Below are 144,179 nucleotides of genomic sequence, written 5' to 3'. Positions count from 1 at the left end.
CCACCTCTCAGATCACTCTGGAAGATCTTGAGAGGCAAGGGGCTCAGGCAAGAGCTTCATCTCACATCCCCAAATAGTTTAGAGCTAAGGAGGTTTCTGCTGAAATCACTGAAATCACTTTAATTTATCAAAGAGTTGTCATTCCCCCCTGGGGGCCGCCCTCACCAACTTTCAGAGGTGGGTGGGCGGTAGTGGACATTCAGGCTCGTTGTTAGGAAGTCATTTGACTGTTAGTCCTTTGAAAATGAAATTTCAGAAAGGGAACTAGGAGCCCCCAATCGCCTCCTGTTGTGTTCCTAATATTTCAATGTAAACAAGCTGCATTAACTACAAATAGAATTTATCTTGCACACTGATGGAATGTGTCCTTTATGCCTTCTCCCCTGTAAGGCCTCATATTCACCACTCAAAATTTATCAGGCTTCCTTTGATAAATTACCCAAAGTAATCCCTGAAACAGCTCTACTGCCTGGGCGATGTGTTTTTAGAAGTCTTCAAACTGTGCCTGTCTATAAAATATTCACTTGTGGAGTGCAAAGAAGGGATCATTTTAAAGAGCAGATTCAGAACTGGAAGAAAAAGGGAAAGATCAACATCCATGAATTCAAATAATTTCATTTCAAATACTGAACTTAAAACATTTTGTCTCACTGGTTTACACAGAAGTGACGATAAAATAGAATCATCTAGTATGTGATGCATGGACAGAGTTGCCAAGCAGAGGAAGAATGTTAGCTTCAACTTTTCAGAAAACTTTTTCTCCTTCAAAACCATTTATGACTCGGAGATGGATGCACATTAAGAAACTTGTAAAATGTACATATAGATAGTAACTTACAAGTCCATAGGGGATTTTTTAAATAGAAGAGACGATGTGCTGCTACATAATTAAAGATATTAATTTCTACCTTTTTTAACACAAATGTTTATTATGTAGCTCACAAGAACTAGCAACATGGAAATGCATTTTCCATGCTCCTTATTAGCATCCCCAAGCCTGCAGTACTTGAAGCCTTAAGGAGGTTTTCATTAAAGCAGCCAGCTGCCTCTTTGTGTGGGTTAGTTGTTTAAAGCTGCAGTTCTCAAGCAGGAGCCTCAGTTTTGACATTCTGTAGGCCCTTAGCAAAGAAGTCCCATTCAAATGTGGGGGAGTTCTCCACCAAATCCAGCAGCTTCTGGGAGCTACCTGGAAAGCAGAAAAGCACAGACAAGGGATGAAGGAGGTGGAACACGGAGGGAGTGGGGGGATGGCAAGAACAGGATCAGAAAGAAGAGAAGGGATTCAAACAATCTTGCTCCAAGGTGCATACATTAAAAGGGAATTAACCTAAGTTTAAACCAGTTAGCACCTTCTTATAAAATTCCCTTTGTTTCCAGATTTCTATTAACATAGGACTACATAAATAAGAAAAAAAGATCTATCAAATGAATACCACCTCACCTCTATTTTAATAACTGTTCTTTCAGATCAGTGTATGAGAATGATCACGGTGGTTTTTCTGTCAAGCGCTGATATAAAGAAATAAATAAATGCAATTTTACGTATGGTGTGAGTGTGTTTACTAGATGAACGAGTTCATAAATTAGAGTTCAAGTTAAAGTACATGGATTGATCCCGTTACTGTTACTCAGATGGAGACCCGGGGGCCTTGGGTCAAGATGTGGGGTGCTCCCAAGATCCAAGCCCATCTCGCTCGTTGAAGGAGCGTGACAATCTGGGGATAAAATGGGTCCTTTCCATTTAGCTCGGACACACCGAGTTGTTTCCTCTCCACGCAGTGCACCCGGGCAGAAGGGAGTCCGCACCACTTCTTCGCACCAGTCCAGGTCGGGGTAGCGACTGAGTAGAGCCCTTTCAGGGACCTAGAGGAAGGGGATGGGCTGGCGCCTTTGCCAGGGTTTCTTCTCAGGGTGCCTCGAGCTTGTTCTCGCGGCAGGAGCCCAGGGGATCCCGCAGTCCGCCCCCGAGGAGGCAGCCAGGCCCGCCCAAACCGCCTGCTCAGCCATTGTCCTAGCGAGTGATCTCGGAGAGCTGGGCTGGAGTAGGGGGAAAAAATCAAGACACCTTGTCAGTTCAAAGCATTTGAAGGTTGTTTGAAATCCTCTCCACGTCACCATAAGCAGACTCTGGATTTGAACAGCTGCTTTGAACAGTGAAAGGGAATGAGCTGAATCAAAATCTGGAGGTGTCTCCCCGAGACACCTTCAACGTGCCTTTCTGTGGTTGGAGAAAGGCAGGCAGACGTGCGGACGCTGCCCTGGCGGGGTCAGCGGCAAAGAAAGGCGCCCGCGACGGTGGGAGGGCGAAAGGGAGGACCGAGAAGCCCCCATCTGGAGCTAAAACCGCCGAGAGCACCGGTTCCCGGAGCCCTAGGGAGCCGCCGCGCCTGGAGGCAGACAGGAAGCGGAGGCTACTCAGGACCCCGCATTCGCGCCAACCGGGCCTCGGGCGACAGGAGGGGAGGCGGGGGTGGCGCAGGGGGAGGTGGTACCAGAGCAGTGAGCGCGCCCAGCCCAGCCCACCCGACGATTGGCCCTGCTCCGGGGTGGGGGTGGGGAGCGGAGGCTGGGGCTGAGGCCCAGGGTAAGGGCATTGCTTTGTGTACTCACAGGGCTTTATCGGGTGCATTAATCTGGTGGAACTACCCGGCTTACCCTGTTGGGCACAGTGCGTCTCCGTGGCCTGCCAGCGAAATGAGGCGGGGGTGGGGGTGGAGTGGAGACCGGGACGTCAACGTGGAATGGATCTCCGAGTAGTAACCGCCAGTGAAGTCCCAACGCAGACAGGAAGTTTTGATGTACATGTGCAGCCCCCCAACACACCTGCGCCCTCTTCCCGGGGTTGTGGGAGGAGGAGCAGGAAGACGGGCAGGACGGGGGCCGTGGGGGTGGGGGGGACTTTCAAACCGACTCCGAACTTGGCTACCTCGGTTTCGTCAGAGATGCATCTGGAACCCTTTTTCTTTCCTCCAGTGCGGTGCCGGTATCACCCCACTGGCTGCAAAGGGCTTTGTCCCTTGAGAAATGTGAAATCAATCCAGAGAGAAGCAGACACCTGCCCCGGAAGGGGGAGGAGGATGAGCTGCTGAGAATCCGGACGCAGCCCTTCCCCGCGGCTGGATTCTTCCATCTGTAGGAGCTCTGAGTTCCCGCTGTGGGGAGGAGGAGACGGAGGGGAGCTGCAGCGGGCCTGGAAGGACGCGGCTGGCAAGCGGCCTGCGCGCTCCCAAAGCCCCAGGAGAGCCACGCGCCCAGCACTGGGGAATCGCGGCCACTGCAGGACGGAGGCGATGCTGCCCGCTGCTCTGCCCCTTGATTCCCAGTGGAAGAGCCGCGGGCTCCAGCCGAGACTCGGACTTTTTCATTTTTTCCTAGCGGGGCAAAGTTACAGGATTCCTAGCAGCCTCCAGGCGCGCGGCCGGAGTGGCTCCGCGCTTGCGCCGGGACCGAGCGCCACACGGTGTGTGTCCTCGTCTCGCCGCGCGGGTGCGCGCGTGGGGGGGGGATACAAGGCTGTCCCGTTGGTGGCCTGTAGACTCGCCCCTCCCCTAACCATTTTTCTATCTCCCACAACACGCTCATAAACACAGGGCACGTGGAAATTCTCAGCCAGAGCGCCTTGCCCAGGCGGGTGCTCATCGTGGTGATTTATAAACAGCTCAGCCACTCCCCAAAGAGCTCTGCTCCTCGTTAGTCATGATGAATTCTCTGGCTTGCTCCACTTTGCTATCTAGATTAAGACGCTCCGGAGCCTCTAAAGTGCTCCCCTTGAGCTTTGATTTGGCTTGCTTCTCACACCCATGACAGCAGGCAGCGTCAGCGCTAGGGCTACCACGGGCGGGGCAAGGGTGAGAGGTGGGAACGCAATTCACGTTCCTTGGTTCTTCTTTTTTTTTTTTTGTCTTCCGGCAGCAACTTTTGATTCGCTTAGCAGTATCCGCGCGCGGTACACCTGGCCCTGCGTAGTGATCCCGCTGCTCCAGCCTGGATCTGAGCCCAAGTCTCTCCAGTCCGGCTCTCAGGCTCGCAAACGCGGCAGGCGCCTGCTCCGGGCAGCTAGGAAACTGGCGGCTTGACCCGCTTGCCCTGGTAGAGCGGCGCCGCCAGTGCACGATCCCGCGCTCTTGCTCTGGAGTTCAAGGCTGAAGGCTAAGCAAGGAGTTTGGCCACAGCGAGCGCATGAGAGCCCAGTTAAACCAATCCCACCCGCTGGAGACCGCGGAAGTAACTGATCATGAAGGTTTGCCAGCATCAGCCCATTTTCCTTCACACATCCTTCTTCCCTTTCGAGGCAGCTAACGGAAAAGTTGCTTCGAAAAGCGCCAGGAGCGCAGAGAAGCCCTCCCGCCGGCCCCTCGGCTTGGCTTCCCCAGAGCGGCCCTTGGGTGCCTCGACCGCACCAGAGGCCAAGTACCTCTTGCCAGCGCCCCCGTAGCTTCGCACCAGGCAAAGGTCTCCTAGTTTTCTAAACCTGAAACTGCGCGCTCCGTAACGTGTGAATCCGATGGAGAGTTTTAGAGTTTTGTTTCCAGTCCAGGCCGCCGAGCTGTCAGAACAGCAACTCCGCGCCCGAACAGCAGTCTTCCCTAGCGGCTGCGCGGGCTCAGCCTCCCTTTGGGGGGTCCTCTCGCCGAGGGACTGGGAAACAATTGGGACCGTAATCTAAAAGAAGGGAAGCCTGTGCTAGCGACGGAGTGGGGGGGAAGAAGAGGACCTTTATTCCGGACAAAAGTGTCCACACACACTGGAGCAAGAAGCACATAGGCACTGAGATTCTAACCGTGGCGGGGAAGACTTCACCCGGGGACAAGTGTGGCTTCTGGTTCTAGGTTTAGGAGACGCTGGTGCGTGTGTGTGTGTCCAGAGGTGATTAAAAATCAGACTCCCCGTGGCTGGGTGCGACTCAGCCATTCTCTTTCTCCCTCCTTCATCCGCCTCCCCCAGCCCTACTGGGAAGAAAGGGTGGACCGACACCCCACCCATCCCCTTCCCGCGACACCGAAGTCTTCCAAGTGGCTGCGGTCGGTGGAGCGCCGTCCCCGCCCCCAACACACACGCCGCCCCGTTCGTCCGCACTAGGGACAGATGGGGGGCGGGCCCATGAGGGGCGGTGGGGGCCGGGCCGATGGGGACGGGAGGTGAGAACTGGGGAGCCTGAATCAGGCGAAGGGGCCGGGGGAGGGCCGAGAGGACTCCGCGCCGGGGGCAGCTCTGCGCCAATCAGCGGCGCCGGCTGGGAGGTTGCTAGCGGTATCCACGTAAATCACAGGGCGCGGAGCCAATGGGAGGGGGCGGAGGGGGCGGGGCCGGGCGCGTGCCGCCGCGAGCCGCGGCTGCCGGGAGAGCGGGAGAGGCTGGAGCGCCGCGCGGGGGGAGCGCGCAGCTAGTCGGAGAGTGAGCGGAGCAGGAAGGAGGCGAGCGGCAGCGAGGGCGGTGGGAGCGGCGGCGGGCGTCGGAGCGGCGTCGGAGCCGCCCGCCGGGGAGAGCGGCGACGGCGAGCGCGCGCGGAGCGGAGCCCGGGCGGAAAAGTGACTGTCCGATGCGCGGCGCCTGCGGCCGGAGCGCCCGGTCCGGCCGCGAGAGTCATGGCGACCGCCGCGTCTAACCACTACAGCCTGCTGCCCGCCGGCGCCCCGCTCGTGCACGCCGAGCCGCCGGGCGGCATGCAGCCGGGCGCGGGCGGCTACCGCGACGCGCAGAGCCTGGTGCCCGGCGACTACGGCGCGCTGCCGAGCAATGGGCACCTCGGCCACGCGCACCAGTGGATCTCCGCGCTGGCCCACGGCGGCGGCGGCGGCGGCGGGGGCGGGGGCGGCGGAGGCGGCGGCGACGGCCCCGCGTGGCCCGCCAGCCCGCTGGGCCAGCCGGACATCAAGCCCGCCGTGGGGGTGCCGCCGGCCGGCCGTGGCGACGAGCTGCACGCGCCCGGCGCCCTGCAGCCGCAGCACCAGCACCCGCCGCAGCAGCAGCACCAGCACCCGCCGCAGCAGCAGCACCAGCACCCGCCGCCGCCGCAGCAGCACCAGCAGCCTCCGCCGCCGCGGCCGCCGCACCTGGTGCACCACGCGGCCAGCCAGCACCCGGCGCCCGGCTGGCGGGGCGCGGCGGCCGCGGCGCACCTCGGGCCCTCCATGGGGGCGGCCAACGGCGGCCTGCTCTACTCGCAGCCTGGCTTCACCGTGAACGGCATGCTGGGCGCCGCGCAGCCGGCCGGGCTGCACCACCACGGCCTGCGGGACGCGCACGACGAGCCGCGCCGCGCCGAGCCGCACGCGCTGCCGCCGCCCGGCCACCCCGCACCGCACGACGCGCACTCGGACGAGGACACGCCGACGTCGGACGACCTGGAGCAGTTCGCCAAGCAGTTCAAGCAGCGGCGCATCAAGCTGGGCTTCACGCAGGCGGACGTGGGGCTGGCGCTCGGCACACTGTACGGGAACGTGTTCTCACAGACCACCATCTGCCGCTTCGAGGCCCTGCAGCTGAGCTTCAAGAACATGTGCAAGCTCAAGCCGCTGCTGAACAAGTGGCTGGAGGAGGCGGACTCGTCCTCTGGCAGCCCCACCAGCATAGACAAGATCGCGGCGCAGGGCCGCAAGCGGAAAAAGCGGACCTCCATCGAGGTGAGCGTCAAGGGCGCCCTGGAGAGCCACTTCCTCAAGTGCCCCAAGCCCTCGGCCCAGGAGATCACCTCCCTGGCGGACAGCCTGCAGCTGGAGAAGGAGGTGGTGCGGGTGTGGTTTTGTAACCGGAGACAGAAGGAGAAAAGGATGACCCCGCCCGGAGGGGCCCTGCCGGGCGCCGAGGACGTGTTCGGGGGCAGCAGGGACACGCCGCCGCACCACGCGGTGCCCACGCCGGTGCCGTGAGCCTGCGGCCCGCCCCGCGCCCCGCCCGCCGTCCTTCCGTTCTTGGCCACCATTCCCGTCCCTTCGGAGGAGAAGGGACGCTAAGGAGAGCGACCGCAGCACTGGACTGTCCTTTGAACGGTAGCAGGTGTCATGATATGTTTCGACCTTTTCGGCTGGTGCCCAGGCAATGGGGTGGAGTGTCTTAGAGAGAGAGAGAGAGAGAGAGAGAGAGAGAGAGAGAGAGAGAGAGAGAGAGAGAGAGAGAGTGAGTGTGTGTGTGTGTGTGTGTGTGTGTGTGTGTGTGTGTGTGTGTGTGTCAGAGAGAAAGAGAGAGGGAGGGAGGGAGGGAGGGAGGCAGGGAGAGAGATGGCAAGCACTGAGTTAAATACCTGGCAAAACTAAATTACCAAAAAGGGGGGAAAATCCATCAAACCGTGATAAACACAAAGCAGCTTCCTGATGCTCGGAGTTGGCACATGCTGCTGTGTTTATTTAATGTGGATCCCCATCAGGAAAGAGGAAAAAACATACACGTTCTTTGGTGTAGGCAAAAAAAAAAAAAAAAAAAAAATGGAACCACATGAATTTGCACTGCAAGAAAATTGAAGTTTACGTGAACAAATTCATGAACGTGTTTTTCTTCCTCCCACCGTTAATTTTGAAATTGCCGGGTTTTGTTTTGTTTCCCTTTATTCAGCGGACAGAGGTGGAGCCAGCTCTTGGCCTCTCTCCATTTCTAAGGTTCCTGTGTTGCTCCTTGTTTTCTTACTGTCTGTGAACTTCGGTGATCTTCACATCCCCTCCACCCCCAACCTTACACTGGTGTGACTTTTATTTGCTCCTTTTACCAAAGCAAAGCGATTGGCTTCATACAAAATAAATAATTCTCTGCTTTCAGGAAATGTGCATGGTCTACCCGCTTTAGCCAAGGCAAGAATCCAGTTTGGAATACAAAACTGAGTCAAGCACTGGTTTACGTTACCAGCCACAAAGTAAACTTCATTTTCAGGCAGTGTTTCTGGGTGGGGTTGTGGAGGGGAGAAAAAGAAAAATCGATAATGAGTGACTGATTGCTTCATTTTATCAGGCGGGCCCATTGTGAACGAGCTCAGACGAAATGTGGAGGTTAAATATATTTCCAGTTGTCCAACAGAAAGTGGCACTTTGAAGAGAACTAGGGAAATATACATCTTCAGACACCCCTATAGTATAGTTCTCTGCCTTCAGTTTTAATAATTTGATTATGAGGAACTATTTGTGCTGACAGCAGCACTTGAACTTTGTTCCTCTCATAGCCTTTTTTAATATAAAGAAAATATTCTGGGACCTTAATGATGTATTCATAGACTGTTGCTTAGCACACAAATACCCACATGCATTCAGAGAATATTTCCTCTTTACACCTTGTCTTCACTAGGTCATTTGTCTATCAAATTATACTTAAGGTCCCACACCCTTGTCTCCTGTAATTTATTAGAGAAAATACCAGTTCGACTTGGACAGTTTTCCAATCCCCTTTCACTAAGGAAACCAAATGAAGTGGGGGGGGGGGATGCTATTTTCAATCTTTCCTTTTCCTCCTTTGTTAATAGTTTTAAGTGCTTTTTTACCTTATCTTGGTGGAAAACAGTTAACTCCCATAACAAAAGACTCTACTGGGAAGTGTAGATGAAAAAACTTGTAACTCTACTGAAATAAATACCATTAAACTGTGATCAGTTAAAAATATTAAAAAAATAATCAGCACAAAAGGGCGCTAAAAGGGAAAACACTTCTTATTAATCTTAAAAGTTTGGGGCTTCTTTCTGGTTCGGGTTAGGAAATTTTTTATTTTAAAAAATTAAATTCTCAATACCATATAATTATGGTCCAGCATCAGATTAGCATTGCACTCTGTAGTTGAGGTTTTAAGAAATATGCTTTATATTGTCTTTTTAAATACCTGTGATTGTTTCATTTTCCATGTTTTTGCAAGATAAGTGATGACTTATAATGGGCATATTTATTTGCCTGTATCTCATTTCCCCCAACGAATGTCATAAGTCACTGGGCATGGAGCTGCTAAGGGGTGCATCACGTTGCTCGTTCCTGAGGTGTGGGGACTGGCCTTGAGTGAAGCAATCCAGAGCAGGAGAAATAGCCAATGGTAAAGGGAGGAAATGAATTTTCAGATTCTTATTACCAAGTGGGTAAGGTCAAAAGCTAGAGTTCAGGGGATGTGTGGATAGCTCCTCTTAACTCTCATAGGTTTACCAAGTTGAAACTTACCACTGAACCTTACCACTATGTATATATGTTTAATATCTGTCTTTTGAAATGCAGAAATAGTTTAAATGTTTCTTTGTCTATTTTTCTTTTTTTTTAATGCTACCCAGGGAAATATTTTCATATCATTTTTAAGTGGCTTGCCTCAATGTATATTTATTTCTTTCAAAGCAAAAAGGTTCTGGAAACTGTTTTTCTGTAGCTTTAAATGAGTAGGTGAGCAAATTCTATATAGGATGTAATTTTTTTGTTCAGTCTCTTTAAAAAAAATTTGTTTTGGTACATTTGGTTGTGCTTTGTGGGGAAAATAAAAACGCAGAGATCCTTATATATTTATGTTAAAGTAATATTTTATTATCTACATAAAACAGAAATGCACAATACCTTCATAGTTTGTTCTAATTATTGAAATATCTTTATTTTATTTTTTAAAATAGTGCCAAGTTTTAAGGGGGAAAAGAAACCCTAGACCTATGCTGACTGAGTTGAGTTGTGTGTGAAACACCTCCCTTCCTTTATACTTCATAAAGTTTTGGAATAAATTTTATGCGTATACTGCCAGGTTTCATGTTTGTAACTTTCAGAGGCTTTTTTTTTTTTTAAGAGACTGCTGTTGTGATTCACTTTTCTTTGCAGAAACTATCAGCCCCAGACCTTTCAGTCAGTCACTACGCCTGTAGGATTAAATTGAAATGGTCATTGGGTTTGAGCTCCAATTTGTTTGCCATTTCATGGTTCAACAAAGAGATGTTTGTCCCTTTAAATATATGCACATATCCCTGTATCTTCTTCCCAGCCTAGCTTTACCATGCTTTTTCAGAAAGCATCGGTGGCACTAGGTGGACTTTAATGTTTATCCACATGCCCTCACATAATTTGGGATCTGTAGAAAAGTGGTTCTTAGGGGACTGTTTTTAATAATTAACAAATACCTTTCAACAAAGGATAAATCTGACGGTATGTAACGTGTGTTTACGAAGTGATTTGAAGTAGGGCCTATATATTATAATCTTCCTGTTAGGTTTACAGAAAAAGATGGAATTTGCAATGAGTTATTCGGTACTGTCTGTATCTCTTCAGGCAAGCAAACAGGCTCTCAAATAAGGAAAGAAAACAAGAAAAGAACGTATGGGAGAGACTCAAGGCCACGATGCTAATAACAGATTGTTTCAAATAGTCTTAGATGGAACATGACACTTGCCAAAATCAGTTTTTAAGTTAGTGGGAAATCCAAGCAGTGTTAGGTTAGTTTACAAGTGTGTTGATATATTTAAAGTCCTCCTTGGAACACTGGTTTAAGTATAAATGTCTATTTTGAAAGGTAGTTTCTGGGCTTATTACACCTGATCATCTTTTCTAACTCCTAGTCAATACTACACAGGTCCCAAACAGATTCAGCCAAATGATCTTATCAATAGTCTGAACTAGAAGTGACAGAAAGAAGAAGTGTTTTGTGACCGCAGACATGCTGATGGGTAAAATGTTTAAGCTGGGTATAGATTTGAGTTCTGGGTCAATATCCTCCTCCACTGTAGGCAGAAAACAAGCAGCATCTGCCCTCTGCAGGGCATTTGAGTGGACCTGGAGAAGGCGGTTTTTGTTCTTAGCCACAGGGGCTGCTGACTGGAAACCATCACGTGTTAAACGGACTCACCATGGTTTTGACCCACGCTTGCCATTCAGATTCTCAAGCTACCCAGGCAGTTTCAGTGCCGGTTTGGGCAATGTATTACATGCAAAGGGGAAAACCCCATTCCTATCAGTGGGAGGAATTTGTGGGGCAGTCATCTCTAAGGTGCTGACTAGTCACAACGACAAGCCCTTTCTTTTCCCTAAAGACAATAATGCAGAATGCGGCCATCCTGAAAGAGCTATGTTTCCTCAGAGTATGTCACTTTTTAAATTTACAGTGTGAGATGGGGAAGCAACGATCATGTGGGAGAGTTATGCGAAGGTCAGACGGAGGGAATGGCTACAAATAATGTTACGCTTGGCACTTCTAAACAGGCTGTGTTCCCATGAAGTTACGCCTTTATATTGCAGATGGAAGCGACAAAACCCTCTTCGCCCTCTCCCGCTCTTCCCCGTGGAAGCCACACACTGGGTGACCAGATTTTCTGGTGAAATGGCTTTAATAAAAGCTCCCATCTTTCTATCTTCTTCTCCAAAAGCAACTAATAAAGAGGGGCACCAGCAACAACGGGGAAAGATGGCATATGAGAGCGCTGATACCTGGGCATGCATGTCTATGTGCTGCCTCCACTGGCCTCCGTTTGCCTTCCTGTGGAAGCAGCCTGGGGAGTGCTGGGCTGCTGGGTGAGAGAAATTATCTTTCTATCACTGGTCTCTGTGATTTGTCTTTGTTGATTTTTCAATCAGTTTTTACAGCTCTGTTCTAGATTCTATTGAATTCTTAGACAAGTCAAAGAATGAGATAAAGAACGGGACTTGTGCAGGAAAAGAAAGGGGTGGGGAAGTGAATGTCACAGGTAATAGTGCTTCTTTGGATCTGCTTGTGCATTTCAGTGAGGAAAAAAGGTTGGTGTTTTACTTGAAATGGGAAAAAAAAGGGAAGCATCTTGAAATATTATGAATAAATCTGGAAGATATAATGGGGTGTACAGCCCAGTTTTATACAAGCATTCTCCCTATTTACGAAAGTTTACTTTTTCAATCATGCATAATCTCCTAATGGGGCAGATGGTGGTAGGAGAGAACACATGGCTTCTAGAAGGTACCTGTTCTCACCACTTAATTCAGGATGAGCAATAATGCAAACGTGGCAGGGTCTTACCCCTCAACTAGCAAATCATGGAATAACCTTGCCCACCTTTGTAGAACTTGGGCCAGAATTGTTTCAATACCCCCTTTTCTAGAGGTGCACTCAAGAGGGCCAGAAAATGGCTTCTTAGTTTTGTTTCGTTTTTTAAGGTTTTGCTTGGTTATGGAGATAAAGATACAATCAGAATATTTTCACATTGTTCTTGGGTTTGGTGGGAAGTTAGGAAATCTGTTTCCTCCCTTTTTTAAAGAAAAAAAAGTTAACTTTATCATGTAGTATACTTTCCCTTTACCTTAGTAACAACTCTGTTGGCATAGCTGTTAGAGGTTTTAGAAACGGTATCATATCCCATCCAAACAACTCTGGCCTCTCTTATTGTTCCTAGAATTCTGGTTGTTGATAACACTAAGATGTATTTCCTTAAAAAAAATATTGTCTGAAATGTTATTTAATGCACCAGTAAAAGTGCATCTATATCTTAAAGCATCTTCCTTCCACGTCTTTCTGAGTTTTTATAGCTCTTTGTCTGGGATTTGAGGGGAAAACTTCCATATGTGGTCCCTTCGTGAAGAGCCGGGCTCTGGAGTAGTGTGTAGTTGGCTGCAAACAGCTCTGCTCTCCGAAAGGGGAGCTGTCATCTAGAGAAGAGAGGGTAATAAATGCCCTACAAAGACTCACTTGTCACTGATTTTAGAAGGACAGGTGAGCATTCGGACCCTACCCGAGAAATATGGAAGGGATTTTGATGGTTGTGAACTGTATACGATGAACGCTCTGTGTGCAGAACGCTGGCAATTAGAAACTTCACTATGGAATGAATTTGGATCTGCGTCCTTTTTGATTTGGGCATATATTTTTCCTCCTCTCAGTATTTCGTCTGGGTTGGTTGTTTAAAAAGAAAAGCCACACACACAATCACACAAAATATGGCCAGAATTTGTCAGGAGAGCAGGGGAAAAAAAAGTTTCTGTTGGGTCTGTAACACAAAGTAACCATTGTAAATCACTGGGCTTGCAGGTTCGGGCAAATCCTTGTGGGAAGTGTTAGGAGTCCTTTTCCCGCCTCCTGTTAAGAAATCTCACTCGGCCGGAGGAATTTTTATGTCCCACGGCACATGATTCTGGAGAGAGTGATCTGACATTAATAACTTTTTGTTTGCTCCCCTAACACAATATTCTTTCAAAGTTGTTGCAGCGCCGGGGCAGGCGAGCGAGCGCGGTGCGGGCCGGCCCCTGCTGGGCGCGAGAACGCGGAGGGGGCGCCGCAGCCTCGCGGGGCGCCCCCTACCTCGGGGCAGGCCGGGCCGGCGAGAGGGAGGCCCAGCCGCCCGCGGGCCGGCGCAGGGAGGACGGGAGAGCAGGGAGGGGAGCCGGGCGCTCCCTGTCCTGCAGCCCCGGCCTCCGCTCCGGGACGCTGAAGAGCCTCAGCGTGGTGCCAGGAGCTGGGCCTCGCTGCAGGCCCCTCGGCGCGGACGCCAGAGGCCTCCCCGGTCGTCGCGGGCCCTGCCGTCCCTCTCCCTCTCCCGGGAGGCCCTGGAGGTGGGAGCGGGGGCGTCGACGATTGGTGGACTCGCCCGCCGGAGGCTGCGGATGGCGGTGGTGATTGGAAGGAGGCAGGCGGACGCCTCGGCTGCGGCCTCCGCCCTTGGGGAAGTTGGCTGTGGTCGCGGCGAGTTGGCTAGGCTTCTCTCGGAGGCGCGGGGCCGGCGCAGAGACGAGGCGGGGCACGGAGGTGACCGGGGCTGAGGGTCCCGGGGCGGGTGAACCTCTCAGCTGTAGGCCTGCCCGGCTTTTCCGCGGGACTCGGCCAAGTTGGGCCCAGGACATTGCTTTCTGCATGAGAGGCAGTCGTGGGAGAAGGTGCCCCAAGGAAAGAGGGTAGCTGCAGGGAAACTGGGAAGGAAAAGGGCATCAGCTGCCTGCGGTACAGAGTAATTGGCCTTTTCCTGTTTGGTTTTGGGGGGAGTCGGGGTGGGGGTTAGGGAGAGCCACGGAAGGGAGCTAGGGAGCCGGGAGCTGGCAAGCCAAGTTCCGATGCGTGTTCCCTTCAGTTCAGACCCATCAAACCTCTGGCACCTCCTGGCCTCAGCTCCCTGCCCTCCAAGCTCTGCAGCAAGCCGGAAAACGAACCTCTACACCCTGAGCACCCACCACTCCCTGCTGGGCACACAGTCTCTTATATCTACATAGGAAGAAAGTCAGCTCCCCAGCGAAGGGAACCTGGGAGCCCCCCTGCGTTCCCCATCATCCCAAGTCAGGGCTGAGGGCAGCAAGCGGAGAGGGGCTGCCCCCCACCACCACCACCAGAGGCCTGGGGTTCTCCTCCGTGGTCTGGGCACTGGCAGCCTGGGCTGAGGCCCCCCCTTAGTCCCTAAGGTCCCAGGGACGAGTCGTCTAGTGTGAGGACGTCACTCAATTCTTAAAACCCTTGCAGACAGCCACTGGGAAGGAGGTGAGGCCCGTCGGAGACGAGAGCTCTTGGGCCTCTGGTGCGTGGCAGGGCCACTGAGGGCGAAGCTTGTTAAGGAGGGGTGGGAAGGCGATCAGGGGCAGAAGCAGGGGCTCTGGAGGGGCGCAGGACTGTGCTGGCGCCCGGCCCAGTCTCCGCCCGGGTCGCCGGGGCCTCCTGCTCTCTCCCGTCGCGCCCGCCGGCGGCCACTCACCGGCCCCGGGGCCGGCCCGGGCGCGGACGCACGCAAACAAGGATGCTTCTATTTACTCGCCTCTGCCTGTGGATTTCCAAGACATTCAGCAGGCACAATCATTAAACTAATTTGTATTTGATTGTTTGGGCGGACGGAGGGTAGTTTTATTGCGCGAAGCATTCAAGCAGGCACGCATCGCTGATTACCAGTATACATTAAATAAAGTTGTTTGTACACATTGTCTTACCACATATAGGCAGAGGCTTATTATTCTAATTACTCTAATTAGTGCATTGAAATGTTTTCTACTTGATTTGAGGAGACAGTGATTAGTTCTATTACTTCTTTTAACTCGTATTTTATGGAAAACTGTTGGTGCATGTTCAAATTACTTTATGTGCCCCTGGAATATAACGCTGACCCAAACGCAGTGAACTGCACGGCCCTTGTGGGGCCCTGACTTTGATGTGGGCCTCAGCTTGGAGGAGGCGCCTGGTATTTATTATTTCCCTCCCACCCGCGAGGCCGCACGTATCCGCGCGGGGCTCGCCGCCCCCGCCCCATCCCGAGCCCCAGATGCGCGCCCCTCACAGGCTGAGTCCCAGGAGACTCGGATTCGACAATCTGCCCCCACGCCGCCTCGCTGGCCTACTGCCCCGCTAGTTCCCTGGGTGCGATTACTTTTAAAAGACGCCCTTAAGCGTATTTTCCGTGAATCTTGTTTCTTGAGCTTTAATGTTACTATTAATTGATAAGATCAGCTCATCAAACATACTATTTCGATAGGGAATTGTAATTAAAACCTTAATCCTGTTTGAGACTTTTTTTCCTTTAAATTCCTTTTTCTTATGGAAGGGGTGCAAAGTTCACTATAAAAAGTATTATAACAGGGAGATTAATTCGTTATCTAAATAACAATCGTTGCTATTGATCCAACGTACTTTCCGCCACCTTTTGTGTCGGTCGGGGAGGCCCTTAAAAGGAGAGTATGACAAAGCAGAAGGTTTGGACGGAGCCCCGCGGACTCCGATCGACTTGGCCGAGCGAGGGGGTCCGCGGCCCTCCGCCCCCCCAACCACAACCCGAGGGAGCTCGCGAGGTGGGTCTCGGCAGGCTGCGGGGGAAGCGCCGCGCCGAAGCCGCAGTCCTGGGAAGCCGAGCCTCCTCGGCGCTCCTCTCCCCGAGCAAAGGGAGATCTGCTCAGTTTCTGGGTAAATATTCCACCGGTTCTGCTTTTACTATTAATATTTAAACTCGGATTATCCCGTCTCTAAATGCGCGTTCCTAACCTTTGCCGGTGGCTGGGATGTAATAAACCCTGGCGGGGCCCGAGGCGTTCGGCCTCGCCTGGCTGCGGCCACCGCCCCCGCCTCCCGCCCCCACCCCGCCCTCCGCCCCTCGCCGCCCTCCGCCCTCCGCCCCCCGCCGCCCGCAGCGAAAGCCGCGCCGGAATGAAATCAGCGCCTCCCGGCAGCTGACGGCTGAGCATCCAGGGCGCTCGCAGGCTGGGGGCGGCCGCCCTTTATCCCGGCTGCGAAGTCCTCGGGGGCTGCAGATGGAGTCGGGCCTCCCCGCGGCGCCCGGGAGGAGAAAGAGCCCGGCTTCCCGGAGGCCTCAGCCCCCACATGGGCCGGGGGGCGGGGTAGCTGGCGTGTTTGTGGGGAGCAGATCTTCTCCAAATCTATCTCCCGTCCTTGCACGCCCCCCTTAAAAGGGGTCGTGGCCCCAGTTTGAGGAAGAGCCGAGGATTTCTGCAGCGCAGAGGAGCATCTATCTGTACTCCTTGGTCAGCTCAGGGGTCTGAGATTTGCTGCTTTTCTCCGAGCTTCCCTCCACTCACACCCTCCTTCTTTCCTTCTAACAAAGTCTTCTTCCTCCACGCACAGACTTGTTATGTAACAAAGTCTCCCAGGCGCGTTTAACTGGAGAATAAAGGACACCCCAGCCCACCCCTCCTTTCCTTCCCCATCCCGCCCCCCTCCCCCCTTTCTTCCCCCGGTGCATCTGTTCCCCAGGACTTCTGTCCTCGCCCAGGAGGCGGCCCCAGGCCTTAGCCGAGTAGAACTTTGGCGCCTCGCAGTGGCCTCGGCTCAGAATTGCTCTTGATTTGACAGCCGCCTAATCCGTTCAAGTGTTTTGTTTCAGATCCAAGTCTCTCCCCCCTTTCCCTCTCCTCCCTCCACGTTCCTTCCCTCATCTCCTCCTAGCCAAATGCTTATAAAAGTGGCTCTATCCGTGTGACTCATGCCAAGGCTTCTAAACCTCCGATTCTAGGTAGTTCCTGAGTAGGGATTTGAGAAGCTTCCTCTGGAAAGACCGTTATGTTTCCCCAGAACAGTTCCCAAAGGTAAGAACGAAGAATTGCTCTCTCAATCCTCTTGTCCGCCCATGTTTGGACTGCGCTAGGCAAGTGTTCAGTCTCAGAGAAGCCCAGCTTTTCAAAGGCTTCAAGATCAGAATACCAGGCTCCAAGCAGTGTTTAATAACAGAAAGCTTCCTCGGGAGAAACGGAGGTGCGTGAATGCCATTTTCACGGAGCCCTGGCCTCACCTTTGACTTCTTCCTATGTAGAAAGCTTATTCCGTTCTAGGATTCAAAAGAGAGTTTCCAGCTGTCACTTGAATAGACAGCTATTCATGGAAGAACTTTCCAGAATAGGGAAAACACTGCCCGACCCCCACCCCAAACACCTACCAAAGGTATCAACTCAGCACGTGGAGCTGAATTTTGCTTTATTCAGAGCCCAGTGATTAAGTCCCTTTCCCTCACTAGGGGCCATTTGCACCATGAATGGTGACTTCTCCTGCTGCTTTTATCGAAAATAACATGCCAAGTGTGAAAGAAGAGGAGCGCAGGGACCACGGGCAGGGGCCGGCGGTAGGAAGGGGCCTAGAAGTGGGCCTGCAGTGGGCACACGTGCGTACGTGTACCAGCTCTGCACTGCCCTGTGAGGGACCTGGGGGCCGTCAGCTGACACCTCCAAACCTCAGTTTCTTCATGGGCAGAATGTGGAGAATGCCACTTCTTTCCAACGGAATTTAAGCAAAGCTCAGGTAAAATAGTGTCCACGAAAGCACATGAAGTGCAGGACCACGAGTAAAGCTCTTGTTGCCAACTCCAGGCAAGGCCTCTGCTCTGACTGTCCAGCAAGTATTTTCAACCTAAAAACAATGACGCAGCCTTATTATGTCTGTGGGTGTGGGGAGGAGAAACGCGGGGATGGCCATCGCAACTGCGTGCTCCGGGAGAGGCACCGCTGATGGATTTCAGCTTCAAATCAAGGCTGCCACTGTTCGGGCTTTTTGGTATTTGAGATGCTCAGCCCTGGCTTGTAGCTGAAACTGTCACTACTCCAGCGCCGCACTCCAATGCTCGCGGCAGCCGGAGCTCGCTGTGCTGGGAAGGCTGGCCCAGGACCCCTGCCAACGGCTACATTTATTATTTGTTTTTAACATCTTACAACCTCTTGACGTTTACGGTGTCCTTCTCTGGGTGTCATTTACAACAGCCTGCATTGGTCAAAAAGGGAGTGCTGGGGTCATGCACCGGAAACCGGTCACACGCACAGGGCAGCGGGTCTGCTCACCAGCCCTCTCCAGTGATCTCTGCAGGCCTGCCCCCTGTGGCCACCCCCGCCGCCCAGCGCCACATCCAGTCACTAGTTTGGAAACACAGCATGGCTCCAACAGGCGCTCCGCGACCCCCCGGAGTTGCCCGGAGGGGCGCTGTGGCGAAAGCTGGTCCCCCACTCCGGGGTACCCTCCGCCACTCGGGGGGCCCCGGCCCACTCAGCAACCCTCCACCACCCTAAGGTTCCTTGCGCCCGCCCAGGGGGTCCCTCCGTCACTTCGGTGGAGCAGTGGCCCGGGCCAGGCCCTCCCATTGCCGGCGCCCAGAGGTCCCCTTGGGGCGCCCAGTGGGGCAGGGATGGTGGAGAGAGTCTCAGGGCGTTTCACCGCACGCGCGGAAGCGGGGGGCGGGGACCCCTGTGCAAGGGGGGCGCGGGCCCCGAAGGCGCGCAGGCCCCGGGCGCCCTCAGCACGGGCGAAGGGCTTGACCCCGGCAGCGGCTGGGCAGCCTGCCCTCTTCTACGGCCGGGGCCCAGTTTGCAGACGCCGTCTCGGAGGCTTTCCCGTGGGGAGGTGAGAGGCTGCCGGGGGCCCGGAGCCGCCGCCCCGAGCGGAGCAGCGGGGCCCCACCGCGCGGCCCCGGCCCGGCCCAACCGCCGGGAGCGGACGGGGCGGCGGCCAGGCTAGGAAGCGACCTGCGGCTCGCGGTTCCCTTGCCGGCGGCCCAGCCGCGCTCCAAAGGCAGCAGCCCAGGTGGTCTCCTTGTGGGCGTCTGCGGCCCCGGGGGCTTCCGCCATCGGGGCCCCCGGGGGTGGCGGAGGGCGAGGGCCGAGGCTGCAGAAGGCCCCCGAGGGCCGAGCGCCTGGCCCGCGGGGAAGGAACGTGGCGCCGCGGCAGGACTCCCCGCGCGCCTCTCGGGCTGCACCCTACGCGCACCTGCACCTGGTTACAGGCAGTCGGGCCGCTAGTCCTGGACGGCAGGACTTCCGCCAAATGCGTGGAGTCCCTGAACCAAGATGTGCGGGCACCGCTCCCCGAAACAAGGCGTGGTAATGCAGGTACATGAACACACACGTCAGGTTCCAAAGGACAGACTTAGGTTCAGTCCACTAGGATTCTTACTTGGAATCATTTAAGTTGGAAGGGAAAGGTAATTTAGCATTTTTTTTTTTTTTGAAAAAGAGAGTACTTTGGCTGATAGAAGAAGGTGGAGTGGGCACTCTAAGGTAGGGGACAGCAGGCACAACGGGGGCCCAGGAAGCGTGGAAAGGCAGAGGGCAGCAGGTTGTTGGGTGGCCCTCTCCAGAACAGGAGGCCTAGGAGGGCTGCTACGGGAGCCCATGGGTGGAGTTAATTAGTAAAGGGTCTTAAGGAAGTTTTAATTCCATTCAAAAGGCAAATTAAGAGCCATTGTAGGGCAGTGATCCGCTGAAAACAATACGTGAAGGACGAGTTGGCTCAAAGCATCGGATAGGTGGTGGAGGACGCAAAGCAGGCAGGTTAGCTAAGAGGCTGCAGGGTATTCCTTCCTCAAAGTGGTCCCAGAAGAGTGAAAAGACAGGCAGGTGGTGGTGCAGTGGCTGTGTGAGCTGAAAAAGGAGAGATCAAGAATGGTGAGGCCAAGACTCCATTCCTGTGGAATCCATTGGACAGGGATAGAAATGAGAGCAAGGAATTGTCGACATTGGGTTCCCTTTCAGTTGTGCTCGTTTAACTAGTTTTCTCTCTCTCTCTGTCACACACACACCATCACGAGCCATCAGGTAGCAGGCGTCCCAGCCACCTTTATCTGTTTGTTGAACCTACCTCGAAGACTGACTCTAGTAAAGTCAACTTAATTTCAGTTCAGAAAATTAGTATTTTCTGATATGCTAGGCCCTTTCCCACCTGGTCTCTCTGTAACTGAGCTGGAGAGAAGAGGAAGGAAGAGAAAATGAACATTAATCGGGAGGCTGCACACCTTTAATACACAGTAGGTGTCGTCCATAGTAGGGAGACACCTCCACAGGAGGACCGGAGCCAGGGGTCTTGTAACTTCCCAGAAGGAGTTTTTTTTCATCTATTTTCTACCACATATTTTCATCCAAATTTGTGTGTCTAAGGGAGTTTAAAAAAGGAGTCTATTTTAAAGAAATCAGGACATATATTAAACTTTCCTTATTTAACATGTTAACTAAAACTGTAAGAGGTTAGATTTGGGGATGATATATTTATTTCTCTTCGATATTGCTTTCCAGTTAAAGTGCAAACCCTCCTCTCTAAGATTTCCTAGCCTTTAAAAAGATAGGAATGGTATACCGGATTGCTTTGAGTTAGGAAGAAAGGAAGGCAATTTGAATAGAGGCCAGAGGAATACAAGAATGTCAGTATTCTCTTGAATATAGTATAAAGTAACTGAGCCTGCGTGGCTGAAAAGACACCATGAACTGACTTCCACATAATTGCTCTTCCTCTTTTGCACGCCACAGATAGACTAATTGGTTCTATTTCCCACATCCTACTTAAAATCAAGCTAACCAGAGGACCTTCGTATGTTTTTCTTGGCCACCCCTCAACCTTTTCACCTAAAAATGTTTGTTAGAAATTATTATTTTGGGGATACGGGGAAACAATGAAAAAGTTTTCTACAATATTTGTCAGAATAAAATTCCCTAAATTAAGGGAATTCAAGTTTTCTGGAGTCCTTTTGCAGGGATTTTTTTTCAGACATGGACATACCGCTCCCAGCCCACCACACCCCCTGCACATTTTACAAGCACACCATGCAAAATAAGCTCTCAGGTGCATCTGAGTGGACTGAAGAGGCTTCTCTGAGTTAGAAGATGTGTGTGTAGAGTGGAGGGGCTGCCAGATGCTACCTGCTTCTCTGCCTGTCATTACCATAATTAATTTGGAAAGAAGAGAACAGGTATTATGACATAGTACTGCATAGGGAATGAATTATCAGAATCATCTGTGTAGAGAGGCAATATTTCGTAAAACAATCAAAAACAATATTACTGAAAGAGTTTTAGGTAGCATAGATTTGAATGGTAACTTAACCAGATAATGAATATAAAGTGTAAACTTCTCTTTATAGTTTTGCAGTATTTCAGATAGAAAGGTCTAAAGAAAATAAAACACATACCTGCCTATCTACTACACTGTTTAAGAAATAAAACTTTGCCAATATGTTATTTGCCCCCCACTTATGGCCTTCTCCTCTCTTCCCACCAGAGGTAACCACCAGCCTGAATTTGGTATTTGCTCTCCATGAATTTCTTTATAATTTATTCATATATTTCTATCCTTCAATTTTTCATGTTTTGTAACTTTATGTACATTATATAAAACTTCTGAATGAACACACCTCAGAGAAAAAATGTTAAATATCTCAAATGCCAAAGACAGGCATCTTGGATACACTGCAACACATTTCACACTTACGTAATGCAGTATATTGGTTCAAAGGCTGTGTGGCTCGTCCAAACCAGCTTTGTTTAAAAAAATCGAAGCTCTACAGAACCAAGTAAAAGGCAGAATCGATCATTACAATATTTATGTTTTGCCTTTTTCAATTAGAGTAAAGCCTATAATTTTACGAATTATCAGCTTAGTTGTATATAAAGCCAGAGCAAATAGACTAGCATATGTGCATACTTCTAAATAACTATGCCCTAATACTTGCCACTTATGAAATATTTACTTCCCAATAAAAAGCATTCTTTTTCACTTTGAGTACTTTTGTAAGTACTTAATGGTTCAGGAAGGATTCTACTGTATGCCTCAAGGAGAATTGGAGATAAAAAGGCATACTAGTTGCTTTCTCTAATTATAAATAAAACAATAGGGAGGCAGATTGTTTCCAAAGATGGTCACAACCATACCCCCATCCTGCACATTTCTGGCAGTGAGATTTTGCCACTCCTCTCACCCAGTGGTAGAGTTACCCGCAGCACCCCACCCCAACACCCCGCCCCACCCTCCACCCAGCAGTCCTTTCTACGCTGGGCTGGTCCTTGCTTTGATCAAGAAAATACAGCCACAGAAATGACTACATGACTCGCAAAGCTTGGCTTTGAGAAACCTTAAAACTTCTATTTGTGTGTTCTCGGAACTGCTGAGGGTTGAAGAGAGATGTGCCTCAGCCAACAGTCTGGCTGAACCCATGCCCAGCCAATCAGCCGGCTGAATGCAGCACTAGTGAGCCTGGGCAAGAATGGAAGAAGTGGCCAAACGGGTCACAGGATCATGGGAAATAATGTCATGGTTGTCTCAGGCCATAGCCTTTGAGGTGGTGAAAGGCAGCAAGAGAAAAACTGAAGAAAAGAGTGATACGGGAATGGTGCTGTCGGTCTGGCATATCTGCACTGTAAGATGAAGTTCTTTTTGAGACATTTGGTGAAGAAAACGTTCACAAAAGTAAATCTTAGCAGTTCTGCATCATAGTAAAACTCAGCATTTAAAGGGTCTCGGGCTGCTATTCCTGCCCAACTCACAATCATCTGTGTTATGGCAAATGTGAGTAAAGGACTTTTTACTAGATGAAAAGTTTCAACCAGTTCAGATGACACTGTATTATTCCTAAGTGTGTGAGGAACCTTGAATTACTCTCGTATCAGTATTACCCTTTAATTGCCACAAGGAGTTTCTGGTCCAGGTACACAAATACATACCCATTTCCAAAACCACAGAAGCATATAAATATTATGTGTAGGCTGACTTGGTTGGAATTCTTAGCTGGGGGAGAATTCAAAGCTAGGAAGGGTAATATAAGAAAATGACTTGCCAGTGTTTAATAAAATGAGAAGATGTGGTGTGCCAGGATGAAGAGGGATTGTATTTTATGGAGGGAACAACTGGGAAAGACAAAGGGAACTTGCCCCTGTAGGAAATAGGTGGGAAGAGGAGTTGCTTAGAATATTTTTCTTCAAAATAGTAGTGAATGACCAGTAAGACTCATTCATTCGTGCAAGTCACAAACTAAAGCACACAGGCTTAGCAAACAGGCAAGCAAACAAAACCAGGCATTTATTGGAATATGCAACATTAAATTTCTGAAATGACTCCATCTAGGGGAATAAACGGCATCGTCAGGACCGGGTCTGGCTCACTGCTCCTGGCCCGCGAGCTCATCCTGCTGATAGATGTTAGGTTTGTATTCTGTACAGTAAAGACTCTCAGCCTGAAGAGTTCCACCCGAGGCTCAGAATTAGTCTCATTGCCCATCTTTTCAAACAGTAAGTGGTGTGATTGTGTGCATTTGTGTAAGAGGGGTTGCAGTGCTCAATTGGTCAGTCCTCAGTTTACACGCCAACTTCTAAAACCTCGGCACCAGCCCCGTCCAAACCTTACGTCCTCCGAGTCCGAGGGGTGTTTTCCCAAAGAAAGTCAAGGTGGTGATTCAAGAAGGGTTCCAAGGTAGCTTGGTAAGAAAAAAAAAAAAAGGAATAAAGAAAAATAAAATGCCTATGATAACTAATGTTCTAATAAGAAAAGTATATTTTAAACATTGCAAGGCTAAGATCTAAAAGGAAGGGTAGTTGGAGAGTTCCTTTTCTTTCCTATCTTGACTTAGCAACTTGAAGAAAGAGTTATATCGATATTAAGTGATTTATAAAAGTGAAGGTTATTAGACTCTTAACCTACAGCTTCCTTATTTCTTACTGTAGAGGTAATAGACCTTTCTAGGAAACTACTCTTCGAAGATAAAGAGATTTCATAAACAGAAAGATGTTCTTATTTGAAATTCCACAACATTCTTAACGAAAAAATATTATCTGCGTAATTACATTAAATGGCTTCTGGAATACATTATCACTAATGATGCTAATACAGTTAGTCCAGATGCAAACTATAAAAACATCCATTATCTTTTGTCCTTGAAGGAACTTCAAAAATTATTTTTTTTTCCTTGTAGGAAGTCTATTAGTACTACACCTAATTTCTCGTAAGTTGTTTTGTAAACTGTTTGACAGAGCCTCAATATCTCACAGAAGTTTCTGAAATAATTCTGAATATATGTCCTAAAGTTTTGTGCTTTTTACTGTGGCTCAATTTTATATGTCATTTATTTAATGAATGTCGTAGCCAACATATTTAAATCCAATTTTTATTTTCCGTCTTAGCTTGAATTCAGCTTATAGATACTACGCAGCACCATATACAACAAGAACATTTTCCACTATTTTATAAGACATAAACTAAGTTACCATCATCGGTAATACATAAAGTTGAAGATAGATTTCATTGTGCATCAGTGTTATGTGAACTTAAAGGACTTAAAAAAATGTCTACAGTGATAAAGTAACTTAAATATTCTGAGTCCTAAGTTCATAAAAAAGCAAAAGCTCTGCAGAAATGATAGTTATTAAAAACATAAAGATGTTTGTAAGGTAGGCAAGAGCACAGTGATAGAAAAGGCTACACACTTAAAGCTCAATAAGTGACTAGATCTCTCCAATAAAATATATATGATGCAATCTTCCTCTAGTTTTTATAGTTTGCATGTATAATGACACAGCGATTAGCACATACGTGTTTTGAATCAGTTAATAAAATATCTTTATTTTCTTGTACATTTGTAGGTCAACGCTTTTTTGGCCTCATTGAAAAATATATTAGTTTGCCAGAGAAACAAAACCAATAGGATATGTATGTATGTATGTATAAGTATATTTATTTTAATTAATATTATAAGGAATTGGCTCATGAGATTATAGAGGCTGGCAATCCAAAATCTGCCAGGAGAACCAGTGTTCCAGCCTGAGTGCTAAAGGCAGTCTGCTCAGAAGCAGGAAGGGCTAACGCTGCAGAAGAAGTGTGGCGGCAAATATGCTGGAGAAATCCTTGCTTGGGAGAGGCTGAGCTTTTCTTTCTATTCAGGCTTCCACGGACTGGAAAAGGCCCCCTTAATACCCAGGGAGGGTATTATGCTTTACTCGGAGTCCACTGACTTAACTGTTAACTCATCCAGACACAAAGAATACACCCAGAATAATGTTTGGCCAAACACTGGGCACTCCGTGGCACCAAGCTGGCTCATAAAATCACCCTTCACAAGAGCACCCTTGTCAACTTGACATCCATACACAGCTCCCCAGACCGTACTTAATCTCCAAATAAAGATAATAAGAAGGTCATAATTCCTAATATGGTACAACTATCCCCCATACAACCAAAAACACACTAACCCGTTCCCCAAAAGTGGGTACAAAGTCCTTAGGTGGTGTTTACTCTTCTTGATGTCCCCTAACTTAAATACTATGATGTACAGTTCACAATGAATTCTAGGATGTAAAATCAATATGGCTAATATTACATGTGAAGGAGATGAGAGGGAAGAAAATAAAGATATTTGCCACACACACACACACACACACACACACACACACACACACACACAGTTGTAACAAAATGAGGAAATACTCATGACAATTACAGCCCTTCTGTCTGTAACTGGTCACATGGTTGCAGCTGGCATTCGTGATAACCTCCTACTGTCCATTCCATATTCCCTTAGTTTTTAGCAAGAACCTCTCCTGGGCTTGGTGAGGGGACCCACACCTTCATTCTTGATGGTGTACTGGCTGAGGGCATTTCTAGGCACCAGACCAGACGTGAACAAGCAGGGAAATCTAGGCCAAGCAGCGGAAAATGTCAAAATGAGTGGACAGTTTTAATATAGTTACTTTTACAAAAAATGTCATAAACTTCAACAACTTTCTCCCTTCTGTTTCAAAGTGCTTCGGACCTATCATCTAAATGACCACAATTCTGTTCCAGTCAGGCATACTTTTATAACATAAAAAGTCTCTACCAGTACTTACACTGGTTTTAGAAGACATGTATCAGAGGATGCTGAAGAATAAATTATGCATTTAGTTAGTTTGTTTTTTAATCAAGAAAATTCCTAGTTTTCAGGAGTAATCCTGAATGCTATTAGCCATGCCTACACCTTTCCCATATATGTATCACATGAAGATAAGTGCTCAGTTTTATGAGAATGTAAATCTGGTGCCTTTCAGCAACATTGAATTCATAGTTGGAGTTTCATATTTCACTTAAGTAATTAAAACTTGCGGAAATGAAATATCAACTTTAAATTGCCATAATTCAAAATAAAGTATCACACATAATTAAAAAACAGACTGGAAAAAGATTGAGAGAAGAGAGTTGGAAAAAGGCATGATATATCTGAAAGTAATAAATTAAAATGACTTTCAAAATAGATGGGGAATCAGGAAAAAATAAAACCGTCTTTAAAATCCCATTGCTTACTTTATCAAACTTGGGTCTTAAAATAGTCCTGCCTTACACTAGAGACAGGCCAAGCTGTGGATAATCTCCAGAATTTGTTCAACAAATATTTGTTGAGTACCTACTATGTACATGCCAGGTATTATTCTAAGCCCTGGAGACAGAGCAGTGAACAAATTAAAGTTCTTGTGCTTACAGAACTAAAAATTATAGAGAGGTGAATATAAATGGCTAAATAGTAGGTCAAGTAGTCGTAAGTGTTATAAACAAAAATATAGCAGGATACAAAGACTACTGATTGATAGGTGGAGAGAATACATATGCTATTTTATTTTGGATGGTCAAGAGGGCCCCTGAGTAGACAGTATTTGCGCAGGGACCTGAGAGTGAGAAGTAGAGGGAGAAGATACATGGGGAGGAGGATTTCAGCAAGGAAAAGGTACAGAGGGCGAGGGCGCCAGTTAGGGAGATGCATTCCTATAGGGTAAGGGCTCTGATTCTGGACAGTTTTAAGCAAAGAAATGAACACGATCTGAGTGAGTTTTAAAAGGGGTGTATGGAGGTAGAAATCCGATTGTAAGAGAACCAGAGAAGTAGCAGGGAGACTGGATGTAATAATGCAACAGTAGTTTTAAATTTGTAGTATTTCTTTGAGAGATAGATTTACCCTGTATGCATTTGAAGAATGCTAATACTAATCAAAGCACTTTCACTTCAAAGGAATATTGAGATATTTTAGCTTCCATATTTCTAAAATTTGTATGTAAACATAATTCCATCACTTACAGAAGTTCGATACACCAAGTATAGTAAGAAAAATATTACATTCCTTGAGACAAAATACAAGCACCAAATTAAAAATGTATAATGGAGGAGCATGGTCTTAACAACTAATTTTAAATTATTATGCTAAATATACAGTCTGCCAGTCTGCTGTGGGGGAAGGTGGTTTTAAAAATTATTACCAAAATAGTTTATAGGGTTTGTACCACTTAGACCAGTTTGGACACCAGGGATGCTTGTTAAAAATGTAGTTTTCTGGGTTCTATCTAGTTTCAGAATATCCAGGGATTTGGGGAGTGGAAATTTACATTTGAAACAAGTCTCCAGATGATCCTTATATGTAATGATGTTTAAACCAGCAAATCTCAGAGAAATAGAAGAGTATTAGATGGACTATTAAGATAAAAAACAAGGAAGATTGTTTTCTATTACTTAATCTCATTCATTTTTGAGTAGGGTGGGATATGAATAAAACAAAATCAAAATTCCATTGCTTGGCCATAATTCAAGAAAAACAATGAGTTCAACTATAATAAAAATTATGGAAGGTTATGCTTTGTTAATTAGATGACAATTTTAAAAAAGCATTAGAATGAGAGCTTCATAGTAAGAATGACATTAGGAAGCTTGTGGAACAACTTTTTATTTTACAGATGAGGAAACAGATTAAAAAAAGTTAAATATCAACCAAAAAATAGCACACTCCACATTACAGATTCCTGTGACCCCTGCTTCCCCTTTTATTGTTTCCGTTACTACACCATCAATTACCTAGGAACATTTCTATTAGTTTATCTTTTTTTTTAATTTACTACAGAATTAGATGATAGTGATATTGGGGAAAATCTTTTTATTTTCCAAAAATTGAAACACGAAGAGTGAGGATCCTTCTAAATTCTGAACCTAAGCCAACATAAAAATATAGCTCCTTTAAAAAAATTAAGATGTTATTTCCTTTCCTATAATTTTGACATACTTTATACTACATACAGTGAACGCAAATATATGTGGTACCTTGTGGTATCTCGGATATTATTGTTCAGAGTTCTTTGTTCCTAACATCTCTGGCTATGACTTACAAGGGCTCCCTGTAGGAAGAGAGGTCTTCTTGCCCCATGACTAGGATGGATACGGAATGTGAGCGGACTTGCTTTGCCAACAGAAAATGAACAGATTTGATGAGTAGTATATCCACAGAGACACTTTGATAGGCATCTCACACTGCTGCCAGCTCTGTTGTGTCCATGCCCTCTGTCATAGGCTGGCATCGCCCAGGGAGGGCTTTCTCTTCAGCCTGCATCCTGGATGGAGCAGACCTGCCCCTGAACCATATTCCAGTGGCTACAGCAACCGACCCACGGTAGCCAACATGCTGCATGAGAAATAGGGATTATCGAAAGCCACTGAAATTTTCAAGGTTGTTATTCATTGTAGCCTAATTAAAGCTATGACATAAATGCTTGCAAATCTAGACCACAAATCTGGTATTTGAGGCAGAAAGATATCAAAAGTAGAAATTCTGAGGTTCTCTAGCCAAGAATCTTGGTTATAAAAATGGGTAAATATCTTGTCAATGTGCCTGCATATACGTTAGTGATAGAATGTTTTTATGCGGTTTAGAGTTTATGCAGTTTAGGTATATTTTTGAGTTATGGTCATTGGTGTTTGGGAAATAGGTGTAATGAATCTATAGGACCATTTCATAATGTAAAATCGCACTACCATGCAGAGAGGAAATGTCAGAATTTATCTGGGGATATAGTTTTCAAAGTCTATGGAAATATAGGGGAATTTTTAAAAATAATAATCCCCCAAATACACAATGCTCTGTCAATTTATATGATCAAGGTCAAATTTACATCAGCAAAAATAATTTGCTTCTCCTTGTAAGTTTTTTCAAAGTATTCCTCCCTATATTCTTGATTCTCTTATTAAGGATTATGGGATATTAGTTTAGGAATATTTATTTTAGTTTTATTGTTTCAATATATTCAGTGGCATGGAAGAATTCTGTAGATTTTGAAGGGCCACTTGACTAGACATAATGCCACCTCTGGGAGAATACTTGCTATAGCTTATTGTGCCTCTTTTTCAGAAATTATGAGTTCAGTGTTTAATAGTTTCATCCAATGGTGAGCTAAAGCTGATTCCTCTCCCCTCAGAAGGGCCAACTGTGTGCATAATTCCAACTCAGCACCAAGTAGCTTCACACCGATAGCCCGAAATGTCACACAGGAGTATTTACATGACAAAAATTGGAAAGCATGTGCATCAGGGCTTCCCCACACCCCAACCTTAAAGTTGGTGGCTAAATATTTATAAATGAACACTAGGGTTAAAAATCCACCTTCTGTAACATTTGGTATTTTAATGTTCAAAACTTTAAAAAAATAGCCTAATGTAGGAGGACTTCAGGCTGCAGTTAACGTTCATGGCTTGTTACAGAGATTTAGCACTGAAGGCACTGAGGAGTGTGGCTGATCATGCTCCAGGACACTGTTCCTCTCGGACTCAAGGCCTTGGCAAACCTGAGGCACTTCGAGTGGAAAGTGAGACCCTTGACTCTGGCAAGGAATGTCTGTCCATAGATGGGGAATCAGAAGATATGTTGAGAGATGGAAGCAGAATGGTTGTCTAACAGTTTCTCTTTGCTGTGTAGCTACACATGGTCAGACACACTGCTGACAAATGGTAAGGTAATGACAAGGCAAGAATTCTGAAATGTCCTAAATTAAGTGACATATGGGTCAGGACATGAGAGACAAAGGACAGTCATCAGTTGATAGCCTTGGACCATGGCTAATCAGAAACTCCACGTTCCTGGATGAAGTCATTTCAACAATCCTCTAGAAGGTCCCCAGGACCACCACACCCGCCTTTCGTGTGACCCGTGTCAGACCATCAACAACCAAGCCACAAGCCTTCTCTAGTGACTCACCACCTATTCCTGGACTTTCCCCACTTCACGTCAGCCTGCCTTACTTATCTGTGGCCAATGTGAATTTAAAGAATTTTCTTTTCTTGAGACCCCCTCATAAACGTGCTCTGTTTCTTGAGTCTGGCAGACAAGTTATTTCTGGGAACTGGCCTTGCTGCTAGGGAAGCAGAAACTTCCGGTGCCAGGACTCCATCTTTATCCGGCTGCATCTGTAATGGCTCAATAAACCCTTTTATTTCAGAGTTCTCAGTCTCTATAGAGTTTTTGATTTGTCAGTAACACATGCTAGGAACACCCATTTTAAGGTCTTTCAATTTTACAAATATTGCTGCTTATAAGGACTTAAAACTATTTTTTTAGGTCTTACTGGGTAGAATTTTTTTAGGGTTTTAAAAGGGACCAGGGCTTCAGCACAATTAATGCTTTATTTGAGGTATCTGCTGGCAAAAACAAATAAGAAAATAGTGTGCCAGAATTTGTGTTAGTATTAGCAATTCTCTAGGTTTTGCTGTTGTGAACTTAGCAGAAATTTAAAAATATCCTATAGAAAGGATTGCAGAAATGGAACTTCCCACTAAAAACAAGTTTAAGAAATAATTTAGTAAATTAGGAAAATAAATTAAAAATTTATTACTTGAGTGACTGAAATGAATACGTGTATATATGTGACTACACATATAGTAGGGTTTACAAAAAAGTATCTATCTAGGAAGAAATGATTCTTGTAATAAATTACCACCTTCCTTCATTCTCAGACTTTAGCAAAACAGAAGCTAGTTGTGAACTGTCAGTGTAACTTTCAAAAAATATATTACATATTAAACATTTTTTCGACACTGATCTGACGTTAATTTAAAATATCTTTTTTCTATTACTCTACAATTATTAGACTAGTGTACAGACTAGCACATTATATAAAGTAAAGCAACTTGACAGTGAAATCCTACACACAGACACTAAATATCAGATACCACAGTAGTTCCTTTAGCCATTCCCAGTGACTAGTCTGATTCACTTCACAGACTTTAGAACACTTAAAGCAAGCACAGAGTCTAAAGATCTAATACGTGACTAAAAACTGAACTAGAAATTATGGGCCCAAATAAAAAGTAATCATGCTTAGAAATATATTTTTTTAATCATATCTTTGGAGTATCGGTCAACTTCCTCATCTTCTGAAATAATCATTAAAATTTTTATTTTTAGAAACAAATTACAATGCATGATCTTTAGCAATTAAGTTACTGTAGTGAATACTTTTTATAGTACACTGTATAATGCCACTTGGCATTTGCCAAACTGTGCTTTGAGAAATTAGTTTCCAAGAAATGTTGACAGGTATTCCACAGAAAACTGGGAAACACTAGGAACTTACCTCATCTCATTGTCCAGTAGACATTAAAAGGTCTGAAGTTCAGCAGTAAAGAAACTTGCCTAACTTTGCTGAATCCATTGTACTCGATGCTTTATTTCACCATAGAATTTTTTCTTAGCCCATAACCATTTTTGAAACTTGCTCTGTGGCCATTTATATACTTTCTGTAAGCCCAGCTCTCCAACCCCAATCTGTGCTGCTGTCAACATATATTGTTCACTAAATGGATAGATGGATGTGTCTTATCTGTGTCATTCATTCCTTTCTAGCACAACAAAAGTAGTTTGGTCAGGACCCAGAACTGGAATAACTTAGGAGCTAACTAATAATGATGTAACTGGCTTCTACAAGAAGCAAATACTACACTACATGAGACCTTATTAGTAGAAGTGGGACAACAATGTATCAAACTTTGGTTTGTTTTAAATAACAAACCAAACATATGTTAGGCAAAATCTTATTTGGGGAAATTATTGAGGAAGTATAAAGAAGTACATAACAGTGTGAACATAGTTTACTATTGAATTGCAGACTCACGTAATTTTAGAGTTTAAAATACACCCGAGCGGATGTCATTTCATAGCATGAGGATGGATTGTTAATGTTCAGCACATAGATGATGGCTCATCTGCCAGGCACATCCTCCTCTTATTTCAGAGGCTGTGACACAAACCCATTTACCCAAACCATCCATTATATTCAGCAGTATCCTGAAATGATCAGTTTTAAAAGTGAGCTAATCAGATACTCAGGCGCATCTATTATTCTAAAGTGCAGAATAATACAAACAGTAAAAGTCATTAGACATTGAACAGCATTTTCATACAAATAAAATGTAAAACATCTCAGTCAGTAGTCTCTGCAGATTCTCATTGTAACCGAAAGAGCTGTTTTATCTTTGGTGTAATCTCAGTTCATCTGGTATGACTGCTTTGCTTTTAAATTTTTCCTTAAAAAAATTATAGCTAAGACTGCGTCAATTTTTTTTATTAAGGTATCATTGATACACACTCTTACGAAGGTTTCAGAAGAAAAACAATGTGGTTATTACATTCACCCTTATTATCGAGTGCCCCCCCACTCCATTGCAGTCACTGTCCATCAGTGTAGTAAGATGTCTCTATTTGTCTTCTCTGAGCTACACTGTCTTCCCCGTGACCCCACACACACCATGTGCACCAATCATGATACCCCACAATCCCCTTAGACTGCACTTTACCCAATACGCTGATAAACATCTTTCTTCTGAAAATGTCAATTTTGACATAATTACCTTTTTCATTTCAAAATGTAATCAAATAAATCATTAAGACTATTCCTATGTACAGAAACTTAAGCCAAAAATTCAGACTTACAGGCAAAAATCTTAGACTTTCTACTGTGCCAAAGGAAAAATCTTGGCTGCTATCCATATTTATTAAGAAAATAATAAATCCTGATCTCTGATTAATTTCTTTTCCCTTTCAATTTGTAGCTATTGCTGCTAATCGTCACCTCATTTGCTTAATGACATTAGTGTAGTGCTAGAGAACTAGGTTGCAAGTATAAAACCATAGCTACTAGAGTAGGTTTTGGTAATAGCTAATATTGTTACAGGTCATTGATAAAATTTTCAGAGTGGCTAAAAAGAAAAGTTCTCTTCAAGTATCATTATTGAATGCAGTAAAAGTTGGGGAGGGACACTAGATGCAATACTGATAAATGGCTTTGAAAAAGAAAATTCCTTGTAATAAGCATCCTTTAATTCCTTTGAGTAAAAAAAAAAAAGCTATTCATTCATTATTAATATACATGGTACCCAAATGTGCTTCTATTGACTCTCCTTGGTTGATACTATTACATGTGCAGAATGAATTTTCAGTCTTTAGTTATTCCTGAGGAACACCAAGAAATAAAAATACCTCTGCAAAGAAATCAGAAACTTACTACATACTAACTCAAAACCAATGAATCCAAAAGGGAGAATTTAACTGTCCAAATGTTTTGCTACACATTATGTTTTCTTAGGGTCTTATTTCAGAGCAGTTCAAATTGAGAGGATCCTTTAATTATGCTCACTGAGCCACTGGGGAAATAATTTATTTTACCAAAATGCTAAGATTATTAATTATAAAAAATTTTAAGTCATCTGTCACTGCTAATTACAATGGGTTATTTGGCTTCACATTTTGATGATCTGTGGTCATTCATATGCTTCCTGTAAACTGGGCTCTCCTACCCCAATCTGTGCCTAGCACACAGATGTCAACGTGTATCTGCTGTCAACGTATATTGTTCACTAAATGGATGGAGGAATGTGTCTTGTGTCATTCATTCCCTTTTAGCACACCAAAAGTAGTTTGGTTGTCTTAAGTCCATATATTATATACTCTCATTATACATTCTCTCTGTTCTTTATCTCTCTCATCCTCTGTTGGTGGGGATGAAAACTGGTATGACCATTATGAAAAACAGTATGGCATTTCCTCAAAAATTAAAAATAAAACCAGCATAGGCTCCAGCAATCCCACGTCCGGATACACATCTTAAGAAAATGAAATTACCATCTCAAAGAGATCTCTGCACTCCCACATTCATTTCAGCATTATTCACAGTAGCCAAGACATGGAAACAACCTAAATGTCACTGAATTAATGGATAAAGAATATGTGGTGTACGTGTGTATATCATTTCACATATATATATATATATATATATTGGAATGTTATTTAGCCTTAAAAGGAAAGAATTATTACTGTTTACAACAGCATGGCTGAACAGGAAGTACATTGTGCTAAGTGAGATAAACCAGACATAAGACAAGTAGTGCATGATCTCACTTACATGTGAAATCTAAAATAGCCATATTCACAGAGGCAGAGTATTATGGTGGTTATCAGGGACAGGGGTAGGAGAAATGGGGTGATGTTAGTAAAGGTATAAAGTTCCAGTTAGGCAAGCTGAATAGGTTCTGGAGATCTCATGTGTAACAATGTAACTATAGTTAACAATAGTGTATACTTGAATTGGCTAAGAGGATAAATCTCATGTCACTACCAAAAAAAAAAAAAGTGGTAAGGATGTGAAGAGGTATAGTGGCTTGAATGTGGTGATTATTTCACAATGTTAATGAATATCACGCCATCAAACTGTATACCTTAAATATATTCAATTCCTAATTGTCGAATACACCTCAATTACAAAGAAAAAAATCCAAGATTCTCTCATGATGGTAAAAAGTTTTGTTCGCTCTAAGTCAATAAAATACTGCTCTTCATCTTAAAAATCTAAACGGTAAAATGAGAAAGATAAAAGCTGAGAAGAGGTTTGCATGTGGTTTATAAAATTAGGAATGGGAAAACCTGGGTTTGCTGTCTGAGGATATCCTAGAACAGGGTTCACAAGTTTGGTCCACAAGCCAAATCCAGACGGCAACTTGATTTGACCCAGGAATTCCACTTCTAGGAATTTACCCTAAGAAATGGTTTTTACAGTCTCTAAAGGCTAAAAGAAAGTCAAAGCAAGGAACAGTATTTTATGAAACATGAAAATTATATGATATTCAACTCCATGTCCATAAGTGAAGAGTTTTATTGGAACATGGCCACACTTAGGTGTTTATGCATTGTCTATGAAGGCTTCCATGCTACAACAGCAGGTGAGGGGCTGCAGGAGAGACCCACACGGTGCTTTCATGGTTCTGCACTGCTGCATGGCACATTATAAACTGAATTGCTGCAGTTATAACTACCAGCATTTTGAATGCCATGCATGTAGTGTCTTACCACAATATTTTTACATTTTTTGTTATCAGTGCATTCCCATAATGTCAGAACAAAAAAAAGAGGAAAAAAAAGGGAGAAAGAGAGAACAGTAGATTTCAAGTGTCATGTGTATGTACTTAAGGTATAGTGGAGATTATGGATTGTGTTGTTAACTTGATGGTAAAGCATTGGAATGAACAGATGAAGTATTCATCATAATATTCTTAATTTATAGGAATGCAGCAGCAGAAAAATATGAAATTTGAAACAAGGTATCTCGTCGCAGCAGAATTTCCTTGTAAAAGTAAAAAGCAAAAATAATGCTGCAGTCAAAGTAAGTTTCTGAGTGGCTCATTTGTTAGCCAAGCAAGGAAAGCCTTTTATCAATGGTGTTAATTAAAATGTTTTTGATTCATTAGCTGAAGAAATGAATCCAAAATAAACTTGCTCAAGGATATTAAATTAACCTTTTGGCAAGAGTAGTTGCTCCAGGAATTTATAACATTGGAAATAATATTAATAGTCAATAAAAAAAGAAGGCAAATGATTGAGTGGCTTTCCTTGGCTCTTGATGCATCAACAGATTTTACTGACACTGCCATGTTGTTGTTTATTTGACAATGCCAAGGTTGAACTGACTGAAGTTAGTGTTTACGAATAGTCTGCATGAAACAATTGCAGGAAAGAATATTTTCTAAGAAGTTAAGAAAACATGAATTCAGTCCAACCTGAAGTAGGATCTGCTAAGATGTAGTAGTACAATTGGTGGTGGTAAAAGTATGTATGGAGCCAAAAAAAAGGCTTAGTTGGTCAAATTTACAAAGCTTGTGAAAATTAGTGTTTAAAACCTATGGATATCTACTGTATTATTAATGAACAAGTAACTTTGTAGAATATATGTGAACTTAACCATCACAAGTTGTTATCTTTTGTCAGCTACATAAGCTGAATATCCTGATTTGCCCGCCACACAGCAGTCCTGTTGGCTTAGCAGTGGTAGTTTTATTTTGAGTTGTTGCACTCAGAGCTGACACTGACATTTTCCTGATCAAGAACAAATACCCTCAACCACTATTCAGAACACTAAATGGCTTTGGAAGGTAGCCTCTGTTGCAGACTTGATAATGTTTTGTAATGAACTGAACCAAAAATTGAAACAGTGCAAAACAATAGGAACAGTTATTTCCATTTTATGTAGGATTCAGGAAAAGGCTCTGGACTCAAGGAAGGTTCTAGAGCAATGCTTCTTGAAGGGTGCATCTCAGGCCAGCAGCATTAGCATGAACTAACGACTCATTAGAAATGCAAATTCTACTAAATCAGCAGCTCTGGAGGTGGAGCCAGCCGAACAGTGTTTATGTGTGAAACACAGTAATTTTGATGACAACTAACATTGTTTGAATCACAAAGTAACTGGGCTGCTTTATGTACTTCCTGTACTATGAAAAGGTAAGACAAGAAGCAGGAACTCCATGAATTTGCAGCAGATAAATTTTCTGAGCTCAATCTACAGGCCCAGCAGCATTGTTTGGACTCTCATGCAAGTGTAAAGGTAATTTCCATATTTCCAAATCCATTCAATTGTATAATTGAGGAACTTCCACCTAATCTTTGATTGGAAATAATTAATCTGCAATGTGATAACATGCTAAAAGGGAACTATCAAAAGAAGAAAGAATCTAACAGAATACTATCAATGCCTTTCAAGTGATGAATATGTTCAATGAAAAATCATATTCTCATGGTTTAACATATGTATTTGACAGTACTTAGCTCTTTGAAAAGACATTTTCAAAGACAAAATATGTAAAATCTTACTAGATATCAACATTAACAGACGAATACCTACAATCAATTGTGATGACAGGAAATACTAACTTTGAATCCCAATTAAGTGAAATACTATCCTCCCCCAGAGCATTTCATTTTTCTTGTTAGTAGAACCATATTACAAAAAATTGTTCTCAATTATTGTTATGCTTTGAATTGTCAATAAAATTTTGTGGAAATTTTCTCTGTTTAATTATCTACATAATAATGTCAATTTTGCCTCCTAGGCCCAAAAGCCTCAAATATTTACTATCTGGCCCATTACAGCAAATGTTTGCCGACTTCTGCTCTAGAGCCAGAAGCCACCCTGGACACTTAGAGCAGGGGTTGAATGCACTTCCTCTGAAGCCAGATGTCCTAGGTGTGTATGCTGGCTCTGTCCCCAGCTGCTATGTGATCATGAGTTAACTTCTTGAATCTTTCTTTGCCTCAGTTTCCTCATTTGAGGAAATGAGACAAAGTTATGATATCTAACTTAGAGAGCTGATGTGAAGACTGAGTTAGCCAACGCAAAGCACACAAAGCAAACATTAACTCGATGTCACTTGGTAATCTAAGATAAAAGTAATACTTCACCCAGTTGGTAGTCAAATTATAAATCTTATCCTCCTAAAAGGTCCACTGAATAAAACCTTTAAAATGTTTATATACATCTGTGACTGAAAAGAAAATCCAAGCACATGATAGTAACAGTGGGGGACAACCACACCTTCTCAACTGTGTCGCGCTTCTGAATCAAACAGAAGATAGGATGGGGCATCCCAGCAGGACAGTAATTCTCATACAGAGAGTTTCTTATATGGAGGAGAGTGCAATAATATCCTAATATTTTAAATGTCATGATGTTGCATTCTTTATATTCTACTAAAAAAAATGCACAGTCCTCCCAAAAATTTATAATATTTCCATTTTTAAAATCTGACATTATATGGCTTAACTCAACAGTCTATTCTTTTTCATTCAATAAATATTTACCGAATGTCTACTATTTGCCACATGTATAAATTCATTAGCTTAAGAACTTTGTGGGAAAAATGCTTTCATATACGTACTATTGACAGTACCCTCAAAAACTGCCTAGAGATATATGTTAACCGTGCTAATTTCTTAACTAAATGTACTTTTCCTAAAATGAGTACATCTTATAACACAAGAAATTCTAGAGCAATGCTGTCCAATATAACCACTAGCCTCAGGTCTACTGAATACTTGAAACGTGGTTAGCACAACTGGGGAGCAGAATTTCAAATGACATTTAACTAAAATGAAATAAAATAGCCACCTATGGCTACCTGCTGCCATATTGGACAGTAGAGTTAGACAGGACCACTCACTCTAGTCCGTACTTTGGCATTTTGCCCTCTGGGAAAATTAAGTTGTTACAATATATCCTTAGCTTGCTATTCAAAACAGCCCTACCTGTTCATGCCAGAAAGTATTTTGTTTACTTTCTTAACAGCAAAACAAAAGCAATTCACTTTTTAACAAAACAATGTTTGTCTTTTCCTTTGCTACAGCGGATTTCTAACTATCTAAGGTGCTGTGGAATGGGGAAAATATATATATATATACATATATATAAATAAAGCCCACATGTAATTAAGGAGTCTTAAGCCTTTCCCTCTGGCAAAATTTTAAGGCATCTGTTTAACAGCTGAAAATGTTTTTCATTTAGTAGTATACCTTTTGTTCTGGATTATGTCCATATTTTTATACTGATATCATCCAGTAGTAAAATAGGTAAATGTATCCCAAGTGGAAAAACTGAAAATTTTAAAGTTGAAAAGTTAATATATTAGCTTAAAAAATAATCTTAGATGAAAAAAATAAGATTCTTTCTCCAACTGACAATTTTGTATATGCCAAACAAAATACTGGCCAGGCGTCTTGCCTGAGGGTTTCAGCCCTGGGTGAGTTCCCTCTGGTTTGATGAGACTGAAGAGTGACGATAGAAGGTTTGAGGTACAAAGGGTCTTATACAAAGCTTCAGTCTCATGGTGGCAGGTCAAGCATTAGAATCCTGTCCACCTCTGTCTTGGCCTCTGCCCCAGGTGCTGCCTCTGCTCCGGGCTCTGCCCTCTCGTCCAGCCTCTGACCCCCTCTCTCTTGATCTCTTGCCCCCTTCTAGGCTCTGCTCTTAGCACTGGGGGAACTCTTTTTACAGCAACACAGGCAATAATGGCTTATCGTCAGTGGGTCTATAAGCATGCGCCTGCACTGTAGGCTGAGTACTACTCATTGCACGTATACAATGGGTAGATTCTATTAGGATCAGGTGAGGATCCTGGCCATGGAACTTCCATTTTCCCTACACCAGGTCATAAGGTTTACATGGAGGTGTGAAAAATTAATCTTGTTTTTGCATAAATACTATGATGCTTTTTGCTCAAAGCACCTTTAAAAATAAGTTAAAATGTTTTCATACTACTTTTATTCAACATGTAATTATTGACTAAAGCATAATATCACTGATTCACATAGGTAAAAATAATATAAGCCACTCACATACTCTTCAAGAAAAGTGCAGTATTTTGTGAAAATATTTGTTCACATTTTTTCTTGATTTAATGGATTTCATGTTTCTTCAAAATCTACAAATGTCTTAAGACATTCATACCATTATGAAAACTAAACAAAAACAAAACCCCAAATAAAACACTACAAAAGCATAACTTTATTACAGAACACGTATTAAGTCACTGAGTAAAGCTCTTTTTTATAAATACTTTTGGAAAGCTCACATGAAGTTCTAACACAGCTCTATTATCAATCTGGGAACAGAAGGACACATCAAGTAAGCAAAGATCTTTACAGGATTCCAGAAGTTTTCTTAAGGATGCCGGGCTTACCATTCTTGTTCCTGTTTAAAAAAACAAAACCAAAATGCCTTCAATACAACATTTATATAATGTCTTCATAAAAAGTCCCTTTATTATTTATTGTTTAAAACACACTTAAATAGCCTTTTAAAAATTAAGATTTTTAAAACAAAAGACTTCATATTGAAGTAGTCTTGAAAAAAAAAAAATACAAACTGAATTCTCCCAGCCAATCTGGCCTCAAGGGCTTGCATTTTCTCAATATTCTACCCACCTTCTTCATGCCTACCTTCTACCCCTTTCTATTCAGCTCCTTCAGACCTTCCTATTTCTGTTATCCTAGTTCAAAACTGTTTGCATATCTCATTTTCCTTAGTCCATGGCTCAAGTTAGGCAGCAATGCTTACAAGTCAACCTCTAATTCCACACAATGCAATTACTGAGAGCAACTACCCTGTAGAAACTTCTGTTTCAGGTCCTGGAGATGCAGAAGAGTATGACTCGTGTCTGCCGTGAGGAACTCACTGAGCAGAGCAGAAAGCAATAACTATAAGATCCGGTAAATTTTATAGGATAAAATGGCATTCCTGAGAGTCAGATGATGGATAATGAGTACTATTTAGCCCATGTTAAATCTGAAGTAATCTGGGGATATTCATATGAAAGCGAAATTATATAAACTATGTAAAGCACCTGATACATGGCAGGCACTCAATAAATACCAAATATTACTAGGCTCTAAGATGTCATCTGTTGTAAATGTACCTTGCTTTAATTACAGCTTTAGGGAGAAAAAAGTCACAATCATGTTACATATATGCATCTCCTGGGATGCGGGCTGAAGTTTCTGAAATGTGAACCTACGCCTTTTCCCCTGAGAACTCCTGCTACTCCCCTGCCTGCCCATGAGGCGGAGCAGCTGTGACTATACTGTTACCTTGGCTGTTACTGGCCCCGTGCCAAACCAATACAGATTCTCCTGGGAATTTAGAATTGGAATTCAGTAAAGCTTGCAGTGTCCATAGATCCCCTGAACTAAAGACATGAAAACCCGGGCTGGGGCTGTTGTATTTGGCCATGTGCACCCAGAAAGGCAGAGATAGCCAGTGCGACATGAAGAGAGCAAGGCAACACCAAAGCCATCAAAGCCTCTGTGGGTGCACAGCGGGGGCGGGTGGGAAGGGGACAGGCTCCTGAGCGTGCAGGATAAAAAATAAAGAGAAAATAGCTTCCTTGCCTTTCGATGGTTTTCCAGCCTCTCCTGAGGTCTGACCATCGCTAGCTCCTACCCGTGGATCTGTGAGATACACCTGTATCTTCGTAATAATTCTCTTTTTCTTATGCTTAAGTTATCTTGAGTGGGTTTCTGTTATGTAAGATCAGAGGACCTCAACTAAGACACTGACTACACGGTGCTTTTCTCCTAGAAAAATCTCCCATGGTTTTCTATTTGTCTGTCTTGGCCACTGCATTTGAGTTTCCTGATAAATTAGGAGTTCCCAAAGCCTCAGAGAATGCCAGGAGATGGGAAATCTAACCAGGCCTGGGCCCCCATCCTATGCTTCCAGAGCACGTTCTGCTTCTGTTCTCACACATGTGTGGCACGGTTATGTTCTCACTTAGCTTGCCCTTCAGGCCAGGGGCCACATCCATCTTGTTCACCGACCTCTCTCCAGGGTTTCACACGAAGCCCGACACAGCCCGACACAGTGTATGCTCAGTAAGTGCGTAAAGAGTGAGAGAAGGAAGGGATGGTGGTTCATTTCCCAATACCATGCCCTGGCTGGGACCCTCATTAGATGGATTACTGCGGCTCTCCCTAATTTTGATCTTTTTCTTCTCTAATTCACCTACTACTTGCTTCCAGATTAATATTCCTTAAACAGAGCTGTTAATACATCACTCCCACCCCTCAATAAAACCTAGTAATAGCCATTCCTACTTAATTTTGTGCAGATTCCTCATTCTGGTGTTCAAAACTCTCCACGAAAGCCTCTATTACACTATCATTCTAAGTCAAATTCAATGACCTGTTTTCTGAAGACACTGGTTTTAACCCCTACGCTTTTGTTTCATGCTAGTCATTCTACCTAAAATGCCCTCTTCTGCCATTCCTGTTTCCTATTCACTTTTCAAGGATATCTTTCAAATACCCATTAACCTTTTTAATTACACTCTTGCTTATTCTTTTAATCATATACTGTCTCTTCTTTCAGCCCCATCAAAATAGACCTGCTTCTGGATTGCGATTAGTCATTTGTGTGTGTGTTTACTCCTTCTTGCTAGGTTATAAACTCTCTGAAAGGAGGGGCTGTGTCTTACTCAGCTTTCTCCTGACCAGTTTTTCAGTGTGAAGGAGGAATGCTACTTAACACTCACATGCGCTAATCACAGAATGACAAGTAGAATGATGACAGTCAGCTTGGCTGAATTAAGAATCTCTAAAAAAGAATAAGGATTCTAACAGGGAAGAAAGGAAGCTACAAATAACAGTAAAAATAAAAACAGTAACAGTGTTTTAGGAGCACAGACTCTGGTTCAAATCCAGATTCCCTGAGACCGTGAACTAGCCATGAGACCCTGAGCAAGTCACAACTTTCCAGCCTGCTTCCTCTGCTGTAGCAAATAAGAAATACCTTGTAAAGTTGTTCTGAGGATTAAAGCAGTTAATATATGCTCGGAACAATATAAAGCACACAGTTCCATTACTATTAACATTATTATTATTGGTTTTTTTTTAACATGCATTTGTATTTGATATAAGCTGTTCCAATATATTTGCAGGATGGCTGTCTTCCATCTATAATGAGTTTTGGCATAATAGATATTGCCATTTCCTTGCTCATATGCTCATGAAAGATATTTTCAAAAAAGTCACTATATTTAGCTTTTTTTACATGTCTGTCAAGAAATTCCTACCCATATAGGCCAAAGTCAGGCTACCTGACAACCAACCCCATTGTTCCTCACAATTGTGCTTTTGGTTTAGGGTCAGTTTTCGGTGGTTCTGTAGCTTCTCTTTCAGACACTGACTACTCTTCTATGAGTTTCATTTTCCGCTTTCGTTTTTGTTTTTCGGAGGGGAAGAGTTGTAAAACAGACTTCAGTCAAAAGCACCATCCTCTGAACTGAAGCCTAATGCAGTTAGTGATGCATTTCAACAGGCCTTGGCCACCTTTCCTTATTCTCCCTGTGAATTCATGACTTTTCTCTTGGACTTCTCAAAATACTTCTCCTATAAAAGGTCTAGGCTAATTCAAGGAAGAACGTGGGTAGGAAGGAAAATAAACAAGGTAAGTGGGGGGAACGGTACGAAAAAAATAGCATTGACTATGGTGGGGTCAGAGATCCTAGATTTGAACCCTTGGTCTGCCACATCTTAGCTGATGGGCTTTCGGTTCCCTCATCTGTGAGAAGATAATGATATCCAACTCCCGGGGCTATGAAGAGTGAGGAAAATACCACAGAGGTGAAGCATCTAGCCTAATACGTGCACACACTAAGCAAGAACTTCTCCCTAAGTTTTTAGGCAAGAATTTCTGCCTAAAGTAGCTTGAAAATTAATATGCAACCAAATACACATCTACAAATGTATTGTAAGCCTGGACTGTGGACAGATTTTTAACTGAAACTGTTGGGCAGAAAGACAGATATGAGTGGGATAAAAAGAGGGTGCGGCCCACCGAGAACTCGGGGAGTTAATCAGGTAAAGCCAGAGGGCCGAAAGGACTCACAGAGTTAAAGCCCTCTGCAGTGCGAGTTCATTCTACGTGCTCTGCACCTGGTCTGACCTTGAGACTTGCTCCAGCTAACGCAGGTGAGATAGGGCAGAAACATGGGACAGGCATCATGATCAATTTTCCTCAAAATGCTGTGATATGAATACCATAGTAAGAACAGGAGGGATTTGACTTAAGGCTAAGATTCCACTTTGAAAGAAAATTGGGAGGTTAGATTCTTGGCATATTCTTTGAGATGATCAGCCAACAACCTACATCGAGGCAGGACAAGAAGTCTTCACCGATAAGTTCTTATTGCTTGGAGGCAGCCATGATCTTGGAGAGAAACCGGAAGTTTATCCTGCAGAACTGTCTGGAGGACTGACTATGGATAACGACATATTGTCTCTCACTGGATAGACATCGTGAGACCACATGACAAGCCTACACCCCCCTAACCCTTCACCTTTATCCCGTTCTTGAAAGCCTTGAAAGACAGAATCCTAAGCCCTTAAGTGCGCCTCTTCTCTGAGGTTGCCTGCGCTCCCCTTTCTTGGAGTATTTTTAGAAGACTTCTTACTGCTCAACTTGCTGTGCTTTGTCTCTGTGCTCTTCCAGTGATGTCTTCGTCACTTTGCATTTCATTCTATTTCCCAGACTTTAAGCCCAAGTCTTCGCTCTCTCTGCCTTACGTCAGATAAGTAGGGAGGCCTGATTTGAGCTTCCATTCCTCTCTGCTTTATTCAAGTGAACCTGCCTTTACCTACCTTGATGCTGGCCCATTCCTCCCTTGGAGTGCATTCAAATAAAGCTTTTGCTCTGCTGCACTCCTGTGCCTCTGCCCTTCGATTCTTGGTTGTGGCGGGGACAGGAACAGAGGAGAACAAACTCAGCCCCCCAACAAAACCAGGATCACAGGTGTTGAAAATCTTCAGACTTTCCTTTTGTTGAATGTTTAATAAACAGGAGAGGATGTAATGAGCACTTCATGGACTAACCTCTTAGTCCTAATAGATGACCAGAGGGCACAGGGCACGTGCTACGTGAGTTCACAAAGTACCAACTGTGTGGACAGTTACAACCATGGCATTGCTGGGACTTCTGGCGACAGTAAGAAGTAACAAAATTGCACAGGGGTCCTGGCTGATGAGTTGCAATAAGGAACCCTAAAACTGGAAAGGGTTTTCAATCGATCTGCCTCGGGGTACAACTATTCCTAAACACTAGGATGATCAGGGATGGAGATTTTGTAATATTCCTTAATCAAGAGTTTAACATCAAGAAGCTTTATATATATACGTATACAATTCATTATATAAATGAATTAATTTCTTGTCTGTTCTTAATCAAAATAGAGAACACAGCTCATATAAATTCTCACTCTTCTTACTAGACCACGCATTAGTGGTTATTTAGGGCTTTGATAGGTCCAACTATAAAATTCTGTTATTGTCCCCACTCTTTTACTTAAGTACAGATATAATTACTCTGTGTACCAATTGACCTATTGGTGCACTACTTATCAAACCAAGCAGTCTTACCAGGACAAAATTTTTGTTGTATCCAAGAAGTTTTTTTTCTCTTTGCAAAAAGTGGGAGATTAGCTTGTACGTCAAGGCTTTAAAACAATCCATATATTAGATCCTCACCTAGAATGTCCAGTTGCCGTAATTGGATACAATTGCTCGCCAATTCTTCAATGTCTGTGTCACACACAGACCTGTTAGCTGTAAGAAAGAGTTTCTGCAAGTTTGGGAGCTGGCGTGCCAGTCTGGCAAAGCACCCCGTGCTGCTCTGCAGGGTAGGACACCAGCCGAGGTCGAGCTCCTCCAGGAGTGGACACCCAGAAGCCAGTTCTGCTATTCCATTCTCTGTAATATTCTTGCATCTCCACAGATCCAGGGTACGGAGTTTTTTACACTTGGCTGCTATCATGCTAGCTATCACATCGTACTCTTCAATCTGGAAAGGAAACCATACCAATCTCTCACATATTATGCTCAGAAATACAAACTATTTAGAGCTAGTTAAAACATTCTTAATTATTTCCTGTTGTTTGCTTCCATGTAAACATACCCACATTCTTGTCAGTACAAATCTGCCTCATCTCACAGATCTGCCACTACTTCCAAATAAGCAAGTGTAATCACTTACTTAAAAATCCATTTAACGCACCCCCACACAGGGGATGTTAGTGAATTAAGTCCCAAAGTAGCCTGAGATCTGAGAATCAGAGGGCGTGTGTTGTGTCCGCGTGCCTCCCAGTCTCACCCTGTTCCTGCCTGTTTTTTTCTATTTTATATGCAATTAATCAATGCTGGAAGGTGTATAAGATCTCCCCAAAAAAGCTGTGTACTTTGCTGGGCTCTAAAATAGTATGTGAATATGCTGATGGCACTAATACGGATACTAGTTTTGGGTTAAATGAGGCATTTGGTGACTGGATATACAACTCGAAAATAATTTGTATTGTGATACGTTAATCAGCATCAGTTACTGGAAGGGTCCAGTGATTTCCTTCATGATCACGAGGGTAAGGCTCTACTAATCAAGGGTTGAACATTTCAGTTTATGGGCTTTATATGCTTTATAGTGTTTTTTTAAACAGGTTCCGTTAAAAGTTTTATTTGATTTTGTTATAACCAGGTATCAAAATTATCACTCCAAGTCAAGAGGAAACAAAACTGCAAACATTTACAATGATTATTTCCTTTTGTTCGATGATTATTCATATGTTCAACTACTATGTGCCAGCATCACTCAAGATGCTGGGAACAACAGTGAACCAAAAATCAGACTTTATTCACATTTTTGGGAAAGATGTACAAATGAACAAAACAAATTCAGAGAGTCACAGTGGTGTGAAAATAATAAAACAGGGTGATGTTAGGGAATCAGAACGTCAGGACTTGGAAGGAGGGAGTGGCAGACTTCGGGATCTCCGGGACTGAGCTTGGGGGACTGAGGAACGGGAACAGGATCTGCAGGGCCCAGGGGCTCGGGGGGGTGGGGGGGGAGGCTGTGGGGCTTTCGGGACACGAAGGAGCTTGAATTTTCAAGTACTAAGGAAATGAAGGAGTGTTTGAAACAAGTGTGATTTACTTTAAAAACAAAAAATCCCTCTGGCTTCTGTCTGGAGGCTGGTCTGCGGTGGGTGAGAATGGAGGAGGAAGCCCAGGGAAGGGGCCGCCCAGGCTCAGAGGAGAGGAAACGGGCTTGGATTAAGGGAGCGGAACTGCGGAAATGAACAGATTGGGCTGCATGCCGAGTCAGAACCAACAGGACAATAGGCTAGACAGTGGTGACCGTTTCTCAGGGTCTGGTCTTCAGGAACTGGATGGTAGACTCATACAGAGGACCAGGAGAAACACATTTGGGGGAATGTAAGTGTCTACTTAAGTATGTGTACCCAAACAACTGCAAAGCTATAGCTTTGATAATTAGAGCAGCCAATTAGCTTCTTAACAAAGGAGCAATTTATCGATTTTCTAAACCCATCTCCTGATCGCTATTAAATTGATAGTCAAAAATAAATGATCAAATGCATCATCAGTGCCTTTGGTAATCTGACAGAAAAGTAACTGAAATATACATGGTATTAAAGTTATCAACCAAGAGCTGTCTGTCTCACTGCCCTGGTGAACCCTGGCCCTGCTGAGAACCGTGTTTCTATGACAAAAATGGAAAGCGTCAAATATAATGTGAGTAGCAGAAACAGCAATATTAGCAGTATTCCTGAACTTCAATGTCAAGTCCTTAAAGCCTCATTTCCTGACAAACAACTACCGATGCTAACAATGCTTACTGATAGGTATCAGTTTTAAACTGATATGTTTAAAACTAAACATACTTTAGTTTTAAAATAGCCTAATTATCTAAAGCAGAATTTCCCAGTGTCCATATTATTATGTACACATTATTAATTGCACATTAATAAATGTAATATTGAAAAATGGATTGATTCAGTAGTCAAGTAAAGTTGGAAAACACTGCTTTAAGCAAAGGCAGTTTCTTGGTTTGTAGGACATACCACTGAAAACGCCAGGAGGATAGCAGCATTTCCTCATTTTGATCAGGAATCCTTTCCCCCAGCCCCAATATTTTTTTAATTGAGTATCTTTTAGGACTCATGTTCCAGGGACCAAATTTGGAAAACGCCAACTTAAAATACACCTAATTCCAATGATAAACATTTATCTAATTCCAACTCTCAAGTGTCTGTGGTCAGAAGCCTGCTTTTCTAGAGAACATTGCTCCAGTTTAAGGTGAGATACGTAACCGGCTGAATAAGGTACCTCAAGCTACAGTTAAACAGGGTCCTTATTCATCTACAGGGGGCTCGCCAGCAATAAGCAAATATCCACCTTGCAGTAACTGCCTGGTTTGTGGTCACAGAAGTGCCACCGAGTGTCACTGGGCCCACCCAGGAGAGCCACTAGAGGGACGCACAGAAGCCCATGAAATGGTTTACAAAGGTAAAAATTTGCTCAGAAGGAAAACCTAATGCTGAGTTAGTGGGCTCCCAAGATTGTTTCCAGAGACTGGGATGGGCCTCATCTCTTTTCTGGGGTTTAATCAGGCCTAACTGGCAGGATTAAAAGTCACTGAGACATGAGGATAAACATGTCATGCTGACAGGCTCTCTAGCCTACACTGCTAAATTCTGGGGCACCTCTGAAGCCACTGCCAACCTCCAAAAGTTGTTCAAATCGGATCTATTTTAGGGTGAATCTAAGCGTAGGGCACCAGGAGAACTTCTCTGAGCTTGCAACCATCCTGCTTATTCAGGTCTTCCTTTTGTAGATGCAAAATTGGAAAGGTCTGGGAACTCCTGAATCTACTTTTTGGGGGCTGGGGGAGAATGGGGGTGGCTGCTCCACAGTCAATTATATTGGAAAACATATTTCCTGTGGATGTGTGCAATACCTATCCACCAAGAATTCTATTGTCCCTTAATTCTCAGTATTTATTTATAAGCCATGTAATTTAGATGAAAAAGATTTAACTTTTCCCATGAGTTCTTTCTGTGGCACATAAAATCAAAATTTTCTATCTGGAAGGCCTTTAAAGATGATCTAGTCCAACAGTGCCCAGGCTTTTGGGTTTCACAGACCCCCCAAGGGTGTCTGGGTTCTAACACAGGGTGCTCATCTGTACGTCTTACCCAGTAAGGACAGTAAAACAAACAAAATAAACCTTTCCACTATCATCAGCATTTCCAGAAAATAACCTCCCAACTTAAAAACTAAAAGTAGCTTTGTGAAAAACTTACTCAACTACTGGCATTTGGGTATGACTGATATTTGTAAGGAACCCAGACAGGTAAAAGGCTTGTTTGAGGTAACGTCTGGCTGGAGGCAGAATCAAACTCTCTGCACCACACTGTACTTCATCCCTTGTTCTCACGGATGATAATGTCCATGTTTCAAAGACATACTCTCTGATTTAAGAAAAATATTTGAGAGTGGAGGACACAGTAGTTAACCCTCAAGCTGAAAAGCTGTGGGTGGGTGCAGGGTGGGATAAGTCAGGATAAAATCCACCCATGGGAATAAAAAGAGAACAAACAACTGATTCTAAACAATTTTCAAATACTTACCATTACACAGCTACCCAAACTGAGGTGCTGAAGCTCTGAACAGAAGTTCAAAATGCTGAGCAGCGCGGTTTGCTGCCGTCAGGGACCACATTGAAGGCGAGTATGGAAAGTCAAAGAAAGTGAAGCAGAGAGAAGAGGTCAATTAGACATTAAAGGCTGTCACTGCTTTTCGTGAGAGCTCAAAACCCAGGTGACGGGCACCACGAATGCCATTTAATGAGTCCCCAGATGCTCCCACCATTGATTGGCTTGGAGTCAAGGCAATCATTACTAGTCTCCATGTAAGTCTTCACTTTGTATACGGCTTTACATGCCCTAAAGACACCTATATTCTCTGTGACCTCTCAGTTCATTTCCCCAAGGTAAACAATTTGAAAGTCTGGTTAAGAATGAACCGACAAGCTAAGCAAACCCTCCCTCCAAAAATAAAACCGCAGAGGGCTGGTGGCGCTCTGAAGAACAGCGGCAGCTCTGACATTCACGATCAGCTGCCGCCTGATGGAACTGCCAATAGAGTCACGCCCAATCAGGACTGAGCTGATGACTTTAATGTCACAGGATTCTCTTTGCTGACAAGGATTCAACAACCACTGAGCACCTGTCACTAGCGACATGCTGACTGAAACATACACAACGTGCATTTTCTGCTCACACGCGTGCCATTTAGACCCATCTTTACTGTGCAGTGAAAACGGTCTCACCACTCAAGAAACCCAAAGGTGTGCATGACTGCTACATAATCGTCATACCAAACGTATCTCTAAATAGGCATAATTTCATCTGATGGCATGTCTGCCATGGAAAACTGTAAAAAACAAATAATGCAAAGCATTCAGATTACTAGTTTCTCCTTAAATTTAGAAGAACTACTCAAACTCATGTGGCAAAATTTCTTTCTAAACATTTGAATTTGATCTTATCTAACAAAATTCAGGTATCAAGCAACCTCTATTTCATCTGTTCCAAGTGTTCAGAAACTGAAAAGTATCAGTCAGGGAGAAGATGAAGAAATGTCAGTGACAATATAAAACATCTGTTCAAGTCCCAGATAGGATTCTCATTGAAAGACTAAAGTAATGAAATATTTCAGATAAACTTAGGGCAAAAATAAAATTATAACAAGTATAACAGGTCCTAGAGAAATACTAGATTTAAGACTAATTGCTTGGCCATTGGGTATTTCTTTAAATGTAGCAAAAAAAGGTTTCTACTGATTTTTATGCTTGCATTTCAACACACCTTATAACATTTACAGGACAATCCCATGTAGCTCTCAGAATGTTGACACTAGAAGAAGTATATGAAGATCATTTTCAGATTCTCCATAAAACTTAGCTATTTTAATTTACTAACAGATAGGAAAATGACATTAGGTTTGTTTTCATTAAGGTACCAGATCCTTAAAACTAGGTTGTTTTATAGGATTTTCCTGTGTGCAAGATCCAGAACATTTAGCTGTGCCCAGAGGCCTCTGTTCTCTTTTATTTTTTATTTTTGTAAAAGAAGGGGTTTATTGTTAACATGTGACTAATAAGGAAAAGAAACTATCATTTTTTATTCCCACCTTACAAAAGGAACTAACATAGAACAAAAGAGGTTCCTGTTGAATGATATCACACACCTCTGCTAAATAAGAGAGGTGAGATCAAATGCTGAAACCAAGATATAAGGCTATGGAGGTGATGGCTGAAGAAAGAAACTAAGGATGACCTTGGAAGATTTGCTGTGAGGAATGTAGCAAGCAGTAAAATAGTGATAAATGAAAGGGCTGACAGGCAGCACTCAGGTGAGCAAAGAAAGTTAGCAATGTCGTGACTTTCTCTAGCAGAGGTCATGATCAAACACACTGTGGGAATGCCCAGGCTCAGAGAGCACCTCGACACATCAGTTCGTAATCTCTCTAAATGCACTTAACCAATTTCCTCCTAGAATACCTTGAGGATACTCTTTACGCTGTTAGTACTCAGAATTACAGTACTGCTAGTGATACAAAGTACAGAGAAGAAACTCAGGGGAAACTAACTCTTTGTTTCCAGACATAAAAGGGCTTGATATTGGGGAGACCACCGACTCAATGAGTTAGAGCAGGAGTTGACAACCCAGTGCCACGGGCCAAATCCAGCCCACTGCTTGGTTTTGTAAACAAAGTTTTATAGGCACAAAGGCACACCCACTTATTTACATATTGTCTGTAGCTGTTTTCACACTATAAGGGCAAGGCTGAGTTGTTACGCCACAGACCACATGGACGGCAAGATCTAAAATATTTACTATCTGGCCCCTCACAGGAAAAGTTTGCCCACCCCTACTTAAGAAAACAATTCTGCCATAATGAGTACTTGCAGAACTTCTACACATCTAGGACATACAAATAGACAGATTAAAGCTATTATTATGTGTACTATGAAAAAGGTATTCAGGAATAAAAGTGAACATTTTTATAAACCTCTTATTTAAGATTTAAGATATCATTTAGGTTTCCAGGTTCACAAATTCTGCTGGTTAGTCCTGTAAAATTCAATAGAAGCAGAAGAGCTCTCTAAAAAAATACAATTTAAATAGTTAGCAGCTTTAACAAGGCAAGGCAGCAGATTCATTTTCAAATGAGTTTGTAATTTTTAAACAAAGGTCAAACTTATTTAAATCGCTGTGGAAAGGAATTCACTAAGGAGTGACTGGATGCATGTTAACTTCACCCACAGAATTATCAAAACATACCCTAGGTGACTGCTGGCATCCAGTCATAGAATGTATGTTCCTAAAGAAAGAATTATTTTGCATTCCATCTATACCTACCTACTAATCTTGTTTGGCACCTTTAAAAACCAATAAATAACTATAAGATACAAAGAATTATCATTAATGCCTATACTGGTTACAAGGAAATTTATTAAGAAGTAAAAGAAGGCAGGAATTCAAATTTTCATTCACAGCTTTTTAAGAGATGCTACCTATAAACTTCATAATGTCCCATATTTCTAAACTCCAGACTTCTTAAGTGCTAAGTAAAAATAATAAAATGATAACTGATGTTTATTATATTCACATATAAGTCCAGACAGTCCAGATTCATGGCTCAGAATAATACCTATGCACACCATGTACATTTTATAATACAGTGAGACCTTACGACATAGGCCGTGTAGTCCAGGAAAAGAGCCAGGCCCTGGGCGAGTTAAGAAAAGCTTGAGGCCACTTTGTGTGGCCACCTGGCAGAACAGGTTAATCAAAAACAAACCAGCTAGATTCTAGGAAAATAACTGAGGGCACAACAGAATGTAGTTTCTAACTGGTTCAAATCAACTAGCTTCCAGATGCAAAACAAAACTATCCTGCTGTTACCCCAAAGCTCATTATACACTCATTAGCCTACTAAAAATCACACCTCTGGGTCCCATGATGGGTCTGACGCCGACCGTATCAGGACAAAAAGAGGGTGCGGCCCCTATCTCCCCCAAATCCCTTCCCTACTAGAAAAAACCCCAACCATCCTGACAAATATTCCATTCTCTGCATCAACTCCAGCTGTAAGACCCCCAACCCTAACCTCATCACGCCGCTCACACCTCTCGAGCACGCCCGACTCCCTTCCTGAGCGTGTACATTCACTGTCACTTTAATAAATGGCTGCTCACCTCTCGAGCACAGCTGCACTCCTTTCTGGAGTGTGTACTTTCATTTTATTAAACTACTCTTTACTTGTCTCTGCTCAACCCAGTCGCAAGTTCTCCATCAATCAGAGTCAAGAACCCCCTCCCAGGCTGAGGTCTCCCCTAGTTGGCAGGGACGCGCCCTGGGTGGAACTGCCTGACAACGCTTGTATACTCAGTGTATGCAGTACTGTGTTCACTCTTTCATGTTAATACAGGTTTATAGTTGTTATGACTAGTTTATGATTTCTTTTGCCCAGTTAAAAATTGTTTATTATCTTTAATAAAGATTGCAACCCTTAATTCTTACAGCCTTTATATAGGAAAGTAAGATTCCAAATCAGTATTCTCTATTCTAAAACACAATTCCTAAAAAGGAACATATAAAAGAAAGCATATTAAAGGAACATACAACAAGCTCATATATTAGATACACACCAGCTAAAATATAGCAATTAGTGACAGCACCTGATCACAAATAAATGTACTTTCACCGATGATATATTTCAAACACATCAGTGCAATATCTACATGTAATGAAATGGGATTTTATAAAAGTATATTCACTAAATGAATATTCATAAATTTGTATAACAAATACTATTAAAGAAATCTTAACAATCACTCAATTACTGGAATTTAAAATACACATGTATACGTATTTAAAAATATAACACACACATACACACATATATTTATAAATTTCTCTTTCTCTAATTTTTTTTTACCCCCAGTGTTTAAATTTCAATAAATTTGGAGAAGAGGAATATAGAATAAAAGTTGAAGCATTCTGAGAAATATTTAAAATACTTCAAACTATATGATTATTTAAATCCTCATTTCAGAATATCTAAATTCAATGAGATTTGCTATGTACCATCTACCCCAAATTTTCTTTTATACAGCTTAAATATACAATATGGTATAGATTATGTATTGATACATAATTATGACTTTAAAATAATATTTTATAGGTTAAACATTAAGATAAACATTTTGGTGGAAAAGTTAGACTCCTGATTGATATCTAAAAAGAAAATGTTAAAGATCGTAAATGACATAAATTAATAAAGCTTTTACATGTCTTTGAGGAAAGAAAGGAAAGGTTTCTAAACCTAACTGTAGATGGCTAAAGTTGTACTATACCAGACTCAGAAATTTGGCAGTACAATATCAGGGTAAGGTTCAAATAATTTAATTCCAAAAATCCATGTGTGATAGAATAAAATCTAAGACTAAATCACACACACTTCCCTTGTCCTCGCGTCTCATTTCAGAACCTATTTTTCCCATTGTAGTGGAGCTCTTCTATAGCAATACAGTTGAATCCATCTTTGCTCACAGATGACTAAGATGATCAATTTCCACATCAACCCATAATGGATCGCAGCAGAGATCTGCAGTCAAAAAGTCATGGCAGTTTGCACACCAGCTGGACTGGACAGTACCCTTATTAACTATATAAAGAATGTTTTGATCAGAGGGGTAAGGGCTGGACTGTCAAGAAAGAATGGAAGAGGGATGTGAGACTACGCTGGGTTACCACTGCTCACCTAAATGGCCCAGCTAAGAGAGAACACTGGTCCAAAAACTACGTATCTTCTTCCAAGAGCACTTTTTTCCTTCCTGTTAAGATGAAGGTGTCACCCTATTCTGCGCCTTTAAGCATTGAAATCATATAACCCTTAGTGTTCTCACTCTAAACTCACCAAACAAGTTTTGTAACTACAGTTAGGTTTCCCTCATGACGTGCGTGCGCGTGTGGGAGGCTATGTTAATTAGCTATCTAATGAATGGTATCCTGCCAACAGTGAAAGACTAAGTTAATCTGCTATCTAATGAATGGTGTTCTTTCCAGCTATATTTATTATGCCTGGCTCACTGGTCACTTTCACTGACGTGGATGATAACCAGTCTGACGCCCAAGAGAGGACCTCACCCCCATCCTCAGCATCACTGCACTTACAAGTCAGGCTTCCGGACTGCGACTGAACCACAGGTCATTTGCTCAGGTCACACACACCCGACCCCGCCCAAAGCCTCATGCTCCCACTGGAACTTCTACAGAACCAATCAGGATAGAGAGAAGTATAAATATATTTTTGTCTGGAGACATATATCAAGGACTTTTTTAAAGTTTGTTAATTTTAGTATATGGTTAACTTATAATTAGTCAGTTAGAGATGTTAAAAAGCTATTTAAAAATCTTAACTCCTCTATTTAAAAACAAAGCAATTGTTAATATCCTTTTGTTTTATATGTTATCTAGCTAAATTCATCTATCTGAAGTGGACTGCACTATAGATGACAGTTATCTTATGACAGCTTGCATTTAGTCAGTTTAAGTGACCTATGTAGGTTCTTCCTATTTCAATTTCACCTCTTGGTCTTAGTTAGTTATCGTCACTGGCTTTAAGTGAGAGGCCATCCCGTCATTTGGCTCTACTTAAGGAAAGGCCACCCCTGCTTCTGCTTAACAATATACAATAATGTGTTCTTTAAATTCCACAAGAATGCAGTAAGGAGGCCACCATCTATGTGTCAGAAAGCAAATTTTGTGGCACTAAATCAAATCATGCTGTTTTTCAAAAGAGTTTATTTTCTTTTGTAGGAAAGCCCAGTGCTTTCATCAGCAGATAGGGTGGTGGATATGCATTTTTACTTATATATCCACTCTGCTGCATAAACTGGCACAGAAAAAAGGAAACAGGAGCAGAGTGTTGATGTCCAACAGTAGTAAAGATCAACTACTTTCACTGTCTTCAATTTCACGAAGATGAAGGTGGTGGGGTCCTTGAAACTGTCACCACAGCCTAGCAGGCCCAGTAAACAGCTGCTGCACCGTGCTTACAGATTACTGTCATATATAGTCCCCCACAATACCTGTAATCAGTTTTTTCACTTCTTCAGATTCTTTCAATTTATGCTCTGTCATTCTCGAAGTGAGGCAATCAAAACTGGATGCAGGTGTTCCATTTATAACACCAACTTTGAAAAAACACTCTTGGTTTTCTTGTCTGCTGCTAAGCAACAGAATGCCATTCTCACTGAGCTTCCTATCAGGCCCCACCTCACCCCCTCCACTCCAGAGAGAGTTTTTATCCAAACAAAGAAAAGGTAAACAGGCTCAAACTTCTAACACTAATCTACATTGTTTTAGTAAATGCATAGGATTTCTCTTAAAGACACTTTTTATGCAATATGTTAAAGGGCTACTCTTATGCCATCCTTTACAAGTTGTATAGTTGGCTGTGGCTGCTGTCCCCAAATACCATAGACTAGGCAGCCTAAACAATAGAATTTTATTTTTTCACAATTCTGGAGGCTGGAAGTCTAGATCAATGTGTCAGCAGGGTTAGTTTCTTCGAAGGCAGACTCTCTTCTTGGCTTGAAACTGGCCACCTTTACACACAGGTCCTCCTTCTGTGTGTCTGTGTCCTAATCTCATCTTCTTCTCAGACACCAATCATACCGGGTTAGGGCCCTCCCTAACGACCTCATTTAACCTTAATTACCTCTTTAAAAACTCTTTCTCCAAATTATGAGACATTGGGGGTTAGGACTTCAACCTAAGAATTTTGGAGAGTCAGATATATGCAGATATATTTACCCCTTTAGGGGTAAAGGAGATTATATCTTCTATTTATTTTCAAATAGTTCAGGAAAAAAATTATGCATATAATAGGGAAATCTATTTTTTATGCAACTTTTCTGTAAGCCTGAAATTTTTTCAAAAGAAAAGTTTTTTCCTTTTAAGGATTTAATTTAAAAGTCTATTTAATGAGTTATATTTTTACAGCCCTCCTCTCATGAAAATACACCAACATGTATGGCTAAAGAAGTGCTTGTGATCAGTGTTTATCATACATGAACAGAAATCTTATTATGAAGGACCAATGAGATTGAAATAAAGTCTTTCCAATCACTGTATATCTCTCTCTACTATAATTACTTCTTTGTCACAGATGGTAGAAGAAATGAAGTACAACTAAAGTTTCTTTCCTAAGTTCCCATCTTTTGCCTAAATGGTTGTCTATGCAACCCTGAAAGATCCACCAAGTTCAGTAAGAAGAAAATTACCCTATTTACCAACCCAGCTCACTAGTTATTCTGGGATCACATAATAAACAGGGGCTCAATCTCAGGTCGAGGGTCATTTCTCCCAGAGAGGTTCCCCAAACACAGACCATTTTCCAACAGAGCACATGTTTGTGCCACAATGAGCACGCATTTGGGCTCACCGTGTACCCGTCTACTCCGTCTCTCTTTAATGTACTGATAGCTTGTTCTTTACTAGGCATATGTTTACTGATCTGCATCTACTAAATGCAACAAATTTATACCACTCACTTGGCACATATCTTACTTAGTGAATTTTTTTTGTCGGGGAGAGACTGATGTTATAAACAGACATCTGTTATTTCTCTGATTAAGCAATTTTTCATCACAGTTCTAATCACATCAAAAAAAGAGAAAAAGATCTCATGAAATAATTAACAAATAAAATTGAACCATATTTCACTACCTTTTAGGGCTAAAATGTATGAACAAATACAGTTCAAATATATTCTTGCAGTTTCTTAAGATGTAGATCCACCAATCCATCTGCTTAGTAGATGTAGCTATTTTGTAGAAAGAGAAACATATCTTCTGCCTACTGACCTATCTGATAATTGATAGAAATAGCTATCACTAATTCACTCAACACAGGTTTATTGACTATCTACTATATAAATTCACTATAGTGAACACGATATACTGTTCTAGGTATCAGTTGTAAAGAAGTAAACAGTCAAACACGGTCCCTCCCATTACAGTATTTAGGAACGAACATTCCTTTTACCAGAAACAAATCATAATGGTGAAAAAGATACTTCAGCCTAAATGTCTCTTAGCATATGATGAAAAAGATACTATTTAAGAAGATCTGTAAGAATAACTGTGCAGGACTTTGCTGAGTAAAACTATACTATTTTCACATTTATACAATTCCATCGAATTAATAAAGTATAGTTCTTTTTAATTTTTGTTATTATTTTTTACAAACATGACCTAATCTGGTCTTCTCTATCGCCTATGAGATAGGGTATGTTTCTTTTTTAATAGATAAATAAACGTTTAGTTCGGTATAAGTGACTTACCCAAGAACACAAATCTTTAGGGTAGGAAAGCCAAGATAAGGACTGAGTTTTACTAAATGGCTTTATGACACAGACTAAATAACAAGTATCTTCCCAGTTTTTAAATTATGAAATAATGTGTGAATGTGATACCCAAATCTCACTGCTGTGCAGTCTCTATCACAGCCATAGTCTCAACAAGGTCCTAATGCTGTTTGTGCTCACTGTAGGGTGTTAGCCATAGTAATAGCCAAAGCAGTGGAACTGGGGAGAAAAATCCTTTTTTTTCTAATTTGGTAAGTTTGAGATGTTACATTTTGTAAACTTAAGGCATACAATGTATTACTTTGATACATTATATATTGTATTATGATTGCCACTGAAGCAATAATTATAGTAGAATACTATTGTCTATATTCATTATGTTGTGCGATAGATCTCAGCCTACAGCTTATTTACTACCTGTTACCTGTTTGTCACCTTCAACACCATCAATCTTACCCCCTGCTCCCCACCCCCTGGAAACCACCATTTCATTCTGTTTTTTTTTTTTTTTTTTTTTTTTAACAGGTTTGACTTATTTTAATTAGCTAGGCCAGATAGTAAAAGACTAGGCTCAAAACGTGGTGACAGTGACACCTGGGACTTGTTTGAAGGTTGCTCTCATTTTGGCTTATTACTGAAGCAGAAACCAAGACCATGACTGGGACACACCCAGTTCCTGACAAGGCTGGACATCAGGCTCAAGGGTCAGCGCAGCAGCCTTTCTGGTACAGTCCGTCGGGAGAGAAGCCCAGCGCTGTGGCCCCAGCGCTTGCTTCCCGCTGGCTCAGGAAGGGGCCACGTAGGACTGCCAGGTGCGACCTGCCAGCACACAGGGAAATTCTGACCCTGCTCTAGTCTCATTCTCCCAGACTCGCATTCTGGTTGAGCGATCTGATCTGCAACATGCCTGGATACGCCTAACCACTTGAGAACGCACCACCAAGACATCAGCAACACATACTTTGTAATAACTAATTGCTATTTAAAAATACAGATTATTTTAATTATTATTTTAGACTTCAAATTAAGTTTGTTCATAATAAAAATAAAAGACAAAAATTCCATTTCCTATGGTACATATTTTAGACTAGAAAATATTTATAGAATACAACTTAATTATTTCTACTTTACACTTTGGAATATAATATGTTATATATCTTAGTTACAATGTGGTATTTTATCAGTTGCAATTCAGAAAAATAATTAAGTGATAAAGAAAAATCTCCTTAAGGTAGAGGAAGCCAAGTTATTAGAATAACTACTGTTGTATGCTTTTATATATCTTATGATTTTAACTATAACATCCAAGGCCACCAAACCTAGGTTCAAACTCTGACTCTAACTTACTGTTGTGTGACTGGGAAACTTATTAATCTTTTGGGACCTTTGTTTCATCATCTGTAAGGTGAGAGTAACACCTACCCTCACTGGACTAGTGTAAAGAACTAAATAATATGCAAAATGTCTAGGACAGCAAATAGAATATACTGAGTAAGTTTTCCCAAACTTTGGGACTAACACCCAGATCTCTAATATCCTCAAGAGCTTTATTCACTATACACAGAGTCTAGCTTAAGTCCTATTAAATAGCATAAATGTATTATGTTTTGTAATGTTACATATATGCACATAATCTACAACTCTATTATATCATAAATCTAAGCTCTCTGATCCATATGCTATATCCATATAGTCAACATTTTGTAATACTAATTTTTGTTTATTTTACAACGTTGTAGAGTTTTAAAAAACAGGGATAAAACAGGTACTGGATAATATGTATTCCTTAAAAAATAAAAATAAAACCCTCTCCCAGGAAGTTCAAATTTGTATCTTCTTTTTCTTCTCATGTTTCCTTAGAACAAACAGAGGCATTTGAAATCAATTACTGCACCATCTTTTCAAAACATAACATCTAAATGGACTGCCAATGATTACGTGTAAAGTTTAGAGAGAAGCCAGTCCCTGAAATCTCAGCTTCTCATTCTGTTCTCATCACCAACATCACTGAGGGAAGGTGGATGGAAAGGAGAAGGGGGTGACATAATGCTTTGCTTAAATGATAAGAGAAGTGTTTGCCTACTGATACGAGTACCAGTTCTATGGCTTTTACCTGTTTTAAAAGAGACCAGCTGATTGTGTTGCCTTCTCTTTATTCCACTGAGTTACTTAGTACACATGTGGGAGTCTGATTAGGTCCCAAAAGTGAGTGAAGTATAGGCCGAGAACACTGAATACAGACTTGGGAAGCAGGAAAAGTAAACACTGCCTGGGTTAAGTTTTCTCAATTTTGAATTTTACCACCTAATATTACTAAAATGACATTATTTTTTATTTTACTGTAAATCAACTGCAGTTCAGTGAAAATCAATTTCATAAATTTTTCTACACACAGTGAAAAAGGATAGGATAAATTTATAAATGATTTTATGGTATTTTAGCAAATAGGCTAATAAAAACAAATTTTAATAGGGAGTAACATAAGGTACAACTCAAATCTTAATTCATTCATACAATGATTTTACATCTACATTTATGTAACTGAGGGAAGCTGGAGCTGATGTTATCTAGACTTAGATACATATGTATAGATCTCCACTCTTTGAGATTTGAAATGTTTTCAATCTTTTAAATCATCGTTTAAAAAAAATTGTCATATTCTCAGTTTCTTGAGGTGAACTGAAGAAAACTGTGAGCTATTTAACGATTCCCTGACACTTAAATCATGTTAATATATAACATTCCAAATGCACCCCATGGGATATACTTTTATAAATCACCACAGATGTATAGCAATTTAATAAAATTTCTTGGCTTTAACCCTATTTTTCTTCCTGAAGGTTCATTTAATATAATTAACTATGTTATATCTCTTCTTAAAATTAAATAGGAAAATTTTAAGTGGGGTACTATCTTGCTCAGAGGATATCAGATTTTTATAGTACACAGGCCAATAAAATAGTAAATATACCAGTAAAAAGCAGGTATGACATAATTTCAGAATGGACAGGCCTATCCAAGAAAAGACAGTTGATACTTTTATGTCCACACAAATGGTGCATCATTTCGCCACAGACCTATAAACCCATGGTTAATACTATCTTTAAACTGGCATTCAAGGACAATAGTCCTTTTATGTTACAAATAAAGGATCTGGGAATTTCAGAAACTATGTGACTTAACTTAAATTACTAAGCTTGTCACTGGCAGGGCCAGAAATATAATCAAAGTCTTCTTTCCACCATATCAGGTCCGCAGTTAATCTCTAGTAAACACTCTGCCCCAAACTTGGAATACTGCATTAAACCGAAATTCTTGTACTCACGTACTTTCAGGCTTCTACAGATTAGGAAAAAACTCAGTACACAAGTTATCTACTCTGATCTACCAAAAAAAGGCTATACACCCAGATGGCTTCATAGGTAAATTCTATCTAACACATAATTTCCATTTCTTCAAGTTATTCCAGATTTAAAAGAGGGAGAGAGAGAAAGAGAACAGAGTTTCCCAAATCGTGCTGCTATGTAAAACCTTAAAGACCACTTACCATGACCTAGACTGTTGTGGACACAACACCTATATTAAGTCAGTTAATCCTCACACCAACTCTTGGAGACGCATTGCCACTTTATAAAAGGGGAAGGCAAAGCACAGTGGGTCAAGAAACTTCCTTAAGGTAACAAAATTAGTAATAAAGTAAAAATCCAAATCCAGGCAATCTGACACCAAAATATTAGAAAAGTAATCTAGCTATATGCTAAACTAAAAACATGTAGGGACAACCCCAGAAGTGTAAGCACTGTTCAACATAAGACATTAGAAAGAAAAGAAGAAAAAAAGATGACTGTGTTAATAGAAGCTTAAAAAGCATAAACAGTTTTGATAAAGTATCAAAGTATCTTTATCAAACAAGAATGATAAAGACTACTTATCAGAAAGCAACATCAAACAACATATAAAAATAATCTATAATAGGGTCTAGTACATAATAGGTACTCAAATATTTTTGTATAAATATTTTAAAAAATGAAACATTAGAGACATTCCCACTATATTAGAAATAAGACTGGTATGCCTGTTGTGATTCTTTTATTCTACATTATTTATGAAGTTCTATCTAATGTAGTAATATTTTATACACTGGAAAAAAAAGAAAAAGTGTCTTTATTTCCAGATTATGTAATTATGTCATTAAAGTTATTAGAGCAACTATAAGCATTCAGCAAGGTTAGCAGATATAAATATACAAAAAACAAATTTTTCTTTTAATACTAACCATAATCAATTAAAATTAAATAGAAGAAAAAATAGCATCTAAGATTATAAAATGCAAGGCACAAATTAAATCAGAAAGATACAAAGATTTAAAGCCTATGTGAAGAAAACCATAACATGCTCCTACATATCAAACAAGACCTACATAATCAGATGGGAAGCCTTATTAAAGAGACAAATGAAATATAATGAAGGCGCTTCTAATAAAATCCTTGCTGAAAGGTACATCTGGAAAAATAATATACCAGGATTTACAATAAAACTTTAAAAACAATAGAGAGAAGTGAGTTCCCCTATCACATAGGAAAACTACAAAATTGCCATAATATTATTACTATTGCTATTGTTATTAGCAGCTAATGCTTACTGGGAGTTTATTATGTTCTCGGAAACCTCCAAGCACATTATATGTAATTTAATTCTCACAATGACCCTATGAAACCTGTACATTTATTATGTCCATTTTAGAGATAAGGGGACTGATATACAGGTAAGGGTTCACTGAGTGAGAAGCAATTGGTATATTATTTTGGAAAAGTAATTCGGCTTTCTTATTTGTTAATTCAATACATATTTATTGAATAGCCAACCTTTACTTAGTACAATTCTAGATGCTGAAACCATGGCAAAGAAAAAGACAGGCAAGATTCCTACCCTCATGAAACACCTTACATCCCAGTGTAAGGACACAAAAATCAAGAAAACAGAATTTCAGAGCGATAATGATGCTAACAAGAAAATAAAGCTGGGTGATATGAAAGAAACAAAACTAGAAGTGGGGGGCTACCTTTCACCAATGTCCAAGGAGCCATCTCCAGAAAAAAAAAAAAATTTAAGTTGAACTTTCATGTTGAGAAGAGGACAGCCATGTAAATGCGCTGAAGAATATTCCCGATGGGGTGAAGAGAAAAAGCCATGAGCAGGGACCGTACCAGAATGTCCAAGAAATAGAAATAAGGCCAATGTGACTGGAGGAGAGAGAACAAGTATGTGACAAGAAGTGGTTGTTTACTGCACGGGCCCAGGCACACAATCTATGAACAAGCAATACCATTTACAGGATTCTATCCTATAGCAGTGACAGCATGTGTATATAAAACTGTGTAAAAGAATTTATTGCTAGACAGTTTATAAAAGGGGAAAAAACACTGGCGAAACCTAAATATTGATCATTTCAGGAATGGTTGAATGGATTATGGTTACCAGACACTATGCACTTTATGAAAAGAGTCAGGTGGTATATGTTATGACCTGGAAAGATGTCTTAGAGATACTATGAGAAGAAAATCAAGAGGACCAATATATATGACATGATTCCATTTTTCTTTATTGAGGCTCTGAAACTATGCTATAAGGAATTTTAACTACTAAGTCTGGTCTTAGATAAATTCTACTTTCCTTCCTCCCCCTCCAAGCAAATACCTTCCTGAATACTATCTTCCTACCTCTTTCTCTAATTCATCCCCTGCCCGCATTTCAGCTCACCTCAGCCCACTGCTTGTATTTTTTACCTGGAAATATGAATAGCATTACAAAAACTTTAAAAACACAGAGAACATTTTCTTATAATTAAAAACACAACACACCAGATCTAAATAATTTTGAAATGACTTAAATCAGCTCAAATGCTTTTAGAATAGTCAGGTGGCATCTTACATTGATCTATTTAAAAATAAGAAATCACATTATATGAGAAATTATAGGCAACTAAGTATTCAGTTGGCTATACATTAGCAAATATGTACATGAGTTATTGTTACCTCTACTTTTGTTCGATAGAGAACAAGCCGTCTAAGTCCACATAATTTGGCAATATGGCTGAAAGCCTGAGGTGGTAATTTACCACAGGATGACAGATTTAAATCCTGTAGATTTGGACACATCTCAGAAATAATCTCCAAGCAAGTTTCATCAAGGAAGTGGCTGCATGATAATTCAAGGCGTACTAATTGAGATCCACAAACCATCAGAAACCTGTAAAATAATGTTCAGAGTGAATTTCACAAAATTAAAAAATATTTTTACAAGTACTTTGGAACTATATCAACTTGAAACAGATACCTTTAGAAGAACGGATTTCTATTAGGGAAAATATAAAACTTGTTTCAGTTAAATTCTCATCGCCTGCATACCACAGTAGGCATGGTTAGGCTAAAATAAATCCACTGGAGAAAATAAAAATGGATTCCTGTCATATAAAATGTTGTGAAAAATTAAGAAAGTAGAGGGTGTACTGACCTGTAATTCTTACCTACAGTTACTACTTACCTATAGTTCACACCTGAGTTGGTAGTAAAAAAAACAAAACGTAAACTCTAAACTCTTGGAAGATATTTGTCCCTAAATGGTATCCAATTGGTACTGGATAATATATTTTCAACCTGGCACACAAAGGGACATCTTTAATTAAATGACCTCAAAACAAATCAGACCAGCTTCCTCTCAACCCAGAAAATTCCTGGGTTGGTTTACCTGTAAGTTGTGATATGTTCCTTGTAACTTACTATTTAGTAGCTGGACTGCGCTGAAATTGTTACAAGATATTCAATTGTAGCCTCACATAAAATACACAGAAATAACTCAACATGAAGGACAAAAATTCATTATAAGAGCAGGAATAACAACATTTATCTTAGCTATGTTACAGACGGGAGGAAAATAGTACTGTCCGTTATCAAGGAAATGTGAGTCTAGAAGCATTTGAACCTATGAAACTTTATCAACTAAGCAAACTGACCCTTAAACACTCGCACGGATAGTCCCTGGCCAGGCCTCTTGACACAGGCGTGCCCTCAGTGTCATATCTTAGCAGTATCAGTACTGAAATGTTAGTTTATGCCATATCATTTTCCTAAATGATTTAATCAGTTCACAAATATACATACAAAATAAAATTGACTGAATCAATCACTTATATTAATAAAGGAAGTAACACTGGAGTTCTAAGTCAAAAGATGGATTTTTGCCTTCTTCTACTACTCCCTAGCATGTGACCTTGGAAAAGGCATTTACCCAAGTCTTGGAATTCCTTCATCTCTAAAAGGTGGACTAGATTATATAATAGCACTCGTCACACTGCCTCCTGGTTTTGAACATCAAACAGTATTTGAAAGCAGTGTGTAAAGGTCAAAGCACCCCACAAGCATTAAAATAAAAGTTAAATCTTGGCTGTCTCTTATTCAAACAACAATAAAAAAATTCAATTGCTACGAATTTATTTAAAAATATTGAAAATAACCCAGGAGCCCACCTACCTTATTTATACCTGAACACCCATTATTCTTAATCCACTGCAATATGTATTCTGCTATATGTGTTCTGCTCTCTCTAAATTCACTGTTTCCTTTTAAATGCCAAATCCGATGGGCTTTTTCAGTCCTTGGGGTGGGTAGCTGTACTTGTAGTATATATGGTGGTTATTACTTGTGGCATTTCACACAACTGCTCATCTCTTCCTTAAAATTCTCTGCCACTCCTCAAACTGCCCCCTCCCCTGGATTTCTACAGACCCATCTCACTACTGTTGCTTTGCTAGTTGTATTAGCTAAATTGCAGTTTGCATCAGGTATGTTCACTCAACAAATATTTGTTGAGCTCCTACTATGGGCCAGGCATTACTCAGGTGCTGGGGAGTTAACAGTGGACAAAACAAAGCCCCTGCTCTCATGGAGCCTACATTTTGGTAGGAGAAGGAGACTATAAACAAATAAGTGAGTAAATAAATAGTATGTTAGAGAGTGAAAAGTGCCAAGGAGAAAACAGAAACAGGGAAGGGCAATAGGAATAAGGGTGGATAGGGCGGCCTGAGAAGCCTCACTGAGAAGGTAAGTCAAGACTCAAAGGAAGTGAGGGGGTGAGCAAAGCCGATTACCTGAAGAAATAGTGTTTCGAGCAAAGGGAAGGGCAAGCACAAAGGCCCTGGGGCAGGACAGCACATAGAGGGAGGAACTGTAAGGAGGCTAAGGCAGGCAGCACAGAGTGAGGGGGAGATAAGCAGCAGAGCAGAGAGGAAAGGGGCAGTGCATACACTGTGTGTCCTAAAAGACTTAGATTTTTATTTTGAGAAAGATGGGATTCCCAATCATTGGAGGGTTTTGAGCAAAGGAGAGATCCAACCTGCATATGTTCTAACAGGATCACTCTGGTTTCTGTTTGGGGAATAGACTGAAGGGGAACAGGAGCAAAAATGGGACCATCAGCACACCACTACAATGTTCAAGGAAGAGGGTGGTTCACTGGATCCAGACGGCACCACTGAACACGGTGCTCACTATCCAGGTTCTGGACCTACTTCAATGTAGACAACATATCCTGAATTATGATATACCTTCTATATACTGAATTGAACTCATACTCATCTATTTCAACCACTATTTTTCTCTTAATGACAATTTCCTTCCTTACTAATTTGTTTATACTAAGTTTTATAAGCTTCCTCAAATCCTTTGGTAATTGAAACACATTCTTGGTGTACCCAGTACTTAGCACAACATCAGGCATGTAAAAAAGATCTGATAAGAGTTTGCTAAATGAATCTTCCAACTCTGAAAAGGCAATTAGAGAATTTTAGTTTCCTCAATTCTGAAACACACTAAATTCTATGGACTCAGAGTATTTTTCCCTTAATAGGATCAAATTATTCCCAAGAAATACGATGAGATTAACATTTTTACCTTATTTTGAGTATACACATTAGTTTATGGGCAGTTCTTCATTATTTGTAAGCTAGCAGTTTAGCTAGCTTATAAATAGATGTAGGCTTTCAGAGAACTAAAGAGCATCCTATTTTTATTTGATACTTCTAAAATGTGCAGAATACACAAGTTAAATGAGAATATTGACTCTTAAAATTAAAACCCTTAGCATCTTATCACTTGAAGGTCTTCATTATTTGGCAAAGCACTTTGTTCTGCAATTCTTTTTCATACTAGACTTGGAATACTTTGACATCCCTTTCCTCCACACTTTCATTATTGGAATTTACCCCTCTAAAGAATTTATAGAGTGATATCAAGCCAATCACCAGAAAGCCAACTGTTAACAGACCAGAAAACTCCCTGAATTGATTTAATGAATGATAGAATTTGAAAGCACAATAACAATAATGATCATACCTAAACTACATTTGACTCTCTCTCTTTTTCTATATTGCATATTTTTGCTCTGAGCAGATAACGTGGTCAATATCCCTGTATTCTCCCTTCCTCAACTCATAAGATCGGTAGTTATCTTTTTCATATAAGCCCATTCCAAGAAGGCAGACGCAACAGCAGACTCAAGTACTTAGCTGAATACAACTCTTGTTTCTTTCCTTGACAGTCCCCGTATGAGTTTTATTTTAATGCATAATTGCATACATGTTTTTGTCTTTGTCCTCTATTCATCTCAATTGTGATACTGGTCACCTAAAAGGAGAATTACAGCTCCTTTAATTCCTACAGTCTATTCATTCTGGAGTATGAATTTTCATAAAGTATGTCTTGATGTTGAGGACATTATGAGAAGATCTAAATTCAGACAAACAATCCCAAACTAGGTCTCCTTCTATGAGGAAAAAAAACCTTTTTATCATTATAAGATGAATTACTTCATCCAGAGTAATATGAGTACACGAGAAATAAGTTACTAAATGGTGACTTGCACCCTAAAATAATTAATATCAATTGACTGAATGATTTAATCTGAGATCACTCATCACAAAATAAGAGGCATTAATTCTCACAACTGGTCCGCTGTGTAAAGGGGAGAATGAGATTTAAATATCCCTGGCTTCTGATTTCTAATCTTATGTTTTGTTAGCTGACCCTCACTGAGGTTTAGAAAACAGCATATTTAAGATAATTTTCAATCCGAAATAAGTTGGGAGTATTTAATACATCTGATCCAAAATGAAGCCAATAACAAGAAAACTTCCTGCTTAACTGTGTATGGTACTATCCAGCAATGGTAGAAGGAAGAGGAAAAAAAGTCTTAAAATTGTCTCTGACTTCTCGGAGTTGACAATCTAAATGAAGCAACTGATAAGCAAGTATGTGACTATGGCAATAAGCTCTCTGTCCTATAAAACTGTAGCTCTGCATCAAACATCTAATAAAGTTCTTCAATCTAGAAAGCATCCAAGAATGTTTTCTGAAGGAATCAAGTAGAGGGGTTAGGAGTAAAAAACTCTACATAACTGAGGGAGAGGTCAAGGTGATTAAATTTAGGCAACTATCAAAAGAAATATGATAGTAGACAAATGAACCTAAGGCTTCAGGCTGGGAGGCAACGAATATCCAAGACTCCAGGGCATTGTATGATAGGAGAAACGCAGAATTATAATAGATGTTATTTCAATGAGTAATGATATGCATTAGCAGTACTTGAAGTGGCAAATCACAAATCTGTAGATAGAATAGGGTTTTAATAACTGATTAAAAGTTTTAAGTTATTATTCCAATTTAACCTATCTCCTTGCTATTTTGAGTAATATAAATTCCTAAAAAGTCACCTTAAAATCCAGTAAAATGGTTCCAAACTTGTGAGAATAAGGCTTTTAGGCAACAAAAACAAACGGTATCAAACTTTTCCCAAAGAGCTGCTCAAACACCAGCTCATCATCTTTGGTCTCCTCTAGTTTATAAATGTACTTTTCTGTTTTAAAGTCTTATAAATACATCTTCTTCACAGTAATGAGCATAAACAAACCACACTTATGCATAGATGACTCATTAATAGTCAAGCCATGAATATTCATTGTCTGTTCTGGGAATGCCGCCCAGAAGCCATAATGACTATGATCGCTAGTCAGGTCGAGGGGCCGAGGGGCCAGAGCGATGAGTTGGGAAACTCTAGGATCTCCCACCCCTCAAAAAGAGATTCTCTCTCTCTGTTATTTAAACTTTTTCTTTTCTGAATGGGAACACTGACTGTGCTTATCAAGATTTATGGTTTTACTGTTTGAAATACCATAGTGAAATACGGAAGACTTAAATTTATGTATGTATTTCTGTGATTGTGCAAACAGTCCTACAGCAACTGACATAACTGACTTGAAAAAAGCAGATCTTTATCCAATATGAGTCTAAAATTTTACTGCTAAATAGCACTGTTAAGTTTTCTCACAACTTATGCTTCTGCTTATGCGCTAGAATGAGCTACTTAAAGAGTTTCAAAAAACTAATTTAATATTACTTTTACATTTTTACTCATTATATCACAGTTACAGGCAGCAAGCATGTCTCTGAAGAACCTGGACTTCAGCCATTCACCACCAATGTTTTCCTGAATGTCGATAATCGTTAGTTGCCACCTTGTTATTTTGTTATAAAAATAGAGCAAGAATATATTTATGTTTATCTTCATATCTTTATCTTTTCTGTAGCCTGAACGTAGGAACTATACTAGACATCTCTCTACGTGGTCAGCACCACTCACTAGAATGCCTTGCACACAAAGGGTGAAAACAAACATTTCCTGATAGTGGGCAACACTGAGGAAAGAGTATGAAGGTAATTAAAATATCCAAAAGGGCCTCACAATGTAAAATAACGCTTACTGACACCAATTGTTCTATCTGCTCTCAGTCTTCTTTCATGGTTCATGGCGTGTGCTCTAAATACCCACAGTCATCGTGTCCTCTTGGTCCTACTTGCAAAGAGGAAAATTTGTGAACAATGTGTGTGTATTTGGGGCAGAAGGAAGTAGAAAGGACTAAGCTGTGTTCCACTAGACAGCTGTCAAATGCCTACAAATTTTTTAAATGTGGATTCTATAAAAAAAAAATCACCCAAATTACCCTGCCAAGAAAACAAAAGCTTTATTTTTCCTAGTACAGATACCCACTCTAAACTTACATAATGAAAAGGAATTTTGTATACCTACTATGTTATAAAATCTTTAGATTCTCTGACCCACAATAACATGTTTTATCTAAGAACGTGTTCCCCACCCCGGCTCTGTTTATGTGAGAAAAGAAAGAAGAAATTCAGTGCGTCCATGCTTTCACATGTGCTCCAAGCCTGCAGGGCTGGTGCAACAATTGTGCTATCAATATGAGCATTTGGAACACACTGTTACTATCTTAAACATGTTTACTTCATGAGAATCTAATGATATCAAGTATTTCTGGAACTGCATCTTTATTTTTATAATATAAGTCAAGAGGAAACGGCTCAATATACAAATATCTAATCCATAAACCACTGTTCAAGGAGGTATCCACTGGGGATATGTGTAAGGGAAGCTGCAGTTCATTTTTAACTTCTAAAAACAGAAGTTTGTTCATTAATCAAAAATAACGGGTAATTTCCCCAAAGTTTCCACTCCTTCATTACTTAATTTAATGAAATGATGGGATTATACTATAACATACAATGAGAATAACCATCACCAAAGCTAAGAGAAAACACCTGTTGTATCATAAGAAAAATTACTGTGGCATTACTAAATGAATATGCACTTGTGAGAGCTTTCAAATGTCTAACAGGTGACGTTTAATAGTGAGGAAACTAAATTCTTAAATAGAAAGGAGTAGAAACACCTGGGCAGGTATGCAAGTGTGGTAGCCTGTTTAGCATGCAACTGCATTTTCAACATAATTAGTTTAAATGAGCTTCTAAATTTGGGTGATGTATTGCACATGTAATTAAGGTTTAATTAAAAATGTTCTATAATAAATTGTTTTCCATTTCTGACAAATCATATTAGAGAGGTAGGTTTTGATTTGGAAATAGTTTTTAAAATGTGTTTAATCATCCGTGCTAAAATCTGAGAAAGAAGGAGAGCTCTCTTGAAAGTTACTTGGGAGTTAAAGACTATGAGGTCAAAGGCAAGCTTCCCTTCATATTTGTAAATTTAGCTGAAGAAGATGTTGAAACCCATTCACTTTTATAAGCACACACATTCTCAACATGATACACAAAACATATTTCTTTTTTGTTTCTGTAAAGTACATGGCACATCATTTTGGACTTTCATTACACAAACTACTACACAGGAAGGATAGCCTGCTGGTGAAATCAACTCAACAAGGCTTGGCACTAACCTGCTAAATCCAGCAACAGAGATGAAGCCCCTGTTGCCAGTCCAAGATAAATTAAGCCACTGGACGAGAGCGCAGCGAGCCTGTAGAAACTCGAGAGAGGTGTCGTTTAATTTTGCCCAGTACGGCTGCAGATTGAGGTGGATGTATTGTAAAGGATCGCAGCAATGCTGGTTCAGTAGTCTGCAAGTCTGTGATAATCTACAGAGGTCTGGTAATGTGAGATGATTCAGAATCAGTTGAATGAGCTACACAAAAGAAAAAAAATCATTGAGATTGAAAACAGTATCACTTTATTAAGCGTATAACATGGTCTAATAAAGAACAATAGCGTCGTCTACCTTACAACAATATTTTCACATACTCATCAATGTTCAATAAAATTACCCAAATCAGACAAAACCATACATATAGGAGACTATATTACATTTCAAAACTTTTCAAAGTATACTCAGCTCATGTTGACTATTTTTTTGGTAGAGTGCAAAGATATATTCAGGTACTCTGTTGAGTACCACAGCTGTTCACAGATTCCACATTTCCTCAACAGCTACTACACATCAAACACCGGTGACAGAGAAAAGAGCTCCCGCTTTCAGAGCTTCACTGCATCCAGAGGGGACTACTAAGTACGATGACAGGCTTTAGAAGCTCTGATAGAAGTATGCTCCGCTACGAGAACTCTACACAAGGTCCAGGCCTGACCACAAAATGCACGCGTGCTTGTATGAGGAAGGCTCCGCTTTCAAGAGTGAAAAGCAAACTAAGTCAAAGACAAGACGAGTGGTAGGGATGGGGTTACAAAGAGCCTCACACAGCTTGGGTTTATGCTGAAAGCCATGAGAAGTCTTGAAGGGATCTGAACGGCGGAGTGACGCGGTTAGACTTGTATTTTAGAAAGATCATTGCAGGGGATACTTCTGGAGGCAGGGGAGCAGCAAGGGAAAGCAGCCAGGGGGCTACTGCAGAATCCCAAGCAGAGAAAACGGGCAGTGAGGATGGAGCAGCGAGCAGATACAAAAAGTATTACGGAAGCGGAATCAAAAAGATTTTTGTCTCTGATTAAAATTTCCCTGAACTAGTCCAAAGTTTATTTTTCTTAATGGTGAACAGTTCAAGCTTCTAAAGTAATTTTCGAAGAACTACAATAGCCTGTTCTGAACCATGAAATAAAGAAAAAAAGATTTGAGTACTTTGCTAAGTAGTAAAACTTTTTAGGCGAAGGAGAAGGTTGAGTTTTTTCTTAATGCAGTGTATTTATGTGGCTACATTTTTTGTATCGCAAATATACCCTTTAACCTAAATGTTCTTCAATTTTTTGGCCATGTAGGTCCAGTATTAATTCAGGTTAGAATTTCACTGTTTGAGGCCAAAATATTACAAAATAGTGAGAACAACATGATAATAAGCTTAAAAAGTGTATGTAAAATATGAGCATTGATGACTAACATATATATTGAGTATAGTAAGGCTTGGCATGTTTTTGCTATTTATTTTTCACATTTGAACTGGGATTCAAAAAAATAACATTAAGAGGTGTGTGTGCATTATAAAAACCTGGAAATATAAAGAAATTAAAAGTTAGTCTAAAATCTCATCATCCACATAACATGTACACTGCTGACATGTAAAATTTATACAAACAACAAAAGAAAATTCAGGTAAAACATTAGAAAACCTAAACACTGCAGAAAGGTAGAAAATGAGAAGTTTGTCCCTCTCTACCCTCAAATCTTACAATCCCTCTTCCCACTGGTAAGCACTGTTGTTTTTCTGATCCTTTCCAGATAAATATGTATGAAGTTCTATTTTTGGATGTACACTAAAAGAACGATGCTATGTACACTGTTCTGCACCTTGCTTCTCTCCTGTAATGATATATCTTGGAGATTTTCTATACCTGTACATACAAATCCACCCCATTCCATTTTATAGGTGTGACATACTAAATTCAACTAATTTCTCATTGATGTATTTCTTGTTTCTTTTACCCTACCTCAAACATTGCTGCAATATCAGTGTGTGTGTGTGTGTGTGTGTGTGTGTGTGTGTGTGTGTGTGTGTGTGTATATCCTGGCAAGCTGTGCAAATATTTCATGCATTTAAGTTTTGATATAAGCACAAAATTGCCCCTCAGAATGTTGCATCAATTTACCACAAACTATATAAAAACACCTACTCACTTATGTCTTAGATGACACTGGTATCAATACTTTTAAATTCTGTCATTCTGAAAGGCAGAAAAAAATTTTTAAAAACCAGTATGGATTGTTGATTGTATGTGTGTGTGTGTGCATGTGTGTGTGTGTGTGTGTGTGTGTGTGTGTGTGTGTGTGTGTGTTTAATTACAGAAATGTAATCCTTAGTCAAAGGAGCTGTCCGTGTTTCCTTTTTCCTGTTGGTCTGGACTTTATTTTGTTCCATTTTTTTATCCTTCATTTCTCACATACCAAGGACCCTCTGGATCAAATAGATGTTCTCCATTTTTAGACATTTAGATGTTGGAACGCATTGGTTTAGTTGCAAATGAGAATCTGTATTCATTTTTTACCCACAAATATCTGTACCGTAGCTTCATAATACGCTTTCTCATCTGGTGGCACTCCTGCCCCCTCCATTACCCTTCCTGTCCAGAATTCTCCTGTTTTCAGGTTTTATAGGTGAGCTTTCCAAGTAAAAAACAAAATTCTGTTGGCATTTTAACTGTAATTTCACTGAATACACAGACTAAGGAAAACTGACACCTTTACTTTATTCTGCCTTTCTACTCAAGGGCATGGTTTGATTTATCCTTTAATGATCTTTTATGTTCCTAGAGTTCCTAAAGCTATTGATTTTTGTCTATTATCTTTATAACCTGCCAACTTGCTTATTGTTCCTAATAGTTCTTAGTCTATCCTCCTGAGTATTGTAAATACATAATCATATTGTCTGCAATTGGTGATAACTTTATAGCCTCCTCTCCAAAAAGTATGACTTTTATTTCTTTCTCACATCTCCCAGCATTGGCTTGTACTTCTGGAACAAAACTGAGTAACGTTGTCTTCTCCCTGGCTTTAATTTGAATGTAAGCACCAAATGTGAGGCACACACGTAATTTGAAATTTTTTAGTAACTACATTTTTTACAAAGTGAAAAGCCTACAGTTAATAATATAGCGCTGTACGCTCGGAAATCGCTGAGAGGGGGTCTGTAGCATTTTCACCACACACACAAGAGTTAAGGATGTGAGGTGATGCATGTGTTGTACCTCAATTTTGATAATCATTCCACAATGTATATCAGATCATCACGTTGTACATTCTAATAATATAGTATTTGTCAAAGACTTCTTAATGAAGTTAAAAAAAAGGGAAAAAATGGTGGTATTAATTTTAATATTGAGCTACATTAAAAATGATCATTTCAATATATAATCAATATAAGAATCATGACTGAGATTTTTTTTTTTCATATTAAGTCTTTGAAATCGTGCGTAATTTTACACTTTCAGTGCGGCTCAGTTCAGACCAGCCATGTTTCAAGTGATCAGTGACTCACATGGCTAGTGACTACCACACTGGACCAAATATTTCTCATGTTTGATAATTAAATACCATGTGAGCTTTTGGTTAATGATATTTTGGTAGCACACAATTAATCAATAGCTTAATAAGGTTTTCACTTTTTAACAGAGAAGGATAAAATTTCGGCTATCTATATAACTGTCATTTCTCAACAAACTTTGCACATTTATTGAGATGATCATAAGATTTTTCTTCTTTTGGCCTTGTACTATTATATTATTATAAAGATTTTCCAATACTACAACACCTTGAACTCCAGGAATACACCCTGAATGATTTTGTTGCATTATCTTTTAAAATAATTCTATTTACTATATTTTATTTGTTTACAGAAGTAAAATAAGTCTGTAGTTTTCTTTTGATGGGCTGTAAAATTACACTGGCTTCATAAAAAAGTTGAAAACTTTCCTTTGTCTTCATGCTATCCAAGAGTTTAAATCATATAGGATTTCTCTGTTTCTTACATGTCTGAAAGAACCTATGAGATGTTTTGGGCTCGGCAAGAGGTGGTCCTTAAATACTTGTAGAACGAATCAAAAATGTGTTTTAAATAATATTAAAAGCTGTTTCAGTAGAACTTTCAAGCAGTTAGTGCAAAAAGGTATTAAAAGTTGTATCAGAGGGTAAATAATTTACTTTTTTCAGACAATTTGTAATTTAAATAACTCCCAGAAATTTCTGGCATTGTTTCAAACAAAAGTCACCATTATGAAAAGATGCATATTGTGTGAAAACATTCTGTGACGCTTAACATCACATTTTAAGCAAATGTCAAAACAGATAAAAGAATAATGAAAAGTCACTGAGACCATGACATTGAAAAAAGCACTTTTGGATTCTATTAAATAAAACAAAACAGGTTTCAGGCCTGTAAGACAATTCTTATTAATTCAGGCCTACAACCCAAAACTCATCCAGTACCTAATGTCTATCAAAATGTATTTTTATATGGGGGGGTATCCTAGCATAAAGCACCATTTGATACCACAATGAGTGGCATGTGAAGTGTGGGGAAGGCCTTCCAAGACACAATTGATCTATCTGCCCTCCAAACCAACCCTACTCATAACAAAATTATTTTCAACTATGGTAACATTATATCACTGACATATTTAAGTACATTCTTCACCCTTTGAATAATTCAGATCATCTTCAAATGACTTGGGAAACTTTTTAAGAAGAGTTTCCCTGCTCAACTCACTCAGTGTATTGCAGCATTAACGCTGTACAGATGGCACTCTGCTTGCCTCAGGCGTTCCCGTCCTGGAGGCCTGCCGGTTCTATCTTCTGGTTTCTCCTACATGACGTTGTTGTACTGATTAAACCACCTGCACGCATTGGATGCTTTCCCTCTCTACGGGCCCCATCCTTTCAGTACATAAACGAGCTGAAATCCCTCGTGAAATCTCTTGCATCACAAAACAGAAACCGGTTGCACTCCCCACCACTCACTCGTATTTTCTCCCTCGAAGAGGTGAGCTAGAACAGGGAGGTAGCCACGCGCTCTGTCACTCTGAATGCCCCTTTCTGAGTGCAACGCAAAGGAATGGCGTGTAAGTCAGGATGCCAAGTATTCATTACTGGTGGACAGTCTTATCCATGTTACAGTCCAGAATGAGAGTGTATTAACTTAAGTATTTTTCTGCTTATAGTCAGAGTAAACACATTTTGTCTCTGCTTCTTCCCGCCTCCCTGATACTTTAGCTGACTATAGTAAGGGTTTTACAGCTTCATACTATGGTGATAACTCCACTGAACTAACAGTGGTGAAGGATCACCAGAGATCACCCAATGACCAGAACCAGGGGGTACTTACAACGAGCTCTCCACAGCAGTGTGGCTTGACTACATCCTTTTTATGTTTCCTACTCCCCTTTTGCTTCATATCACTTTGCTCTTCATCTTTGTCCCGAGTACTGTCTTGTCGTCTTCTATCAGACTTCTTGTCTTGGACTTCTTCTATGGGACTCTTAGACATTAGCATTCCCAGAATTCTATTCTTGACCTTTATTCACATTCTACAGAATTTCACTGGTCAATTTCATCCTTTCCTTTTTTTCGAATAGACTCACTCAAATGTTAACTCAGACCTTCCTCTTGAGTTTCAAACCCAAATAGCAACCGCCCACTTCCTCAACCAGACAAGTTTGCTTTGACAAATCATGGCACCTCAAAAGTCAACATGCCCTTCTCACCTTTTCTATGATTAAAAAATCACAAAATATTTTAGGATACCCACTGTTTCATGATTAATGGCATGTCCGTCCACCGAGTCATTTCACCAGAAACATAAAAGTCCCTCTGATGTTTGGCTTCATCTCCACAGTCACCAGTTACTTTTGATTCCTACCTTCTGCACCTCTCATATATTTCTCCCACTCACCTCCTTTCCACACTTTCCAATATCCAGGGCTTCATCATTTCTTGCCTAAAGCTTCCTATCTGGTGTTCCTGCCTCCCATCCTGACCTCCATTCAGTCTATTCTTCATTTACCAACAGAGTAACCTAACACAGAAATCCATTTTGTTATTCTCCTTTTAAAATAAGTCAAATAAGCCCTTCAATGTTTCCTTACTGACGACAGAAAAGGTTCACAGCTTTTTTATACCATGACACTTATGAAAGACAGAATTTACATGAGGCCAAACAAGGGGCAATTATTCTAATTGTAGGTCAAAGCATATGCAAAAATGCCTATGCCTGCATATTATGGATAATTCCTGGAATGTGAGCTATTACTCTGCACCCTTCTTTCCACTCAAAAGCGCATATGAAGAATACAAGAGAATACAAGAAACTGAGTGTGAATTATAGGCATAATCTTGGATCTGCTCTAATTTTTTACCAAAAGTAAATTATTTATGAAGTCTAAAGTATCTGTAACTCCCCTGCAAATGGATTTTGCTGGGATAAAACACAGTACCATGAAGACCACTGACTGAGGTTTAAAATGCAAACCTCGGTAGGACCCCCAGAGCCCTCTATGATGCAGCGGCATGTGCAGTGCCTGGCCAGTGCTGGGACACCCCCGCCTCTGTCCTCTGTGTGAATGCCGTCCTGTGGCGTTACGTGCTGAAGCAGCCCTGAGCCTCTATCCAAATGCACCTCTAGCAGCGTCTGCTACTAAGTCCTATTCCAGGCATATGAAATTCTGGACTTCCCAAGAGGTCATGCAGCTTCCCTTCTCACCTTTGCACGTTCTCTTTCCTCTGCCTGAAGTTCCCCTCAGTTATGCATTTGAATGCTACATGTCAATTTTATCAGGTTTGGGCAAAATTCAATACAACTTAAAAATATATATATTTGCTGAACTTAAATTTCTATTTTGTAGTTTTAGGAAATGGGTAAGAGTCAAAGAAGTGATGGGCTTCCTCCAGATGAATGCCCCCACTGATGCCAGGACAGAGCCTTCCTGGAGCCCTGGCAATGCCACTAACCCAGACGCCTCTTTCCCCAGCTCCGGTCTCCCTTCATCCCTCCTCCTGTCTCCCACTGTGATCCTGTCTGTGAAGCCTCCTTTCTGTAACACAAGACGTGACCTAGCAGGCCTGGGCTGGACCCTGGTTCCGTGGCTTCCTCGCTGAGTTACTTTGGATCCTTAAGTTCACCTTTATGTGTCAACTTTAGCTACTTCACACAATGTACCATAGTATTTTAACTGTAAAATGTTGTACAGGCATTATAGTTACTGTTAGGCTACCAAAAGGCTATCTTGGTCCCTGCAAGTTAAGCTACCTGTGTTATCACAATGAAACCTGAAAAATCTACCAATTTAGAAGGGGGACAGTTTGAATTGGTTAAAATTTGAGATTACAGATTGTTCTTTAAAAGATTTGATTATATTATTGTTAACTACACAGCAATTGTCAGCAGGCAATGGAAATGCCTGGCCCTACCCCTACCCCAGGCAGCCTGGGAGCTAGCTATGCTAACATGCTGCAGAAATGACCTTATAGAGACACACTGAAAGTAAGACTTCAGGGAAAGGTACTCTGCACCTGCTTAAACCAAGAACGACAGCTAGTTCGAAGACTAGAGAATAGTACAGAAGAAGGAATAATATTTGGAGAAACTTCAGACTATTAAATAGAACAAGTATTCCTCTCACAATCTTATTAATACTCTGATTTTTATTAGCTAATCAGCTTTAATACAACTAGTATAAAGTTAAGCACATATTGCCCATATGTACACTGTAAAATCATGAATCAAAGTGGAGTACAATTTATATTGGTCTGTGTATCTGGGTTAGTGGTAATCAGTGATATAACAGCATATATTTTATAGTTTACCCAGAATCACTAAAGTCAATGTAAAACAAAAGTGGTGAAATTACTTCACATAATTTTGTCTAGTTTTTCCAAAGTCAAAATACACATCGGATTATGTGTATCTTACCAATGCTTCTATTTCTGATATCTGGCAAAATGAACATTAATACCTAAACACTTCGAAATTACTGTGTTATCTCCGACATTGCTACTATCTTTGACTTACCTCATAAGGTAGTTTATCAAAATATCCATTACTTGGCCCTTCCTTGAGGGCAGTACTGTTAAGCTTTTTGTTAAGACTGTCCATTCCACAAACATCCTTTTCTTCACAGCCATCATCTTCTAGATCATTCATGTCAATAAGTGAAGTCTCGAGAGAAAGCACTGGCTTGTCCTTCGTACCATGTAATAGAACTGCATCTAATTCAGTGTAATAATCCAGAAGAGAACTATTTACTTCCAGCCGTATAAGATTTGTGGGAAAATTTATCTGCTTAATACAAGGCTTAAACTGGCGAGCCTGGGAAGCATTCACCTTCGTAGGTCTCTCTGACCAAAGAATCTCCCATCTGCCGAAGAAAGAAGAGACTTCCCTAGTATACAGATTAGAATGAGAGTCACTGTTACCTTAAGGTTATGGTCCACGTCTAACACGCAATGAAGCAAAGGCGTTAACTAAAATGAATAGAATCGAACGCAAGTATTGTTCCTAAGATACGAAAATATTTTAAACATTAAATGCCACAGGCCTTATTAAAATATTTTAACCTGCTTAAATTATTTTTACAACTCCTTAGAAAGTCCTTTTTGGCAGATTTCACATTGGACAGTTTAAAACCAGAACTGGTAGTTAGTAATACGTGAAGAACACCATTTGGCTTTACAGGAAAAGCAAATGGAAAGTAAGAATAAAGCACCAGCATAAAGCTGCCCCGTGCGTGTGTCCTAAACCAGCTGTGGAAACTGAAATGATCATCCTGCCTGCTTTCCCCTTCCGCTACTGATGTCATACGAACTCAAACTCTCATTATTTTTTATTTCCTTTATCCAGTCATGAATTTCTGTCAAACTTTTCATGAAACTGTCCTTTTATTTCACCTTCTCCTATATTTCCATTATTGTCACCTTTTAGTCATCCTGGTATTCTCAGTACCTACCAAATATCTAACACATAACAAGTCAAAAACAATTTTTCTTGTTCCTCCAAAATGAACTCGCACTTTCCAGCCAGATTAACCACTACTTTCCAGATAATAAGCTTATTTCTACCTTTGTACCTTTGCTCATGATTTCTCCCTCCAATGATACCCAATCTATAATTATATGCCCATCTATTCTTTAAGGCCCAACTCATATTCTGTCTCTTCATATAAATTTTCTTATAAAACAATTCTCAAAAAGTATCTAAAGATTCTTCATAACATAGCATCACTATACATATATTCTCACATTCATGTCATAAGTAACTATTTCTCTAATAATGTTCCTTAATATATCAGAGAAAAATAAAAATACAGACAAAAATACTTCAGTAAATATCTTTCCTCTATTTCCATTTAGCTAGCAGAATTTTTTAAACAAAGTTTTTATGTCAAAGACTAAGAATAGTTTTAAGTCAATATATTCTACAGACTGCTTTCAAAGAAGCTTATGCCAATCGTTTATAAGAATGACCACTGACAGCATTATTTTTTAAAATAATATCATTTCATAGTGAGCCGCTAACTCCACGTGACATAATTCATAATTCACTGATTATACATTTAAAATGTTTTCATACACTTATTAATCATACAAGGGTTTTGTTTCCCTTCCGACATAGCGCCAGTTCATCTCCTCGGCCCAATGACCTATGGAGATCTAAGCAAAACTGATGGTGGCATTTAGGAACCTGAAATAGACAAAAGAGAGTGACACTCAGAGGAGAAATCTGAGCCAGAACTATAGAAGCCATCGAATACAGATACCCTAATGGACGGGAGCAAGAGAGGCAGGGAGCGCCAACCCTGGAAGAATGGAGAAGGGAAGGGCGGTAATTTCTACCTTTAGAAATAAAAGCGTAAGGCAGAGATCAATGGCGACGGCAGTAAACGTATCACTAACCAGACCAGTAGATAATTTTGCAGGTACTAGAGGACTTTTTATAGTCACCCATATTTGCTAGTTTCGCTGACTCTCTCCTAAAAACAAAGTAAAAAGCCCGTCAAACATAAAGGGCCTGTCAGTATTTGTATTCGGGCACAACGCGAGCAGGAATGGAGAGATTGGTCCACTCCATGACCAAACTTGGGAGGCAGGGAAAGAGTTGTAAGAACAGAGCAGGTTGCAGCAGTTTAAAAGGAAATGGAAGCAGGCTGGGCATCTTTTCTTCTTCCTGTGACAAGGCAGAAATGCAAACTCGAAATGCCTGCCTAGACCCAAGAGGTGCCCTTGGAGCTGAGCTGCAGAACTCTTCAGAGTTCCTAACACTGGGACTGATTTGAACAGTCTAATGCAGATCTATGCAGTTGAACAAAACTAGCCATACAGATACAGAAGATCAGAATAAGTATGAAGTATTTACAACTATGTAGGTAAGAAAATGCATTCCTATTTTTGGACAGTATATGTCCAAGAATCATGGGGTAAATAGTGAAATGCTGGAGAAAATTCGAACTTTGGCTTTACTCATCCTTTTGTTGCTACAGCAAAATGGTGTCAGTTGATGTTAGAAGAATGTCTCAAGTCCACAGCACTACTCAGGACTCTGTGAAATAACTGCCTTTGTGGGGGTACAACACATGTGGACTAAACTAGTCTGTTTTATTGTTTGATGGGGTTTAACAGAAACACTAAATATATAATACAGAGATCACCTCTGCCAGATCCTTTGCAATAAATGAATATACAGACAACACATGTTCTTTATCTATAGCTTGCATTATAATGCAAATTACATTATAAAATATAAGCTTAAAGAAAAGTATTGATTACAGGAAAAATATTCTATTTTAATAATGTATTAATCTAGTAAAGTCCTTTCTTTCTTCCTTGCAAAATGGACAAGGTTAACAAGACGCTTTAAACTGACTTCCTTAACATTTCTAGGATGTTTAAAACATATCGGGGTTAATGCTATTTTAGCATCATTTTTGCTTCTGACTTCTACATATATAGCATAAACTATATTATTTAGTTATACGTCCTAAGGTGTAAAGATGATCGCATATTTAAAATAGAACAGTATCAATATCTTACCAGTTTTTTGAAATATTTTAAAATATGTCTAAATATAAGAAACTTTCAAATATCATTAGTTTATTTTGATTTTTTTTGATAACCTAAAAAGTAACAAAGAAAAATGATAAGAAGAAAAATTATTTAATGGGTCCATGGCCATTTGAATTAAGTTAATGTTGACTATGAGACCAATAGAAATCGATTTTGGGATATCTGCATTAAAGTGAATTTTCATTTAAAATTCCCTAAAAGAACTAAAATATATTATTTCAAAGTTAGAAAGAGAAAGATATCTATTTTATCCAAAAAGACATTATGCCAATGTCTTTTTATTTTCAACAACTAAAGCCAGAATCTTAAAAATGAGTCAGAAAACAAGCAAGTACAAATAAATGCACGTGTGCATGCACATGCTAGTGTGCACGTTCATACACTTTCTGTAAGACAGCCCCAACTTTCTCTAGACCTAAGGCAGTTAATGTGATTAAACTGCTAAAGTCATGCCCTCTGTAGCCCGTGTATGTATGTGTTTACGATACATGCTCACACACTGTATTTATCTACTGGACCAAATCTGACAAACTCTTATGTCCTATGTAAGTTTCACGGCTACAGTATCACATGTGCAAGTTGCAATCTAGAATTCCTTTCAGGCTGTGCTCCAGTCTGCAGTAGGAACACTTAATCCTGCGATGGCAACACCAACAGCATTCTCTTCACCAGTCCACTTAATTTCTCTTTCTGTAGACCGTACTGCAGGCCTTACTCTGCGTCCAGTGCTGTCTCCTGACCATAGATCTGTTGTTACCCCACTGAGAAAATCTCTGTAGGGCTCCCAGGAAGCAGCAAGCAGACAAGAGATGTTCCTCAATGGAAACCAGAGAAAGCAAGTTTTCTAATGTATGCAGGTTGAAAGCCAACACACAGATACAAAAAGCTTCTTCTGAACAAAATTTCTCCTGGGTAGTAAGCCTATCTGGTAGCTAGCACAAAGAAAGTGTTCTTGCTCACACGGTTTGTTTCACCAGCTGAAAGTAAAGGAAAACAGCAGGAAAACAAATAAGAATAGAAGTATTCTCACAGGTGTACCTACTCACTCCCTGCTGCTCAGCCCAACTCTGATCAGAACTGACCAACTGCCATCTGCTTTAAAAAGATTCAACCAGCAAAGGGTCTAGTCAATTCTGATTTAAATGACAAAATTACGCTTCTTGGCCCACAAAGTCAAGGGGATCGGACCATGACCAGTTTGTGAAATCACCACTTAAGCAACTTTCTTTGGCTGCAAATTCTGTGGCAGCCACTTTCTTTCTCCCTGCTTTTTTAACTTCCATATTATATGGTAAAAATGCTCATAACATTAAAATATATATATATATATATAACACTAAATTATATCCCCAAATAACTTCAATCCAATCGGTTTCTTTAATATGATCTCAACTTGTCATTTTTTCCCTCCTCTTGTCTCTCCCTCTCTTCCAAGGTGTTACCCTGCGTTACCCTGTTTTCTGACTTGTCCACAGCTTCCACTAAGATCTTATCCTCGGCACCAGGACATTCTTATTTATTTATTTGTTTGTTTGTTTGTTTATTTTGGTATCATTAATCTGCAATCACATGAAGGACATTATGTTTACTAGGCTCCCCTCTTCACCAAGCTCCCCCCACATACCCCTTCATGGCACCAGGGCATTCTATACTATATTTCTTTTCTCTTAACAGGACAGTAGCCAAGAAGTCAGAAGACTGAGATTTTATAGGACTAAATGTAACTTGTCTGCTTCACTCGCTGAACAAAGAAATGCAATGGGAGGAAATGGGAAAAGACTGCTTTTAAATTTTGAATGTTCTGGGACTACAAATCCATTTCCTGCAAAGAAATCCCTGAGCTACCCCAATACCCTTCTCTTGTTTGCTAACTCCTAAGGTTAGGCAGAAAACTGTGCGCTCAATCAAAATGGGCAGTATAATCCAGTGGTTCCCAGACGAGAGTGTGTAATGGAGATTTCCATGACTAAATATGAAAAACACTGGTATATATATGAATATGCACGTATACACAAGCACATATGTACGTGTAGAATCGCCAACCTTTCATTACTCAAGATTCTGATCATGTTAATTTCTCAGTATAAACTAGGTTTCTTTTACAAAATGATGGTGATGATAAATGATGTTGGTATTTCATTTGTTTGTTTGCCTTTTTAATGTGTGCAATAATCAAAGTTAATAATCTGACAACCCTGTATCAGTCCTCTAATAACTGTTGTTGTCATTATTATTGTTATTATGTTTACTAGTTCACTGTAGCCAACTTTTCCCTACCTGCGGTCCACTCAGAACTCCCAGTCAGTTCTGGGGGCCCATCCCCCAGATCTGCTTACTGTTTGACCCCAAGGGCTTCCACCTACAGACTTTTTCAGAGAACTGGCTGCACTCCTGGAGCCACTTCACCCCGAGAGTGACAGTCCCTGGAAGACTTTCATTCCCCTTCCTGTCTGCTGCACACAGCCCAGGACAGATGACTCCCCAGCAGCTCTACCTCCAGGTGACCGGGGCTTCGCAGGAAACAGCACAGTCTCCAAGTTCCTCTCCTCCGCACAGGGCTCTCCCTCGTCCCTTACAGCTTTCTCCGGGAGCACTCCATAAGGAATCATTTACACAGGACTCTTCCTCTCTCGGTCTGCTCCTGGGAAACTGGACCCAAGAGCTCCACGGAATGCTAAGGCCTGAGAAGCACCAGCCAGACCCTAAGACTGGCCCCCCAGGCTGCAGCCCGCAACAGCTCATTCTCTCCACCCCTGGGCTTGCCTCACTTCTTCCAACACTAAAATCTCACCTCATGATTTCACCTCTACCTGCGCTGTTCTCTCTCGAGCCTTCCCACCCAAACTAAAGCTGCACTCAACCCTTAGGTCTCAGTTAAGTCACTTCTTCAGGGAAGACTCCGCTGGACCTCACAGATTAGTTTTCCCTCCACCAACACATGTTCCCTGTCATCTATGCTCCTCTCCTAGGCTGGCCAGTAAACTCAAAGAACAAGACGCACCACGTTTGTTCCCAGCAGTGACCTGGCAGAGAAGGTGCTCAATCAATGTTTCTGACTGCCTAAAGAAATTTGCTGAAATGCTAAGTTGCTGAATCTGGACAGAACTCTGAGGGTTTTTTTCATGTATATTTTCTTTTTTGGTTCTTTTCTGACAAGTTTTTTCAACAATGAAACGTCTATTTTCTCATAATCAGTGAAATTAAGCAGGACATTCTCTATTCTGCAATAATATATATTGGTTAGATTCTTGTTCTCTTAAAATTTCATGGTGTTTTCTGTGGAATAAAGCTAAAAATTAGTTAAGCAGCAAATTACAGAGACACATCTGTAAATAAAGTTGTCATTTCAATCACTATCACACAATTCAACTCTCAGCTAGGAACCCAAGAGCATGATTTATACTCAAAATCAGTTATGCAGACATTCCATTGCAGCTTAGGAAAGGTATTAGATGTTTCATAGATCTCATTCTCTGATTTGTTCAGCTTTTTAGGAAAAAGGGGGATAACTCTGTAGGAAGGAGGCAAAGAATGACACAGTCTAATAAACAAATCTCACATAAAAAGCATCCTACTTTCTTCCCTCTCAGAAAAAGAAAAAAAATAATTTATATATTAAAAGAAACTTGTTTTCTGCATTTAAAAAAACTGATTCATTAATAAAGCTGTTCACAATGAATCATCAAAGTCGTCTGAAAAGAGCAAACAAAGATGATCCCAGCAGATCCCAGCTCGAGTGGTACTGTGCATTTTTTCCTGGGAGGCTGGGAGGTATCCCCCTGGAGCTGAGGGGACAAGGACTTCAAAGAAGCAGTGTGCCAGCCGGCAGCTGTTCCTGGCCCCCACTCCCTCCCCCACCAGCAGCTGGGGTCCTGCAGTTTAACAGGTGCCCACAAACTACCCTGGGGCTAGAATAAGCTTTCACAACGGTAGGGATTTTTGTCTGTTTTGTTCATTGTGTACTGATGTATACCCAATACCTAGAACAATGCCTTGGCACACGGTAGACACAGAAATATTTAATGAATAAATGAAAAACAGTGATACAAAGATCTAAAACCAGGTAATATCAACCAGTAATAGAAAAAGGGGCAAATAATATGATCAGAGAGTTCAAGGAGGAGGAAATATAAATGGCTCTTAAATATGAAAACACATTCAACCTCACAGATAAAAGAATTTTAATTTGAAGTTAACAGGAGGTAACCTATTTCACCTACCAAGCAAACAAAAATATTAAACACATTCTGTAGGTGAGGCTTTAGCAAAATATGTATGTATATACACTGCTAATGGGACTATAAATAGGTAGAGCCTCTTTGGAGGGAAATGTGGCACTATGTATTAAAATAACAAATGCACACACCCTTAGCCCAGCAATCCTTCTGGCGACTTATCCCACACACATACTTGCACATGTGTGAACTGACTCATGACAAGGTTCTTCGCTGCATTAATGTTTACAATGGCAAAAGTATGGGAACAACTAAATACCCACCAGCAGAGGTGTGGGTAGTAAGTTGGGGTACATATACACCACGCATTACTAGCAACTGTGGAGACGAATGAGGAAGCTGTTTGCACTTACCTGAGAAGATCAATACATACTACTAAACGAAACAAATATGGTACACAACAGTATATTTTTGTATATAAAGAAAATAAAAATATATTTGTATTTGTGTATATCTGCATAAAGAAACTTTGGAAAGATACAAAGAAAGTAGATCAAAGTGGTTTCTTTGAGAGGGGGGGTGAGTCCTAGGCACATGGAGAACAGGGTACATATGAGACTGCATTGGGTACTTTTTTGGATCATTGAACCATGTGAATATATTACCCAGTCAAAAAATTGTACTTAAAAAACAAAGAGGCTGAACTATAAAAAGAAGAGAGACAGAGGCACCACTATGCAAATTAAGGATGTAAATAAATAGGCTATTAGGGAAAATGCATGAATTACTTAAGGCAACACTTATTTTTAAATGAATATGCTTATTACAAACTAAAAAGCTAATGCCCTAAGGACCTCCTCTAAAGGATCACTTGATAGGTCTACTTTGAGTTACTCAAGTATTTAAAAGCAGTAACACAATGCCTGTTTGAAAATATATTAGAAGCCATATTTCCTACTAACTTCTCAGATTGGCCCATATTCCAACTAGTTCAAATCAGCTTTTTGCTTACAGTAAATTCTGTGACACACAAATCTCATGATCTATGAAAATTATGGTGTAAGGTGTTAGAGGTATATATAAAGAATGCATTACATCTTCACATGTGTAATCTTTTTCCCTATCAGAAAACTAAGGAAATTTTTAAAATAAAATTTGTTTACATTACTTAAAAGAATGCTTCCAATAAAAAAGACCTCCAACACTAAAACAACCAAACCATTCAGCCATATAACATGGTCTTTAAAATACGAGTCTTACCTTACTTCAGCTGGTGGACTTGGGGAATAGGGGTTTGCAGAACAAGCTAGAATTCTAATGACTGCTCCAGGATGATAGGTTTCCAGAACATGAACAGCTGTAGGATACACCTGTTGTTCAAAAGTAAGTTCCACATAATCTTGGCTCTGAAAATGAGGGGGCGTCCTCTTGAACGGCAAGGAAGCACTAGGGCACTGGTCCCACCATGTCCCATAGGTTCGGAACACTGCTGTCTGAGTGAAGTCACCAGAGCCTGGGAATACATTTGGTACACCTGCCAAATTCCACATGGTGTAGGACATACTATTCTCACTTCCATAATGGGAACTGAAATCCACTACTTCTTTGGCGTACTGGACCACCTCCGCATTGAGAGGGGAAGTCCGGCTGTTCGGTTCTACAACTCTACGGCTGCGCATCATTTCTCCTCTTGCAGCTGTCCTGGCTCGGCGCCGAAGGCATATGTAATAAACCATAGTCAGAACTGTTAACATGGGAAAGACTGGTGACATCTAGGTGTGAATTATGGAGCTTCAAAAGGTCAGGTGTCCTCAGTAAGAAGAATGAACTCTTTGAAGGATGTTCTAAAAAAATGAATGGCTTGGTGAAGTAAAATAATTTAAATAAGCAGAAAAAAGAGGCATGGATAAACAGGCTTTTTAACCAATGTAATTTTCCAGAATGAAAGCGAAAAAAACAAAATTCCCTGTAATGTGAATCTCTGGCATAATTTATCTAATGTATTTTTAAGAAACCTAAATATTGAAAATGTACATAATTTTATGCTACCCAGGAAGCAATGCTGGTATTATAAGGCAATGGAAGATGTGTGGTCTGAAAAACTCAACTTTCTACACTATTATAACTACCTTTCAAGAAATACTAAGTCCTTGAACTTTTAAAACTACATTATTTAAAATACACAGTGAACCACTACAAGACTGCTGTAGATCCAAAATAATCATAGGCATGGAATTTCACATTTTAACAAACAGTTCCCTATTGTCAAGTATTACTCACTTCCAAACATGCTAAGTACAGATTTCACATTACAGGAATACAGTTTTCTGGAGCTGCCAGTTAATCCAGACCAACCAAATTAACTGCCTTACACATCACAGATCACCAGACAGTGTTTAATTTATAACTCATAGCATTATTTGTTAGAACAGTCCGCGGCTGGCTGGCATCTGGTTTGTGGCCAGCTGCTCTTAGAAATCACTCACCCTAGAAAGAATGGTCACAGGATACCCACAAGAAATGCAAAAGTTGGCACTCATCCACGTGGCCTGAAAATTGCATGCTGATATCAGGTGCAAATGTTGAAATGTTACATTCTTTTACCTGTAAGACAAGAGTTTCAGAATATATTTTTGTTTCCAACTTAGGAAATCAAATATCCCCAAAAGATTATTATTAAAGATAAACAGCTACTTATTAGACAAAAGAACTTTCAAACTGAACAGGTCACATTTTTCTCAATTTTCTGGACAATTTTGACTAATTAATGCATTTTAAAAATTTTAAGATGGATGCAATAAGTATATAATGGTGAACCTTTTCTAAGGTTTGCAAACCTGTAGCTTGTGGGTCCAACTATGCCAGCAGACATATGTTGTTGGGACCAAACAGTGTTTTTTAAAAAATGTGGATGAGTTTGTAACCTTTAACAACAAATAGAGGCCTGGGCTCTCTGGGTGACTGTCATTATCCCCCGCCAGCTCTTCTACTTTACAATACAGGCCTGACCTCAGTCCCCACTGAGTAGATAACCTCTTGTCTCTACGAACAAGGATATTAAGCATCTTTGTACCCATAAAATCTTGAGTTTAACTTCTCCTAAGTAAAAGAAGAGGAATGTACCAACTTTTGTTCAGCAATGTGCTAGCCTTTCAAACATTAGTACTAAGATTATAAAATATTAAATGTCTCTTCTCCTCAAAAACACCCAATGTTTTTATCTTACCTACCAGATAAATCTAAATTCCTTGGTTTGATGTTTTAAGGCTCTTCTTAAGTTAGACCCAGCTCTTCTGGTCTAACCCAGGAAATTCAATCAACTTCTAAATACCCTTCACTTTTTACTGTAAGTCTCACTACCTCTATCATTCCTTTTCCAACCACTTATTCCACATAAGCAGGCTTATGTTTCAGCATCTACTGGCACCACCTTTGTATTAGATATAAATCCCAGCTCCACAAGGGTCTGTCTTAGGACTAGTTTCTTAAAGGTGAGAACCTAGTTAAAGGTCTTCATTTCTCAAAGTATTCAGTACATAGGAAGCACAAAATATTTGACATGTTGATATAAAGGTCATGAGCAAACAAAAACCAATATGGGTCTAAAATAATTTAAATTACTTAACAGCATCTTTCTGCCTCTCAATCCCAGCCAGATCCAAACACACTGAAATGCTTGACAAAATATAACCAGTAAAACAATAAATACAGAGCTGAGCTTGAAACAAGTAAGGAAAACCCATAGTGAAAAACAAAAAGGAAAGTTAAAGAGCAGAAAACAGGAGCTGAAGCTAATATGATTCGAAGAACCAGTTACAGGCCTAATGGTTATAAGGGGCTTTTTTTTAACACCTAGACCAAGAGGTTATTTCAAGCCAGAGGTCACATGTAGGTCTTTCATAAGGCCCAAGAAAGGATCAACCTCTACTGAAACCAGGAATATGAAAACTTAGCTCACTGGCCTGGAATTCCAAGAAGACATGACACCAACTTACACAACTGGGGAAGGTTCACGGGAGGGAAATCAGAGGCTTAATGGGCATAGTTTGGAGTTCCTATCCCAACCCCAAGCCAAACATTTTTAAAAGAAGTAGTGCTGAGGTGATGGAACTTTCGGGCCTGGTGGGGGCAGATGTGGAACCTCTCTGCACGGACACTTCCAGAACACAGGACAGACTAACCCTAACTGAAGACACATCACAGTAAAAACGTACAGACCACGGAAGGAAATGAGCCCCGACGACGGGCAGTTGGTAGGAAGACTCACGAAATGGAGGAAACTGCACCCCAGGAACAAGGAATAACACAACGATCTGCTTAAGGCTTTTTCTGGAGAAAAGTCACAAAGCCTGTATGAAAATAAATAAGGGGTTCCTGCAGCTCATGTTCCTAGGGATAAATGTATCATGAATAACACATCAGACTCACCTCAGGATATACGGCACCAAGGGCTAGACTGCGGGTCATGTTATAAATGTAGGGAAATACAGTTACCTAGTGTATCACTTCTCTGTTCAAACATTTCACCTACCACAAGTATATGTCTATCAAAAATACTGTTTTACAACTGCACAAACCTCAAATCTTTATCACCAAAATTTGAAATGCTGCAGCTCTTTCTCTTACCATGTATCCTTTATTTCAAAACAGGCCCCCAGTAAATTAAATAGGGCAGTTTTCCAAAGAAGTCACTTGATCCTTCTCTTTCTTAAAAGAAAATTAATGAAATAAATTTAACCTGGAGAAAAGAAATTTGGGAGATAAAGAACAATGTACAAGTATCCAATGCAATTAACCGATCAGCTGATTTGGAGAATGTGGAGGTTTTACTCCTGGGTATCTTCAAGGGAAGGATAGAAGACTGACTACCTGTGAAGGTGGACCGATGAGTCTGTATCATCTTTGAACATTGCCTCTCACCCCAAAGTTTATAAATGGCCTCAGCTAAGCACCTTTAACTTTCTTCACAGAACTGACTCTATCAGAAAGTAAAAGTTTTATAAAACCAAAGAAACATCTGCAAAATAACATATCATCATCCATGTGAACTTCCACAATCATTCTGGGCAAAAAGACTGAGACACGCTGTGAAAGTCAAATTCTACTTGACATGCCAAGCCACACACTTTACAACTGCTCCCAGCCAGCTTTTACCATTGTAGCCTATGGGATAATATCAAAAGCAGCAAAATTGTCAGATGGGCATTATCATTTTTTAATCTATGTTACAGTTAAATAAAATTTTGCATTGAGCCAACTTATATAAAAGTGAGTTATCAACTGTAAATGTACATATTATTTTTCAAACTTCTGTGTAGAAGAGAAATGTAAAGGGATACTTTTTTCCAACTATAGGTAACAATGATCTTTTGGGTTAATTTTTGCTGAGATGAAGTTAAAAATGACAAAAGAAATTTTTCTCAGAAGGAAAAGCAGTGTACAGTACACTGAAAAAGCAGATATATTTATTCTTTTGCCAGCAATATTATTTGGAAATACGCAATGAAGTTGAAACCTGTTTTTGAAAATAAACAAGGCACAGAAATAAAAAAAGGGAGATGTGCAAGTCCATTGTTAACATCCTTTACTGATCCTCAACTTCCAGTCAACTAAGATGATACATAAGAGTGTTTGGGGAGTGGGGAGGAACATATGGAGAAAAAGGAGAGCTCGCTCCACTTTTCCCTGGGAAGTGAAGCTATAAAGGGAACCAGCCAGCGTCTCAGGACTCACACGTGGGCAGCGATCACCAGTGCAGAGGTTCACACTGTCCATGTACCGTCTGGACTTCTGCCAAGGCGTGGGGGCAATGTGTGACAGCCAATGAATATCCCAATGGGTAAGCCACCAAATGCAAAAGATACAAGAACTCTATTTCAGGAGGAGAATGGGACTCAAAGACAAAATGATTTTTCCCACCTGGTGCAAAAAAATCAATATTAGTCTGTTACATTAAATTTATCCAAAAGGGTGATGATGAAATACACCTTGGGAAGACATTTTCTTTTCCAATTCATTCAAAATGCTACTTTAATTCTAAGGATTCTCAGAACATATAAAAATATTATATTTCATTTAACAAAATGTTAGAAATAGGATGATTTTTATTTCATTCGTTTAATCCAACCACTTATCAACAATAATTATGTGATAAGAAATTCTCTGCAACACACTGAACTTTTATACCAACATAATCAACACAAAACAACTGGCATTTTAACTTGTATCATGAGACTTTCGTGCTCCTTGGGAAACAACTAGCTGTACACGACATGATTTTATTATAATACAACTTTATTTTCAACTACGTCTTTCATATTATAAAATGCTTAACAAAGTTAAATAATACAATTACACAGAAAGCAATAACGGTGGAAAAGAGAAATTAAGAGGTACAGACAAGGGAGAACATATGTTTACTACTGAGATTTGAAGTGAGATGGGGAGGCGATGAGGCGGAGAGAAGCAGGATGGCAGGAACTGCGGGGAAGAGGGCTTGCGCTTTGGCAGAGGAAAAGGCAGGAGGGTAAAGCGAAATAAACAAAAGGAGGCCATAGGAATGAACTCAAGCCGTAACAGGGCCAAGGCCAGGTCCACAGTGTGATGAAAGAACCTGGAAAACAAGCTGAACACAAAAGACGATTCTCAAATTAAAGTGAAGAGATACAGGAAAAGGTAAACAGGCTAAGCAATAAGGCAAGTCATGACTCGACTCATACTTGCAAAACAGCCCACAGATACATGTCAAGGAAATGACAGAAAAAAACGAGGGCGTAGGCAGATGTGTAGCATTGTACCAAAATGTGATGAGGTGTGTGTAACATGTTAGCAAATCAAGGAAAAAGGGAGAACCTTAAATTGGATTGCTTCTGACACTATTTTGAGGAAAGAGCTCTTCTGGTTGAGTCTAGAAGCCAAGACATGGGTGCGTGGAGGAAAATAATCGACCCAGAGGAGTGGAATTGTTTTTGAATTTGGTGCAGCAGCTGACACTCATAACCAGCCCACCTTCCCGCCTGGCCCTGCTAGGCTTCTAGGTCACCGCGCGCTCTTCTATCTCCTTCCCCCTCTCCGATAACCCAACCTCTTCGCAGTCTCCTCCCTGGGTCTTCTTCCTTTTTATTGTCAAATATATGCAAGTCGCAAAAAGGGACACTGGTTTTTGATAAATGATACACAAGAACATCCCACATACCTTGGCACCCATTTTCTCCCTTCTACTTCCTGCCGTCGTCCCCCCAGCACATCTCCCGTGCCCTCAAGCGCACCTGTGCTTTTGACGTCAGCATCTCCCGAGTCTCCCACTGAGGCTGCGCTGCTCTGGAACATGCCCTTGCTCCTCCTCTGCTTGGCACCCTCTTACCCATGCTTTAAGGTCGGGTTCAGACCTTACCCGCTACCCACTTTTTCCTTTGCTCTTACATTTGCGTGCCATTTCTTACCTGCTGAGAATTTCTACCCTAATTCCTCAAGTTCAGAGACTGTGTAAGTATAAGTATATCCCAGGGCCTAGCACATGCCAATATATGCTCAATAAAGATTTATTCTGTTTTTGAATATTGGCAGTGTAGATGGAAGGAGAGAATTAAAATAAACACAGAAATGAAGTCAGTGATTCTTTAAGGTACACATACACCAAAAAAACAAAGCAAAAAAAAGTCCCATATCTCGATACAGAGAAAAAGAGGGGGCAAATGGATAATAAAAACCAAAACACAATAGGTAAGAATCAAATGTATGGCTTTCCTTGAAGCCATCCAATAAGGAATAGTATACATATTGAGATTCTACTGTTCAAAGGAAATGTAAAAAAGTAGTAACTTCTATTAGTACAAAGGCAGCCCCTGAATACATGAAAGGGACTTGACCTTGGTCACAAAGAAACTGTGATTGAAATTAAAGAGATTTTCATGAAAGAGATGACTGAAGAGATAAAAGAGAGCTATTTCTCAAATATAATGATCTTTTTTTTTTTCAACACTCCAGATCTATGTTAAGACCACTAGGTGATTACAGGGAACTGAAAAAACTATGGATGGATAAGAATTTCTTAAAAAAATGGATAACCTAAGAGAAGAGGGAAGAGACAGGCCAAGAGAAGCAATAAAGTAAGAGCAAGGGTCAAAAGACAGGTTGATACTGTTTCTCCATCATAATTATTTACACTCCAATGTACTACACTGAAGTAATGTAACTGTGTCAGTAAGGATACTGGGATGGACTGGCAAGACTTTATGTGCCTCTCTCTTCTTCTAAGGAAATTCTCCTCAGTTAATACTATTTTTTATGATTACAGTTTTTAATCAACAAGGCCCCAATAGAGACTGAATAGGTAGCATTCTTAACTGAACCAAGTGGGTGAACAGGGAGTACAGAGCCCCCCATCCAGCTTCAGTGATGCAAAACCCAGGTAAACAAAGCAGCAGCAGAAGGCAGGGGAACCAACCAGAAAGAAAAACCTACGGGCCGAGGAAAAATCTTGAAAACCAAATAGGCAAACAGTACTTCTCTCTCTTCCAGGAATCAAAGTAGGCTTCAAAAATACCAGAAGTATGGAACGCAGTGGGCTCTTCAAATTTTCCACTGAGTTAACAACAAATGGTGAGGGTAAGCAGGTACTTAGGGATGAACTTGCCAGAAAACTAAGGAGGAAATGTAGCATCAATTTAAACTAGAAATTGTTAATGGTTACTTCTGCACAATGTTTTCTCTCTCCTCTTTCTTTCCTAGATTCTCTTTAACAAGCATATCTAAACTTAACAAAATATTTCATAAACATTCTTCAGTAGCAAGTAAAAGGAATTAAGGAGTCAATGTTTTCCCAAAAAAGCAGATGTAGGATAAGCATATGGTGATTTAATACAATGGATCTGGAAACCCTCTTCCTGCCCAAGGTGCTGTCTCACGAAGCAATGAGGAGGAGCATGTTTCTAATAACATGTATGATAGTCCAAAGCACCGTAAATACAGACGCCACTATGCTGCTTTATCTGTATTTTACCCTCTTCTTCATTTGTTTAATGATAGGTGAGAATAAACCACCTGAATGAGAAGAAATGTGAATTTAGAATGACCCTAAACCTTTAGCAGATACATAATATATATTTAACTAAAACCTAAAAATATTAAAAAATCAGAGCTATCTTGCTGAAGGTAATTCTAATGGATTCACTGAAGAGAAGGAAAAAAATCTCTCAAGCTCTTAAAACCACAAAGTAAATGCAAAGTTACGTTAGCCAAATACTAGCTATACATTTTTATACATTAAAATAAAGAATACTTTACCTAATAAAAATACACTGAATTTACAGTTAGCCTTCCTAAAACTCCATCTGCACAATCCTAGGTATAGCATTGCTAGCCATTTATGCTAAAAGAGCAATTAACTAACATGGCATAATACTGTTAAATTAAGTGTGGGGTATAATTTGCATTCCAAAAATGTACTCCATTTTAAGTGTACAGTTCACTATGTTTTAGGACACATACCAATGGAACCACTACAAAAAAACAAGATATAAAATATTTCCATTGCCCAAGAGGTTCACCAGAGCCCCCTCGCAATTACTCACCCACTCCCTGCACCAGGTAAAAACTGACTGGCTTCTTGTCACTATAAATCAAATTGTCCTTTACTCTAGAGTTATATATAAGCGAAATAATACACATATTCCTTTGTGCCTAGTTCATATCTTTGATATTCATCCTTGTTATGTCCATCAGTAGTTTGTTCTTTTTTATTGCTGAATCATATCCATTATATGGACATATCCATTCACCTGTTGATAGACATTTGAGTTGTTTCTAGTGGCAAAATGCTTCCAAAGTGGCTGTAGCATTTTACATTCCTGCAAGCAATATATGAGAGTTCCAGTTCTCCACATCCTCACCAATAGTTAATACTATCAGTGTTTAGTCAATCCAGTGGCTGGGCGGTAATGTCTTGTGGTTTTAATTAATTTGCATTTCTCAGGTACTAGTAATGAACCATATTTTCATGTCCTTGTTTGTATCTTCTTTAATTAAATGTTTATTTTGTCTATTTTTAAAATCAGGGTGTTTTTATTATTATTATTATTGAGTTCTAAAAGTTCTTTATACATTCTAGACACAAGATCTTTACCAACTATACATTTTGTGAATATTTTCTCACAGTCTGTCTGCTTTTTCATCATTTGATAGTATCTTTAAAGACAAAACTTTTCAATTTTTATTAAGTCCAATTTATTGTTTTCATGGCATATTTTTTGTGTATCCCAGCAAACATTTTACTTAAGAGGAGTATCAAACACTGTTTCAAAAGGGTAAACCCTGGCAAAGATAGTATTTAACATCTTCAGTCTGGGAAGAGTTAATTACAGTTTAATCAAATTTTAAGATGATACCAAAATGGATGCTGCAAACACTTTCAGTGGGAATGCAAAATGGTATCACCACTTTGGAACACTTCAGCATTTTCTTGTAAAATTCAACATATCCTTACCACAACATCCACCAATCCCACTCCTAGTTATTTACTCAAGTGTACTGGAAATATATTCAAACAAAAACCTGCACACAAGTGTTTATAGCAGATTTATTTATAATCACTGTAACCCAGAAACATCCAGGATGTCTTCAACAGGTCAATGGATAAACAGTGATACATCCATACAAAAAAATGCCAGTCAGTAATAAAAAGGAATGAATCATGGATTCAGCCAGTAGCATAGCTGAATTTTTTAATGATTTATAAGTGAAAGAAGCCACACCCAAAGGCTACATGTTGTACAACTTTGTTTATATGATACTCTGCAAAAGGCACAACTACAGTGAAGGCAAACACATCAGCGACTGCCAGGGAATTCAGGGAGAAGATAGAGGCTGACTCCAGTAACTACAAAGAACCACCCAAAGGAACCCTTAGGGTGATGGGACTGTTCTGTATGCTTTTATTTTCAGTCTTTGTTTAGGAACTAAACAGAGTCAAGCTGGAGATTTGATACCACAGTATCAGCTCGTTTATGGGTGTCCTAGCTTATCAGACTGTACCTGACCAGCACACCCTGAGAGACATCTATTAGCGGGCAGGTCCTGCCATTCATTACACCCAGGGCAAAGCCTGATCACACAGCTGCCACCACTCATATGGCCTCAGGAAACTACCTGTCTGAAAAAGAGAATAGTGACTTTCATGATTTCACAGAGATTCCTGACCGGAAAAAAAAAAAATCAGCCACTACAGATCTGCATTTACACACATGAGTAGAATTAGCCATCCTAAAGACAGGGAAACAAGTTGGGCAATTAGGGCAAATAGTCTCCAATAAAAGTTAATGGAAGCATAGTTTAAAAATAATGATCATCTTTAGTGTGAATTAAGAGAGTATAAAATTCTTAAAACAAGTATAATTTTAAAATTTTGTAATCTTTGAAATTAAAAAAACATGGTGGCCAACATAAATTTTAAAATAAAATGAAAACAACGCTAAGTGATATAAAACACAAATACAAGAAACTTAGTACTTATATAAAATGAATTCAAGAAGACTGAAGCTCTTGAAAAGTCAAGGAAATGCTAAAAGATAATATAATATTTCAGAAATTCTAAAGGAAAAAAACTGCCTCAAACGCTTATTCACATAGAAAAACCAGCAACAAACAAAATGAAAAATATTTCTGGAAATGCAAATCTACTTTCCATAATGCTTCAAAAAACAACTAATTTTTCAAGGGGGAAGACATTATATTCAAGTAACCAGTAGCTTTATAGTTAAATCTAAATCATTAAAGATACAGTACTGGTAAAGTTCAGAAGGATAGTTGGAGGAAAAAATTATTAGTAATTTTAAAAAGAAATCAAGTTAATAAAAACAAGAATGTAAAGAAGCAAGGAGTCAAGGTCTCACCTTATTAAATGGAGGTGTAAGGGCAACACAGTCAGTTGTAGATGATTTTAGAAATTTCCAGACTTGCAGGGGAGAAAGGAAAAGTATAAATATGAATAGGTTAAATTTTCCTATTAAAAGATAAACCCTTTGGCACAAAGAATTCATGTAATGGAACCGTTCTGGATTGGACTATGGTGTGGTTGCAAGACCTACATAAAATTGCAGAGAACTAAGCACACACACACACACGTACACACACCCCATACAAGTAAATGTAAAACTTACAAAATCTGAATAAGGTCTGTGGAATTCCTGGGGGTAATATTGTATTATAGTCATGCAAAATGTTATCGTAGCAGATACTGGGTGAAGTGTATACAGAATCTTTCTATATTATGTCTTATATTTGCATGTGAATTATAATTATCACCAAAAGAAAGTTTTAAAAAATGCAAAAAATACAAACTTTCCAATTGGGACGGGAGGAATGGAGGGAACAATAAAAGTCCAACTATAGGATGTTTGATGTATACAAGAGTGGCAAGTAAAGTCAAATGCTGCAGAATGACTAAAAATAAATGTAAGCTAATAAAGATCTACCTGGTACACAGAAACTGACAAAGATGGCAACAGGAATACCAGGCAGTGCTGACTCCAAGGCAAAAATCACTAATCATTAAAAGAAGGTATTTTATATTTAAGAGTAAAACTACTAAGAACAATTAAACTTACTAATCAATAAGGATGAACTCAAGCAAATTCATAGTCACAGTAGTAGAGGACATTTTGCTTACTGGTTTTTCAGTTTTGAGAAAACAACAAATAGCTACGTAGTATAATAAATGTGTCACATTCAAGCAACAGGGAAAGGACAGCTTATCAAAATAAATGTTTTGGGAAAATGTCCAGACACTTTTAAAAGTAAATTTAGAATATTATCATAGCAAACATTTTTTTTAAATCTAAATATATGATACAAAATACCCAATAAGAGACTATGTACAAAATATTAATGACTTTGGGGTAGAAACTCAGAGGTCATAAAGGAAGAGAATAACAGAACTGACTACAAATATTACCAAGATTTCTATATAGCAGAAGTCCCCAGAAACAGCATTAAAAGAATAGACTATGAAAAAATACTAGTAAATGGTGTACCATATCATTAATAGCCACTACATATAAAGAGCTATTACAAGTCAATAAGAAAAAGAGGAACACCTCAACAAAAAATGAAGCAAAGAATATGAACAGGTAAGTAACAAAAAAATACAAATGGCCCAAAAACATTTATAGATATTCCACTCTATCAAGAACCAAAGAAATAAAAAATTAAAACAGCATTTTTCATCCACAAAATTACTAAAATACAAAAAATGATTACATCATCTTAGTGATGTTTTGAGTCAATGCTACACAAGCTGCTCACACTCTGCATGTCTTATAAAGCAGGAGAACCTCTGGCCTTAGTTTATGATTACCTTTTATAGGTGTTTATACAGCAAACATCCATAGCAGATAGATTTCCCTGGGAGCAGAGAGCACGCTTGTTTACTATCCGGCATTTTACTGCACATGGTAACTTCACCCAGCCCTCATCACATTACCCTGCAGAAACTGGGGCTCCAGGAAGTGGCACAAGAAAATGATAATGCTCTGGCTACTGTTACTATTGCGCTTTGTCTCTGACCCAGGAGCCTCCCATCTTCTGCCACTTTCTATGAAACTGTCGGCTTATACGTAAGGTAAAATCTCAGACCTTCAACAATTTTTGGCAATGATATGGCAGAGGCCGTATTCTTATAAATTATATAAATGTATTCTTACAACAACAACCTTTTGAAGAGCAATATGGCACAATCCTAATTTAAAATGCATATAGCCTTTGACTCAGCTATTGTCAAAGCGTTTACACTGAGGAAATTAACCAACTTGCAATACATACATACAGAAACGATCCCTGTAGTTTTGTTTGCAGTAGAAATAAATCTTAAATAGCCTAAATATCATCAGGGGATTGATTAAACAAATTTTGGGTTATTCCTACAATGAAATGCCAAAAAGATTTTAATGGGAAGTTACAGAAAATTATATATAGCACACTGCCATTTATGAGATAAATGTGAACTTATACACATTTCTTTTAATGTCTGGAAGGAGAGAGAGAGAACAAATGATCAGTAGTGATGACCTCTGGGAAATGGGGTTCCAGGGTAAGTGGGACACAGGACTTTCTCTTTTTCCTTTTGGCTATTTCCAAACTACCCGACCTTTTTTAGTAAGAATGTATACGTTATTTTATAATCTAATTTCTAAATATCTATTTCAGCAACACTTGAAAATGTATTATTTCCAGTTGGGATGTCCAGTTGAGATGGTAAAAAAAAAAATGGACATGGGGCTGTCCCATAGATCACTTCTATAGGCAATCTTAAGAGCTACTGAAACTAGGTACAGACCGTCCAGTCATAGCTGAGAAGACACACTACACTTCCTAACACACAACGCAAGGTCGAAAGATATGCAAATTTTGAATTGAGCTGATTCTCTATCTGAGGAGAAAGGCTACAAGGTGAGCCCTCAGTTACAGAGAAGGGATTTATTTAACAATGGCTAACCATTCAAATGAACATGGGAAAGGCAAGCTAAAAAATAATAACTTCAAGAACAGACAAGAAACTTAAAGAAGGGAAAGGAGTAAAAAAGTAAATCAGCTTACCCCAATAAAGTGTTCATTCCCAAAATTTTAGTGGTCTACTATGCCAGGCACTGTTTGGATCATGAGACATTAAAACATATTATAAAGCTAAAGTACCAACAGCAGCATAAGTGTAGAAAGTCACAGGTCACTGAACAGTTCAGAAAAAGTCCCAAGAATAGACACGAGTTAGAGCCCAGGATAAATATAGTATTTGTTATCAGTAAGGGAAAACAGAATTCAACAGATGATGGTGGGGTTACTGGCTAACAAGTTTGGGGGAAAAAAAAGTTAGAGCCTTCCTTCCTTCCTCACACTACAGAATAGTTGAGGAGGGTTAAAGATTTAAATATGAAGATTAAAATGTCTTCATTGAAAGTAACAGGAGAAAACAGGTGGATTTTTATATACACGATTCATATAGCAAAAGGTCTTATAAGGACACTAGGGTTAGCTCCATCGAGTTAAGGTGGAGAAGGCTGATCACAGGAAAATAAGAAAATTAGGCAATGAGCCTAAAACAGTAAAGAAAGAGAGGTAGTTTTTGTTCATAGATCATATTTGAAAGTAAATGAGTTGGCCATATTTTAAGATATCATTTTACAGAAGACCAAAACTGCATAACTGCTTCATGGCATTAGAAAGAAGACATTAACCAGTTTACACTGGGCGGATTGGATTTTCCAAGCCCAAAACAGAAGGTTAAGAACATGAAAATGCAAGGTTCAGAAAAGCTAAGATTTGGGAACAGTTTTTTTTTTTTTTCAGAGTTGGTACCCATTCAGAATGGAAAGAATCCACTTCAGTCAACCATTAGGGTGCCTACTAGGGGGTGATGCCCGCTGCCTCTAGACACGCACTGTCCCTTCCCTCCATGAACTTGATATCGAACAAAGTAATAAAGGAGCGTTGTAGGAGCGTTGATGTAGCAGGAAAATCTACCTCCACTTAACCAACAGGTACGATGTTGTAGTGTAAGACGACAGACGCACGCAGTGCGCTTTCAGCATAAAATGTGCCTATATTCTGAATTTAGGAAGACAAGGAGCGCACAACAGGAAGCAGTAAAGGCAGCGTGTGTCCTGCAACAGACCCATCGCTGCAGCTGCGTTAGGGAATTCTCCAGGGCATAAATCAGCCACGGTACCCTGCCAATACAGCTACCTGACCACAGGTCCGTATCACCTCTGCTTTCTAACTATTCGTATATTTCAATCAGCGAATGCAGTCCGAGGCTTTGTGGCCATGAGCATGTGGGGAACTATCAAGGGAACCCAAAACCATGCCCACGGCAAACGGGTTGACAAGGAGGCCGAGGGGACGGTTATCATCACACTACACTATAAGGACACCCCTCGACGTAGAAACAGGGTAGCTGCCGGGTACGTGATGGCAGTCCTGCAGACATTGGCCTCATTGGCCAGAGCCCCGCCGGCTGCCGGAGGGAAATGAAGCCGTGCACAGGCGCACCACGTCCAGGTGGGCTGGCGGCCCAGGCGGAGCTGCAGGCGGGCAGCCCGCAGGCACCTCGATGTAAAGCTGCGCCGCGCACGCCGGTAGACGCCGCGCGCCCCGCGGCCCAGTGGTGCAGAGGTGGCGCCCGCGCCACGTAGGCTGCTTGCGGGGTCCCCAGGAAGCCCCGCGGCGCGGGGCGGGCGGCCGGGACCTCAGCCCGCGCCTAGGCTCCCCGAAGCTCGGCGCTCGCCCCAGCGCCCAGGGGGGGAAACAGACCCGCAGGGGTGAGAAGTAAAAGAAGGGCCGTACCCTGCAGGGTCCGGGAGAGGCGCGCACCGCGGGCTCCACCAGCTACCCGGCGGCGCGGGGAGGCCGGAGCGCAGGGGCGGCTTCCACAGGCCCGCGCAGCGGGGACGGCGGCGCGCGACCCGGAAGTGGGCCGCAGAGGCCGCGGGCTGGGGCGGGGCCGGGGAGGCGGGGCACCGCCGGCGCGGGCGGCCCCCTCTCGGGCCAGAGGGCGGGGCTTACCTCCGGCCGCCCCGCCCCATAAATTGCCCAGTTACTCTCCCGCCGGCAGCGGATGCAAATCCGCTGCGGAGAAGATCCGTTCCTCCCTCCCGCCTGCATCTGCAGGGAATCCCTGTTCGGCTTCGGTCCAGGGTCGGTGGGTCAGATGCGGCATAGATTAGAGGTGGTAAGGACCTCAGAGGAGAAATAGAACATAACTTATAAACACTCTCAAGGCATAATTCACCAAGTGTGCAGACCTCTCTATCCCAGATACAAATCCTTCCTGCAGTCTCCTTTCCCTCCCCGCATTCGGGAGCCGGGATCAACCTTTGATGGAGAAGATGCTCTCAGGGTCTCCCTTTCTCAGTCTCTGGTACTTACTGGAAAAGCAATAATGAAGAGATGAGCTGATATATGATGTGCAGTATAAATGGCATACAAAACTGAAGATTTTAAAAAAGAATTGTAACATAATCCCCAACTTCCCTTGCGTGTGGGCAGCACTTAGTGACTTGCTTCCAAAGAATACGGAAAAGAAGGAAAAATCACTTTATTGTGGAGAAACCTAGTGAATACTGACTGTCTTAGCCAGATGAAAGTTAATACCATCAGTGATAAACCAAGTTTATAGCATCACCCTGATGTAAGGAGAAGGGCACTTCATTTCCATAATACTCCTCCTTAAAAACCAATGAACCCAGTCTAACCTTGAGACAACATCAGAAAACCCGGGTATCCTAGAAAATACCTGAAGAAGCTATCAAGTTAATTTAAAAAAAAAAAGGAAAAACTGAGAAATTGTCACAGACCACAGAGAGGGACTTATGAGACAAGACTACTAAATGTAATATGGTATTTCAAATGGGATTCTGGAACATGAAAAGGCCATTTGTGGGAAAAGTAGGAAAATGGGAATGAAGAGCTGAATATAGTTGGTTGTACCAATGTTGGTTTCCTAGTTTTAACAAATGGATGATTGTATTATAAGGTGTTAACAAAAAGGGGAAAAATAGGTGAGTAAGTTTACAGGAACCCTCTGTACCATCATTGCAATTTTTCAGTAAATCTCAGTTTATTCTAAAATCAAATGTGGATTATTAATAGCAATGTAGTGTATTAATAGGTAAATAAAACTGGCCCTTTATGGTTGCCAGTGAGACTTAGTTGATGGATGCCTTTAGGGCACTCAGGCCCAGTCTAACTACAGCCGTTTCTCATTTCTAACATGATTTCTAAACAAACTTTTCATCAAAGTATAAAATATATTCAGAGAAGGACATAAAATATGAGTGAATTTGATGAAAAGTGAACACACCCAGGTATTCACCACAGGTCAAAAAATAGATAATTTGTTGATAAAGCTACTTGTGTAAATAACAGATAAAGCCCTGAGAGGTCCCCCACTTGCTCTCCTAAATCTCTACCCTTACTCCTCCCCAAAGGTAACCATTATCCTGACTTCTAATACCAGAGGTCAATTTGTCTAAGTTTTTGCCTTTATGTGCATGAATTTGTACATTATACACTCTTGAGTCTGGCTTCTTTCGCTCAACATTAGGTTTGTGAGACTTTTCATGTTGTTGAGAGTAGCAGTAGTTCCTTGAATTTCTATTGTATACGTGTACCATAAGCTATCCTGCTCCTAATGGACATTGAGCTATCTTCAGTTTTGATTATTACAAACAATGCTGTTATGAACATTTTTATCCTTATCTTTTGTTGCACATCTTCTGCACACCCCTCCATACATTTTCATCTCCTTGGTGTCTAAGAGATGTAGTAGTTGGTGGTGTTACGTGTTTTCTCTTAGTATTTTGTTTATAATGGTACTTACAGTGCTCTTGGGAAGTATGTAAGTTTGTATTTAAGGAAAGCAAAAGACAAAGACGAGGGCCAAGTTCCATTTCTGTGACTAGATGGTCGTCATCGTTCCATCTGCCCTCCCTCCAATCTTCTCAAGAATCACGCCAGTGCCATGCTTTGTTTGCTGGGCAGAAGAGCCAAAGGAGGCCAAGGAAAAGGGCAATGCTTATCAGTTAGTGAAGGTGCTGATTTAATGGGTGAACTAATTTCTCGTTATTAAATGGAATGTTGTTTGGAGCTGAACAGCATCCCACGCAGTAACAGCACTATTACAAATTTAAAAAAGGCCCAACAAAGCTTAATTGTGCATAAAGTCACCAGCTCAGCAAACTGATTATGTTTTGAAGCTATGTCAGTTTCAAAAGTTACAATGTTCTCCTTAGACGAGGAGGCGGGCAAAGGAGCAATGGGTTCAAAACTCTTCTTTGCCTCTTAAATTGAACACTCACCATCATATCTTCCACTATTTTCAAGTGGTTTTTCTTTATCTTAAAACTAAATATCTACTAATTATAAACTTCAGGGCAAGGAATATGCAGGACAAGAAGATACTAGATGAGAGAGGCAGAGACATCATTCAGCACGCTGTGAAAGGGCCGAAAACGTCCTCTCAAGAAGGTCTTTTACGTTTTCTCTCACTGGTTCCCAAGTAAGGTTGTCTGCCAAGTCAAAACCTCTATGAAAATGTAAGGACATACATTTTTACATAACTCAGCCAAAATAATTTACCTCTCTATGAAATGTGAAGATAACTAGTTTTGTTGGGAAGTGGTGTTCAGTAATATTAGTCCAAGGCTTTTGATATGCCTGCATCCAAGAGCATGAATAATAAATAATAGCCAGTAGGAGTGATAATCTCTTAGTGTACTTTCTTAAACATCCTACAGTCTATAGGAAAGTTTCATTTTCCTATTAATCTATCACAGTATCAACCTAGACACAGTCAAAGCCATTAGGAAGAAAATAAGAATTTTAAGAAGTCTGTTTAACAGTCAGTCCAAATCCTTTTTTTACAGATGAGGAAATTGAGGCATAAGAAGGTCAAGGGCCTTCCCCAAGTCATAGTGTCAGAACTGTCAGTGAATCTTAGTTCTCTGCCTTTAAATCCAGAGGGGTTTTTAACAATGATACCGCATGACTTTGTGACTTACAGGTATCACATTACTTGTAGGAAGATGAGTCTATCCAGCTCTGCTATAAGCAATTCTGTGATCTGGGATAAGTATGACTTCTCTGAGCTTGTTCACACTTCTCTGAAATGTGCCTAATTCGCAGACACTGGAGAGATTTAAAAGAGACCATGTATGTGAAGCACTTTGTGAACTATAAATTAGTATGCAAGTATATGAATGTTATTAATATTAGTTAAACATGTCAAAGGTCAGAAATTGAGTATAAAATGTCAGAATAGAACCTTCATGTTCATTCTATTCTAATCCTTTCAATTGTCCCCAGAGAAGAGAAAAGCCTAGAAAGACTGGGCAACTTACCCAAAGAGTTATGGCAAGTTGCTAGCAAAGCCGAGATTCAAATGTCCATCTCCTAACTTGCAGCTTCCAGTGAACAACTTCTGACATCTTGGATAAGTGAATACTAATTACAAACCAGAAAAAGGTGGTTTAAAATAATCTGATAAAACTCCAGACAGATACCTTGAAATATATTTTTTAATAGTTAAAAAAGTAAAACTCATACTGTTTTTGATGTTTTGTACTATTCCTTTTTCTGTAGCTTGGATCATTTACTTAAACACTTAGCATTAATAAAAGATGGCCAGTGCCTGAGAATAATGTAGAAAAAATACCACTTGGAATAGTGGATAGAAGAGCTAACTTCATGCCTATGGGTCTATGATGGGTGGAACACACAGCCATGATAATCAAGCTCACAACCAGAGCCTCAGGTAAACCCAGTTTTTTAAGTTGAGAGGCTTTTGCATGAGTCCCTGTGCATCTGCATTAGGCAGATCCCTGTGGTCTATTCACAGAGTGACATGGTAATTGATAGATAAAGATTTTCTGTCCATACACATAAAGCAAAAGTGATAGGGGATTATCTAAGAGTTTCAATGTTAGTGTTCCATATAATTCAGTCTTCAATCCTTCACAATTATTTTGTCCTCAGTGGAAGATTCGAGGGGACTGATTATCCAAATAAACACTCAGTATTCACCCATCTATTTGTGCCTTTGCACAGCTGTGAATGTCCCTTCCCCATTGTAACATTATCAGTGTATTTAAAACCAAAAAATAGAAAATACAATTTCCCTAGGTTACCCGTATCCTTTGACACATAAAAACGTGTATCCCGTTTTTGTTGTTGAGCCATAAATATTTCCCCATCTAGCTCATATAAGTGATAAAATGTATATAGTAAATATGAATGACTCAAGAGTAATTTATTAAGCATAACATAAAATGAAATATTTACAGCAATTGCTGAAACGGTATTTTAAGGCTTCTGCCCACCCCAGCACCCTTTGATGATGCATACCCTCCGTCCGGCAGTCCCCTGTCTCTCATGGATAGTGTGTGAAAGGACAGAGTTAATCTGGCAAGAAGCTCCCTAAAAGGGCATCTTTAAATGACATCCTTGGTGATCCTCTAACTGCAGTTTCTTAAATTCCTAATGCCTTCTTGGGAAAAATTCTTTTAGTTCAAAGTCATTTAAAAAAGAAATACAGATAATGAATTTGAAAATAGGCTGCTTTTTTTTCCCTGGTTATAAATCGGGAGGAGGTTTTCAGAATTTTCAGGAGAAAGGGACTTTCTTCATTAAAGGGGTTTCTCAAAACGTTGCCATAGCCCAAGCTCCCGACTGTGCACTATTCTCTTACTATTTTATTTTCTTACTGTTTCAGCCTTAATGGTGGGAGATTTGATTGCCTTAGAGTAGGGTTCTTTTCCTCCAAATCAAATGACTCACGAAGCAAGTCACAGAGAGAAGAGGGTGTGAAGCTATGATGGACTGCTGGCAGCGTCTCCCCTTCCACCCGTCACCTGGCTTCCTGTCCCGGGAGAATGACGGTGTTTGCCAGGACAGCAGCACAAACAACTTGGAGGTGGGCCAGACAAGATTCAGCGATGGTCAGCGGGGTCGATCTGTTGTGGAACCAGACACTTTACTATTTACTAAGTAGATTGCTATTCATGTAGTGTTGGAATACTTTATAGGATGAGAAGTCTTGAGCTAATTTCATATTTGTATATCCTGTTTCCCTAATCATGAATATTTTTCCACAGCCTTTAATGCAGCTAGAAAGCAAGCTTAATTCAATCACTCACAAATACCTCTGTAGGGAACCAACACAAGAATTTCAAATTCAGAAGAATAAGTTTTTGAGTTACTGTCCATAAAAGTCATATTTTGAGGATGGAAGGGGCCATCTTTTTGTATGGATAGCAGGATTTTATTCCTGCTAATGATAATTTGTGTTTATTTAGACTGAGAGTTGGACCTCACATTACAAATTGTGTTTGGTGGTTTTTTCCTATTTTAATTTTCTCTGTGCCTCCAACTACAGATTGAAATCTTCTCAGACATTCTTTTACATGAAATGCCTGTCAAGCACCATTTGCAATAAAAATAGAAGTCCTACAGGCCAGTACTTCTCAAACTTTAATACACAGTGGAATACTATTCAGCCATGAGAAAGGAAGATATCCTTCCATTTGTGACAACATGGTTGGACCCTGAGCATGTTATACTAATAGAGGTTAGTCAGACAGAGAAAAATGGTAGCATATGATATCACTTACATGTGTAATTTTAAAAAGTTAAACCTATAAAAAACAGAAAGTAAAAATAGTAGTTACCAGGGGATGGGATAGGGGGACAGATGAGAGTGATGGTGTTAAAGGGTACAAATTTGTCATGAATAGTAAATAAGTAAATAACAGATATAATGCACAGTGTAGTAAATATGGACAATAATATTGTAGTATAATTAAGTAATGTGATAAATACCACTATATTGGCAATCATATTTGCAATATATAAAGTTATCGCCTTTAATTTACACAACGTTACATTTCAAATTTATTCAATTAAAAAAAAAGCTTTCATGTGCACATGAATCTCCTGGGAATCATGTTAAAATACAGGTTCTGATTCTAGGTAAAGCCAGAGCTCTGAACTCATAACAAGCTCCCAGGTCATCTGGATGCTCCTGAACCCTGAAGGACACTTTGAGTAGAAAACTTCAGGCCATTTCACTTGCAGAATATTGTGTCTGACCTATGAAGACTTGCCATGAACAAGTATTATTGTTACACAGCAATATAACTTTAACTGGAGACTGGAACAAAGCCAATGGATAGGATCTGGTTCAACATTGAGTTGGCTCCTTTAACATTGTTTTAGATTTCCTTGGGAATAGGGGAGGTAATCCATATTCTATTTTCATTTTACTGTAAGACAGGTGCAGGAGAAAAATCTATGTGGTGATGGCCCAGTGAGCAGCCCCTTAGTCTCAGAGACTATGGCTGGTCCATCCTGCAATGGAATCGAGAAAGCCAGCAGCCAGTGTCAGAAGAGATCCGGGGATAGAATTCTGGTATGTGCCAACCCTGCATGAGCTTGACCAGTTCAACTTTCTACACATCAAAGTTCTCAGTCAGTAATGCCATGTCTCCAGCTGCTGTTCTGCCCAGGCCTGTCTCTGTTTTCACCAAGTGCAAGCGCAGCTTGGAAATGAGGGCATAAGAAAGACATCAGATTTGTTATTCCCAGCACCAGCTCCAAGCCCAGATAGCTCCAAAGTAAATCTGAGCAAGGTCTTGCTGTGACTTTGTGACCAAAGACTTCATGTTCTCATGCCATTAGTGGGTTCTGGCACTTTCTCAAATCTGTGTTATTGACCAACTACCAGTAATTGATGATTTATGGGAAAATTTTTCTCAGCCTGTTTTCTTCAGGATTCCAATATACCTTCAGCTTTTGGAAATGTGTTGAGTCAGTCAATTCACATTCTCTGTGAGTTCTGCTTACAACGTATGTAAATAGAGGACGCCTTGCTCTTCCACCCATTGCTGTTGAGATGACCTTGTAGTAGTTCACTTCCCTCAAGTTATCTCTTTTAAAAAACAACCACAGTTCTGTGCATTCAGGGAGCACAACTAATAGAATATAGTATGTGAGAAATACATTTTATTATTCTATAGTTTTCAAAAGCTCTTTAACACTTAAGCAGGATAAGGCTCTAACTAGAAGTGTTTCTGAGGAGCATGTGGACCAGATGACAAATGGGTTTCACTCCAAGTGCCACAGAAGAATGAGGGTGCATCTGGGTTCCCCAATCCAGATGTAGTGTCCACCCTAACTTCTAGTTCATGGTTTTGTTTTCTTGTCTCTTTTTCTAACTTTCTTCTTCATTTTTCCCCTTTTCCATTACCTGGCCCCCTCTCCCTGGACACAAGTGCTAACTAGGCCTCAAAAACACATCTGAGGAAGAAAGTAGGGTCATATCAAGAGTCTAGGACAACTCTACCAATTTCAATTCCCCTTCAAACTTCCTTTACGCCTTATTCCATCACTGGCCAGCCCTGGGGCTCCCAGAACCACACCCACGGCAATCTTTTCCAAAGGGCCCATATTACCACCTGGGCCTGATTCTATGGTCACAAATGATCATGTTACAGCTGCTCTTGAACCACACTATAGAACATTTATGATGGGGCCACCGCTTGCAGTAGTTGGACACAGATGTGTCTCCTGTTTCCATTTATATCTTCTTCAGGAATCAAGGCCTCAAAACTCCTGTCATCTCTTTCCACACTTCCTCACTCCTTACATATAGCACTGGGAGGGTGGAAGGGGTTGGTGACAGCACCATTTGAGACCTTACAATACTTCAGAAGTATCTAAGTATAGCAATATATTTTGTCCTGTTTATTTCTGGATTCAGGAGAGTGCTAATTGCAGCCCAGATGCCTAGAGCTGATTTAGATTTTTCTCTGGCAGTGTGACCTTGGCTGAGTTACTTCACCTTTGTGATATTTTGTTAAATGTGGATAATGGCATCTGCTCTCAAAGGTTAATCAAAGAAAATATGCAAAAAAAATTTTGCTCTCTCCCCAGGAAGGGTTCTAGTCTATATAAACACAAGGAATTATTAAGATACTGATATTTTCAGGCTGAGTTAAGCGTGATTGAATTTTATACCATTAAATGTGCAAGTTCTGTGATTTTGTTATTGGTGGGCTGATTCTTGGTATGTTAATGAAGACCTATGTATAGTTTTCTTGATTAACTCATGGCTCAAGACTTGTTACTTCAAGCACCAAACAAGATTCAGCTTTTGGAGGCACTGCATCCAATATCTCAATTATTCATCTTAGGAATTAGTCTAAAATTAGCACAGATCCCTGTTCATATGGAAATAGATGGGGATGTTAATTGGAATTCTGCCGCTGGAAAAAATCTTGCATAATGAGAGGATTGATATTAATACCTTTGAATGGAAGATGTACATCATATTGCTAGTAAGGAATAATTCATTCACATGTACTTGTTTAAGCAATTATTTTATGTAGTTTATCTCACTTTCAAAGTAGAAGCTATTCAATATAGCTAACAATATTTTAAAATAGAAATATGCAAACACACCTTTAAACTTAAAGTAAAAGCCACCTTAAAACATTGAAATTTTTTTCTTGCTCCTTATCATATTTTCTATCACTTTCAAGTTCAAATTTTCACATTCAGGTGCTGTAAGGGTTTACTAATTCTTAATGTACTTAATAACTGTGGTATACTTCCACAACTCATCCAAATTAAATAACTTTCCATTACTAAAATTCCTTGACCTCTCCCTCATAGATCCTTCAAAGTCTTTTCTGAATTTATATACAAAGGTCAACCCAAATAGTGGGAACAATAGTTTATAGAAATGTTTAATGAAATGAAATACCAATTTACATCACATGTAAGTATATATATATGTATATTTATGTATATATGGACACAAACACATACATTCTGGATTCAAGTCAAGGTTTCTAATCAGTTTAAAATTTCTGAAGCTTATTATAATATATAATATATATACACAGATTATCTATACACCTTAGTACAACCTTATGATAATATTCCACCATTCCTTTCCATTTAGAAATTTAACTCAAAATTGTACTGAGGATCTATCATGTGAAAGGCATTCTGTGAGATGTCGGGGAGGAAATAAAGGCTAACAAGGACCTCACTACCTATGTGCACAAATATCCATGTGTATAAATACCTTAACCACAAGAAGAGGGTTTAAAAGCATTATAAACAAAATTCTGTGTGAGCATCAAGTTGGGCAAGGCAGCCACTAAGCAGGCACACAGAAGGGAGTTGGCCTGTTTAGGCTAAAATGATCAGCATGATTCCAGGGATTTCCAGGCAAATGCACGGACCTGAAGAAAAGCCTGCAGGGGAGAAAAAGGCAGGAAGGGTTTTGGGATCAGTGATGAGGAAGAGTTGCAACGGGTAGCAAAGTATATCCTGCCCCTCTTCTACCTACAGCACTCTGTGACCATTTTATCTCCTTTTTCTCAATGCTATGTAAAGATTGGTTTTGAATACAGATTGATATCTGAATAAATTCTAAAGCAGAAAGTGATTTTCTGGGGAGAACATACACAATAATTTCATTGCTTCAAATTGCTCAGGACAACTGCGGATGGCATTAATGAACATTGTAAACATCCTCCAGGGGTCTAAGGAGTACCCGGAGGGCGGAGGGATGCACCTGGTGGTGCAGTGCTGGCAGGCGTCTGACAGACTGTGTGCACAGGGAAGAGAACCAGCAAAGCCCAGAAGGCCGCTGGCGTGGGAGCCCGTCCGCCGAGACTGCAGATCCAGGCGCTGAGCGTCACTTCATGCTCCACCTGAAGCCCCGCAGGCAAGGGGAGTGGCAGTTGGGGTAAAAACAATGAGCAAGTAATCCTAAAATGGACGGGCTTCTCCAACGATTTCTAACTCACAATTCTGGGAAGAGGACCTTTAGACTATTTATATACTTATTTGCCCAAAAGGTCTGTTCCATCTTCCTGTGACTGCATAACAAATTGCTCCAAAACTTCGCGAAGAAGAGCAACAATTTATTAGGCTCACAGATTCTGTGCGTCAGGGTTCCGACAGAACAGAACGGGGTCGGCTTGCCTCTGCTCTGTACTGCCTGGACCTCAGCTGGGGGACTTGGAAGCCCGGTGCTGGAGCGGCTGCAGGCTAGTTCATGTCCATGTCTCCACTTAACATGGCCTGTCAGCTGGGGGCCTGGGTTCCTCTACACTGGGGCTTCTCCGGGGGGTCTCTCTGCAAAAAAGCTTGTTTGACTTCATCACAATACGACGGCAGAGTTCAAAGGGCGAGCATCTGAAGGGAGAGAGCCAGACGTAGGCTAGCTTCATCCTACCTCTGTTCGAGCTTTGGAGCTCATACAGTATCATTTCCGTCATATTTTCCTTGTGGAAGCGATTATAAGCTCCTGCCCAAACTGAAGGTGAGAAACCAGAAATCTACCCCTTGAGAGGAGGAATGGCAGGTTTCTGAAGAGTGTATCAAACCATAAATACTGCCATAACTATATTCAGAAAGTATCATTTACCCAGGGCCCCAGAGAGCTCAGAGAATAAATACTGTGCAGCTGTCTGTTTCTGCCCTCACCTTCCCTTCCTGGACCTTCCTGTATCTGCATGAGTATAACAAACAACAGGTTTTTGAATAAAGAGAGAGACAGGAGCTAACAAGAAGCCTGGACTCTACTTAGCAGAATTATTAATTAAGTTCATTATGGGTTTTCAAAATTCAGACTCAATATGGATTCGTATTCCTGGAGCATGGAAAGGATAATGTATTTGGAGTGGTGGTTTGGGGTAAACCACTGGGGACTTACACACCACGCTGAGAATTTAGGTTTCATGCTGGACTCAGGACTTTGTCCTGTGGCAATGAAGAAACGGCTGCAAGTTTTTGACCAGGTGAGTGACATAATCATTTAGGAAAATGACTCACTCTGAAAGCCCTGGGCAGGACAGCTAGAGACTGGAAGCTGAGACAAAACGGAGGTCCTCTTAGCTGACCTCTTCTTATCTGAAATGCGTCATCAGTGCCTGCTCATGATGTCTGTCTCTAGAATGAATCCACGGACTGAGCTGCAGGGCAGGCTTGATGCTGAGACCACGTGTTTAACTCTAACACTGCCATGTATCTCTGCTCTTTCCAGAGAAGTCACTTGCTTACCGTGAGTCAGGAGGTTCATTCTCAAATCTGCTTTTTTGATCTTTAGTTGCAATTATATAATTAAACTACATATCTTAAGACAAAAATTCCTTAAGAGTGTAAAAGGAAAGAAAGTAGTTGTTTCTGGGAAAAGCAAAATGACCTGCTTGGGGGAAGACTAAATAAGGGTTCAATAACTGCTGTAGGATTAAGGGTGGCTGAGACAAGAGTGAAAGATTGGGGAAAAAATGAAAATTGAGAAGGCTTCTATAGTCAGGTTGCTGTGTAAGAGTCTGGCATTTTCCAAGTAGACTATAGAGTGTAGCACAGTGGTTAAAAGCCTGTAGAACTAAATTTAATGAATCCAATTCCAATTCTACCATTTGCTATCTATGTGACTTTGGCTAATTTACTTAACCTTTATGTACCTCAGTTTCCTTATCTCTAAAATACAGTTACTAAGAGTAGCTACCTCAGTTTGCAGTGAGGATTAATAGAGTTATAACTTGTAAAGTATATAAAAAAGTATCTGTTACCTAAGGTATTAAAGAGGTGTAACTTATTTTTATTGTTTCTATGGATACAGCTTGTAAAAGGACAATTTGAAACACCAGTCTGACTAGATCAATAAATAGATGGCTCAATGGTCAGCTATGGCTACATCAGAAGTTGAGTGCGTGACTATACATTCATATGTTCATAAGGTATATGTGTGTCATCATCTTTATGATTCCCTACTTAGACGTACTTAAAAACAACATTCACAAGCCTTGGTCTCCATGATGTCCGCAAAGGGAGCCTTGATGTCTGGAGGGCTCTTGCCAGGTGGCGATGCTAGGACACAGGCAGGGAGAACGGAGAGTCAGGGACAGAAATGACAGACTTGATGGAAGGAGACTGAACAGTACATTTGTTTGCCAACAGAAGGAGAGCAAGGAATGTGACCCAAGGTTTAAGCCAGATTACTTGCAAAGATACTCACCAGAAAAGAGGACCCATTTTGGGAAGGGAATAATAAAAACATTTTATTTCAATATAATCATTTCTGAACTTTGGTATTTCTCAGGAAATGATCCTGAGCCCGTTTCATTTCTTCTCCAAATTGCTCTCTCTAGGCAAATTCATCTAATGGCTTTGGTTAGCATATTCTAATCATGCCAAAATTCATAATCTTCACTGAATTTTAAACTAGTATATGCAGCTGGCTTCCAGACAGCTCTCCTTGAATGTTCCATAGAATATGAGCATTCAATATGTGCAAAGCAATTTATCATCTTCTCACTAATACCTGCTCCTTTCCAAATTACCTTAACTAATGATACCATCATTCACCAAATCATTCAGGCCATGGGGGATCAAGAAACCAATCTAAATGTCTGGCCTTACCTTACCCCTCACACTTAACTGACCTCTAAGTCTTGGCATTTTACCTTTTACATATTTGAATCAGTCCCTTCTGCCTCTTAATTTATTTCCATTCAAAATTGGCATCTCTACCTTCGTGATTTCTCCCTTCTAATCCATGGCTCACCTTTCTACAGTTATATTTATAAAATACAGTATGACCATACTATACAAATGGTTGACACTCTTCAATGGCTCTTCACTGTCTATAGGATCTGGCCCAGAACTCCATAGATGGTGCATAACATACATGACACATCGTGATCTGGTCTTTGCTTATTTCTCCAGATTCAGTTCTACCCCCTCGTGCCCTATGAGCTGCCATATCACATTATCATAAAAAACCCCACCTCCCAAATTTTGCCGTACAAAACCTTTGCCCATTGGCATTTTAAAGGCAGAAGATCTTAACTTGATCAATGAAGAGCATCTCTGTCTGCTTCAAGGAATCTTTTTAAGAAACAGAAAACAATCTCAATTCAAATTTTCTGAATTCATTTTAAGAAAGTTTACCTAGTATAATTCCAGAGGGGAAAAAGTCCTCAAAAAGGTATGTTTGCAATCTGTATTTTACTCTAAATATTTGTTTCATGAATTTACAAGTATTTGCTTCTAGTTAACAACTATATTTTATATTTTCCTTGCATTTACTTCTAGGATTAACATTGGTATTTTCATAGTATGAATAGGACCAGAACTCTGATTTGTAGCATTGTAACTATAGGACAAAAACAATTTGTCCAAGAATGACTTGACTTCCAGCAAGTACTGCAAGAACCAATTATGCTATCAGAAGTGCCCCATACACAAAGTTAAAAATGAAAAAGAGAACAAAGAGGATATTAAAAGAACTCCAAGCAACTGCTTTTCACAACTGTACAATAATAAAATCTAAAAGAAATGTACAGTAGACTAAGAAAATAAAAATTTCCAAAATTGGCCCTTGAAGAGGTAGTAAATCTAAATAAATCAATTCTCGTGGAAAAAATAAAGTTGTCACAGAACTAACTCCTCAAAAATGTGCAGGACCCAGATGGTTTTACAGATGAATTATTTCAAACTTTCCAGGAACAAGTTGTTTCTATTTTTATATAAACTGATCCAGAACAGAGATAAAGAAAGAAACTGTCTCTCTTCCTTGTAAGAAGTTCTTATTGATCTAACAAAGAGAGCACAAACTTCGGACCAATTACAAGAACTAACACCGATCTCCTAAGTAAAAGATAAGTCCATTTACTTAAAAGATTTTTAAATGTTGAAGAATGACCTTGCAAAGTTACTTTCAGAAATGAAAGGATACTTCAATAATAGAAAATGTATTCATAGATAGAAAGAGGAAAACCATATCGTTATTCTGTAATACAAAAAAAAAAAAGGGAGGGTGTTCACCATAGACCATTTGTGATTTCTTAAAGAAGAGACTTTGTTTTTTTACAGTGGTTTTAGGTTCACAACAAACAATATTGAGCAAGAAGTATAAACATTTCCCAGATACCACATGCCCCACCCATGCTTAGCCTCCCTGGCTGTCAACATCCCCCACCAGAGTAGTACAACTGTTACAATTGATGAACCTGTGTCGACAAACCATTATCACCCGAAGTCCATAGTTTATGTTAGAGCTCATTCTTGGCGCTGTACATTCTACAAGTTTGGACAAATTTGTAATGACATGTATTCACCATTATAATATCATCTAAAATAGTTTCACTGCCTTAAATATTTTCTGTGCTCAAGACTATTCATCCTTCCCTCCCACCAACCCCTGGAAACCATTGATCTTTATAATGTCTCCACAGTTCTGCCTTTTCCAGAATGTCATGTAGTTGGAATCATTCAGATACTGCCTTTTCAATTGGCTTATCTCACTTAGAACAAATGCAGTGAAGGTTCCTCCATATATTTTCATAGCTTGATAGTTCATTTCTTTTTAGCACTGAATAATAGTCCATTGTCTAGATGTGCCACCATGTATTTATCCACTCACTCACTGAAAGACATCTTGATCATTTCCAAGTTTTGGCAATAATGAATAAAGCAGTTATAAACATCCGTGTGCAGGCCTTTGTGTGGATATACATTTTCAACTCCTCTGGGTAAATACCGAGGAGCATAATTGCTGGGCTGCATGGTAAGAGTATGTGTAGTCTTGTCGGAAACCACCAAACTATCTGCCAAAGTGTCTGCACCATTTTGCATCCCTACCAGCAATGAGTGGGAGTTCCTGCTGCTGCATATATAAATCACACTTTTGAGAATACGCTTATTTGATTGAACAGGTACTCTCATCAGACAGATGATTCCAAGGTCTCACCGATTATCTCCAAGGAGCTGGCCAAGGCCTTTCTTAGGAATATGCTGAGCTTAAGCAAACCAAGGCCTGCTGAGTTAGTCCTTTTCTGCTCCCACAGCCCAGGTCCTGAGACCCCAGCCACTCTCTCTAAGAACAGGGTCCACACCCAGTCAGCATGAGAAGAGAGAGTGGACCATGACTCTCTTTCAGGCAGCCTCAAGTAATAGGAAATACCCAGTGGCTGAAATAGTGACCCTTCTCTGCTCAGACTGGGTGTTTTCCTCATTCCTGGGGTAACACCACTCCACCTCTCGCTTCTCACCTTTCCTTCTATCTAGCACTACATGCTGCCCAGAGAGATGAGAAATGAAGGCGTCTACTGTCCTCTGGGCTAGAAACGCAACCCCAACACGTTCAAATAGTCCCAGGGAGGCTGCAAGAAGCTTGCCTGAGTTTGATTTGAAATTGGTGAGTCAAGAATTCTTATGAAAGGATCTACTTGTTAGAAGAAAAGAACCTGCTCTCAGTTCCTTCTTTGGAACTAAACAAAAGATTAATCTTTAACTAGACTGGTTAGAGACAAACCTTTGCAAGGCTGGGAATTAACTCCACAGGATGAGGCACGTGCTCTGGACTGGCAGTGCTCCCTCGCTCCCTAGGCAGACTGGGTCCAGGCGGACACAAAGGGTGGAGGTGAGAAGGATGCCACTCATAATGACAGCTAGGAACCCACCCTCAACACTTCAGGGTAGACAAAGCCAGACTGAGAAAACTAGTGCATGTCATTGTAAGAAGATGAGATTTATACTGAAGGCAGTGAGAAGCTATTGAAGGTATCTATATGGGCCATGGCAGACAAAGATTCATATATTAAAAATATTGCTCTGAATACAACAAGGCTTGAAGGAAACAAGAATGGATGCCAGCTTAGGAGGTTACTGCCTTTAATTAAGGCAAAAACTGGCAACTGAACAAAGACAGTATCTGCAAGAGTGGAGAGGAATTTGGATAAGGGATATTCAGAGTGAAACTGACATGCTGGGAAGAATCTAGCGAGATGCCCACATTCTGGGTAGGATGAGAGAAGGACGCAGTATGCGGTAGTCCAAAAGCATCCAGGAGGGAATACAGAGAAAGAGCAACACCTAGCCGGTGGGCTACACATAGGAGGGTCACTACATCCTTATTACATGGAATGCTGGAGGGGGAATTTTAGGAAGATTACTCTGGAAGCAGTAAGTCACAATCGTTGGATAAGGAAGAAAAAAAGCCAGAGAGACCCCAATTAGAGTGTCACAGTGAGAACAGAAGAGGCATAATAAGCATAAAGGACTTTGAAAAGCAAAATCCGTAAACTCTTCTGACCGACTAATAGAATACAATGTGTGAATGGGAAAAGAGTGAATTAAAGATGACTCCTGTCTTCCAACTTTCAATTCCTGGCTGAAGTACCAAAGTCACATGACTGGAGTCCCATGGATAAATAATATTATTCATTCCAATAAGAAACTTCAACTTGAATTTTTATTGTATGGCTACATTATTTTTCTCCATTTGGCACAAAAGTCTCATTATATTTACAACCATTATCCCCATTGGGAAAAGAATTTTTCTTGCCCAGAATTAAAGCTGATTGCCAAATCTCCATTCGTGCTGGCAGGGTTGTTTCTCCCTTACTCTTGTTCCCAGGGAATGGTAATTTAGTTTGTGTAACTGTTTAACGCACCAAGCTTTAAAGCCTGATAGAAACTTTCAGTTCCAGATGTTTGACCCTTAATCCTCATTAAAATATCTGAAAAACATTTGGGAACTTCAACAGGAAGATCAAACAAAATTCTGTCACAAAGGTTCCTGACCTTTCTACATTTCTAAGAAAAGGAATTAAGACTTCAGGCTTTCTTAATACACATTTGAAACCAAGTTCATTGATTGAGAGCATTGTGTCCTTGGCTTCGCTGAATATCAGTGGGAAATCTGTGGCTCTCCATCCATTGCTTTCTTTTTTTTTCTTTGACCTCTATAACGTTCAAGTGACTTAAATGTAAATAACTGGAGGTACAGATTCTGTTTAGGCTTGAGGGTGTACTAGCAAGATGGTCAGAGTCTTAAACTGGGAAACTAAAAACATCAGTATTCCCAACACTGGCTGGCAAAGGACTTACTTACATTGGGGACTTCTATCTTGTTTTCATTTTAGTAAAACTGAATATTTTCCAGTTCTTCATTTATTTATTCCATGATGCCTTATTGGGGTATAGCATGTGTTAGGTACTTGGGCTACATCAGTGAACAAAACAAAGACCTTTTTTGACTCATAAAGCTAAAACTCAAGTGAGTATATAAAATTATAGCATTAAAAATAAGCAAATCTGTGGTATGCGAGGAGGTGACTAATGCTCTGAGAAATGTAGACACAGGAAAATGTAGACCAAGCTGGGGAGGAATTGAGGGTTTAGGGTGGAGGAGTGGCTCTATGAAATACGGAGATCAAGGTGGGCCTCATGGAGGAGGTGAGATAGAAGCATAAACCTGAAGGATGTGAGAGAAATAGCCAGAAAGATATCTGGGAAAAGAGCATTCCAGGCCAAAGAAACAGCAAGAGCAAAGACCTTAAGGCGGGATGGTGCCTAGAACGTTCCAGAAACAGCAAGTGAGGTTTTAGGGGTGTTAGCAGAGGATGTAGGCTGTTGCAAGCATAAGCATGTACAGGTGCTCAGAAATACCTGTGGACAAATTCAAGGCCCCATTTGATCTGGCCATGACTACGCAGTTTTTTCATACCCAACAACCCTGACAAATGAATTTTCTGCTTGATAAGCTCATATTTTCACCACCCCGCCAAGCATTCCTGTCTATTTCTATCTCTATGCCTTTGTGCATTCCTCTTGCATCACATTTTGTACTTTCTCCTGGCAGCAAAGTCCCCTCTGTTGCTAAGGTATGCCTCATGGTTCATTCATCCTCAGTGATACCTTTTCTGACTTCACTGGCCCATTATTTCTTTTTTTCATTTACTCAGTGGCACACATTTTATCCCTTAAGTATTTGCTGTCTTGTGCTATTCCTTTACTATATCACACGTGTTGTTCTTTTCTTACACAGCATGTACTCCTGAAGTCTGAGGTCACATCATACCTCATCTATATTTAACTAGTCTTCACTGAAGATATGGCTTATCAGGCAGTGGGTATACAGAGATGAGTAGGACTGCACCCCTGAAGTTCAATCTGGAGAGAAAATGACTGGCAAGTCAATAACAATGATACTATAGGATCAATGTGAGCTGTAATTCTGAGAGTGGCGGCACTCTGAGCAGAGATGGAGAAAGAGCTAGAAGGATTAGACTCCATACATTATCTTGTTTAATTCCTACAATAGTCTGGCAGATAGAGGTTATAAATCTCTTCAGAGGATGAGGAAATTGAAGTTCAGGGAGGTGAAGTTTCTTGACCATGGTTACTCAGGTGGGTAAGAGCAGTCCTGGGACAGGAGCCAGGCCTTTGGTTTTCATTTGACTACACATTCTTGCACTTACCTATGACTTTTGCAGTCCAAAGAACACAGCAACGAAGAAACATATTTTTACTCAGTGAAATAAAACAGCGAATTCTTGCATTTGTCCTGTGCTGCCTTTCAAATATCAGAGGATGTCCATGGTAAACATACTTTATTTTATAAACTTCAATCTTGTCTCTCCTCAGACTTGGACTTTAAAAAAATAAAATCTAATTCTAGCTATATTTTTCTCTTGCAATTCCTATTATATGTTTGCTTAAAGATCAGTTGTAAAACGAAAATGTCAAGTTGGAATTCTAGCTCTGCCTTTCATTTACTATAGGTTACTCAATTTAGCAGTTTTAGGTTGCTCCACTTATAAAATAGAGATACCAGTATAAGGAATCTGGTAGAATTAACTGATATTTTTAAAACACCTGATTCTATGAAACTGAAAAATGCTAATTAATTGAACACAATTACAGTTTTCTTTGCATGCATAGAAAAGACTATAAGATAAATGTTTTAGACAATCAGGTGACTTCTTAAATAAACATTAGGGAAAAACACAAAGACCATCAAAATGAGAACAAGCAGAGGTCATTTATTCAGAGCTTGCTATATGTCAAGGGAGTCAACCACCCTCACTGGTATGTTGGCAGCTGCTCAAAGGCAGCAAGACGAATGGGAAAGCTTTATAAAAGTAAAAAGGGTACCTTCATATATGCCTTGATGGGAGATTGTTGGCCTGGGGAAGCAGTAGATAGGCTAACTAGAAGGAGGAATCCTAAGTGATTGGTTAATAGAGCATATTTGACTTTCTCTGGTTGGTCCTTAGTTAGAAGCAGAGACAAAAATTAGGGAAGCTGTCAGTTATTAATCAAGTCCTGGCCATTTTGTTGCAGAGGTTTTTGTTTGCCTTCCTGGGTCAGTTGCTAGAGAGACTGGTTTGACTTTCTGCAAGTCTGACTGAGGGCAGGTTGACTTCCTCGGCTGGTTCCTGAGCAATGGATGGGTCTCCTGCGCTGGCTGCTGCAGGTTGTGGGTCTGAATTCCCTTTTTATTTATAGCCTGGCTATTGTCTGTTTGTATATTCAGTCTCTCACTGTACATCCATCCATCCACGGTTGATTTAGCAGAACTCTATGATTTATAGGACTCTGATATGTGCTTTAATGAATTGCTAAGTTTTTAAAAAATATAGTTTTAGAAGCATTTAGACTACATGTACCAATTTTTCTAAGCATTATTCTCATTAAATCCGATATATTAATATTTGTGTTTCCTTCTGTTGTCAAAACTTTCAGCTAAATATTCCAAATATGACCCAAAGTGTCTCTCATGATTCAGTAGATGATATATATAGGGCAGAAAAGTCACTGTCAGACGCTAAAGAGTTTATTACCATTGTTAATAAGCCCTCCAAAAATGTTAGGCTTACCATATATGTGTTCATATTTTTTCAAAGGCTTATGGGGATGCGAGAGGGGGAACCCAACTATAACTGGGACTAAACAATATGAAATTTCTGGAAAATGAGATCACTTTTAAAACTCTCCATTGTAAAAATCAGAGCAGCTGACACAGGAAAGGTAATTTGGGTATATGCTCAAGAGTCATCAAATTACTATCACCACTGTGGCTTTAGGAACTATTCCCTTGGTTACTTCACATGAAGGTGGCCAGAAAGACAGAGTGGGCATTTGTGGTTTGCCTGCTTTGACAATCTGTGCTTAGTGACGCAGTCCCCCTCCTCTCTTCCCATGGACAGGGGTGTGATCAGACTGCTGTGCTATCCCTAGAGGGTAGACCCAGGTCTAAGCCAATTAATATGTCAAATTTCATCACCACAGTGATTGGCTCAAAGATGGGCTCATGACCTACACTGGTCTGATCAGAGTAAATGCCAGGACTTTAAGCGAGGATGCTGGAACAATGACTCTGACTTTCATGGTGGGCAGGACCCAGGAGGACTATAGCCCAAGAGCAGTTGGCAGCCACCTTACAACCACAAGAGGAGTGCAAATCTGAGAATTAGATCAACAGAGATAAGGTACTGTCCAGCAGTGTAATGGAAAGCGTTTGCTCTCATCTGTCTATGCAGAGAAAAACCCAGTTCATCCCTGTTACGAGCTTCCTCCCTGGTGAGTCTCCTTTACTACTCACACAGAATAATTCTGATGCTTCTTATCACTAAATGTGTGGAGTTCTTTCCCCACAAAACAATAAGCAGTTCTCTGACACCTGCTGGGTGTCCTAGGATTTGACTCAATTCTAACACTATCTACTTGGTGTAGAACCTATGTAGATCCCATAGGTTCAGGGCTCAGACCCACAGGACTGTTATCCCACCTCCATACACACACTTCAGGTGCCCATTGCAAGCCCAGGTTTTAGACCGCAGGTTCCAGCGGCCCCCTCCTTGGGTTCGATTTATTTCCTAGAGTGGTTCACAGAAGTCAGGGAAGCATGTTTACCAGTTCATTAAAGAAAACGCTAAAGGGAACAGATGACAGGCAGCAGAAGGAATACACAGGGCCAGGGCTGGGAGGGTCCTGAGCACAGAAGCTTCTGCCCTGGTGGAGCCAGGGTGTGTCACCCTCCTGGTTGAATGTGTTTACCAGCCGGGAAGCTCTCTGGACCCCACACTATTAGGATTTTATGGGTGGACACATCACGTGGGCTCAATCAATTGTTAACTCGGCTTCTGGCCCTTCTTCTCTCTCTAGAGGATGGGGGATGGAGCTAAAAATCCTGAGCTTCTAATTATGGCTTGTCCTTCCTAAAGCCAGCCCTCATCTAAGAGCCATCTAGCAGCCCACCCAAGGTCACCTCAACAGAATGAAAGATGCTTCTAGTGCTCTTATCACTTAGAAGTTTATAAGGGTTTTAGGAGCCCTGTGCTGGGAACCAGGAACAGAGACCACTACCTATTGTCCTACCATCTCACAAGCAATAAAGAAAAAGAAACCGGAGAGCAGCTGATAATATCATTTGAATCGGAATATTCCCCTCACTATAACTTCACAGTCTTTTCCTAATGATAAAATAAATGCAGAAAAGCATAAAGACAATATAAACAATGCTAAAGAAGCAAATAATCCCACCGCCCATAATCCCATCATCTAGAGAAGATCAGGCAAACATGTCAAGGGGCAGAATTTCAGTAAGTAGTCAGCAGAATGAAGACAAGCCTGGAGCTAGAAAATGAGGGATACAGTTGGGGAGTAAACCAGAACAGCATTATGTATCCTACTCATCATCACCGGCAGCAGACAGCGATAGCCATGCAAGATGAAACGACTGCTTCAGCCAAAGCCCTGTGGCAAAGATGGTTTTCCTTGTACGGAGCAGCTATGGCCACAAACCAAAAAGCAGGGTTTGACTACAGACAGCATAAGACATGTGGCTGGCCCAGCCAGGTGTGATGAGAGAAATTCCCACATGGCATTTCAGTGTCAAAGGAAAACTGCAAAGTGGCTAGTTGAAGCCAAGGCGGAAGTCATTGTTTCGGAGGCGGAAGTCATTGTTTCGGAGGCGGAAGTCAGTGTTTCGGAGGCGGAAGTCAGTGTTTCGGAGGCGGAAGTCGAGCCCTGCTTACATGTCCCGAAGGCTTCTCCGCTCTCAGGAAGCATTCCGTCAAGAAATGTGTTTCCCAATCCTCAATGGGAAATGAAATGGGCGGTCAGATCCAGTACATTAGTGTGATTTAGGAACAAATCTTCATCTGATCAGAAAAGTGCCTTCACTTTGGGCCTTTTATATGTCATACTACTTATGCCAAAAATCCCACCCCCAGGGACATCTCTGTGCACTAAGAGAACAAAGCCTAGCACATTAGTACAGAAAAGATCATTTTTACCCGTAAAAGAAACAAAATGTGACGGAGCCAGAGTTACGTAAATGAGCCAGAGGCAGCCCTTGTGTGTTAGCCTAAAACGGCCCCAGTGCTCTTGACTTCATCTCAGCAGACTAAGCCCATCAGCCCAAAACCTGCCAGCACCAAACAAATTCTCCCACATCCAGTCACTTTCAATAGAGTCCAAATAAACGTCCTCTGGAGCCTACCGATCTACACGCCCCGTGAAAGTGCACCCACTATCTGCTAACCACAGAGAAGCAAAGCCTGTAGCTACCAGGGAAGCCGAGCGGCTGTTCCCCTTCAGAGTTCTCCAGCCCAGCCGCTCTCCACCTGGCTGCTGAGCAGTGACACCTAGCCACACAAGCCTCCGATTTCCCCTTCACCCGGGCAGTTCCGTCTTATTTTGGGTGGTGGCCTTGTGCTGTTGTCTCTGGAAGGCCACTTGCTGGAGATGCAACCCTGTCCAAGAGCCCCCCAATAAAGCTTGTTGTGTATATTACTGCGTCTCGTGGACATGTCTTGTCTTTGTGCAACCCCAGTATCTCTGAACTTACCGAGTCACCTGAGCCCAGACTTTCTGAATTCATTTGCATCATTCTGTTTGAAGAAATGTATTCCCCAAATCATATCAATGACACAAACAAATATTAATATACTTCTTCTCACTCAAGTTCTGAGCCAACTAAGAGTTGAACGAGTCAAGGGGCAGGTGATTAACTTCTGAACAACTTCTGAAGACCGGGACATCCATGTGTCTCAACAGTGGGCTTCCTAATGCTGCACCCAGAATTAGGCAGATCTACTCATCAGTCTCAGGAGGAGCTGGAGACCCAACTTCCCACTCCAGGGGTAGATCAGAACTCACGCTTTCTCCAGGCAGCCAGGCAGATTCACCCCAAAGTGATAGGCAGAGAAAGGGGCTCAGCCTTTTCCCAAGCACATGAGCCAGAGAAACCACTATGAGTTTCCTAATGGATGGACCTCCTCCACACAGCAGGAAACAGCAGCACTGGGAATAAGGGTTCTTCCCCGATAATTATATTCTCTTTTGTGACTATAACTTAAACAAGCGAAAATGTTTCTGGGGAGAAGGTAAGGATTGAACGTGACACAATTTTACTTGAGAACCAGCACCTTTACGACCGTACCTTTAAAGGAGGAGTACTATTCTTTCTTTTGATAAAAAGCTCAAATTTTATCAATGAAAATGACTACATTTATTTTTATGTTTAGGGTAATAACATACATGCCTAAAAGTATGTCAGCTTAACTGATGAAACACGATGGGCAGACTAACCCTTAGTTTAGCCCATGAAAATTTCATACGTATTCTATGCTAGGAGAACATACCAGTTTGGGGTCTGTCTGGAAGCTCTTCTCGTGATTGTAGGTACTTTCTGGCTTTTCAAAATGAGCAGCTCTGTCTTGGTTCTAAGAACGAAGAGGCACAAAAACTCCTGCAGTGGTGACAGCCTGAAAAACAGCCACAAATGAAAGAAAGACACACATCATCGTACGTGTCTCCAAGGCAAGGTATCATATAATGTCTGCCAAGGCACAACCTTGATTACCAATGCCATCAGCGCACATGGAATGGGAGTCTGGCACACTTCTGCATTCTGAATACCCATCAGGCAGACATGAAGCATCCTAAACTTCAGTCCTAGGAAACAAGAAGGAAAAAGTTTTGAGCACGTAAGAATACGGGGTTATATGAGGGTACTGTGGCTTTAACTGTGAGCCCTGAAACCCTGAGTGTGTTGTGACACTGTTGTGACATTTAAGAAGAGTTACACCAGACAATTTAGATTTCACCGTGACATATGCTGTATAAATTCTTTAATGTTTAGCTTATCTTGCACTAAACAGCAGAAGAATACTTAGTAAGCGCAAGTAGGTCAATATCACTTCCATTTGCGTTATCAGTTCAGAAGAACATTTTACACTATATGTGTTGTGATAAAACACTGTGTCATTTCTGTCACCCAGTGCAGAGTATTTTTAGGTCTTTGCACATTATGGGGAGAGATATTTGGTATTGCCTTTAATGTAACTTGCCATCTGTGTTCTAGTTTCTAAGCATTGGCAGAAATGAGCTAAATGCACTGGCCAAACTTCAAGGGGTTAAGATTTTTGCTAACAAATATGGACTATTTGATATAAAAACCATCATTGTTTGATATGTCAAATAAAACATTTGTCAATCAAAAGTCTTTAAGCACTGGGCTATGTGACATTTACTCTTTTATAAACCAACAAAGTCCCTGGTGGCATGCCTTTTTTCCTCTCATTTAAATAGTGGTAGGAGAACAAATCATACTTCAGGGCAAGTTGATAACTGCCAGTCACGATTCCTGCCTTGTTTACTATAATGAGGAGGGTAATAAATGCATCTGACCATTTCGGCTGGCATTTGCATAGATGAATGATTTGTCCAGTCAGTCGCTCTCCAGTGATTTGGGTCTTTTTGTCAGCACAAAGAGCATTCAGTCTCTCTGGAATTTACAGCAGCCAAGCTCTCATTAGCAAACATCCTTTGCCATGAATGATTCAAATAATTACCACTGAAATAATAAACTGTTTCACAAAAACATTTTATTTGATGGCCCCAAACATCAACTTTTCTGAATTGTTGACATTCAAATAAGCCAGAGAGCTTCATTGTTAAGACACAATGGCACTCTTGTTAAAGGGTGGGCATTGTTTTACCTCCAGCGGACCTTTAAACTTGGCCAGCCATCAAATGCGTCCCTCAAACTGCCAGCCAACATTCTGGGTAATCGGAGGGCATGTACCAGATGGAGCTGTTAAAACTTTACATATTCAAACTCCAGGAAATATTCTCTAGGTTTTCTTTTGAGGTTGCAAACCTAGAACTCCGGATTAATTAGCAGCTGCTACTTTGTGTCTTGTTTGCACTTATTGGAGCCAAATAATATTAAATGTCCTCACGTATACAGAGCTCCTCAAGTGTGAGTTCTTCACTGTAATGCTGTTCTATGTGTATAATTAAGTGTTATTTGATATAGTTTTGGAGTTCAAATAAATGAGCAAGCAGCAATTACACCTTATTATGATCTTCTCCAGCACATAGCCATAGGGTTGCCCTCGGTGCATTACCAAATTCATAGCACCAGGCAGGCAGCAGTTCCTGTTATCAACTTGTTTCACCCTCTCTGCGCCATGCATAATTTAGAGAGTTTTATTAATTTTGAGCTGGTTTAATGTATGCGCATGTTCTAAAGATCTAGGTAGATTGTATGACTAAGTTTAGCTTTCATAGTGTGATTGTTTATGCATGTAAATGTCTGAAAAATATTTTCCCTCAAAGCTTAAAAAGCTACAGTTTCATTTAAATAGATTAACTTGCACATTGCACCTTCTTCCTTACCTGCCAGGAAAAATTCAGGGAGGGAATGAATGGAATATATTTCTGTGCTTTGCAAATTTCCGCATTAGCTTGCTTTCGCTCTCAAATTTAGACATGTTATATATAGCAAGAACGGAAAACCGTCAACAATGCTGAACTGCCTTGATGTTCATACAAAATTACAACACAATACAGGAAAATCGTGATCATGGGTAAGCAACATTTTGAAGTGTTACCTTTGTGGAATATTTTAAGGATGCTAATCATGCCAAGTAGATTTCATAGACTCCACAGCCACTCTTTTCACAGAAGTCAAGGACATCAGAATACCCTCCAAGATGTGCCAGAGAGAGTGGCCACGTGGAAAGGCATACAATTCCTCAAGCTTCCATTTCTAACCCACAAAGATAGATGCAAATTAGAAGCATAATTTGCCATACTTCAAATAATTTACTTCCCTGGGACTTGTGTGTCCACATCCTCAGGTCTCTCCTTTGCCACTGGCTCAGAACCTTTCCCTCTGAGCGCCGTGGCTTTATTGTTTCCCCAGGGCTGCCTGCTCCGGTTGGTAATCGTGGTCAAGACTGCAGCGCCCATTTTTCATTTTGTTATTTGGCTTGTCAAATCAAAGGTCAAAAGATGATGAAGAAACCCCAAAATAGCCCAGGATTGGCAGATTTTCCCCCAAGTTTTGTAATGGAATTTGGTACTTAGGAAAGTGAGGGAATACAGAACTGGCACCAGCCATAAATCATGCAGGCAACAGCTTTCTGAGTTGCGCCCGGCTTCCCTGCCTACTGCCCAGAGGCCCAGGAGAGAAAAGCAGGTGTCCTACCATTAATTGTGCCATCCTCATGATCTCAGGGCTGGGGGCACCTGAAGACAGCCGTCTGACACTGGTTCATCGTTTATGATAGGAGATGTGGGCAGAGTGAGTGCAGCCTTAACTCTAGCTGTGTCTTGATGTACAAGGGATACACAATCGTAGACTGTCAGTGCCAGAAGCGACATCAGGACCACAGGCAGCAGCAGAACGTGAGCAGCTGGCCCTTGAACAACATAGGACGGAGCTGTGCACGTCTGCTTACATGCAGGGGTTTTCCGGTAAATACATGGGAGCATTCTTCGGAGATCTAAGCAGCTTGAAAAAACGTTTTCTTTCCCTACCTTAACTTTGTCATCAGAATAGGTTATATAATTCATATAACATAGAAAAGATATGTTTTGTAACATAACATATCAACTACAACATAACATAATAGAACAAAATCGACTGTTTATATTTTCAGTTAGGCTTCTGGTCAAGAGTGGGCTATTAGTAGTTAAGTTTGGGAGGAGTTGAAAGTTGTGCACAGGTTCAGACTGTGCAGGGGGCTTGGTGCTCGAGGGTCAACTGTACTTGAGTCAGGTCTCTGGACAGTGTAGGCAGAGGTGGTTCTCTGAGAGTTGGACCACAGCGACAGGACCCTGAGGCTCAAGCCTTACCTGTGAGGACCTTTCGCATTACAAGTTCACACAAGCACACACCCTGTGCATATGTGAACTTTATTTTACGTTAATAAAAACGATTCTACACTGTGCTACTGTCAGTTAATAGGTCTTTTGTGACGGTGCTGCTCTAGCGCGCAGACAAGACTCATTCGTGGTAGATTTGTCCGTTCCGTCCCAGCGACCCCATCCTGTGGGCAGAGCGTTGTTTTCATTTCCACGTGGAGGGGAGAAGAGAAAGTCCCAGAGTTCCTTTTAAAACAATTGATGCAATCTCTTGAATTGTCCCCAAATACGCTGTATTTGACACTGTGGTGTGGTTGTAGAATTTATGCAACATTTTCTTTTTAATCAATACCCTTATAATACTAAATCTTGCCATAAGCTCTGTTATGGGCTGAATCATGCCTCCCCAAAATCCATAGGCGGAAGTCCTAACCCCAGGATCTCAGAATGTGACTGTATTTGGAGACAGGACCTTTAAAGAAGTGATTGAGTTAAAATGAGGCTCTTAGGATGTGCCCTAATCCAGTGGCTGGTTTCCTTATAAAAGGAAATTCAGAAACAGAAAGACACCAGGGACATATCTGCACAGAGAAAGACCTCTTGGAGGGGCAGCAAGAGGACAGCCGTCTGCACGGCAGAGAGAGAGGCCTCAGGGGAATTCAACTCTGCCAGCATCTTGGTCTCGGACTTCCAGCCTCCAAGACTGTGAGGAAATAAACTTCGGTGGTTTAAGTCATCCAGTCTGGGGTATTTTGTTAGAACGGCTCTAGAAAACTAATACAAGCTCCTTGAATGCCCAACTTTCTCTGACTTCTAAGACAGCCCTGTAGAGCCCTCACCTGAACTGCATTTCTTCCCCATCTTTTGCCTTCCTAACTCCTACTTAGCCTTCCGTTCTCAGCTTAGACTACACCCCCTCCAGGAAGGCTTCCTCACTGTATGGCCCTGGCCCAGTGCCCTTCCTTTGGGTTCAGCAGCATGCCACAACACTTATCGCACGGCTCTAAGCAGTAAAGCTGAGTTTGAACTCTTGTAAGCAGCAGCCAGTGGCTAATAGGTTTCACATTTAACCCTGCCTTGCTCAATTTTAATGGAAAAATACATTTGTTACTGATCTTAGTGACATTGTCATTTTGCTCCTCTGTAAGGAAAGCAAGAAATTTCCAAGTTCATGTGCCTGTACTAGCTTTAGCAAGACATTTTCTCAGTTAGGGTTGGTCAAAAAAAAAAAAGGAAAAGAATAGGATAAACCAAAAAGGCCTAGGGGTAGACAAGAAAAGTTGCAGCCAAAAGGTTTGTAAAGCAGTATATGTATCAACCCATAAGTGGAAACAATATAAATTAGAAATGTGGGTAAGTTCTGTTGTTAGAACACATATGCAATGGAAAGTCACCAACTTGAGAAATAGAGTAATAGTAGCACAGAAGTAGGATTGTTAAAAGTCCTGGCCTTAGGCTCTTAGACTGGCAAGATGCCATGCCATGCTGACTGCTGGTCTACTAGAGGCACACGTGCCCACTCATGCAGGCACAGACGCTCACATACACACCTGTTCACACATGTGTAAGGACATGCACACATACGGGCACATGCATTTGAGGGAGAGGCAAATGGGACAGTCCCAGAAGGGACCTGTCACTCATTCACACCAATGTGTACTTCTCCTGTTCGGCTTTTAGTAGCTGCTCTGAGACTCTTTCCATACCCAGTCGGATGTGGAAACTCCTCCGACTGGGCAGCACTTCACTAAAGCAAGAGCAGGAACTGCTTCCACCACATCCTCAGTTCCATGGCCACAGGACCTGGAACTCAGCAGGTCCCGATAAACATGGTCTTGAAGGGGAATGAAGTGAGTCAGGGGCAAAGGGTAAAGTCCAGAGAGAGCAAGCGGAGAGCAAGCGCTCTTATTCTGGTTCATTCCTCAACTACCTGCCTCAAACCCAAGAGCCTCCAGTATTCACATTCATTCATTCTTTTTGTATTTGAACCTCTCTTAAATTACCATGTTTATAATATTTCTTGTCCATTTCAGAAGGGATGGATTTGAATCCAAGTTTTCAGAGTTAGAAGGACAAAGTGTGCCCTTCCCTGGCATAGGTAAATATACAACCACAACCCTTCTGGTAACTTCTACCATGAAATGATTATAGATGTTTTCTTCTGTTACATGGAATAATTGCCTGGCCTACCCTCACTCCTGAACTTATTCACTATGTTTTAATCATCACAAAAAATTTATGTATGCAAGGAAATAGCACGTTATTCACTCAGCTCATTTTATTCACCATTGTCTTCTGATTTCTTCACACTACTTAATTTAGCATGTCAAGGTAGAATGATTAGTTTATCTCACCTTGGCACAGCTATAGCCCACTGACAGAACACGTCTGTGACATCCTTAATGGATACTTCCTCTTTAGTAGTAGTCATCTCCTGGATTACTTACCACTGGTTGGTATTTCTAAATCAGAAGAAGTATGTGACCAGCAGGTCAATCTGGTTGGTAATAAATCAGAACAAATAAGGGCATCAAAGAAAATGCCATCTCTTAGAACCACTACACATGGCAAGTGGCTGTTTGAGATCAACATCTGCTTTTACTCCTCTTGGTATCTGATAAGAAAAGCCCAATTAACACCCACAGTTTAAAAAGATGCAACTTTTTATTTATCGAAGACTCTACTGCTAAAAACCTTGCCAGATTTACAATTCTAAAGACAACAGCTTTTTGTAAATGTGTTTTATTTGCAGTTATAATATCTATAGTTAAATCAGTTCATTAAAAATAGAGTTGTAAACTATCTCCCAAGCTGCCATATCTGAGTGTTTAGAACAAAACGATTAAATCCTATTCTTACACTGCATTTGGGCAGAACTGTGAAGCTGTCTAGTATACAAAATAATGTCCTGAGATAGGAAATCCTTTCTTAATTAAGATACAGGTTAGGACCGTATCATTTTATATTACACATCTAGTCATTCAACCCAGAATTAAGTAAGCGTTGTCCCTAAGCACTTTACCATGGTAGTATTTGCTATGCTGAACTTCTAGACACTTGTTACTTGTCTAGATCTCAGGGCCATTAAGCAACTGTTCATAATCAGTGGAAAAAGTGACACCTTCTTAAGCCCAGAAACACCATGTAATACACTCTAGGTGCAAAGCCTTCAGTCTTGGGGATAGCAGGCTGTATTTTGCCTTTCAAATCATATTATTTCTTACACCTCCACCTGGCTTCATTCTTTTCACAAGAAAGCTAAGAGGCTTTTTACTTTTAATAAGAGCTGAAAATGATCCTAGAGCTTCCATGAAGCTCTGTTGTGGAAAAAGTCATGTGAGTGAGTGAGTGAGTGAGGGTGCATGGGCAGGAGAAGGAGATCTGGACTGGGAGCCAGAGACCTGGGTCCCAAGTGCAGCCCTGGTCTGCTCATTGTGTGATTAGGGTTTGTCTCTTAATCACTCTCTACCTTGATGTTTTCAATGTTAAAACAGGAATACTAATAGCTGCCTTGCTTGCACAGTTGTTATGACGATCAAATGAATTAATAAATGTGAGATAGCTTCTGGAAAGTTCAAAGTGCCACTCACACATGAGTTATTCTGACCTAGCTTTCATATTCTTTGGAAACCCCATTTATAATAAGGCCTTCCTGGAGAAGTAGCTGTTTCTTGAAATCCCATGAAAGCTTTGTCTTTGTATTTTCTTATGGGTGCCTCTGGAAGTTCACCAAGTCTCTCTGTTCCCTACAATGTATGCTGGGCATACATTGTCCAAAGCAATTCAGGCCCAGCTTCCCCAGTGGACCGCCTCCTCTGTGCATGGTCAGCTCATGGAGGTTTGGTGTTATGGCAATGATAGAAAAATACACATGTTATCTATTGGGGTTTTTTTTCTGATTACAAAAGTAAAACACATTCTTGATAGGACATTTTGAAATGATGGGCACTCACAAAGAAAGAAGAAAAGGTAAATTACCTCCAATCCTACTACCTAATATAATATAAGCATTGTTCATATTTTGACATCTACCATGCATATCTTTCAGACCTTGTTCCATATACATATGAGATGTGTTGTGTATTTGGAAGTATGCAAGTTGTTATGAATTGGGTGTCTGTGCCACCCCTGACTACAACTCACATGCTAAAGTCTTAACTCCCAATTTGGAAATAGAGCCGTTAGGAGGTAATTAAATGATGTCTTGAGGGTGGCGCGTTTATCTAATAGGATTGATATCCTTATAAGAAGAGGCACCAGAGAGTCTCTTGTCTCTGTCCCTCTGACTTTCTCTCTCTCTGTCTCTTACTTCCCAATGTGAGGACAGCTAGAAAATAATGAATGGCCTTCTGCCAAGTCAAGAAGAGAGTTCTCACCAGGAACCCAACTGGCTGGCACCTTGATCTTGGGACTTCCCAGCCTCCAGAACTGTGGTAAATAAATTTCTATTGTTTAAGCCACCCAGTCTATGGTGTTCTGTTATGAGAGCCTTAGCAGATGAATATATATATATTACATGCTGATACACCATTAGCATTTTCTTCATTTCATGTAACAGTATGTGATGAGTGTTTCTTCATATGCTATTTTATGGTGTGATTTTTAATGGCTTTAAAATACAACAAAACATAGATGCAACCTACATTTTTCATAATCCCCTATTGTTGGACATTTTGATGATTTTCAATTTTTGGTTATCATAAATAATACTGTTATGTATATACTTGGATATTTATGTTTTGTGTAGCTTCTACTCCTCAAGGTAGATTTGCTGGATCAAAGAATGAATATTTTTCAAGTTTTTGATATATGCATTAAAATGTCTTCCAGAAAAACTATAGCAATTCACACTCCTACAGGTAATTATCTGAAGTTGCCTGTTTTCAAGAACTACCAATTATAGGCACTATCACTGTAAAATGGTATTTGTCAATCTGAAGGCAGAAAGGTATCGCATTGCTATTTTAATTTGCATTCTTAATTACTAAACTAATGAATTATATTTGTTTTGGATTTATTCTTTAAGGGTAGAGAGAATACCTCTTAAATGACTATTATTATCATTATGGACAATTTTATTAAAATTTTAATTTTTCAATTTGACATTTGACTTCACCCTATGTAGAATATACTTAATGTAATCATTGAGCCTTCAGTTTCCGATGGCATTTGCACAATTTCACTGCTTTGCTTTTCATGATTCTTAGAAAACCCTAAAAACATAGAATTTTTATAGGCTTTACAGAAGCTAGAATTTAAGTATGAATTAGCCTTTAAAAAACTCCTAGGAATCCTTAGTACAGAGCATTATGGAATGCTTCACGGTAAGTGATATGCTAATAATATGATAATAGGATCTTCAAAATAGGTAAGATTAATTTTATGACTTGGATATTTTTTTATGATCCTTAATTATCTACTCTTACTCTTCATTATGGCACATAGCAGATGCAAAATAAATATTTGTTATATGATTGAATAGAATAATAGGAGAATCATCTACTACTTTCTCATTTTAAATAGAAGCAAATAATACTAATTCTGTTCTACACCATCTTATATTAATGACTATACTCTTATCTATTCCTATCCCCAATGTAATCTTCCTCTGTATTCTCCTCTGTTATGATAAATTTTACTTTTTGTCTTCCCACATCACCTGAAAGACCATCTTTCTAGAAACTGAGTAGGTAAAGGTTCAAGGAATTCTTCTAATGTTCTAACTCAATGACCAAGTCTTTAGCTGAGTTTTAAACTAGCAAGGGACTAAAGTTTAGGGAAACTATGATTCACAATTTCTCCAAGTCAGATGGGGAACAAATGACAGCAAAGTTCCCTATCTATTCTTTTATTTAATCAGCAATTGCCATAGAAAATTTCCACTAAGTTGGCCTCGGAAAATTCTTTTTTATTTTATTTTATTTTATTTTAGCCTTACCCCAGGAGGCTCTTTGATCTTTATCGTCTTTGACTGAGACTAACCTTGATGTACCCTTGACTTTTGTCCACTCCCAGTGAAAATATCTTTAAAAATTAGTGCCGAGTACACTTGGGAGCGGGAGCCAAGATGGCGGCGTGAGTAGAGCAGTGGAAATCTCCTCCCAAAAACACATAGAGCTATGAAAATATAACAAAGAAAAATCTTCCTAAAATAGAGACCACAGGACACAGGACAACATCCAGACCACATCCACACCTGCAAGAACCCAGCGCCTTGTGAAGGGGGTAAGATACAAGCCCCAGCCCGGCGGGACCCGAGCGCCCCTCCCCCCGGCTCCCGGCGGGTGGAGAGAAACCGGAGCAGTTTTTTTTTTTTGGAGAGCGCTTTTTGGAAGCCTTAGAGGGACGGGCCCCCGTTGCTGGGGAGGCAGGGTGGCGGGACCGGTGAGGAGGTGCCTGGGAACGGCGCCGGAGGACAAAGAATATCCCGCGTTTCTCCCTGCGAGACCTGGGGGCGGGTGCCTGAGACCGGTGCCTGAGGACGGAGGAGGTCGCGCGTTTTTCCCCTTTTTTTTTTTTTTCTCTTTTTGGCAAGCGCTTTTTGGAAGCCTTGAAGGGACGGGGACCCCAGTGCTAGGGAGGCACGGTGGCGGGACTGGTGAGCGGGTGGCTGGGACCGGCGCCTGAGGACAAAGAATATCCCCCGTTTTTCCCTGTGGGACCGGTGGGCGGGTGCCTGAGACCGGCACTTGAGGACAGAGGAAATCGCGCGTTTTTCCCCCTTTTTTTTTCTCTTTTCTGCGAGTGCTTTTTGGAAGCCTAAAAGGGACAGGGACCCCGGTGCTAGGGAGGCAGGGCGGCGGGACTGGTGAGCAGGTGCCTGGGACCGGCACCTGAGGACAAAGAATATCCCGCATTTTTCCCTGTGGGACCGGTGGGTGGGTGCCTGAGACCAGCACCTGAGGACGGAAGAAATCGCGCGTTTTTCCCCTTTTTTTTCTCTCTTTTTGCCAAGTGCTTTTTGGAAGCCTTGAAGGGACAGGGACCCCGGTGCTAGGGAGGCAGGGCGGCGGGACTGGTGAGCGGGTGCGTGGGACCAGTGCCTGAGGACCAAGAATATTGAGCGTTCCTTCCCTGCGGGACCGGTGGGTGGGTGCTTTTTGGAAGCCTTGAAAGGACAGGGACCCTGGTGCTAGGGAGACAGGGCAGCAGGACCAGTGCGCGGGTGCCTGGGACCGGCACCTGAGGAAAAAAAAAAAAAATCGCGTGTTTTTTCTTTTTTTTTTCCTTTCTGTTCCCTCTCTCATTGTTGCTGTTGTTGTTTTGGTTTGGAGAGTGCTTTTTGGAAATCTTAAAGGGGCAGGACAGGTCACTTAGACCAGAAGCAGGGAATCTGGGGATCTCTGGGCACTCTAACCCCCTGGGCAGCAGGGAGCACAGAGGCCCCTTACGGAGATAAATAGTCTCCTGGCTGCTCCCCCTCTAACGGGGCTCCACCATTTTGGAGGAACAGCCCCAGCCAGGCCAAGCCCACAGCAACAGTGGAGATAAACCCCAAAGCAACTGGGCAGGAAGCAGAAGCCCTGTCTGCGCACAGCTGCCCAGCACAAGCCACTAGAGGTCGCTATTCTCCCAGGAAAAGGCTACAAACCAACAAGAAGGGAAGCTCTTCCAGCGGTCACTTGTACCAGCTCTGCAGACTATCTCTATCACCATGAAAAGGCAAAACTACAGGCAGACAAAGATCACAGAGACAACACCTGAGAAGGAGACAGACCTAACTAGTCCTCCTGAAAAAGAATTCAAAATAAAAATCATGAACATGCTGACAGAGATGCAGAAAAAAATGCAAGAGCAATGGGATGAGATGCAGAGAAAAATGCAAGAGCAGTGGGATGAGATGCAGAGAAAAATGCAAGAGCAGTGGGATGAAGTCCGGAAGGAGATCACAGATGTCAGGAAAGAGATCACAGAAGTGAAACAATCCCTGGAAGGATTTATAAGCAGAATGGATAAGATGCAAGAGGCCATTGAAGGAATAGAAGCCAGAGAACAGGAACGTATAGAAGCTGACATAGAGAGAGATAAAAGGATCTCCAGGAATGAAACAACACTAAGAGAAATATGTGACCAATACAAAAGGAAAAACATTCGTATTATAGGGATACCAGAAGAGGAAGAAAGAGGAAAAGGGATAGAAAGTGTCTTTGAAGAAATAATTGCTGAAAACTTCCCCAAACTGGGGGAGGAAATAATCGAACAGACCATGGAATTATACAGAACCCCCAACAGAAAGGATCCAAGGAGGACAACACCAAGACACATAATAATTAAAATGGCAAGGATCAAGGACAAGGAAAGAGTTTTAAAGGCAGCTAGAGAGAAAAAGGTCACCTATAAAGGAAAACCAATCAGGCTAACATCAGACTTCTCAACAGAAACCCTACAGGCCAGAAGAGAATGGCATGATATACTTAATGCAATGAAACAGAAGGGCCTTGAACCAAGGATACTGTATCCAGCACGACTATCATTTAAATATGATGGTGGGATCAAACAATTCCCAGACAAGCAAAAGCTGAGGGAATTTGCTTCCCACAAACCACCTCTACAGGGCATCCTACAGGGACTGCTCTAGATGGGAGCACCCCTAAAAAGAGCACAGAACAAAACACACAACATATGAAGAAGGGAGGAGGAGGAATAAGAAGGGAGAGAAGAAAAGACTCTCCAGACAGTGTATATAACAGCTCAATAAGCGAGCTAAGTTAGGCAGTAAGATACTAAAGAAGCTAACCTTGAACCTTTGGTAACCACGAATCTAAAGCCTGCAATGGCAATAAGTACATATCTTTCAATAGTCACCCTAAATGTAAATGGACTTAATGCACCAATCAAAAGACATAGAGTAATAGAATGGATAAAAAAGCAAGACCCATCTATATGCTGCTTACAAGAAACTCACCTTAAACCCAAAGATAAGCATAGACTAAAAGTCAAGGGATGGAAAAACATATTTCAGGCAAACAACAGTGAGAAGAAAGCAGGGGTTGCAGTACTAATATCAGACAAAATAGACTTCAAAACAAAGAAAGTAACAAGAGATAAAGAAGGCCACTACATAATGATAAAGGGCTTAGTCCAACAAGAGGATATAACCATTCTAAATATATATGCACCCAATACAGGAGCACCAGCATATGTGAAGCAAATACTAACAGAACTAAAGAGGGAAATAGACTGCAATGCATTCATTGTAGGAGACTTCAACACACCACTCACCCCAAAGGATAGATCCACCGGGCAGAAAATAAGTAAAGACACACAGGCACTGAACAACACACTAGAACAGATGGACCTAATAGACATCTATAGAACTTTACATCCAAAAGCAACAGGATATACATTCTTCTCAAGTGCACATGGAACATTCTCCAGAATAGACCACATACTAGCTCACAAAAAGAGCCTCAGTAAATTCCACAATATTGAAATTCTACCAACCAATTTTTCAGACCACAAAGGTATGAAAGTAGAAATAAATTCTACAAAGAAAACAAAAAGGCTCACAAACACATGGAGGCTTAACAACATGCTACTAAATAATCAATGGATCAATGAACAAATCAAAATAGAGATCAAGGAATATATAGAAACAAATGACAACAACAACACTAAGCCCCAACTTCTGTGGGATGCAGCGAAAGCAGTCTTAAGAGGAAAGTATATAGCAATCCAGGCACACTTGAAGAAGGAAGAACAATCCCAAATGAATAGTCTAACATCACAATTATTAAAACTGGAAAAAGAAGAACAAATGAGGCCTAAAGTCAGCAGAAGGAGGGACATAATAAAGATCAGAGAAGAAATAAACAAAATTGAGAAGAATAAAACAATAGCAAAAATCAACGAAACCAAGAGCTGGTTCTTTGAGAAAATAAACAAAATAGATAAGCCTCTAGCCCAACTTATTAAGAGAAAAAGAGAGTCAACACAAATCAACATAATCAGAAATGAGAATGGAAAAATCACGACAGACTCCACAGAAATACAAAGAATTATTAAAGACTACTATGAAAACCTATATGCCAACAAGCTGGAAAACCTAGAAGAAATGGACAACTTCCTAGAAAAATACAACCTCCCAAGACTGACCAAGGAAGAAACACAAAAGTTAAACAAACCAATTACAAGCAAAGAAATTGAAACAGTAATCAAAAAACTACCCAAGAACAAAACCCCGGGGCCGGACGGATTTACCTCGGAATTTTATCAGACACACAGAGAAGACATAATACCCATTCTCCTTAAAGTGTTCCACAAAATAGAAGAAGAGGGAATACTCCCAAACTCATTCTATGAAGCCAACATCACCCTAATACCAAAACCAGGCAAAGACCCCACCAAAAAAGAAAATTACAGACCAATATCCCTGATGAACGTAGATGCAAAAATACTCAATAAAATATTAGCAAACAGAATTCAACAGTATATCAAAAGGATCATACACCATGACCAAGTGGGGTTCATCCCAGGGATGCAAGGATGGTACAACATTCGAAAATCCATCAACATCATCCACCACATCAACAAAAAGAAAGACAAAAACCACATGATCATCTCCATAGATGCTGAAAAAGCATTTGACAAAATTCAACATCCATTCATGATAAAAACTCTCAGCAAAATGGGAATAGAGGGCAAGTACCTCAACATAATAAAGGCCATATATGATAAACCCACAGCCAGCATTATACTGAACAGCGAGAAGCTGAAAGCATTTCCACTGAGATCGGGAACCAGACAGGGATGCCCACTCTCCCCACTGTTATTTAACATAGTACTGGAGGTCCTAGCCACGGCAATCAGACAAAACAAAGAAATACAAGGAATCCAGATTGGTAAAGAAGAAGTTAAACTGTCACTATTTGCAGATGATATGATACTGTACATAAAAAACCCTAAAGACTCCACTCCAAAACTACTAGAACTGATATCGGAATACAGCAAAGTTGCAGGATACAAAATCAACACACAGAAATCTGTAGCTTTCCTATACACTAACAACGAATCAATAGAAAGAGAAATCAGGAAAACAATTCCATTCACCATTGCATCAAAAAGAATAAAATACCTAGGAATAAACCTAACCAAGGAAGTGAAAGACTTATACTCTGAAAACTACAAGTCACTCTTAAGAGAAATTAAAGGGGACACTAATAAATGGAAACTCATCCCATGCTCATGGCTAGGAAGAATTAATATCGTCAAAATGGCCATCCTGCCAAAAGCAATATACAAATTTGATGCAATCCCTCTCAAATTACCAGCAACATTCTTCAATGAATTGGAACAAATAATTCAAAAATTCATATGGAAACACCAAAGACCCCGAATAGCCAAAGCAATCCTGAAAAAGAAGAATAAAGTAGGGGGGATCTCACTCCCCAACTTCAAGCTCTACTACAAAGCCATAGTAATCAAGACAATTTGGTACTGGCACAAGAACAGAGCCACAGACCAGTGGAACAGATTAGAGACCCCAGAAATTAACCCAAACATATATGGTCAATTAATATTTGATAAAGGAGCCATGGACATACAATGGCAAAATGACAGTCTCTTCAACAGATGGTGCTGGCAAAACTGGACAGCTACATGTAGGAGAATGAAACTGGACCATTGTCTAACCCCATATACAAAGGTAAACTCAAAATGGATCAAAGACCTGAATGTAAGTCACGAAACCATTAAACTCTTGGAAAAAAACATAGGCAAAAACCTCTTAGACATAAACATGAGTGATCTCTTCTTGAACATATCTCCCCGGGCAAGGAAAACAACAGCAAAAATGAGCAAGTGGGACTACATTAAGCTGAAAAGCTTCTGTACAGCGAAAGACACCATCAATAGAACAAAAAGGAACCCTACAGTATGGGAGAATATATTTGAAAATGACAGATCTGATAAAGGCTTGACGTCCAGAATATATAAAGAGCTCACACGCCTCAACAAACAAAAAACAAATAACCCAATTAAAAAATGGGCAGAGGAACTGAACAGACAGTTCTCCAAAGAAGAAATACAGATGGCCAAGAGACACATGAAAAGATGCTCCACATCGCTAATTATCAGAGAAATGCAAATTAAAACTACAATGAGGTATCACCTCACACCAGTAAGGATAGCTGCCATCCAAAAGACAAAGAACAACAAATGTTGGCGAGGCTGTGGAGAAAGGGGAACCCTCCTACACTGCTGGTGGGAATGTAAATTAGTTCAACCATTGTGGAAAGCAGTATGGAGGTGCATCAAAATGCTCAAAACAGACCTACCATTTGACCCAGGAATTCCACTCCTAGGAATTTACCCTAAGAACGCAGCAATCAAGTTTGAGAAAGACAGATGCACTCCTATGTTTATCGCAGCACTATTTACAATAGCCAAGAATTGGAAGCAACCTAAATGTCCATCTGTAGATGAATGGATAAAGAAGATGTGGTACATATACACAATGGAATACTACTCAGCCATAAGAAGTGGAAAAATCCAACCATTTGCAGCAACATGGATGGAGCTGGAGAGTATTATGCTCAGTGAAATAAGCCAAGCGGAGAAAGAGAAATACCAAATGATTTCACTCATCTGAGGAGTATAGGAACAAAGGAAAAACTGAAGGAACAAAACAGCAGCAGAATTACAGAACCCAAAAATGGACTAACAGGTACCAAAGGGAAAGGAACTGGGGAGGATGGGTGGGCAGGGAGGGATAAGGGGGGGGAAGAAGAAGGGGGGTATTAAGATTAGCATGCATGGGGGGGAGGGAGAAAGGGGAGGGTGGGCTGCACAACACAGAGAGGACAGGTAGTGACTCTACAACATTTTGCTAAGCTGATGGACAGTAACCGTAATGTGGTTGTTAGGGGGGACCTGATATAGGGGAGAGCATAGTAAACATAGTATTCTTCAGGTAAGTGTAGATTAAAAATTTAAAAAAAAAAAAAAAGAAAGAAAGAAAGAAAAGGGGGATTACTCCTTAACAGGATAAAACTATTGGTAAATCAAAGATCAACGCATGCTTTAAATATCCTTAATGTTGATCACTTAAAGGGTGTCAGATGATCAGCTATGGAGGTACTCTTTTCTGATAATATTCCTTTCTCTTAATTAAAAAAAAAAAAAAAAAGCAGTTACTGTGTGCTGACCTCCAATGAGTTCTGCACAGTGGTATAGAGGGCATGTCAAAGTGTGGGCAAAGGGTCTGTTTGTTTCTACGCAGAAGATCAAGGCCTAGCTTGGATACCCAGAAAATGAACTAAGATACGATATGAGGAGGAGCTTCCGGCATCAGCACTCTCTGGAGGACTCGTGCCGGGGGATGATCATCAAAAAGCCTCCACAGGGATCCAGACGATGCTGCGGTTGTGGCTGCATCCAGCCCACCATCTCCTGGACTTGCCATAAGAAGGAGGAGGGAGATGTCTAGGCTGGCATGTGCATACAGTGAGACAACGAATTTGACTGGATCTGTACTGTTGGAACTCAACCAGGAGTTGGGAGGGGTGCAAGTTGTAGCACCCCAAAATCTCATGACTATAGACTATCTATGGTTAAAAGAACATATGGGATGTGAACAGATCCCAGAAATGGGCTGCTTTAATTTGTCTGATGGTTCAAGTACAGTTGGAAAATATCCATCATATCATAGATAAATCTTCACAAATGCCTAGGGTGCCTAAATGGTTTTCTTGGCTTCACTGGAGATGGCTGGTAATTATAGATTTGCTTTGTTTATGTCACCGTATTCCTATTATGTCAATATGTGTGTGCAAATTAGTTAGTAGTTTAAAACCTATACATACTTAAGGTACTATACAAGAAGATATGTCAAAGAAATAATCAATCCTCCCAAGTTTCCTTCATATGCTACATCTATAGCTTTTCTTCTTCCTTCCTAATTACAAACTTTAAATAGAATTCGTGCCTCATATCGAATTTACCGAGTATCATAATTCCTCCAGGTGGTAAAGATACCTCGAGACAAGTGCTGGGCATAGAAGCCACAGGGCATAAATCTGCAAAGAAGTAAAAAGCTAACCTTTGCAAACAATATGGCTTCTCTCTCACTTACCAACTTTACATTTCCCTGTATGGCCCCGGAAGATGAC

The 144,179-nt window shown here is 40.7% G+C and overlaps 2 protein-coding genes across 8 annotated transcripts; one reads left to right on the top strand and one right to left on the bottom strand.

Annotated features, from left to right (window-relative positions):
* The first annotated feature begins 5,463 nt into the window (after nt 1–5,463).
* Nucleotides 5,464–7,126, top strand: POU3F2 (POU class 3 homeobox 2). Its single transcript, XM_037005195.2, has one exon. It carries the CDS (start codon nt 5,586–5,588, stop codon nt 6,867–6,869), a length of 1,284 nt encoding a protein of 427 aa, XP_036861090.2. The 5' UTR covers nt 5,464–5,585; the 3' UTR covers nt 6,870–7,126.
* A 32,545-nt stretch (nt 7,127–39,671) lies between these two features.
* Nucleotides 39,672–103,036, bottom strand: FBXL4 (F-box and leucine rich repeat protein 4). 7 transcript variants are annotated; one of them, XM_037001092.2, is made up of 9 exons: nt 102,886–103,036; nt 89,040–89,157; nt 87,814–88,397; nt 79,332–79,701; nt 71,271–71,515; nt 64,006–64,219; nt 49,156–49,227; nt 45,206–45,518; nt 39,672–39,878 (listed from the first exon to the last, which is right to left on the bottom strand). In XM_037001092.2, exons 3-9 carry the CDS (start codon nt 88,323–88,325, stop codon nt 39,715–39,717), a joined length of 1,890 nt encoding a protein of 629 aa, XP_036856987.2. In that variant the 5' UTR covers nt 88,326–88,397; nt 89,040–89,157; nt 102,886–103,036; the 3' UTR covers nt 39,672–39,714. The 7 variants fall into 7 exon arrangements, with proteins under 7 accessions (XP_036856987.2, XP_036856991.2, XP_036856989.2 ...); XM_037001096.2 differs by having other exon boundaries at nt 79,332–79,677; XM_037001094.2 differs by having other exon boundaries at nt 89,065–89,157.
* Nucleotides 103,037–144,179: the final 41,143 nt, after the last annotated feature.

The sequence above is a fragment of the Manis javanica genome, chromosome 13 (genome assembly GCF_040802235.1).
Source record: "Manis javanica isolate MJ-LG chromosome 13, MJ_LKY, whole genome shotgun sequence".
Classification (NCBI taxonomy): domain Eukaryota; kingdom Metazoa; phylum Chordata; class Mammalia; order Pholidota; family Manidae; genus Manis; species Manis javanica.
This window is presented reverse-complemented; position numbering and strand designations above follow the sequence as displayed.

Coding starts and splice junctions, on each gene's coding strand:
- POU3F2 (XM_037005195.2), top strand. CDS start 5,586: ATGGCGACCGCCGCGTCTAACCACTACAGCCTGCTGCCCGCCGGCGCC.
- FBXL4 (XM_037001092.2), bottom strand. CDS start 88,325: ATGTCACCAGTCTTTCCCATGTTAACAGTTCTGACTATGGTTTATTAC. Junction 71,516..79,331: donor TTGATAAACTACCTTATGAG/GTAAGTCAAAGA, acceptor TCTTTTGTGTAG/CTCATTCAACTGATTCTGAA. Junction 45,519..49,155: donor GTTTGGGTAGCTGTGTAATG/GTAAGTATTTGA, acceptor TTTCCTTTCCAG/ATTGAAGAGTACGATGTGAT.